Source organism: Sciurus carolinensis, chromosome 1 (assembly GCF_902686445.1).
Source record: "Sciurus carolinensis chromosome 1, mSciCar1.2, whole genome shotgun sequence".
NCBI lineage: Eukaryota > Metazoa > Chordata > Mammalia > Rodentia > Sciuridae > Sciurus > Sciurus carolinensis.
Genome location: NC_062213.1, coordinates 97,862,426 through 97,975,043, shown reverse-complemented (window position 1 = coordinate 97,975,043; position 112,618 = coordinate 97,862,426). Strand labels below are relative to the sequence as shown.

The 112,618-nt window shown below is 40.2% G+C and overlaps 2 protein-coding genes and 1 non-coding gene across 7 annotated transcripts; 1 reads left to right on the top strand and 2 right to left on the bottom strand.

The window, feature by feature from the left end:
• The first annotated feature begins 12,152 nt into the window (after positions 1–12,152).
• Positions 12,153–91,433, top strand: Snx27 (sorting nexin 27). The gene is made up of 12 exons (XM_047565912.1): positions 12,153–12,636; positions 32,492–32,723; positions 50,215–50,407; positions 52,494–52,558; positions 54,896–55,000; positions 58,878–58,956; positions 60,583–60,746; positions 70,964–71,053; positions 85,538–85,687; positions 86,022–86,150; positions 86,502–86,561; positions 87,597–91,433. Exons 1-12 carry the CDS (start codon positions 12,326–12,328, stop codon positions 87,642–87,644), a joined length of 1,626 nt encoding a protein of 541 aa, XP_047421868.1. The 5' UTR covers positions 12,153–12,325; the 3' UTR covers positions 87,645–91,433.
• Positions 21,260–21,333, bottom strand: Trnaa-ggc (transfer RNA alanine (anticodon GGC)). Its single transcript has one exon. It is a non-coding gene; the product is annotated as a tRNA-Ala (tRNA).
• A 4,552-nt stretch (positions 91,434–95,985) lies between the features above and the next one.
• Positions 95,986–110,889, bottom strand: Celf3 (CUGBP Elav-like family member 3). Of its 5 annotated transcripts, XM_047550891.1 has the most exons (14): positions 110,859–110,889; positions 109,987–110,092; positions 108,695–108,777; positions 103,325–103,373; positions 102,801–102,929; positions 102,588–102,667; positions 101,479–101,622; positions 101,180–101,321; positions 100,810–100,959; positions 100,362–100,427; positions 99,928–100,062; positions 99,487–99,630; positions 98,495–98,631; positions 95,987–96,840 (listed from the first exon to the last, which is right to left on the bottom strand). In XM_047550891.1, the coding sequence occupies exons 4-13, from the start codon at positions 103,371–103,373 to the stop codon at positions 98,504–98,506; spliced, it is 1,167 nt and encodes a 388-aa protein (XP_047406847.1). In that variant the 5' UTR covers positions 108,695–108,777; positions 109,987–110,092; positions 110,859–110,889; the 3' UTR covers positions 95,987–96,840; positions 98,495–98,503. The 5 variants fall into 5 exon arrangements, with proteins under 5 accessions (XP_047406816.1, XP_047406829.1, XP_047406823.1 ...); XM_047550860.1 differs by lacking the exon at positions 110,859–110,889 and having other exon boundaries at positions 95,986–96,840; positions 109,987–110,755; XM_047550873.1 differs by lacking the exon at positions 110,859–110,889 and having other exon boundaries at positions 95,986–96,840; positions 99,928–100,059; positions 109,987–110,755.
• Positions 110,890–112,618: the final 1,729 nt, after the last annotated feature.

The following is a 112,618-nucleotide window of genomic DNA, read 5'->3' as shown; positions in this document are numbered from 1 at the left end:
AAAAGCCAGAGTGACTGATGGACAGATCCAGTAATTTCTCAGTAACTTCTGGCTCCCCTGACTCCACAACACTTAAGCATAACTGTTTTTCTAAATTTCAAGTGATGGCAGGCACAGTGGTGCACACCTGTAATTCAAGTGGCTGGGGAGGCTGAGGCAGGAGGACTGGAATTCAAAGTCAACCTTGGCAATTTACCGAGGCCCTAAGTAACTTGTAAGACTCTGTCTCTTAATATAAAAAAAATATATATATTTTAAATATATATGTATGTATGTATATATATATATACATACATATATATGTATGTATGTATATATATATATATTTTTTATATTATGTATGTATATATATATATATATATATATATATATTTTTTTTTTTTTTTTTTTTTTAAAGGAACTGGGCATGTGGTTCAGTGGTTAGGTGCCCCTGGGTTCAATTCCCAGTACCAAAAAAAAAAAAAAAAGTGGTGATGACCAATTCTCCCTTCCCTGACTTTTATGAGAATGGAGGTTCCATTCCAGGCTTCTTTAGTGTGTCCTTGGCTGAAAGATATAATCTCTCTGATCCTTGACTGGACTAAGGTCAGCTCTAAAATCACCGGAGTTTGCGGGGAGGGAGATGATGATTTCTGAGCACATTAATTTTTCCCTTTTGCCAAGTGAAAGTTATACTGCACCCCCAGGTTGCAACCACTAGAGGGCAGCAGGTCCCAGAGCACCTGAACAGGTGGACACTAAGACAAGCAGGCTGTCTCAGGCCTCAGTTTCAGTTTTTGCTGTGAATCCCAATTTCAGTTTTTAATCAATGGGCAGCCAGTCAGGTTAGGGTGAGATGAGGGAGTAGTTTTGTAAAGTAGGTCTGGCACTAGAAAGATAAAGACCAGTCCTAAAAATAAATTGATTCTAAGAAAGTAAATATTTTATGAAAAGTTGGAAACGTATTCAGTTTAGATTGTCTATACCTCATATCATCAGAGATAGAGTTCTGGGAGCATTTTCTGGACTGGTAAAATTTTGGTAGGCTGAAAGATGATTTTTAGAGTGCCTAAGGCTTTGTAAGCTAGACCAACTTTTTCTACAGTCTCTTGAGAAATTTTGGTTCATTTTGCATGTTTAATAAGCCCTTATTCAGAAAAGAATTAGTTCTGGAAGTTTCCAGAAAACTTCACCAAGTCATATGCAAGTTTTCCTTCTGAAGAGGATGAAATAACCAGAATTACCATGTCCATTGAAGGAAGAGCACCAGCCTGGGCAACTTAAGGGGAAAAACAAAGGAGAGGAAGCTCAGTGTGGGTGCTAAGGAAAGCTGAGTGCTGGCCCAGCTTATCCTGCCAAGATAGGGTTGAGTGGTTCCTTCACTTCTCTGAGTCCTGGATCCCTCTTCTATGAAATACCAGGTTCTTCAAAATTAAGTCAGAAATAATCACATTTCACATTATTACAATTGCCTAAAGATTCAGTGGCCTTTTCAAATATGAAAGAGTTGGATTCCTTTGAGAAGATAGTTTCCATTAGTAGACTATGACCTTGCAGAAGACCTACAACACCACAGAACAGACATAAGAATGTGATCTCTCTATTGTTTACTTAGCAGCTATAGAGCTAGAGCTTCAATTTGCTTTTGTCCCCCCCTGTCAGACCATGGAGGGGTGATCATTGAAATTAAGCTGCCCCTGCCTCACTCAGTCTCATTTCTGGATCTCTGCTACCTTGCCAGTTTCTGAGACATAGCATGTCCTTTGTTACCTCTCTGCTTTTCCATATGTGTTTCCTTTCTCCTGGATTCTTTTCCCTGACTTATCCTTTGGGAAGATTTTAGTCATCCTCCAAAATCCCACTCGGGCTGGGGTTGTGGCTCAGTGGTAGAGCACTTATCTAGCATGTGTAAGGCACTGGGTTCAATTCTCAGCACCACATAGAAATAAATGAATAAAATAAAAGGTCTATCAACAACTAAAATATATATATTTTTTAAAAACCCACTCGGATGACACCTGTTTTGTGAAGCCTATTTCTGCTCCCTAGAGACTCCTCAGACAGTGTCAATCATTCCTCATCAGTGCTCCTCTAGCAACGGTTACAAAACCCATCGTTCTGCATGGTACATGTTTGTTTCCATGCCAGCCCCTCCACCCAGATCTGAGAATTGCTAAAGGGGCAGGGGTTGATTATCTCCATGTCCTCAGCCCTGGCCCAGTGCCTGGAGGGTTGTATGTACTCCACCAATGCTGGGAGAACTGAAGTGAGTCTTCTTTCCTGTCACCAGCAAGATGTTTTGCCAGGTGGTTAACCAGGATCACTGAAGAAAGATAATCACTCCTGGAGGGAGCCCTGGGGGCACTTGCCTTGAATCAGGGGCTAAATGCAGAAGAGTTAATGCTAACAATTAATGTTTGTGCTCTGGAAGATGTTCATCATTCAAACTTTGGTTCGGAATCTATATTAATTACAAAAGAAGGATTACATGTAAGGGGAAACTTTGTGATAATGTGATTAAGTGCTGGGGCATATATAAGGAGGTGGTGAGTGCTCTGGGTTGATGATCTTTATAATCTATGACGTTTGGGGGGTAAAAACTGTCTGGAGTGATTTGGTTAAATGAATAAATGACATCTGATTCCCAGTTTATGTACTTTAATTGGATAGGCCTCACACTCAGCTCTGGGCATTGGAAGTGGGGTGGGACACTGGTAGCTTCAGGTAGAGAGAACTGGCCCTCCATGAAAGGGTGTTGGGGTCAGATTATGTTGCCACTTCTTTGCATGACTCCTCACAGCTTTGATTCATTTGCAAACATCTGAAGGATCCGTAAATATTAGTACATATGTGTTGTCAGTAAATAGGAGTCTTTGAGAGCTGCCAACATCTGCTGGTGCTTTGTGCTTGTGCTTCTGTCTGCCTCCTTGTCCCAAAGGCTCTTTGCATGGATATGGGGAGAGCCAGTGTGTTGAAAGAGGACTAGAAGAAAAAAGAATAAAGATGCAGATGGCTTTCAAGGGGAGAGGTAAGTAGGGATCAGAGTTGATTCCATTCTGTGCAACAGACTCCCTTGCAGGGCATTTCTCTGACAGTGAAATTTCTCAGTCAAAATGACCATGGATATGTGGCAAGGTGCAGTGGTGCACACCTATAATTCCAGTGTTTGAAAGGCTGAGGCAGGATGATCTTTTAAGACCAGGAGCTAGAAGCCAGCCTGGACAATATAGAGAGACTCTGTCTCAAAACAAAACAAAACTACTGGATCTGAGGGAAAATTGGAGGGAAGGATGGGACATGACTGGGAAACAAATGACAAGTGAGGTTATCACTCACAAATAAAGACAGGTAAAAGTTCAACATTATGGTTATTAGAGAGTACCACAAACTTAGTTTTTCAAGATTAGCATAATTCCTTTGCTCTCTATCTTTAATAGCCTCAGTGTTTTACTTAAAAAAATATTTTATTGTGGTAAAAAATATAAAACAAAATTTACCCTCTTAATTATTTTTCTTTCTCATACAGGTATTTTTACTTACTTATTTATTTATTTATTTATTTTTGCGGTGCTGGGGATTGAACCAGGGCCTTGTGATTGCAAGGCAAGCACACTGAGCTATATCCCCAGCCCTCATACAGGTATTGAACAAAGGAGTGCTCAACCACTGAGGTACTTTATTTATTTTTATTAAAAACATTGGTTTTGGTCCTGGGGATTGAACCCAGGTGCACTCTATCACTGAACTACATTCCCAGTGCCCTGCCCCCCCCCCCCCGCCCTCTTTTGGGAATTGAACCCAGGGGTGTTTTGTTTTTGTATTTTGGTACTGGGGATTGAACTCAGGGGCCCTTGACCACTGAGCCACATCCCCAGCACTATTTTGTATTTATATTTAGAAACAGGGTCTCACTGAGTTGCTTAGCACCTCACTTTTGCTGAGGCTAGCCTTGAACTTATGATCCTCCTGCCTCAGCCTCCTGAGCTGTTGGGATTACAGGCATGTGCCACTGCACCCGGTCCCAGCCCTTTATTTTGAGACAGGGTTTTGATAAGTTGCTTAGGGTCTTGCTAAATTGCTGAGACTGGTCTGGAACTTGAAATCGTCCTGCCTCAACCTCCTGAGTCACTGGGATTACAGGTGTGTGCCACTGTTCTCCACTGCACTAGCTGTTCTTTACAGTCTACCCAGTAAGCTTTCTTCACAGCCTGAGCATGTGATCCAGGTGTGGATAATCATAGCTATTCAGGTAATTTTAATTGATCCAAGTGGTGGGCATATGACTCAAGTAAGGGCCAAAGTCCTTTTGGAAGCTATACATAGGCTAAGAAAAATAAGGGGGTTTTCTCCTATAAGAGAAGCAGAGATGAGTAAAAATGAAAGGCAGACAAAAAAGAGAGAAATATTCCTGAGTTCTCTGGGTCCAACCCCAAGGCCTTTGTTCTTTTAGCATATGCTTTAAATCTATGAATTATCCCAGTATGAATGATCATATTTTCCAAAAGTGGCCACCATGATATATCTCACTTCACATGCACTAATTATAATGCAACACTGATACTCCTCTCATTGAAAAATGGTGTTTATGTCCTCTCCCCTTGCACCTAGGCAGAACTTTGAGACCACTTGGGCCCAAACACTATGCTATATGACTTCTGAGGTTGAGTTATAAAAATGCCATATGTATTACTAATTTATTCTCTTGAATCCTAGCTATAAGCTTGAAGCTGAGTAGTTATGTGAAGAAGCCAAGTGTGGGGAGTCAGGATAACAGCCCTAGAAGAGATTCCAGCCAGCAACCAGCCTCTGCCACCATATGCCTTTCCAGATGATACCAGAATCTAGTCATCAAGTCACCTTTAACCTTTGAGTTTTTCTAAGAAAGGCTCCAGACATCACAGAACAGAGACAAACCATCCCCACTGAGTTCTATTTGAATTTATGAGCCACAGAGTCCATGATCATAAAATGATCGTTCTATGCCCTTAGGTTTTGGGATGGTTTGTTATGCAGCCACAGTTAACTGGACACCCAGTGTCCTCCTTAGCTATGGGAACTAATAAATACTCTTTTTTTTTTTTTTTTTTTTGCTTAAGTTAGTTTGTTAGAGAAGTTAGTTGAGTTTCTGTCACTTGCAACTAATTGAATCTTGGCTAGTAAACCTTCTCATCTCTAGGTTTTCAGTTACTCCATTTAGCAAAGACATAATTTCCCATGAGGTCTTCAGGGAACAAGTATAGAGGAGTAGTGAAGAAGAAAGAGGAAGGAATTAGGGCAGGGGCCTTTGTTTTCTTCACCCCATGTTTCCACAGACAATGGAATGCTTCCTTGCCTCTTTTAAGCCATTTATCTTCTCAGGACTGAATTCTGATCACTGTTCTGCTCTGTGACCTTTGATAAGCTGCTATACTTTGCTGGTTCTTTTTTGGTTGGTTGATCAAGGGAGCTCTTTCTTCACTAGGGGAAAAAAAAAGATGGAATGAGGTTAAAGGTGACAGTGTTATCAACTTATTATTTTTCAGTATTGGGTATCAGGGGTGCTCTATAACTAAGTTACATCCTCAACCCTTTTTACTTTTTGAGACAGGATCTCGCTCAGTTGCTGAGACTGGCTTCAAAATTGGACTCCTCTTGACTCAGCCTCCTGAGTCACTGGGATTACAGGTATGTACCACATCCCTGACTTATAGTCTTATTAATAATATCTATGTCCTAAGCATTCTGTTTGGTGTTTTCCACATTACTCATGTGATTCCCACCGTGGTCCTATGCAGCAGGTGTCAGCCACTTTTGAATCTTTTCCTGGACTAACATTCTTTTTTTTTGGTACCAGGGATTGAACCCAGGGACACTTACTCACTAAACCATATTCCCAACCCTTTTAAAATATTTTCTTTAGAAACAGGGCCTTGCTGAGTTTCTTAGGACCTACGTTGCTGAGGCTGGCTTTGAACTTGTGATCCTCCTGCCTTAGTTTCCTGAGCTGCTGGGATTATAGGAATGTGCCCAGTACCTGGACTAACATTCCATAAACACTTGTTGAGCTCCTTCTCTGTGCCCCTCACTTTCGTGTACTGTGAGGGCATGACAAGTCATATGTGACCAGTTCTTTGTTTTTAAGAAGCTTATTTTCAGATTGGAAAGGTAAAGCAAAACTAGGTATTATGTTGTGGTCTAAACTGAATAGTGCTGACCATAAATGCGAAAGGAGGTACATTAATTATCCATTGCAGTGTAACGAATTGCAACAAATTCAATAGCTCAAAACAAGTGGCATTCCTGGTCTCATGGTTTCAATTGGTGTCAGGAGTCTGGGCTCAGTTTTGTTGGATCCTCTGCTCAGGTCTCACAAGGATGCAAAGTGGTGACTGGGCTGTGTTTCTTTGTGGCACTTAGGATCCTCTTCTAAGTTCATGTGGTTGTTGGCAGAATTTTCTAAGAGTATAGGACTGAAGGCCCCATTTTCTTGCTGTCCCCTCAGCATCTGGTGCTGTTCCCTACAATGTGGTATCCCCAGAGGCAGTTCTCAGTAGGGCAGCTTACTTTCTCAAGGCCAGCAGGAGAATCTCCTCACTTAGTCTCTTAAGGAGTGTTAAATAGTATAACATAATCATGGGAGAGACACATCATCACCTTTGCCATATTTTATTGCCTAGAAGTAGGTCACAGGTTCCATTCCCTCAAGGGGAGGGAATTACACAAGAGCATAACTCAGTGGGGGTCACATGAAGGTGCATTTTGCCTGGGAGTTTAGAAGAGATGTCAGAGTGAACTGGAAGGCTTAATGGAGGAACTTCTGTAGGGTCTGAAAGATGAGGAGAGTTCACACCAGCAAAGAGGGAAAGAGAAGAGGCAGAATATCCAGGACCAAAGGATCATGTGTGCAAAAGTTCAGAGGTGGAATTCTCACCTAAGAAATTCCCATACAAGGGGCTGGGTTGTGGCTCAGTGGTACAGTGCTTGCCTAGCACGTGTGAAGCACTGGGTTCAATACTCAGCATCAAATAAATAAATAAATAAATGTATCATGTCCATCTATAATTGAAAATATGTTAAAAAAAAAAAAAAAAGAAATTCCCACACAAAAGGGAACAGAAACCTGCTAATTCTGCAGATCACAAAGGGCAGGTGGAACTTTTTCATAATTAACCAAAAGGAACCTAGATAGTGGAGGGAGAGTGCCCTGGCCTTGGTGTCAGAACATCTGGGTTCAAGGTTCAGTTACCCTATTTATGAGCAATGTGACTGGGGTCTGATGGTTATCTGAGTCTAGTTTCATGTGAATACTTCTGTTTATCTTTTAATGCATGGTGAAACAAGCCCTTAGATGGAAAGCGCTCTGCATGTGGTCTAGGTCCTATTCCTGAAGGCAGGTTTGTTGACTTCTAAGACCCCATTCTCTCTGGCTCCTCTTAGTCTTTCACTTGATCTCCTTCCTCTTAGGGGGAGGGGGCTGGGGGAGATTTCCTGGGTTCTGGCTATGACATTCGTCTCATCTCATTACATGCCCTACCTTGGTGCTCTCATCCGCCACCACCCAGAGTCAAAGACTCCCCAAACCTGTGCATAGCCCAGACTCCTTTTCCCTGCTCCAGACTCATGCATCCATCCAATTGCTGGACAATTCATCTTGGATCTCTACAGAATCTTCATATCCGCAAGACCCCAAACTAAACTCATTATTTTCTACTCAACTTCTCTTTCAGGCTTTGTCTTGGGGAATCAATCATGCACCTTTTCTCCCCCCACCCCCACCTTGCACCTGAGATCCTGATACTTACCAAGTCCTTTCTCTCCCATGTGTCTCCTTCCTTGTATTCCCACTGCCCTAGTTGGAATCTTGCTACTTCTCATCCAAATCATTGCAATTGCTATTCTTTTTGGTACCAGGGATTGAGCCCAGGGTTGCTTAACCACTAAGCCACATCCCCAGTCTCCTTTTTTTAAAAAAAATTGAGATTGGGTTTCACTGAGTTGCTTAGGGTCTGGCTAAGTTGCAGAAGGTTGGCTTTGAACTTGTGGTCCTTCTGCTTCAAACCCCTGAGCTGCTGGGATTACAGGCATGTGCCACCACACCCAGCTTGCAATTGCTTTTTTTTTTTTTTTTTTTTTTTTTTTTTTGGTGGTCCTTGGGGATTGAATGCAGAGCCTTGCACATGCTAAGCAAGTGCTCTACCACTGAACTATATCCCCAACCCTTGCAATTGCTTCTTAATTGATCTATCTCAATTTATTCTTCTCAAATCCTGAAGTGAACATTCTGAAGCACAAATTTGATAATACTGCTGCTTTGCTGAAATGCATTTGGAGGGAATTGAACTCAGGTGTACTCAATCACTGAATCACATGCCCAGTCCTTTTTTGTATTTTCGTTAGAGACACTGAGTTGCTTAGAGCCTTGCTAAGTTGCTGAGGCTGGCTTTGAACTCACGATCCTCCTGCCTCAGCCTCCTGAGCTGCTGGGATTATAGGTGTGAGCCACCACACCCTGTGCAAAGGCCCCTGAATTCTTAGGAATGAAATTCAAACTCCTGGGCAGAGAATTCAATGCCTAAAGCCTTCCCCAAATCTAACTCTTGCCAACCTCCCTAGAGTACTTCCTGCCCTGTTGCTCCTATACTACTGGACTGAGTGTTCTCACACTGCACTATGTTCTTTTAAATTTCTTGAGTATGTTGTTTCCCTTTCCCAAAATGCCCTTCCACCACCATTCATCTCTCTTACTATCTCTTCTCTAATCACTTAGTTCATTAAGCTCTCCCATTTTATGAAACATCTTCCTCAACCTCTGGATGCTTGAAGGTCCCTGCTTATGAACCCTTTCAGCAGCTTGTGCATGCTTCTATATTGTAATTATTTTGTATTTTGCTCTCTCCTGCTAGACTGTTCTTAAAAATAATAATGGTGCTGTATTATCTAATTTTGATGATCTGATCACCCTTTCTGCCAATATGATTCTTACTGAATATTTTATTTATTTTCCAGATAGGCAACACACTCGTATGAATGAAAATTCAGAAGTTAGAGGACGATTGCAGAAAGGAATTGTGTTAGTCAGTTTTTCATTGCTGTGACAAAATACGGAGAAAAAACAATTTAAAGGAGGAAAGATTTATTTTGGCTCACAGTTATAGAGGTTTCAAGTCACTGTCAGCTGGCTCCATTGTTTCTGAGCCTAGGATGAGGCAGAGAATCATGGAGAAAGGGAGGGACAGAGCAAATCTCATGGCAGCTGGAAAGCAGAGGCAGTCAGAAAGGAGAGAGAAAGGGCTGTAGACAAGATATAGTACCCCAGGGACACCTGCCTGTCAACTAGGCCCCACCTCCTATAGTTTCCACACCTTCCAATAGTCCATTTAGCTATGAGTTCATCAATGGATCAGTTCATTGATGAGGTTAAAGTTTTAATGATCCAATCACTTCCTAAAAGCCCTACCTCTGAACATTGCTGCATTGGAAATCAAGACTTTAGTACATGAGTTTTGGGGGGACATTCAAGATCCAAACCAAAACAAAGTGCAAAGTCTCCTTTTTACCACTGTTCACTCTAGCTGTCTAGTCTCCCCAGCAGTAATTAATGTTATCAATTTCTTGTGATATTTCTAAGGATATAAATGTATAGATGCTTCCTCTTTTATACAGTATTATGTGCTATAGTCTGTGCTGCACCTTGTTTTCACTTAACCGTATACAGTCTCCATGAGATCATTCCCTATCTCTGCATAAAGAGCTTCCTTATTCTTTATTTACAATGATTCATTTTTCCATTGTGGATATGTTTAGGTAATTTCCAATCTTTTGTGAATACAAACAGTACTGCAATGACTTAACTTCACAAAAAAATGTCATTTCACACCTGTGCAAGTGTAACACTAGCATGAACTCCTAGAAGTGGAACCGCCAAATCAAGGGATATGTGGTTTGTAAGTTTGACCGTGTACTATTGCCCTTCATGGAGTTTGTAGATATCATCTTATTTATCTTTGCATCCTTAAGCCATTAGGGATTGTGGCTAGTGGCAGAGAACACAGCAGGCATTCACTATATTTTACAAATGCAAAACCAGCTCTTTTAACAAAGGCTCTCTTTTTCTTTCTTTGACACCTTTAGGAGATATGTCCCTTCCTATGATTCACATTCAAACTAAATTTCATTATTATTTTGGAGCAAAATTCTTATGCCGACTTTATTATTTTTGTATTATATAACTAATCAAGTTCCTTCTTCATTAGCGTGGTTTTAAAATTAGGACATATTCATTTTTATGTTTTAATTATAAGGAATTTGAGTTCTCATCCCACACTTGGTGAGATCTCTTAATTCTTTTACTAGCCCTTCCTTAAGTAATTCCTGGGAAACTTACATAGTTCATAAATTCTTTCAGGAGGTTGCTTGTTGCTTTTATAAGTCAACAAGTCTCTGCTTCTTCTGGATTTACTGTTTATAACTGTGCAACTTCTCTGTGTATCTTATTCACCTATAAAATAGGGAACATTGTAAGACTGTAAGGATTTAATGAGATGTAGATGTAAAGTACTTAGAATAGTGTTTGGCATGTAGTAATATAGTCCTCATGCTTCTATTTGTCTTCCTAGGTATGCCAAGAATGCGAGGTCCTGACTTTTTTACTGAGGTTTTTTTCTTAGGGTCATGGGATGTATTTGTATGAACAACCTTGAGGGATGAAGTAATGTCTCCCTCCAGATCAAAGAACAGGTTTGCTTACTGCTTTGTATAAAATGGCAGCTTCCTCAAGTTCAGTGTTCCTTAGCTATGATGTAAATACACTAAGTGCACAGCATTCATTTGGGCCCTTTGTTTCAAGCATGTGGTACTTTGCTGGGTGAGAAGGGCAAAAGGAACTGACACAAACATGCTGAAGCTCCTTGCTTTTTGGGTCTTGAGTAATAGTCTTTTGTTTCTGACCCAGGAATCTTGTGTCTTCCACAACATCTATGAAACAGTAAACGATTTACCTTATCAGTAGGATAAAATCAATTGTCAGACTGGAGTAGTAATGGCTTAAATAAGCTTATTCACTATTTTTTCTCTTGTTCTTTTTACTTGTCTTCACCAAGCACTTTGTTCTAAAATATTTTTTTTTAGTTGCAGATGGACAGAATATCTTTATTTTATTTGCTTTTATGTGGTGCTGAGGGTCGAACCCAGTGCCTCACATGTGCTAGGCAAGTGCTCTAGTACTCAGCTACAACTCCAGACCTTCACCAGGCACTCTGCACAACATCTATAAGTTTGTGTTGTGGTAGGCAGCCAAAAAACCCCCAAAAAACAAAAAACAAAAAAACACCAATTTCTGCCATTTGTAAAGAATTCTATTGTGCTATTGGGGCAAACACAATGAATTTAAAATAAAGTTAATTCAAAATTATCGCACAATTGTAATTATTACTTGACCACTCTAACATCTAGTTCTTAAATTACGGAGACAGTAGTTTCCTCTCTCTATGTTTTTTGTATAGTTGGGGTATAGCTTTTACATAGTTAGTTGCAATACATGAAAGGAAAGTTGCGCAAAAACAACTAGACCTTAGTTCCTGTTACTTAATATCTGTTTGATTTTAGACACTTTAAACTTCAGTTTCCTAATATGTGAAACAGGGAAACTAATTCTTGAACCAGCTGTCTCACAAGGTGGTTTGGGCCATGGAATAAAATGAACATACAGTTACTAAACAAGTTAAGTTTGTGTTGAATCACAAACATCAACTAATACTAACATTATTGGGTTTTCTTTCTCTCTTCCTTTTAAAAAATTTTTTCTCCTCCTGCAGCCCCCTCGCGCGGTGTTGAGAATTGAATCCAGTCCCTCCGGCGAGCAAAGCACGTACTCCACCTCCCTACATCTGGGCTACATCCTTAGGACATATTAACGTTTTTAGAAGCGACGAAATGAAAGGAAACGAAACAAAAACAAAATCTTGCCCCACGTCAGCAGAGGAAAATTTTGTCACGCTCGGTGTTAGATTAGATGCTCAACACGTGAAACGCCTAATAGAGCCTAGGTGATAAACCACAGCTCCCAGCAGGCCTTGCTCCCGAAAATGCGCCAGATATCCTCAGCTCAGGTCTGGGCTCAGCCTCTCTCCGCCCCCACAGCTCAGAAACTACATTTCCCATGAGGCCGCGCGGTGCCCAACCTTCCGCTTTCCTCCCCCCACACCCCCGCTCCCCTTTACCCGGCCAGCAGCGCCGTGGCCGACTCGGTCCCGCGGCCGGTGGTACGGGCGCGCGCGCCGGGGGTCGCGCGGCTGCTGAGAAGGACGAGCACGCGCTGGGAGGGAGTGGAGGCGTAGGGGGGCGGGGGTACGGCTCGATTGCTCGCAAGATGGCGGACGAGGACGGGGAAGGGATTCACCCCTCAGCCCCTCATCGGAACGGAGGTGGCGGCGGCGGCGGGGGGTCCGGGCTCCACTGCGCCGGGAACGGCGGAGGAGGAGGCGGCGGCCCGCGGGTCGTGCGCATCGTCAAGTCCGAGTCCGGCTACGGCTTCAACGTGCGGGGCCAAGTGAGCGAGGGCGGGCAACTGCGGAGCATCAACGGAGAGCTGTACGCGCCGCTGCAGCATGTGAGCGCCGTGCTGCCCGGGGGGGCGGCCGACCGGGCCGGGGTGCGCAAGGGGGACCGCATCCTGGAGGTGTGAGTATCCGGGCCGAATGCCGCCCCACCCTTCCCAGTCCCCTCCGCCTGTCCCTGCATCTCCTCTCCACTCCTGTCACCCTCAGGCCGCACCTCCCCCAACCCCTATACGGGCTCTCTGGACCCCCGCCCCCTTCAGGCCTCAGCCGCCCGGTACCTCCTTGTGGGTTGACCCCACCTCCCCCAGTTTCTGCGACTCCCACCTTCCTTCCTGTGGTCTCCAGTTTATGTCCTTGCCCCAATGCTCTTACCCCTGCCCCCATGCCTTTGACTGTTTTCTGTCCCTTTGGCATGCCATTTTTTGCTCCTCACTGCCCCTTCGCCTTCTTCATAACGAATGTCTTCTGCTCTTTACTAACGGCATCCTTTTTTCTGACCCTGCCAGTATCGTCTCTTCCTCAAGTTCTTGTCATTAGCATCATAGTTTCCTGTTCTCCGCCACTCCCCTCAGTCCCTGTGGACTGCCACTTCTGCCCTCTAGACCAAGTAAGCAGGACCTCTCGGTCTGCTCCCACTTTTCTTCCGGAAACATCATCTCTTACTCCGCTTCTTTTTATTTCCCTAGTTACCCTGACCTATGGTTAAGCACCTCCAGTATTTCCCATTTACCGCTTGTCCTTTCTTCCCCTCCTTTTTGTGTTCATAACCCCCCAAATACACCTTCTTTTCTGACCCTTGCGTTCTTTTTGGTGGGAGTGAAGTGGGGGTTGACAGTAGTTTCTCTTTGCTGTAGTTCTGGTATTTTATCCTGACCACATCTGAGTGCATCCCTGTTCTGGTCTCATCTTCTCTTGTATACTATACTCACACTTCTTTTGAGTACAGTTTATGGTAGAGCTGTCCTAGCTGCCACTTCCCGCAAACTACAACCCTTGTTTAGGTCTTTGACTTCTGCGTGTTTTTAGTGCATGCCCAGTCCATTTTCTCTTTTATGCTTTTGGGATCCCACACTTGACTTTATCCTATTCTTTCTCTCCTATAGTTTGCTTTCCTTTTCTTCTTTTTTTAAGGCCCTTTCAACCCACTCTCTTCCCCTGCTGCAGTCCCTCCCCCATCATTCATCCTAGTTCCCCACCGCATGCATCCCTTAAAGCTGTCTGTCTTGCAGTTTCTATGCAGACTTTCTCCACTGTCCTTACCTAGGTGTTACATTCATATTTTTGTACTTGGTGTTAAAATTCTTATAGTGGTTACTGGTTGACTTGTGGAGTTTATGTTCTCATTGTCTCCATTCTCTGTAGGAATCTTCAATTCTGAATTTCTCTTCTTACCGCTTTGATATTATATATTATTTTTTCACTTTTACTGTCTTGTTTCTTCCTGGGATTTGCCCACGTAAGTCTTATTTTTAAAAAAACATTTTATTTTTGATAATAATTTCCACAACTGTGTTTGCTTTTATAAAACAGCAGGTTTACCCGAGGTTTGTAAAGAGGATGATATCTTGAAAGAGTCTGGTCTTATATAGGAGTCCATCCTTTCTTATTCATCTCGTTCCCCTGCCTTTATCCTTGATGATCTTACTCTAGAGTATCTACTCTTTTTTTTTTCTCATCCCTTTCACCTGGAGAAAGAGTAGGTCACCCAAACATGTGTTTGAAAATATTATGCCTTTCTTGTTCTTTCTATAAATAGATAACTTTCTTTTCTCATTAATGCCCTACATACAGTTTCTAGTAATGTCTGGAAATATATTTTTAGTCTTTTGGGGGGGGGCATGACATTCAGATATAGAATATAATAATGACCTTTGATTTCTCATATCTGAGCACTTAGTTGTTGTCTTTCTGGATAACTGAAAATCTGTGGTTAATGTTTTCTTCTGATAGAAGCTCTTGGAATTGTCATTTTCCTTTCCCTTTGGAAGATAACTTTGGATCCAGCTGTTTATTTTTAAACTTAATGTGTTTAAAATTATAGATCTACTATAACATTTTAAATCATTTATTCTTTATAGGATCTAAAGGAACCAAACTTAAATAAAATTCTGTAGGAAACTACAGCTAAGGTGATTTCCCATATGCGCACACACACACACACACACACCAACACACAACCAACAAACATAGTTGGTGACTTCTTGCCTTTATTATATTTTCTGCAGTAAAACCCAGATATAAACTAGGTACTAAAGGAGACTCCAGATGATGCCATAGGACAGGTAGATGAACTTGCCTCAGGTCCAGGTTCCAGACTAGGAACCTAGGAAGTCTTTTCCTTCTAGAGAAAAGACATTGCTTTTTAGCACATCCCTACTAGTGGGTGGAGAACTTTGTCTCCTTTAAAAGGCAGGGGAAAAGGACAACCTTCTCTAAAAGGTTGTGATGATCAGAAATCTTCCTGGGTTTGATTTCTCACCCTTCCAACTGTGTTTTGATATCCAAATTATTTGAAACTTCTCTGATACTCTAGTGGAAGGTAGTGATAGTTGGAACACAAAACCAACTAAAGGGTAAATTCTCTGAAACCCCATCTTTTATATATTTTCTTGTTTGTTCGTTCCTTCCTTCCTTTTTCGTTAGGTTTTCATATGAGAGGAGGAAATAAACTACCAAATAGACACTGTTCTTCCTGTACCTGCTGCTTTTTTTGATCAGATTTGATTGAGGCTGATTTTCCATAAACATTCTTTAGACAACACTCTTTAGAACTTATCCAGGTTCTTTAAGTCAGCCTCTCTGTTGTCCCAGGAACATTTTCCATGTTGATGAAGTGCCAAGTGGGGTCTGAGTTAGGGATAGGTAGATTATCATTGTATAGACATATCATTGGGTGTCAGGTGGACTTCTGGACCTTGATAATTGCTGTTTAAGACTTCCCTATTTTAAACCTTTTCCCTGTGTGTACAAATTGATTTTATTTCAGTTTTCATATATTACACTCATAGAGGCATGAAAGAACAGTAACTGAGATTTAAGGGGATATAAGCTTGTACACAAGTAAGAGGTTTAGTCTCTTTGTGATTCTTTTAGAATCTGCTTAGCAAGGTTCTCTCTTCACTGAATCTTGGAACAATTATTAAACTATATTGGAGTTAGTACGGTTCAGTCCTTTTTCCTTTCAAAATGTACTAGACTATAACTGATTCTAGAGAGTCATGTTGCCAGGCTTGGTAGTGCAATATGAAGAAGCCCTCTGGGCTCTCAATTTTACTACAGATGGAAAGTTTTCTTGACTAGCAACATTAGTCTCCACCTTGTAATTTTTCCCAGTGTAACATACACTGATGTGTATGTACCTGGAGGCTAATGTGTGAAGGATGCTTTCAACAAATGAACCCCAAATAAATATGTCTTTGTGCTAATTATATAGTATGTGAAGTAACTGATTTCAGGTTCATGTAATTCCAAGGGCTCTTGATTCATTTCTTGAGAGTTGCCTTTATGAAGGTTTTTGTGTGCTGTGGGTTTGAATTTGGGACTGCCTAGATTTTTAAGGGAGTAGGTTTGTCTTTTGGCCGTTTCTTTTGTCTCTTTGGTATTTGGGTAGTGTGATCTTTAATCATGGACCCCCATGGTTGGCTTGCAGGCATTCAAAATCATGATATGGTAGTCAAAGAATAAACGTTTTCCCACTTAATAGCTACCAGATAATATACCCATCAGCTTTCCCTTGTTAAAGTTAAAACCATAAGGTAAATTAGGCTACCTATATAAATTTGCTTATTGAGAGTCAATTTTTAAATTTTATTTTGTGTGAAAGTTTGAACAGCATTGAATAAAAAGAAAAGACGGTGCCACAAAAGGAATTTTTATAAGTTGTGTGAGTCATGTAACATTGACTGCTTAGTACCTTCTCAAGAGCTGCCTTCTTAATTGTAACTGAATTCTGTTTGCCTCAAATTTTCCAGGTTGATTTTGGTAATAGTGTTTGAAATGCTTTATTGATCAGAGGAAATTTTTATGGCAGTGGTTCTCAAGTTTTTATGCACATAGAAATCACTTGGGTGCTCATGTCAAAAGCATAGATTCTCAGGCTTACCTTGTAAGGATTGAGATTAAATAGCTTGCATGAGACCTAGAAATATCTATTTTTTATTCCTTTGCTAAATGTAGAGAATGCAGCCGCATACAGAGCCACATGCCCAGAGCAACACTATAGGTTACAGTACTTGCATTCTCAATTCATTTTATCGTTATGGTCATATTGAGAGTCATGAGGGAAGAATATGCTAACAAATAGTGATTTTTTTTTAGGCTTTGGAATTCCAGTCTAAGTGGCAAATCAGTTAAGTACTAACTATTTTATCTGATCTTATGTATTTTACTTATTGGATCTTGCTAAGCTCTTGCAATAAAGGTAGATTGTTAAGAGGTAGAACAAACAATCATAATCGTTATTCTACTTTGCAATGTGTATAGTGTGTTAACTGTTTGCAGTGTTTTTGCATTTGAATTTCACAACAGCCCTGTGAGAGAAATTATAAACTCCTTTGAGGGCAAGTATTATATCAAACACTGTATTTATTTGTTGACTCTTTAACCAAATGTCTGGTGGCATATAGAAGGTTATTCCTCAGTACATACTTGCTGACTGAATATGAGTAAAATTACCCCACTTTATATGAGAGGAAAACTGAGTATTGCACTAATGAGTGGCAACAAGAATTAAAGGCATGTCTCTGCATTCTAAATGTAGTGTATTTTCCATTTCTTTGATTTTTCAGCTATTGTTGACTGATAATAGTTAACTATTCTTGATTGTAATTACTTAACTTATAATCGTTAAAATTCAGTTACATTCCTGTAAACTTGGATAGCAGTTGAACTTTGGTACTACCATAGTGAAATGTAACCATCTTATATATTTATTTACCCTTTATCTACTTTTGTAAATTGGATAAGAGATGGGGGGCCAAATCAATCTTTGTCCTTATTGCTGTCTCTACTCCACAGGTTATCAATGAAGAGAGCATGAGAATCATAATTTTAACTTCAAAAATACTTCTAATTTCATGTGTAGTTAAGATTGCAAACAAATGATACTGAATTTGAAAACAGTATTACACTTTTCTTAGAAATCACATCCACAGATTGCTGTAACCAGGAAGAGATTTTTCTTTACTAGCATAAAGATTTGTCAGGGTCTTATAAATTGTTGTGAACAGTTGTCTTTCTAGCCACCACTGATTGGTTTGTTTCAGTTGAGAGCTTGTTACTATGCTCTCAAGGATAATTGTTTTTAAAGATAAGTCTCATTGGGAATAATTCTTACGATCTTGTAGATAAGCAAAGAGACTTAATTGACAAGGAAACACTTTATGATGACAGCGAAGTACTTTTGAGCATGAACTGTGCTGAGTTCATTCATTAGATGATGGCATTACTGACAAAGGATATTGTGGTGGTTTAGGTTAGAGCCAGTTAGGTTTGTTCTGTTCCTCAGCTGTCAGCTATATAGATGCTTTTTGTGCTTCACTCAGGCAATTCAGTAAGAGACTATTTATGGGTGGTATAATTCTAGCCCATATTTGGAAAAAATCTTTATGCAGTTTTAAAATATTTTTTCAAAAATTGCATCTCACAGCAAGAAATATCTTTTCTATTACAACCCAATATATATGCAAAAATAACCCACTGAAACAAGATTCACCAAAACTGTATTTACTGGTATCAGATATTCTGGTACTTTTTAGTCTGTTCAATATTTGGTTGTTTTGTTTTTTGAATGTGTATAGTGGCCTACTACAATAATTTCACAACTTGTTAGGTTGTGATTCATTGTCTGAAAAACATTAATTTAGGCATTACTTTTCCTGGTGTTGGTCCTCTACTAGCTCATGTTCAATCTGGTTCCACAGTTAAGCACAAACTATGTGTAAAGTATTACTAGGCTTGTGAGTCACAGTGTCTCTGCATCCCTGCCTTTGAGAAGCTTACACTGCAGTGGGGAAGGTACAAATAACAAATATTTTAAATGTAAATCAAAATGAAGTAATGGAGGTGAATGAAATACACAGTGGGAATTTAAAGGACTATGGGGAGATAGGTCATAGAAGGCTTTTAAACTGTAATTTAAGAACAAGTAGAATTTCAGTAGCAGAGAAAGCGGAAGGATTTCACAGGCTGAGGAAATTGTGTGACCAAAGAGAGGAAGATGTGAAAAGTTCCTAGGCTATTGAGGGGCCTAAAGTTGCTGTTTGTAGACAGTTGTGATAGAAACTGGAAAGGAAGGTTGAAATGAGATCCAAAAGGGTTTTGAATGCAATGCTAAAAAGTTTGTATTTCTATTTATGAGCTTAAAATATAGTTGTATGTGCATTAATAACCAGGACTTCCTGTGAATTTATTTATTATTATTTACCAGAAGAGGTTGAATAGCTTTTGCAAGGCCTAAGAGGAAAGACACTTAGAATTAGAAGAATTTCAGAGACCCAATCTCTTGAACTATCTTATGCTATATAAAGAAGGGAACTGAGAACAACTAAGCTCTAACATCCAGCGTAAGAAACAGCTGATGAGAAGCTGGTTGCTTTTAACTGGTGAACACGTTTTACAATCCAATCCAATTTCTGAAATATCTTTCTCTGTCTTATGTTTTAAATAACAATGATTAGTGTTCAGTTTACAGTTGATAATATTTTCTTTTCTTCCTTTTGGTACCTGATACTGGAAATTGAACCACTGATTGTACCACTGAACTCTATCCCCGGTCCTTTTAAAATTTGAAATAAGGTCTCACTGAGGTGAGGTTTTTGCTGAGTTGTTGAGGCTGGCCTCTAACTTGTGATCCTCTTGCTTCAGCCTTCAACTCCCTGGGATTATAGATGTGCCTCACCATGCCTGGCAATATTTTCATTCTTATAGGCTACAGGCCCACTTGTTCTCTGCATTATTTTTTTCCAGATCTGTTCCTCTGATTTGATGATGCCTCCTTTAATTTAAATCTTTTATTTAGTCTCTTGTTCATTACTTGTTGTCCCTTGCCAGCTAAATAAGGATCTTATATTAGTTGAGGAAATGTACCTATTGGCTAGGTATTTGAGTTGTTAAGTAAGGAGCTCTTTTCAAGTGCCCTTATATGTATCTTTTAAAAAATTATCCATTTTTGCTTAAGCTATCTGAAACTTTTTTGGTGTTGGGGATTGACCCCAGGGCTTTGCATGTAGCTGGGCACTCATTCTACCACTGAGGTTCGCTCCCAGCCCTATCTGAAATTTTTTTAGATTCTTGAATCAGACCTCAGAGCAAGAATGACAGATCTGTGTATTCTATGGACTTGATACACAAGTAATTTGCTTACTTCCCTTTGGAAAAGTACAGAGACATCTGCAGAGAGTCAGCTGCTTATGTGGATACTCTCCAGCTGCTTTCAAGAGACTGATTATTCTTACAGAACTATTCAATGAAAATAACTAGGAACCATCCCCTCCCCATACTGCAGTGCTTTTATATTCTATGTCTATTCAGTTTTAGTTATATTTAGTGTGTTTAAAAAATTGGGAGGTGGATTAAGTATTTGGATATCTTGGAAAATGCGATGACCTCTTAGAAATTTTGGAAACTTTTTCTACTTCTTTTGTTGATCAGTTTAAGCATTTAGAAAATCTGTCACTTGTAAAGTTTGTCAACTGAATATACTATGGAGATTGCTTAGTTTTTACCCAATATTATAGTCATTTTGAGTCTGATAGGGTTAAAAAATTTTGGATATGCTTTTCTAAGGTAAGTAACCTGCGTGTATCTTCACTTGAAAATAGCAAGTTTTGTTCTTTCTCCTTTGTATTTTGAATCCAAGGAAATGTGACACTAAAGTTTCTTTTGTGAGTTATGTGCTGACAGATTATTCTAGATTTCCCTGTCTATCCATCTATCTTTTAAATTACTGACTTGAGAAAGGCCCTACTACTGTACTTTTCTTCTTTTTCTAGATTACAGACTTAGAGAAACTGTAGCCTGTGATTTTAAACTTCCAAAATAAATTGTCCAAATTTAATTTGTATTAAAAGATGCTATTTGAGTGCTAAAGGTTTATCACTTTAAAAGTAATCTATTATTAATTTTTAAAGGTTATCTTTCATAGATCAAGTTTGAGCTTTTTAATTTTTTTCTTTTTTGTAGTAGTAGTGATAGCTTTACTATTCACATCCATGTACAATGCCTCTTGGGTTGAAATGATCATTTAGGAAATGGGTGGTTGGTGGCCCCATAACAAATTTATCACATCACATGAGAAACCATGCTTTTAATTACAATATATAGTATTTCAGAAATTGTAATGAAATCGAATTTCAAAAACTTGATTCCTCTTTTGGTAATTTACCTGACTTGCAAATCAAGGTTGTTGATTAAGCTAGTAGGTTTTATTCTTTTAATTTTTACTGTGATCAGTCTCCATATCAAAAACATTTGGAGATTGCACTTAAATTGACCATGTATAGGCAATGATTCAAAATGTAGCAGATCTCAAACTCTGAGTTGGTGTTAGGAAATGATTTAGGACTTGTATTTGTTTTGCTAGAGAATAACTGAGAGGTGTTCAGAAATGATGTACATAGGAGGGAAATGAGTTAGGTTAGGAAACCATAATGGCTGTTGGCAGCTTTCCCATTTCTAACATTTTCCTACATGTGAAGAAGTAACCTATGGTTATATCTAATCTCCTTCTCTTTTTTAAAGTTTTTTTTTGGTACTGGGGATTGAACCCAGGGCCTTGTGCTTGCCAGGCAAGCACTCTACCAACTGAGCTATATCCCCAGCCCGTTCTTTATCTTTTTTAATAGACTCATAGAGTTGCTATATGCTGATCAAGTTTTTAAAAATGAAAATTAAAAAACAAAATGTCTTTTCAAAACAAAATAAGTGTTATATATTTTTGAAGTTAGTATTAGAACTTTTTTTAAGACGTTACTGGTAATTCTTTAGCTTCTCACAGGTGAGTAAAAGGAAGTCTTGTATTTTTTTAAAATACCAAGTGTGGTGCATTTAGTTTTCATGAGGTGAAACAATGTAATTACAATAACTTATTCTCATAATTTTCATAAAATAACGGCTTGTCCCATACACACTAGGAATTGACCTCTGGGCCTTCAGCATAGTAGGCAAGTGCTCTGCCACTTAGCTATATCCCCAGACCTGTTTATTTTTGAGATAGAGCTCTACTAAGTTGCTGGTCTGGCCTCAGACTTGCAATTCTCCTGTTTTAGCCTCCCCAATAGCTGGTATTAGAGGTGTGCCCCACAGTACCTGGCTACAGCTTGATTTTTGTGCTATTTTGCCACATCCCCTCAGTGTGTGTGTGTTTTAATAGTTCCTTACTTTACAGCACTAAAAAATGCTCCAGGCTTATCTTTTATATTTCCTGTCCCAGTCCTAGAATTTTTCCAAGAGGCCCTTGTTTCTTTTCTTGAAGGATGATATTAGAAACCAGGATCTGAACAATAGGTGTGCTTGTTGCTACTAGGGTGTGGTTTCTTTTAAGCCCTCTCTGCAGACAGAGCAAAGAAATGTGTATTTATATTAACCCCTATGTATAGAGATGCTCCTTGGCCTCTAGGAGTTAGGTATGTTCCAATAAACCCATGATAAATTGAAAATATCATAAGTTTAAAATACATTTAATACACCTAACCTACTGAATATTATAGTTATATCGTACTCTGTAGAATTTTGTTTATATACCCTCATGATCCTGTGGCTTACTTGGAATTCATTGCTACTGTCTAACATCACAAGAGAGTGTATTGTTAGCCCAGGAAAAGATCAAAATATAGAATCTGTTGTACAGTTTGTACTGAATGTGTTATCATTTTTTCTGCATCATGAAGTAAAAAATTCATAAGTGGAGCCATTATATTTTGGGGACTGCCTGTATGCATATCTATAAGTAATTCTTATTATTTTCTTATTAATTTGATGATGATGATGATGGAACCATCTATATTTATAAGTTAAACAGGAGTTCTTGCTGATACTCTTATGTCCACACCAGTTCCACATGAATCATTCTAGGTTTTCTCTCCTCCAACACTGAGAAACTTGACTTTCCCCATCTGCCATCCATTTTCTTCCTTTTTTTTTTTTTTTTTTGCCATGTTAGGGATTGAACCCAGGGCCTCACATATGCCAGACAAGTGCTTTACCTCTGAGCTACATCCTAGCCCCATCTATTTTTTTAATTGTTCAATTCTAGTATATATGTATAGCAATGTCAGAATTGTTTACCTGTAACCTTCTGGAAAACAACTTCATTGACTGTAGTGCTTTTGTGCAATTTCTTTTCACTTTAGTCTTATGGACTCTATTTCCTGTTTCTTAGGTCCATACCTTTTATTTTGCCCCATTTGGTGAGGATGTTTAAAATACATTTAAGATACAATTAGATTCTCTTGTCACAGTCTGAGATGCTTCTAACCTCCCTATTTAAAAACTATATTTAAATATAATATAAAATATATATAAATATATATTTATATAAATTTATATACATATATATGTGGAAGAAATTAAGGTTCACTCTGCTGTTCAGTTCTGTATGTTTTGACAAATGCATTGTATCATGTATGCACCATTACAGTATCATACGGAATAGTTTCACTATCCGAAAAATCCCTTGTACTTCACCTGTTAGTTCCTTCTATTCCTTCACACCCCTGATGTGATCTTTGCTTTTTCTGCAATGTGGATAATTGAAATCATTCAATATATAGCCTTTTTAGACTGATTTCCAAAAAAAATGCACTTCAAGTTTCTTCACATTTGTTTGTTTATTTGTGTCATACTGGAAATTAAAACCAGGAGCTACATCCTCAGCCCCTTTTTAAATTTTATTTTGAGACAAGGTCTCACTAAATTGCCCAGGCAGGCCTTGAATTTGTGGTCCTCCTGCTTCAGTCTCTTGGGTTGCTGGGATTATAGCTGTGTGCCACTATGCCCATCTCTGTGACTTTTTGTCACTAGTTTTTTTTTTTTTTTTTAAGCTGAGTAATACTTAATTGTATGGATGTTCCACAATTTGTCATCTAATGTCACCTAATGAAGGGCATCTTGGTTCTAGGTTTTTGAGCAGTTATAAATAAAACTGTTCTAAACATTTGTGTGCAGGTGTTTGTATGTAAACTTTCAGTTCAGTTAGGTAAATACCTAGGAGTAAATGTTACTGGTGGATCATATGGCTAAGAATCTGTCAAACTCTTTTCTGAAGTGACTATTATTTTATATTCCCACAACAATGATTGAGGGTTGCTGTTGCTCCACATCTTCACCAGCATCTGGTATTTGGTATGATCAAAAAAAATTTTTTTTAAGCCATTTTAATAGTATGATGGTATCTGGTTGTTTTGATTGGAATTTCATGTTGATGAATGGTGTTGAACATCTTTTCACGTGCTTATTTGCCATCTGTGTATCTGCTAAGGTGTCTTTCCAGATATTTTGCCCATTTTTAAATTGGGTTGTTTGCTTTCTTATTGTTTGAGTTTTAAGAGTTCGTTGTATGCTTTGGATACAAGTCCTTTATCATCTTTATCAGATATGTTTTACAAATTTTTCTACTCTGTGGCTTGTTTTTGGGTTTTCTTAATATTTTACAGAGCTGAAGTTTTTAATTTTAGTAAAGTTCAAATTAGCAGTTTTACTTTCATGGACTATGCTTTTGGTGTGGTATCTAAAATCTCATGGTAAACCCCAAAACACTGTTTTAGTCAACTTTTTCACTGCTGTGATTGAAAGACCTGACAAAAACAGTTAGAGGAGGTAAAGTTTATTTTGGGGCTCATGGTTTCAGAGGTCTCAGTCCGTAGATGGCCAACTCTGTTGCTCTGGGCCTAAGGTAAGGCAAAGCATTATGGCAGGACAGTGTGAGGGAGAAAAGCTGCTGGGAATATGGCACTAGGACTAGACAGAGAGAGAGCCTCCCCTCACTATGGACAAAAAGCACACCTCCAATGACCCACTTTCTCCAGCCAAACCCTACCTGTCTGCAGTTACCACCCAGTTAATCCCTATCAGGGTATTAATGCACTGATTAGGTTAGAATTCTCAAAACCCAATCATCTCACCTCTAAAATTTCTTGCATTGTCTCACACATGAGCTTTTGGGGGACAGCTAATATCTAAACTGTTAACAATCATGTAGATTTTCTCCTGTGTTATCTTCTAGAAATTTTATAGATCTTCATTTTTACAATACACACTCCCCCCTATCTCATTGTTGAGGATGGAACCCTGGGCCTAGTGTATGTTAGGCAAGTGCTGTAACACTGAGCCACACCCCCAACTCTGCAGTACATTTTAAACATAGCATTGGCACAAACATAGATTATTTTATTGTTCATATTTATAATTTTAAATGATTGCTTTATAGTTTATCAAATTATTGTACTATCATGACCATTCATCCCCCTATTAACTTTTTATAAGTATAGAAACTTAGAAACAGTCTAAATAATAATGAATGAGTTTCTGTTGAACTTTTGTTTTAAGATTGTTTCATTTATTCTTTCTCATATACTAAGAGTGTTCTACATTTCACTGTAAAGTTCTTGCCTTTATTGAACTTATATTTTGGTGATTTCCTTAGGACAAATTCTCAGTAATGCAATCATGAGTTGAAATAATATGAATATTTTTATGACTTTAGATGCATTTTACCAGTGAAATTGCTTCCCACAAGGATTTTTACCTGTTCACAGTCATCATTTTATATTCCAGATAATAGGAATTGATGTTAAAAGTAATTGAGATAATTTTACACTTTTAAAATTGTTGACCAGATTTTGCTGTTTATTAGAAGAAACTCAAACATTGTAGAAACATTTGGTCCTCTCTTTCCTTTAGTTGTACTTCTCCCTCCCATCAATAAATTAGATGTTCTCAGATGTAAGGTGCACAATCAGTATTTCTGAAAAGTATTCCAAAAACTTCTTGACATTTAATGGTCCAGAATGGTAATTTTTTTCAGACCTGTTCAAATTTCACCTTCTTTGGCTAAGTGCTTATCCATGTCCCGATCTCAAGAGTTTAAGGGCATAGTGCATGTGATTGCTAAGACAGTAAATAAAAGTATTCTCTGACTTGTTTGCCTAAGAATGCAAGAAGCAAAGTTAGATGAAAAGGAGCCAGCCTAAGTCAGTTAGATGATTTACCTGCAGAAATGAAAAAGGACAGATCTTTACATTTCAGTTGAGTTGTTTTTTTGTTTTTAACAATCTAGTTTCTAGTATATGTGTTCTCAATAAGCGTTAAGTGAACCAATGTGAAGTCAAAGGAAATGTCTCTCTTCCAGTGTATGGGGGGCCGTTTTCTCCGATTTGGGAGATCTTCACCCAGTTTCCAAGAGGTTGTATATGGAAAAAGTAGGGAGGGCGCTGTATAATTGAGAAGATGATATAACAGCTATGTTAAGATTTTAAATTACCCATATTTCCAATTACCCTAACTCAACTGTTGTTGTATTTTGCTTATTATACCTTTTTTTGGGCAGAAATATTTTATATGCTTATAATCACAATGGACAATATTTTTATTTTAAATGGGCAAAAAAACAAGTCATAGTCTCTTGGTTTTTGCATTTAACTTAAGAATTTTTCTGGGGAATTTTTAAAGAGATATGTAGTCCATATGCTTGATGTACTTAAAGGTTTTCATAATGTTAGGTACTTGACTGAATTCTTTTTCAAGTACTCTGTCAGAAGAAAATGTTTTACAGTCTTGAAAGCTTAACATTTAACAAGAGAACCCTAGATCACCTAAGAAATGAAATCTGAATTACATTTATAATGAAATATGATATTGCAATATTTGGTGAATTTTACTCGTATCAAATTATGACTTTGATAAACTTGAGAGATACTTCTGCTCTCTGGTTCAACTTTATAATATCCTGTTACTGAGATTCTTTAGTAAGGTTGAAATATGTGTCCTATTTTTTTCACCCATGAACTTGAGCACTGATTGAATCCTGTTGTGAACAGATGTGAGTATAAACTATTGCATAAAGGCATTGTAGGGTCAAGGGGCAGGGCCAGCAGTGAAGGGTGATGAACATGGTCATTAGTACTAACCCTCAAAATTCTTTATCATCTGAAATTGCTTGCAAGATTATCATGAGCTGGTAGTAAAAATCAGTGGTCAGAATGACACTGATGAATGAGGTGCAGAGGTTCAGGCTCTTAGTGGTGGAAGCTCAGTCTGGATTCCATCTTCCTTGTCCCTGGACTTCATTGGAGTTGGTGAGTGCTATGAAGCCCAGGCAGCACCAGTTCATGAAGAGCTTGTTGAATAGGGAGCAGACTCTGGGCAGGCATGGAGGTCTTGCTGGGGATATTGGTTGCAGAGGTCATCATGGGAGTAGAGCCATGTAGCGTAAGCACATCATGTTCCTTATGTGTCTCATAATTTGCTGGGAGATCACTGTTGGTGTGACGGAAGAATGTTTGAGAAGTATGGTTCATGGTGCCAACACACTATCACCTGTCTACTGGGGGAGAACTATCTCTGGCTCAATGTTTTCTTCATTACTTTTCATGAAATAAACTTCTAAGACTTGGAAATATCCAAAGTTTAGCTTAGTTTTCCACAAAGGTATGGTAGGTGAAGGAAACAGCATGTAACTTATTCTTTAAACAGTTTGTGCTGCTGATATTTACGGATTCATCTACTAGGATCTTCATGACAACATTGTTTATAACAGGGAAAGATTTCGAGTAAAAGTAGAATAGAGGTATGTTTCACCCAGATGATAGACTGTTATTTCACATTTAGAGATGAGATATTTATGTAACTTCTGCATTTATTTATTTACTGGTATTGAGGATTGAACCCAGGAATGCTCCACCACTTAGCTACATTCCCAGCTCCCCTTTTAAAAAAAAAAATTGTGTTTGAGATAGGGTCTCATTAAGTTGCTCAAACTGGCTTGGTTATCCTCCTGCCTAGCCTCCTGTGTAGCTGGGATAATAAGCATGCACCACTATGCTTGACTTAACTTCTGTTTTTAAATCAATTTATTGAGATTTAATTTACATATAGTTAAATTCCTATAGATTAAGTGTAGAATTCGAGTGTTTTTGTTTTTGTCTTTTTGACGGTGCTGGGGATTGAACCTGGACCTTGCCCATGGCAAGTGCTCTACCCTCTCTAGTCCTAGAGTTTGAGTTTTGATAAAAGTATACATCCACTTAACCACCACCTCACGTAGAACACCCTTGCTCACTTCAGAAAGTTTCCTTGTGCCCCTTTGCGTGCAATACTCATCCCTTCCTTTCCAGACAACTACTGATCTGATTTCTACTGCAACAGAATAGTTTTGTTTATTCTGGAACTTCTTAGAAGTGGAATTAAATCAATCATACCCTTTTGTTTCTGTGTTTTTGCAAATCATTCATGTTTTTAGTGCTATAATATACTCCATTGCATGAATATGCCACCATTTACTTTTTACCTTTTGATAGAAGTTTAATAGAAATTCAGTTTTGGAATATTATGAATAAAATTGCAATGAACAGTTCAACTACATTTGTCTGTGTGAACATGTTTTCAGTTCTCTTGGGTAAACACCTAGAATCACTGGGTCATGTAGCAGCAATGTATTGTAAGAAATAGCTAGATTGTTTTTGTGTTGTGTTCTCATCAGCAGTGTACAAGAATTCCATTTACTCCACATCCTTGGCAAAACTTGGTATTGTTACTCTTTTAATTTTAGTCATTCTTGAGGTATGTAGCCATTGTATTTTATCTACAAATTTGAAGAATATTTCTTACTGCTTGGAGTTATAAGGATTTATTGTCTATTTTAATGGACTGCTTCTGAGGGACTAATTACCATTTAATTATTTTTTTGCATGTCACAAGGAATCAAAATAGTATTCTGTTTACTTGTAGAATGGCTCCTTGTTCCCATACAATATAGTCATTGGCTTTGTTATATTTCCATCCCTACCTAGTTTTCATTATATTTGACTTCCTTCACACGCTGTATAAAATTCCTATTTTGAGTTTATTCTTTTGCTTCTGGGAGTATTTATATTAGCTTTCCAATTTCCTGGACTGGCTAACTTTGGTTGAATAGAAGTCTTATTTGAAGTCACTCCCATTAGCTAGCTAAAAGCCTCTCCTTTGTAACCAAATGTTGGTCTTATGTAAAAATGAGAATTTTGTTAGAACTATCAAGTATATCTTTGCTGAAAACAAAGTACTTTAGGTATCGTTTAGATGTTTAAGGAAAAATTCTGTTCTTATTTGTGAATTGTTGGAATTTTGGGCAGCCGCCTCCCCCACCAATATTTTATTATGAAAAATTTCAAACAGAAAAGTTGAAAGAATTGTACAGTGAGTGCCTATATACTTACCACTTCAGTTCTGTAATTAACCTTTAGCTGCTTTTGCTTAGTCATATATCTGTTGAACTTTTTTATAGTGTGTTTAGGCTATTGCCTTTCTTTGGAATAAACAGATTTATTGGACAGTGGGGTACTTTTCTGCAGCACGTGGGATTTAGTGGTTCTCTGATGAAATGGTCACATGAAAGTGGTGGACTATCTCTTGATCCTGATTATTATTATTGGTTTAGAGCTCAAGTAATTTCAAATGAATTCCAACTAGATTGTTTCAAAAACAGAAGGGAGCCAGGTGTGGTGGTGCATGCCTGTAATCCCAGCAACTCAGGAGGTTGAGGCAGGAGGATGGCAAGTTCAAAGCCAGCTTCAGCAGTTTTGTGAGGCTCTAAGCAACTTAGTTCTTCCATCAACTCCATTAGCTACAGGAATTACTAGCACATTTTGTGAGGATTAGGAAATTGAGGTTTAGTGAGATTGAATAATTTATTTAAGGTCCCACCTTTTAAATGGCATAATTGGTTTTAAAACCCAAGTGTGTCAGACTCTAAAACCTGTGCTTTGAACTAGAAGTCTGTGTTACTGTAAATTCTCCCTTATTGCAGAATTTATATTTTGCATTTATTTATATCTTCAGAATTGTACAAATTTTGGGGCCACACCTAATTTGAGCCAGGCTTAGTAGAATTCATATGGAATGGATTATTTTATATAAACATTTTTATGACTGTGAAGATCTCTTAATTCTTGAAGATGGAGGGATTTTTTTCAAATCAGACATCCTGGGGTTTTTATTGACCTCATTTCATTCTCTGAAGAATGAAGGAATGTCCCTCTTTTTATTAAGTTGTGGAATGTGTAGCATTCCTTCTATAGTTGAACCAGGTAAATATTATCAGTGTGTTTAGGATATGGCACTGCAAGTTCTTTCCTGTCCTTTTTTTTTTAAATGAGGCTTTTGGGATGTTAGCCACTTTGAAGTTTAGTCTTACGTTTTACTAATAAGGAAAACCTAAGCAAGGTCCCTTACTCCCTGGCTCCTCTTCACGTAAGTCTCACTTTCAGGGCTTATTTTTGTGAGTGAACCAAGAAGCAGTGCATTTTGATTTGAAAACTGAATGGGTAGAGGTGTGTTTTGAAAGCAGTAGTTCTTCATCTTTTTGGAGATCACAAATTCCTTTTTGAAACTGTTGAACACTATGGAAACTCTGGCCAGTAAGAAAATATATAATATGCCTGTGAATATAATTTTATATACAAATTTTATAGATTTATGATCTCAAAACTATCACCAGAATGCCCCAGATTAAAACTTCATTAAAGGAAAAAAAATTAGGGTTTGAAAAGTAAGATTTGAGCATCAGTTCTTAAACATTTTTTCACAAATGTTCATCTCATAAAATAGAATTGATTGTATTAACCAAAAATTTTGTTTTAGTATGTAAGATAATTTGTTTAATCTCTAAGATGTTAGTTTCACCTGTTTTGTTTAAAAAAAAAAACAAAACTATTAACATGGATATTTGTGAGTAAGCTAAGATATCTAGGGATAGGTAGATTCTCTAATGATTTCTAATCTTGGATTTTAAAATTTATTTCTTCTGCAATAAAAAAAAAAAATTAGATGGAAATCTTTTGCCAACCCCTAACTTTTAGTTTCTATTTCTCTTTAACTAAAATCTCTTCATACATAGTTTTTTGTTGTGGTAGTGTTGGTGGTACTGGGGATGGAACTCAGGGCCTTGTGTATGCTAGGCAAGCACTCTACCAACTGGGCTATATTCTGGCCCTCATGATATTTCTTTCCTTTTTAGATATTCTGATGTGAGTGTTCAGGCATTATTGAAGACATGGTTTATTACATTAATCCTCACAACTCTGTTAGGGACTTCTTTTCCCTGTTTTGCAGATATATAAAGCAAGACTAAGAAACATAAAATAACTCTATCAAGACCAATTCTGATATTAATAGCCAGGGCCGGAATTTCATTCACTTAGATCTAGGTTTAAAACCTATTTTCTTTCCATTTTACCATTCTGCTGTATGGTCATAGTTGATCATGTATTTTTGATCATTAGTCTGACCTGATCTGAATAAAAGTCCAAGTTTCCATCAGTAAAAAGGACTCTTTTTGTTCTTCTACAGTATTTATTTAAAAATAAAACCACTGATTTTTGTTTGTTTTTTGTTTTTGTGTAAGTCTAGGTTGTGAAATGTCAAGAGTACTGACATTACTGGCTAGATTGTTAAACCCAAAATAAGGAAGGAGGCAAGCTGAGTGATCTCTTGCCTGTTCTGTTTATATAAATGGATGTTTCGGATACCGGATACCAGACTCTGACAGAAACAATTCCAGTGACTGAAAATTGTGTGGAAGGCTCGTTACTAAACTTAGTGTCATCTTCAGGAAGGAAAAACCCTAATGGTTTGGAACAGAACCAAAAGAGAATTTAACTCTAAAAGGGTAGATAAGTTTTAAATATTAAATTGATTAGAGGCCAGGTGTGTATTTCCTATCTCTGTTGGGATAGCCATGGTAGGGAACCTCCAGGCCAGCTGCCCAGTGTTATTGCTGAGATGGGTAGGCTGGGTCAGCATTCTAGGGAGGTAGATTAGTTTGTTGAGTGAGTTTCATGAGACTCAGCATCTTTCTTTTTTTTTTTTTGGGTGCTGGTCAGCATCTTTCTTGACAAAATTCTTTTCTTACAAACCTTGTACTTTTCCTTATTTCAGCCCTTTTGTACACAGTGAAATAGGAAGGAGAATGGGTAGGTTGATTTACTATATAACATTATGTGTTTGTTTGTTTGGACAGATTACACAGTGCTTTAAGTGGGATAGCACAGAGTAGGAAAAAAGTAAGTCCTGAGTAATTAATTGAAGTGATTGGGAGAACAAAGGAAGTTGGGTCAGATAATGAAAATTTAGAGAGAAAATTTCCTTGCCTTTTTAAAAGCCAGGTGTTAGAAGAAACAAGCATGTATGTACGTTAGTACTGTTTAACTCCCAAGGTAATAAAATGGGTATAAAGGAAAATTAAGTTGACTAATTTGATGAGGAGAAATTGGATATAAAATGAAAAGGAAGTATTTCAAGTCATACTTTTTTTGAGTCTCTATTTACAAATTAAGGGAATATATTTTATGAAGTTTCTTTTAACAAAATTCCCCCAAGTTTTAAAAGGATGAAGAGGATAGTTCAAATAGGAAGATTGTCAAAAACCATTTTGTGTTGTATACATGCTTAGATGAGGAAGTTGTGGACTGTTTGACCTAAAAACTTTGCTTTCTTCTTGGCTTCCCCATCTTTCCCGTGTACTTTCCTGAAGCTGTGTGTGGGTTCTAATACAGAGGAAAGATAGGTCCTCTCCCTGGTTTCCATTTTTCCCACTGCTGTAAGTTCACAAACAGCTTTTCACTTTAGAATCTGTGAAGATATAAATATCTTTTCTAGAACCAAATGAATCTTTTGATTTTATGGTTCATACTGTGTAACACTGGAGTTGGGGCAGGAGGGTGGAAATACGAAGTGTTTGGACCTTTCTGGTTCATGGGATTGTCTTTTTCCCTTTTTCCCCTTAGGAACGGCGTGAATGTTGAGGGGGCGACACACAAGCAGGTGGTGGACCTGATCCGAGCAGGCGAGAAGGAATTGATCTTGACAGTGTTATCTGTACCTCCTCATGAGGCGGATAATCTAGATCCCAGTGACGACTCGTTGGGACAATCATTTTATGATTACACAGAAAAGCAAGCAGTGCCCATATCGGTCCCCACATACAAACATGTGGAGCAGAATGGTGAGAAATTTGTGGTGAGTGTCAGCCCAATATGATTCTCAAATAACTAGCTTTCATTTCCCGCAGTCTTATTATGAATACATTAGAATAGTAGACTAAAAGACTGCAACTTAGGTCAGTTTGTCTACTACAAAGATGGGTTCACACATAAATAAGAAACACAATCCTGATTTATCTCAGGGAGTGAACTACAGTAATGAAGAAGAATCCTACTTCCACTTAAGTACAATTCCATTTTATTTTGTTTCAAATTTGCTTTCTGCTCTAGTAAACAAGTGTGAGCTTGTTTTGCCTGTTTGTTCTTTTATTGGCTGCCATATTTCTTTGCTAATAATAGTCTCTCAGTTATTGTTGAAACTGTGGAACCATAGAGCAAGATTAATTTAAAAAGGTGCTGTCTTCCAAAATATTGGGGTAATATAGAAGTTTGTCCATTTTGGAACCCGTGCCTCCCTATACTTTCTCCATATCTTGTTCTTTTGCATTTCTTTGGAGATGTCTTTGTGTATGATTAACTCTGGTCTTTCCCAAGGTCCTAGCACTCTAAATGCAATTTCCATGAACTGTTTTATATTTCCAAATTGCTGCTTTGGAAATATGCAGGAAAGCCCATTTTGAATTCCTGGTAATGTGTGCTAGCCCCTTTCCTGAATGCTGCTGTTTGTTCTTCGAAACCTAGTTGCCACTGATACCCCAGTCTACATATTTTTCTGTTGTTTGCCATACACTTTATTTGCCTTTGATTCTATTGGGAATGTTGATATAATGAAAAGTGTTCATTATTCTTGTAATCTTTGTAGAAAATGTCATGAGTTAGATATTGGCAAACAGACTGCAGGTGTTTAAGCCTGACCTGCTGATTAAAGTAGAGTTCTCTGAAACTAAAATCTGTTCCCTAAACATTTATAGTAATTTTTTTTTTTTTTAATGTGGGAAGATGAGAAAAGCAAGGAAACTAGAAAAGTTGCAGAGGAATCAAATATTGTTTGCTTCTGTAAGTTAGCTGAGATGATAGCATGTAGATTTTATATCAGCATGGTCTCCGTTCTTAGAACTGTCCACAAAGTTTAGAGTTTTATGCTTCAGAAGTGCTAACTTTGAATGATAAGGCAGGTAAGAAGTTGAAATTAGGGTCAGGTTCTAAAAGTAGAGCAGATTGGTTGCTAAGACCTTTTGGGAATTCCCTAAGACCTTGAGAACTTCTGTGGACTTGGGAAAAGGATTGAAATCATTAATTATTCTTTTTAAGAAAATCAACCTTATTGAACACATTTTACCTACATTATTCAACCAGTTAAATGTCCAGTTTTACAAGTTTTTACAAATGTCCATAGTCTTATAACCTCCAGCACACCACAATAAAGAAAAGACGTAGAACATTTTCAGCATCTCCCACAAATTCCCCTGTGCCCCTTTCAGACTTCTCTCCCTATTACAGCCCTTGTCTACCATTGATTTGCTTTCTGTCACTGTATTTTATATATTGTTTTTTTAATATCAAATAAAATGGGAATTATACAAAATGTATTCTTTTGTATCTGGCTTTTTCAGTTAGTCTAGTCCTTTTCATATTGACACAAGTTTGATACACTCTTGCATATTGCATAGTTTTGGGCAGCATTCTTTTTTTTCCCTCTCTCTTTGGGGATTCTAGGGATTGAACCCAAGGTCTCATGAATGCTGGATAGTTATATTCCCACCCCTGTTCTTTTTTCATTCATTGAATGAATTTACTAAGATTTGTTTATTCATTGGTTATTGATATACAGTTGAGTTTTCAGCTCTTGTGACTGAGCTGCTGTGAAATAACGTTAATGTACAGGTCTTTATATAGATATATGTTTTCCTTTCTCTTCAGTGTATACCTAGAAGTGGAATTGCAGGTTCTTATGGTAAGCGTTTAGTTTTAAACTTACAGGAAACTAAACTGCCAAACTCTTTTCCAACATGGATGTACTACTGTTTTCATTCTCATTTGCTGTAGAGAGTTCCAGTTGATCCACAACTTCTTGAATTCTTGGTATTTTCAGTCTTTAAAAAAATTCATTCATTCATTCATTCATTCATATATATGTGGTGCTGAGGATCTAACCCAGTGCCTTCTACCACTGAACCACAGCCCCTTTTCAGTCTTTTTTGTTTTTGTATACCTGAGCACATGCTGTACCACTGAGCTACACCCCCAGCCCTCAGTCTTTTAATTCAAGCCATTCTCATGGGTATAATGGTAACTGACTTTGGTTTTAGTTTACAGTTACCTAATGACTCATGATGATGAGCTTATTTTCCTATGCTTAATGGCCATTCATCTGTGTTCACTGGTGAAGTATGTGTTCCAGCCTTCTGCCCACTTAAAAAATTGAATTTATTATTTTGTTGTAAGGATTCTTTATATATTCTGGATATAAGTCCTTTATCACATGTTTTATAAATATTTCTCCTAGTCTATGGCTTGACTTGGATTTTCTTTCTTTCTTTTTTTTTTTTTAATCCAAGTATGCTCTACCACTGAGCTATATTCCCAGCTTTATTTTTTAAACATATTTTTTTAGTTGTGGACATGATTAGATGGACATTTTTAGATGGACATGATGTCTTTATTTTATTTATTATTTTTATGTGGTACTGAGGATTGAACTCAGTGCCTCACAGTGTGCTATGCTACTGCTGAGCCACAACCTTAGCGCCCCCCCCCAGCCTTATTTTTTATTTTTAATTTTGATACAGGGCCTCACTAAATTGCCAAGGCTGGTATCAAACTTGTAATCCTTCTGCCTCAGCCTCTCTAGTAACTGGGATTACAGGCCTCTGTCCCTGTGCCTGACTCTTTTCTTTTTTCTTTTGGAATTATGGATTGAGCCCAGGGGTGCTTAACCATCCATCCCCAGCCCTTTTTGTTTTTTGGTTTGAGACAGGGTCTGGCTAAGTTGCTGAGGCTGGCTTTGAATTTGCAATCCTTCTGCCTCAGCCTCCCAGGTTGCTGGGATTATAGGCATGTGCCATTGCACCTGGCAAGGACACCTGTTTTTTATGTGTTCCTGTAGAAGTTTTATAGTTTAGTTCTCTTTGTAATAACTTTATTGAGGTATGATTTAAATGCTACATATTCATTCTTATAAATTATACAATTTAGTAGTACTTGGTGTGTTTATAGAATTATGTGCCCATCATCACAATCAATTTTAGAATAGTGTCATCACCTCAAAAAGAAACTCAACACTGTAGCCGTTATTCCCCACACCTTCTATCTCCTCCAATCCTAGGCAACCACTAACCTACTTTGTGTCCTGTAAGTTGGCCTCTACTAGGTATTTTATTTTTATTTATTTATTTGTTTGTTTATTTATTGATTACTGGGATTGAACTCAGGGGCACTTGACCACTGAGCCACATCCCCAGCCCTATTTTAGAGACAAGGTCTTACTGAGTTGCTTAGTGCCTCACTTTTGCTGAGGCTGGCTTTGAACTCGTGATCCTCCTGTCTCAGCCTCCTGAGCTACTGGGATTATAGGTGTGTACTACCGTGCCCGGCCATATTAGACATTTTGTATCAATGGAACTATATGATTTTTTGTGACTGGCTTTTTCATTTAGCATATTTTCAAAGTTTCTCCATTTTGTAGCTTGTATCAGTATTTCATTTTTATTGCCAAATGTACAACTTTTAATTCATCCAAATGATGGACATTTGAGTTGTTTCCACTTTGAGGAAACATGAATAATGTTCTTAATGATTTTTTTTTTTTTTTTTTTTTTTTTGGTACTGGGGATTGAACCTGGGACATTTTACCACTGACCTGTGTCCCCAGTCCTTTTTATTTTTTCTTTGAAACAGGGTCTTGCTAAGTGGTTGAGGGCTTCACCAAATTACTGAGGTTGGCCTTGAACTTGTGATCATTCTGCCTCAGCCTCCTGAGTTGCTGGGATTGCAGGTGTGTGTCACTGTACCTGGTTTCTTATGAGCATTTATGTATAAATTTAGAAAAAAAATTTTTTTAAATTTGGTACTGGGGATTGAACCCAGGGTCCCGTTACCATCGAACTGCATCCTCAGCCCTTTTTATTTTTTATTTTGAGGCAGAACCTCCTTAAGTTATTGAGCCTGGCCTTGAACTTGGGGTTCTCCTGCCTCAGCTCTTTTTAATTCTTTTATTTTGACACAGGGTCTTGCTAAGTTATCCAGGCTGGTCTAGAACTAGCACTTCTCTTGCCGCAGACCCATGGATCACAGGCAGGTGTTGCCATGCCTAGCTCAGTGTGCCATTTTATTATTTTTAATTTAAAAAATTTTTTTAGTTGATGGATGTATTTATTTATTTATTTACATGTGGTACTGAGGATTGAACCCAGGGCTTCACACATGCCAGGCAAGCACTGTACCACTGAGCCACAACCCCAGCCCATCAGTGTGCTATTTATGAAGGAATGATTTAAAAAAAGGAATAATTAATTGTTCTTTAAAAGCTTGGTGAGTTTTAGTGAATACCTTATGCATTTATTGAGATGATCATATGTTTTTTATTCTTCATTATATTGATACTTTTGATTTGTACATGTTGAACTATCCTTGCCTCCCTGGGATAAATTCTACTTGATGATGATTTGATCTTTTGTATATGCTGTTAAACTTTCATTAGCTGTATTTTATTGAGAGTTTTTGCATCTTTCTTCAGGAATATTGGTCTGTAGTTTTCTTTTCTGTTGTACTTTGTCTAGTTTTGGTGTCAGGGTAATGCTGACTTTTATAGAGTTTAATGCTTTTAATACTTTGGAATAGTTTGAGAATAATTGGTATTAATTGTTCTTTAAAAGTTTGGTGAAATTTGGCAGTGAAACCATCCATCTAATCCTGGGCTTTTCTTTTGTCAGTTGACTTTTTATTACTGATTCAATCTTATTACTTGTTATTTGTCTATTTTTCTATGTCCTCATGGTTCAAATTTGGTAAGTTATATGTGTTCAGAAATTTATCCACTTCTTGACTTTTATTTTTTTAAATATTTTTAGTTGTAGATGGACACAATACCTTTATTTTATTTATTTATTATTTTTATGTGGTGCTGAGGATTGAACTCAGTGAGTGCCTCATGCATGCAAAGCGAGTGCTCCACCACTGAGCTACAACTGCAGCCCCTTCTTGACTTTTCTAGTTGGTTGTATATAGTTATTCATAATTGTTTCTAATCATTCTTGTATTTCTGTGTTATCAGCTATAATGTCTCCTTTTTCATTTCTGATTTAATTTACTTGTATCTTCTCTCTTCCCAGATAGTCTAATTGAAAGTTTGTCAGTTTTGTTTATCTTTTCAAAAGCCATCTCTTTTTTTTTTTGCTTTTTTTTTTTTTTTTTTTATATAGGCACTTATTACTATTAACTTCTCTCTGGGTACTGTTTTGCTGTATCTCATAGATTTTGCTATACTGTATTTTAATTTTCATTTGTTTCAAGAAATGTTTAAATTTCCCCTTTTGACTTATTCATTGACTCACTGGTTGCTCAAGAGAATTTTGTGTAATTTTTTATTTATTTGTATAATTTCTAAAATAGTTCTTGTGGATTTCTGGTCTTATCCCATTGTGGTCGGAGAAGATAAATACTATGAAAGCAGTTCCTTTTAATTTGTTTAGGCTTTGTGGTCTGACTTGTGGTCTGTCCTGGAGAATTCCATGTGCCAATGAGAAGAATGTAGATATATTCTACAGCTCTTGAATGAAATGTTCTATGAATGTCTTTTAGGCCCATTTGGTATATAGTATAGTTTGATGCTTTCTTTTTTTTTTTTTTTTTGATCTGGATAATCAGTACATTGAAGGAGGGATGTTGAAGGATGTTGAATTCTCCAACTATTGTATTACAATGTTTGCTTTATATAATTAAGTGCTCCTAATTAGGTGTTGGGTACATATATATTTACAATGGTTATTTTTTCTTGCTGTATTGGTCCTTTATCATTATATAATGACCATCTTTGTAACATTTTACATTTTTGGACTTAAGTTCCCTTTTGTGTTAAGTACAACTTTTGTGTTAAGTACAGCTACAACTTCTGTGTTAAGTACAGCTATCACTCCTGCATACTTTTAGTTTCTGTTTGCTTGGTGTATCTTTTTCCATTTGTTCACTTTCAGTCTGTATTTTGTCTTTACTGGCCAAGTGAATTTCTTATAGGCAGTATATTTTTGGATCTTGTTTTTTAAAATCCATTCAGTCTATATCTTTTAATTAGGATACAATCTATGCACTTTGAAAGTTATTTGCGATAAGTAAAGAGAAATTCTTGCCATTTTATTGATTTTTTTCTAATTGTTTTGTATATCGTTTGTTCCTTTCTTCTCCTTGTTCATTTTTGCGATTTGATAGTTTTCTGTATTGATAAGGTTTGGTTCTTTTTCTCTTCATGCAACTGTTCTAACATTTTCATGATGGTAGTTTTCTTTCTTTTTTTTTTCTTAATACCTTTATTTTATTTACTTATTTTTATGTGGTGCTAAGGATCAAACCCAGGGCCTCACACGTGCTAGGCAAGCATTCTAGCAACTGAGCCACAACCCCAGTCCATGATGGTAGTTTTCTTTTTTTCTTCCTTTTTTGGTACCAGGGATTGAACCCAGGGGTGCTTAACCACTGAGCCACATCCCCAACCCTTTTTTATCTTTTATTTACAGACAGGGTCTCACTGAGTTGCTTAGGGCCTCACTAAGTTGTTGAGTCTGACTTTGAACTCATGATCCTCCTGTCTCCTGAGCTGCTGGGATTACAGGCATGTGCCTCTGCACCTGGCCTTAATGGTAGTTTTTATCCTTTTGCTTCTAGTGTAGGATTCCCTGAAGCATTTCTTGGAGGTCCAGTCTGGTAGTGATGAATTCCCTGTTTTTTGCTGTTTTTAGAAAGCTTTATTTCTTCATTTCTGAAGGATAGCTTTGCTGGGTAGGTATTTTTTTTATTATTATTATTTTAGTTGTCAATGAACCTTTATTTTATTCATTTATTTGTATGTGGTGCTGAGAATTGAACCCAGTGTCTCACACATGCGAGGCAAGTGCTCTACCACTGAGCCACAATCTCAGCCCTGGGTAGTATTCTTTTTTTTTTTTTTTTTTTCACTTAAAAATCTCCTTTATTTTATTTCATTTTGATTAACATGTGTTAATTGGCCATATTTTTTTTATTGCAAACAAATGGGATACATGTTGTTTCTCTGTTTGTACATGGAGTAAAGGCATACCATTTGTGTAATCATAAATTTACATAGGGCAATGTTGTTTGACTTATTGTGTTATTTTTTCCCTTCTCCCCCTGGGTAGGTATTCTTGATTGTCAGTTTTTTCTTGGAGAACTGACTGTATTATCCCATTCTCTCCTAGCCTGGAAGGTTTCTGCTGAGAAGTCTGCTATTGGTGTAATAGGAATTCTCTTAACTTCTCACTTGTATTTTTAGAATCCTCTCTTTGTCTTGTACTTATGACAGTTTGACTATGATATGCCTCAGAGAAATTCTTTTTTGGCCAAATGTATTAAATTCAGACCTGGATGTCTGTATGTTTCTCCAAATTTGTAAAGTTTTCAGCAGTTGCTTTATTGAATAGGTTTTCTGTTTCTTCTTCCTTTTCTTCTCTTTCTTGAGTTCTATAATGTGAATGTTTGCTTGCTAAAGGATGTCCCATAATTCTCAGTCTTTCTTTATTCTGTTTATTTATTTGTTGGTCTGACTGGGTTATTTCAAAAGACCTGTCTTCAATCTTCAATCTTGGAAATTCTTTCTGCTTGCTCTACTCCCTGTTGAGGTTGTTAACTGTATGTCTTATTTTAAAATTGAGTTCTTTTTTTTTTTTTTTTTTTTTTTTTTTTTTGGTGGTGCTGGGGATTGAACTCAGGGCCTTGAGCATGTGAGGCAAGCCCTCTACCAACTGAGCTATATCCTTAGCCCATGTATTGAGCTCTAAGATTTGTGTGACTCTTTTCTGTCACTTTGTTGAATTTCTCAATTATTGTATCCTGAGCCCATGTATTAAGCTCTAAGATTTGTGTGACTCTTTTCTGTCACTTTGTTGAATTTCTCAATTATTTAATGAATTGTGTATCTGTATTCTTTTGTATCTCATTAAATCTCCTTAAAATTAGTAGAGGCAGAACTCATTTTTAAAATTTAATTTAATTTAATTTTACTTTTTTAAATTATTTTTTTAAATTTATTTTTATTGTACACAAATGGGATACATACTGTTTCTCTGTTTGTACATGAAGTAAAGGCACACCATTTGTGAAAAACTCATTTTTTTAATAAATTTTTTTTTAGAAGTTGATGAACCTTTATTTTATTCACTTATTTATATATGTGGTGCTGAGAATCAAACCCAGTGCCTCACATACGCTAGGCAGGTGCTCTACGACAGAACCACAACCCAGGCCCAAGAATTCATTGTTTTGAATCCTTTTTCAGGTGGTTTGTTGATTTCCTTTTCTTTGAGGTATATTGCTTGGGAGTTATTTGTATTCCTTTGGAGGTATCATGTTACCTTGTTTTTCCATGCTTTTAGTATTCCTGATATGATTGGTACTGCGCATTTAGCAGATCATTTGCCTCTACCAATTTTATAGGGTGGCTTTTGTAGTAAAAGATGTTCTTCATCTGTAGTCTATGTTGGTGATGTATATGGATACCTCAGTGGCCTAGCACTGCAGGCTTTGTGGGGATGGGGTCAGTCTGACAGGCCTGCAGGTGAGGTGTACTTGTTGTAACAGCAGAGGTATGGCATCATTACTTTCTAAGGGCCACACAGGAGTGGGGCCACCTGGATGAGGTGCAGCATGTTTGGTAGCAGAGCAAGGTACATGTCAGTATCTGGGGGCCAGGCCACATCAATAGGTGCAGATGGGGTGACTATTAGTATCCAAGGACTGTGAGGCTGACTTTGCAGAGCCTCCAGAGGCCAACCTGTTCAAGGTAGGTTGCCTAACTGCTTCCCAGGATAGAAGTAGCATGGGCAGAGCTACCTGACTGTTTTTTCCAGGGTCTGTGTGGGCCTACCCACTCAGTGTAGCCTACCTGGTACTTCTGGGGCCATGGGAGGGTGAGAGAGGATGGTTTGCAGGACTGCATCTATCAAGTTGCTGGCTGCTACATAGGGTCCTAATGCGTAAAGTCTCACTGTGGCACTGTGCAGTAGGAACCTGGGTAGGGATGGATACAATGTGGGCTGAGGTTTTTCTCTGATGAGCAGTGATGTGGTAACTTGGCAGCTCCCCAGACTGGGCTCAGGGCCTGTGAGGTTCTGCAGTGTTGTCTAGTAGCAAATGCTTCAAGTGTCTGTGGCATGAGTGGGACTGCTTACCTTTTCTTTGCTGAGCAAATTCCCTCATGGTTCAGGGTTGATCTCAAGAGACAGGATGGTAAATGCTATGTGCTTAGTTCCCTTCTTTATAAGACCGTGTTTCAGCAACTTGTTCTGAAAAGAATATATTTTCCCCCATTGAAATACCTTGGCATTGTCATGGAAAATCAGTTGACCCATGTTATGTGTGGTTCTTTTTCTGGGCTCTTATCTGTTCCATTGGCTACATATGAACATCTCAACCTTTATATAATTTGGGGGTTGGCCTCTTAAGTGTCTTATCCTAAATGATCATATCCTCCTGGTTCTTTGTATATTGTATAATTTTGGATTTTATTCTGAAGATTGTAAATGTACATTGTGGAGACTCTGAGTTCTGTAGTATTCCTCTGAAGAGTACTGATGTTTTTGTTTTATGTGTCAGTCTAAGCTGTGTCACCTGTGAGTTGTATTCATTTTTTTTTTTTTAGTCATTCTTTCAGTTTAATTCTTTAAGCCTTTGCTGTGCTTCTTGAGTCTGAAGACATCATTCAAGGAGAGATTAATCTGAGATACATGAGGTGTTCACTCATAGAGTTAAGAGTAAGATACCCTTTTCTGGCTCTCTCCTTTGAGATTGTCTGTTCACTCTGGTGACAGAGGTAATTTCCTATCTTCCTATTTCAAATCCCTATCTCTTTGAATCAGAAAGATGTCAGGATTTCTGTTGGAGCTTTTTGTTTTTAGTTTTTGTTTTGGTGGAACTAGTGATTGAACCCAGGGTTCAGCACATATTAGGCACATACTCTACCACTGGGTTACATCTCCAGTCCTTTTTATTTTGAAACAGGGTCTTGCTGAGTTGCCAAGGCTAGCCTCAAACTTGTGCCCCTTCTGCCTCAGCCTCCCGAGTACCTGGTACTATAGCTGGATACCACACCAGGCCTACCTTCTACCAGACTTTTGTTTGTTTAAGTTGTGCCACTTTGTGACTAGTGTCTATCACAAGGCAAAGCTCCCTAAAAGCAGAAAACCCAGGCCTGTACAGTTTGTTGCTCCATGTTTTGATTGCCCTCCACAGTCTGCTTTCTTTTAGTGTACTATTCAGAATCCTCAAGTAATTGGGATTTTTTTTTTTTTTTCATTTCGTCCAGAGTTCATATTTGTTATCTGTGGGAGCATTGATCGACAAGGAGTTTATGTAATAATACCTGACATGAAATCTTCAATTATATTGGGTTTTTCTTTATGTGTAAAGAAACTGTTATTTCTTCTTGTTGAATTGACCCCCTTATTATTGAGAAATATTTCTTTTTTTTTTTTTTTTTTTTGTGGTACTGAGGATTTGAACCCAGGGCCTTATGCTTGCGAGGCAAGCACTCAACCAACTGAGCTATATCCCCAGCCCTTAAGAAATATTTCTATTTATCCTTGGTAATATTCTTTGTTTTGAGATCTTTCTCTGATATTAAAATATAGCCACATTTATTTCGGATTTCATGTTTTCATTGTATATGTTTTGTTGTTGGTGTTGGTTTTTTTGGGGATTGAGGGAATTGAACCCAAGGGTACCTGACCATTGACCCACATCCCCAGCCCTTTTTTATTATTTTATTTTATTTAAAAAAAATTTTTTAGTTGTAGATGTATACAATATCTTTATTTAATTTACTTTTATGTGGTGCTGAGGATTGAACCTAGTGCCTCACATGTGTGAGACAGGAGCAGAACTCCAACCCCAGTCCCCCTTTTTTATTTTTTATTTTGAGACAGGTTCTCACTAAGTTGCTTAGAGCCTTGCTGAGTTGCTAAGGCTGGCTTCAAACCTGTCTCAGCCTCTGGAGCCTCTGGGATTACAGATGTGCACCACCATACCCAGTGTCATGTTTTCTATCTTTTTACTTTTAACCTAGCTATATGTTTATAATTAAAGTGGGTTTCTTATAGATAGCTTAGAGTTGGATCTTGCATTTTTATCCAATCTGGCAATCTTAGTCATTTATTGAAATGTGTAGAATATCTACAATTAGTATAATTATTAATATAGTTAGGTTAATCTATGATCTTGCTCATCTATTTCTTTTTTCCTCTCTTTTTTTTTTTTGAGTAATGGAGTATTTAAAAATGATTCCATTTTCTCTGCACTGTTGTTTTACTAATTTTAAAATTTGTTGTTTTCTTTTCTTAGTATTTGTTCTGTGTTTACAGTATACATCTTCATAAATGTGTACCCTCAAATAACATTTTTACTTCACATATAGTGTTAGACTCTTAAAAGAATGTATTTCTTCTCCCTCATCCTTTGTGCAGTTGTTTTCATACATTTATTTTCATGTCTTTTAAACCCCATGGTACATTATTTTCTTTGCTTTAAACGGTTAACTCTGTGTATGTTTGTGGTGGTAGGGGCAGGGGACTGTAGTACTGGAGATTGAATCCAGGTCCTTGTGTATGCAATGCAAATGCTTTACTATTGAGCTCCACCCCAGGTCAAATAATTTACCTTTTAAAGAGATTAAAATTGAGAAAAGAGTACTTTTATATTTAACCATCTATTTACCATTTCTAGTATACTTCATTACTTTGTGTAAATCCAGTTTCCGTCTGGCATCATTATTCCATTTGCTACTTCCATTAACATTTCTTGTAAATATTGTCTATTACAGGCAATGAATCCTTTTAACTTTTGTTGGTCTGAAAAAGTTTTTATTTCACCTTTATATTTGAAAGGTTTTTTTAATAGGATTTAGAATTCTGGGTTGATAGGTTTTGTTATTGTTGTTTGTTTTCTTTTTGTACTCAAAAAATGCTACTTAGTCTTACTGTTTGCATAGTTTGTAATGAGAAACTTTTTTTTTTTTTTTTGGTTCTGGGGGATTGAACCCAGGGGCACTCTACCACTGAGCCACATCCCCAACCCTATTTTTTATATTTTATTTAGAGAAAGGGTCTCACTGAGTTGCTTAGCACTTTGCTTTTGCTGAGACTGACTTTGAACTTGAGCTCCTCCTGCCTCAGCCTCCTGAGCTGCTGGGATTACAGGTGTGTGCCATAGTGCCCAACTTGCACATTTTAATTTTTTTTTTTTTTTTTTTTTGTGGTGCTGGGGATCGAACCCAGGGCTTTGTGCTTGCAAGGCAAGCACTCTACCAGCTGAGCTATCTCCCCAGCCTGCACATTTTAATTTTTGATCTTCTTTTATGTAATATTTTGACCTCTCCTGGACACCTTTAGAATTTTCTTTTTTATCTTTGGTTTTCATAAGTTTGATTTTTAATGTGTCTAGTGGATGTTTCTTGGTAAACAGGATAAACAGATATTTGTCCTGGTTGGGGAATCTGTAGTTTAATATCTTTTATTAGTTTGGGAGGTTTTCAGTCATTATGTCTTCAAATATTTCTTTAGCTCTGTTCTTCTCTTGTCTTTCTCAGACTTCAGTTACAAATGTGTTAGACTATTTTATATTGTCTGAAAGCTTTTGGATGTTATTTTTCTTTTGTTTCTGTTGAGTTCATTTTTATTGACCTGTCTTTAAGTTTGCTAATTCCTCAGCTGTGTCTAGTCTACTGATGAGATCATTGGAGGCATTCTTCATCTCTTCTACATTTTATTTCTATATTTCCATTTGATGTTTGCTTCTAGTTTTTATATTTGCTAAAATTCCTCATCCATTCATACATTTCATCTTTTCCTTTTCCATTAGATCCTTTGACATATTAACCACAATCCAAAGTCTCTAATAGTTGCAAAACCTGTCTCTTTGAGACTGCTTTGTCTCATGTAAGTGTTGTTTTTTCATACTTTGTTTGTTCTGTAATATTTAATTGGCTGCTAAACATCATGTGTAGAAGAATAGTAGAGAACGAAATAAATAGTATTTGAGTCTGGAAAAGGGCAAGTCTTTTCCGTTAGGGAATTGAGTCAATTAATTGAACTGAGTTTGGATTTTGTTATAGCTATTGTTGCCTTCAAGTTCCTCTTGTAGGCTGCTGTTACTTGGTATTTAGAGTTGATGAGGTGGTTCTAGAGGGTTTTTCTCTGTGTTCTGAACCTACCCTTCCCTAAACTTTGAGCTACCCCTGCATTGCCTGTATCACACACAAATTATCTCTCCAAATTCTTTTTTTTTTGATACCAGGGATTGAACGCAGGGGCACTCAACCACTGAGCCATATCCCCAGCCCTATTTTGTATTTTATTTGGAAACAGTACCTTGCTAAATTGCCGAAGCTGGCCTTGAACTCATGATCCTCCTGCCTCAGCCTCCTGAGCTGCTGGGATCACATGTGTGCACCACCATGTCTGGCATCTCTCCACATTCTTGTCCCACTGGTAGAATGTTCTTGGTTTTGATTTTTGTCTAGATTCTTGGTAGAGGTAGATGTTATCTGGCCCAGTCTCAGGTAGAGTCTGTGTCTCAGTTTCTTAGTTCTTCTGCCCTTTCTCCTTACTGTAGCTAAACTATCACAACTTTGTATGTACAGTTACTCTTGGGGAAGAGTTGCTACTATGTCCCCAGCTGTAGCTGACCTCTTCTTATCAGTATAGGAACCAGAACCTAATAGTGATTCCCTATCTCTCCCTAGGAGTACAGAGTATTTTGCTTTTATTCCTTCTGCAGAAGCAGTCAGTCTTTGCCTGTGCCCTCTGGATGAGAGGGTTTGGTGTCCTTTTCCCAGTGGCTTGAGTATTTTGCTTAGTAGAAGAGAAGGGTCTGGGGGAGTGGGTGTGCACTGTGTCTGTCCTATAGCTACTACTCATCACCTCTAGTATGCTTGGTCTACCAAGTGAGACTATTTCTAGTCTCATGCTTTGTCTTTAGTCTTTCTTGTGAGCAAAGTAGAAGCCCACAGAAAAGATTTGCAAATAAATGGAATATGTTCTTGTGCCTGTGGTGGAAGTGCTTTTCTTTCAGCTCATCTATCAGCTCTTTTTTTTTTTTTTTTTTTTTTGGTGAGGTGTGGTGTTCTGAGGACTGAACTCAGAGCCTCATAAATGTTAAGCACATGACCTACCCTTGAGTTACAACTCCAACCCTACTAATTTTTTTGTTTCTTTCATTTCTGAGTCTGTTTCTACTGATTGCTTTTTCCTGGTTATGGGTCAAATTTTCTTTCTTTATACGTCTGGTAATTTTTGTTGGCTGTCACACATTGTGTCCTTATTGTTATTAGATACTAGATTTTATATATTCCTTTGAAGAATTTGACTTTTTTCTCCTGAAATGCAGTTAAGTTACTTACAGATTACTTTAGTCCTTTCAATGTTTGTTTTTAAGCTTTTAGGGTGGTTTAGAGTAGTTTTTACTCCAGAATTAATTTAGCTAGATCCTAAAACATGACCTATTTGAGTTCCCCTTCTGAATTCCATGTTGATTTAGGGAGGGAGGTGTTTTTATTCTGGTTGGAGGAAAGCTGAATCCTGTTTGAACCCTGGGAATCATTCATTTACAGCCCCTTACCCCATGATAGTTCTTTCCTTAGATTGTTAATTCAGTCAAAATTCAAGGGGACCCAGTGGGGATTTTTTGAGTTCTGTCTCTCTTTAGTTCTCTCTTGTATGCTCAGTCTTGCAAATTCTAGCTACTTTGGCCTCCTTGAATTCCAGTCTGTCTGTTAAACCCAGTGAAATTGCCAGATTCAGTTTGGATGTCCCTCTTTGAGACATGCTTTAGAAGTTACCTCTAGCCAGAAAGCTAAAGTTATATATAGTAGGCCTCTTCTTGTTTCCGTTTTCTCAGGGACCACAGTTCTTAGATGCCAGTCGTCCAGTGTCTGAAAAATAGTTTTTTCCTATTTTGTGTCCAATTTTCTAGTTGTTTATGGTGAGAGGTTATTTACAGACCACGTGGAAGTTTCCAGATTAGGTTTTATTGTAATAGCAGAATATTTTAAATGAGGAATAATTCAATTAGAAACTGATTTTAAATATTCTTGACTTTAAAAGAAATAATGAAACTCTACTTCATATTTTATAGGAAAATCAATTCCAAATGGATTAAGGACTTAAATGAGAAAATAAAAAATTAAAAGCTCTTAGTAGAAAATATTGGTGAGTAGCTTTTAGATCTTAGTGATAGAAAAAATATTTTTAAGACAATTATTTATAAAAAAAAGATTGATAAATTAGACTTTTTTAAAGTTAAAAGATCTTTAAAAGTCAAAATTCCTTTAAATAAAATGAGAGTGCCAGTGACAAGTGGGAGAAGATATTCACAATACACACAAGTAAAGAAGATTACATCAAGAATATAGAGTTGGACGTGTGATGTGTGCCAATAGTAGCAGAAGGATTGCTCGGACCCAGGAGTTTGGGAGCATCCAGGGCAACATAGAAAGACCCTGTTTCAAAACAAAACAAAACAAAACAAAACAAAACAAAACAGAACAGAACAGAACAGAACAGAACAGAACAGAACAAAACACAAAACAAAAACTCTACAAATGCATGAAAAAGCACAAACATCCAGTATGGTAGTAGGTAAAACACATGAATTGGTATTTTACAAAAAAGAATACTCACGTGGCTAATAAATACAGGAAGAGGTGTTAAGCATCATTAATAACTAGGGAAATGTAAATGAGGACCACAAAAATAACTTTTCACATCCATTCCATTAGCAAAAATTGAAAGGATCTTTTTATGCACTACTGAATGGGGTATAAATTTGTACAACCACTCTAGCTTACAGTTTGGCATTAATATCCTGAGGTGGAATATGCACATATTTTTTAAGCCTGCAGTTCAACTTTCAGGTAGTATACTTAGAAAAGTCTCTTCTGTATGTACAGCAGGAAGCATGTGTACAAATGCTTATGGCAGCATTATTCACAATGAATAGCTGAGACTCAGAAACAACCCAGCTGTCATCAGTGAGAAAACTGATTAAAAAGAAAGAACTATGATATATATATATCATATATATCATATATATATCATATACATATATATATATCATATATATGCATATATATATATATCATAGTTCTTTCTTTTTAATATATATATTTGTTTTATATATATATATAAAACAAAATACCATGTACAACAGAATAATTGACAAAGATATTTACATTGTGGATGAGACTAATGTTTAAGTGATAAGAGTAAATCCCCAAGAATCTCATTCATTGTGGTACTCTGGGTTGTAAGGGCAATCTGACTGTCTAACTGATTGCCAGGATTGATTTGACTGAGCTGGCTGACTAAATGACTGTCCCCTTTTCCCCTTACCACTCTATATCTGTTTCTCCTGAAGCTGCACACTCAAGTCGAAGAGGATGACCTTCCCTGATAGAGGAGGGTTGTTCTTTGGTCAAGATTGCATCAGTAACTGTGCTCCCCTGCTAGAATCTCCAAACACACTCTCAACATGGTACTCTGTTTTTATAGAATTAAAATAACAGTTAAAAGAAAAAATTTAAGAATTATATATAAATGCAAAAACAAATGATTCTTGTTTCACTACCATAAAAAGAAAAGTAGCCAGTCATGGTGGGCTATGCCTGTGGTCTCAGCTACTCAGGTGGCTGAGGCAGGAGGATCACTTGAGCCCAGAACCTGGGAACATAGTGAGACCCTGCCTTAAGGAAAAAATAAATAAATAGGGAGTGGGGCAAGAGGGAAGGAAAAGAAAAAAGGAAGGGGGCTGGGTTTGTAGCTCTGTGGTAGAGCGCTTACCTAGCACATGTGAGACCCTGGGTTTGATCCTCAGCACCACGTAAAAATAATAAATAAATAAAGGTATTGTATCCATCTACAACTAAAAAATATTCTAAAAAGAAAAAAGGAAGGGATTGATGAACATGGTTGATATGATAGCTTTTGGGGATCAGGGAAGCAGGAAGATGGGATTGAGGGAGCAGAGACTATATGACTTTGAAACACTTCTAGCTTTCTGAAAATGCAGTCTATGCTTAAAAATTGATAATTGCCTTTGAAAATATTAAGAGTATAATGGAGGTAATTTTATCTGCAAAAATAAGATCATGCTCCCTTTGAAGAGAGTAGCCCTCTTGTGCATACAGCTTTTGGCATGTTTATTAAAAGTCTTGTTTTAAAATGATCTTTAACATAGTCTCTGTTAAGTGCATAGAAATACACCTAACCAATATCCATCAGAACCTGATGTTATATGATTCTGTGATTTAATTTGTAGTAAGCAGACTTTTATTGGTTCTTCTCCTTCATCAGGTATACAATGTTTACATGGCAGGGAGGCAACTGTGTTCTAAGCGGTACCGGGAGTTTGCCATCCTACACCAGAACCTGAAGAGAGAGTTTGCCAACTTTACATTTCCTCGACTTCCAGGAAAGTGGCCATTCTCATTATCAGAACAGCAGTTAGATGCTCGACGTCGGGGTTTGGAAGAATATCTAGAAAAAGGTAAGCTAACCTATTAAACTACCATACTGAATAGACATAGATTCTAATATAGATAGTGCAACTCTTAAACTGCATAGCTGTTTCCTGAAACTCAATAGTGAAAGTAAGTCAAGTTTCAAACTATGTAAGAGTTGAATGATCTGAGCTTTGAAAACTGAAATGTTCAGCACAGTAATTAGTAGCTTGTTTTAGTGGATCATTGAGCACTTAACAACAGAAAAACAAATAATTTGTTTTTGAAGCATTTGATGATCCTTAATGGATCTTTATAGGATTATATTATTTGCCAGCAAACACATAAAGATGGATGTATTAGTATACTGAATTAATTTGGGAACTAAGTGAGCAGTATTTATTTAAGATATTTTCATTGAAATGATTCTTGTTTCACTAGCATAACCTACGTGAAAATTCTTTATTCCTTTTACAAGTATTCATGGGTACATTTGCTGAGTTGTAGGTAATCTAAAGTCCCCTTCTTTTTTTTTTTTTATTGTAAACAAATGGGATACATGTTGTTTCTCTGTTTGTACATGGCATAAAGGCATACCATTTGTGTAATCATAAATTTACATAGGGTAATGTTGTTTGATTCATTCTGTTATTTTTTTCCCATCCCCCCACCCCTCCCACCCCTCCCACCCCTCTTTTCCCTCTATACAGTCCTTCCTTCCTCCATTCTTGCCCCCCTCCCTAACCCTAACTCTAACCCTAACACTAACCCCTCCCACCCCCCATTATGTGTCATCATCCACTTATTAGCGATATCATTCATCCTTTGGTTTTTTGAGATTGACTTATCTCACTTAGCATGATATTCTCCAATTTCTTCCATTTGCCTGCAAATGCCATAATTTTATCATTCTTTATGGCTGAGTAATATTCCATTGTATATATATATACCAGTTTCTTTATCCATTCATCAATTGAAGGACATCTAGGTTGGTTCCACATAAAGTCCCCTTCTAAGTAGGCAGAACTATTGAAACTTTTTATTTCAGAACTTCCAAATGATACATTAGGAGTCTATGGATATGAATGCCGAAACATTTGTTTCTCTAGAAAGGCAGAGCAATGACACAGATCTCCTCAATGAGATAGTTCAACTTGTGGCTCAGAGAAGAGACATTGCTACATTATAGAGTTATATTACTTTGTAGCTGTGCAATATGTCTTGCTTTAAAATATTAGTTGAATAGAATAATGGCCTTATGTGATGGTTAGTAATTCTGTATCCTTATGTCCTTGTGTAAGAACTAATTGACCTAGTTGAATTTTTTTAAAACTTTGGTAGGGAGCCTTATCCCTGAAGAAAAATAATTTCCCCAACAGAAGGTAATGGAACTTCCTCATCTGTTTTTAGCTTTTCCTTACATGAACTGGCCTCTGTAACACAGCCCTAGGGAAATGAGAAAGGGTGCATTTTTTTTTTAATCAAATGAAGTAAAATCATCAGTGTAATTTACCATCCTCATGAGAGTGTCAGGAAATTAACTTTCATAGACTTAGACGATTAGTTATCTATATGCCTGCTTTCTATCCTCCTTCCCTCCTTTGCTCTCCCACCCTTCTTTATTCCTTCCCTCCCTTGCTCTCTGCCCCCCCTTTTTGATTATTGTTTTGAAGCTAGTCAGTGAAGTAAAATGATATACTCAGCTTAATACTCAGTTAAAAGTTTCTCTGACCTGTTCCTAGGCCAAATAGATAGTTTTCCTTTTGTGTTTTAGTTTTATATTTGGTTTATTCCTAATTGACCTTTCTCTTCCACTGTCTCTCTTCCCTCATGTTCTATTGTTTTAGGATATTAATAGGTCACACAAGAATGCACAGTAGATTTACTGTACTTTCATTTTTTTTTCCTGGATAGGTTTAATATTTTTAGCAGCCTATATCTTTGTATTTTCTATTATTCCTGTTTTAGATCATAATTAGATGAATGTATGTTATGCCTTAAAAATCTCATACACCAGTGGTACATGCTGCTTTCTCATTCCTTGTTACTAATGATTTGAATTTAAACCTTGCTATGTTCTTGATTTTATGTTCTTGATTTTGAGGCCTTAAGCTAGATTCTTTGTTTTCCCAGTGTGTTCAATACGAGTCATTGGTGAGAGTGATATCATGCAGGAATTCCTGTCAGAATCAGATGAGGTAGGTGCATACCCCCTTTAATAATCATTTTCCTCTTAATGCCTTATGGGGGAAAATAAATTAAAGATATCAATTATGGATTGAATTGCAATAAACTCCAAATGACTGTGTTTCTTTTACCTCCTTTTCATACATATCCTGCTTATTTATCCTTTAAGACCTCATTTCAGGTCCACTTTCTCTTTGAAGCCTTCCCTAATGACTCAGGTTTTCAATTTTTCCTTTCATCAAGAATTTCTGCAGTTAGTACCACTCAGTTATTACTTTATTGCAGTCTCAGTCTCTAATTTTTATACATATAATCAGTTTGTCACTTTATATTTTTAGCTTACAAGAGTGTGAGCTACCTGTAGGTAAGAGCTACATCTTGATCATCTTTATATTACAGTGCCTTACCACAGCATCAAGCATGTTGTAGGTGCTTAATAAATATTAATTGAATAGAAGAATGAACATGTAATACCAATGTATTATTCACTAGTTATTTTATATGTATGTGCCTTGTTTTCCTAACTAGATTATAAGTTTCTTCCAGACAAGGGCTTATAATTAAATACAATGGTCCCCCCTTATCCATGGTTTCGCTTTTTATAGTTTCAGTTACCTGTGGTCACCCATGGTCTGAAAATATTAAATATAAAATTCCAGAAACAAACATTTCATATGTTTTAAATTGTGTGCCATTCTGAGTAGCATGATGAAGCCTGTGCCACCGGGATCTGAATCATCCTTTGTCTAGCATATGCACTCTGTTATATGCCACCTGCCTGTTAGCCACTTAGTAGCTGGGTCAGTTATCAGATTGAGTACCCTGATATCACAATGCTTATATTCAAGTAATTCTTATTTTACTTAATAAAGTCATCAAAGCACAAGAGTAGTGATGCTGGCAATTCAGATATATCCAAAAGGAGTCAGAGTGCTTCCTTTAAGTTCAAAAGGTAAAAGTTCGGGCTGGGGATATAGCTCAGTTGGTAGAGTGCTTACCTTGTATGCACAAGGCCCTGGGTTCAAACCCCAGCACCATAAAAAAACAAAAAAACAAAAGGTAAAAGTTCTTCACAATAAGAAAATCCTTTAAAAAAAATCATGTGTTAAGGTTGCTAAGATCTATGGTAAGAATGAATCTTCTATCTGTGAAATTATGAAGAAAGAAAAAGAAGTTTATGCTCATGGGCATGGTGGTGCATGCTTATAATCCCAGCAACTTGGGAGGCGGAGGCAGGAGGATCACAAGTTCTAGGCCAGCCTAGCAACTTAGGGAGACCTTGTCTCAAAATAAAAAATGAAAAGGGCTGGGGATGTAGCTCAGTGGTTAAGCACCCCTGGATTCAATCCCTGGTACCAGGAAAAAAAAAAAAGAAAGGAAGAAAAAGAAAATTCATGCTAGTTTTGCAGTAGCACCTCATACTGCAAAAGGTGTGACCACAATGTGCGATAAGTGATTAATGAAGAAGAAAAAGGCATTATAGGATTTAGAACTATCCTTCTGTAATCCAGTGGGAGTAAGGGGAGACTGATGTAATGCTTAGGATGGTTTTAGGCAATGAATAATAATTTTTTAAAAAGTGATGAATGAAGATGGACTTATTGCTAAATAGTTATTTCTCTCTAATAAAAATTACAAGACAAAAATTTGTTAAGAGAAATGGATTAGTCATCAAAAGCAGTTAAAAGGTGATTTTTTTGTTTGTTTGTTTTTTGGTGCTGGGGATCAAACCCAGGGCTTCACACATACTAGGCAAGCACTCTACCACTGAGCTGTGCACACCCACCCTAAGTATTTCTGTTGAATTAAAGAGAATAAAAATTGTTTACTCTTTGCTAGAAGAAAATTAGGCATTAGACTAGTTCAAAACCAAGTCCATTTTTCCTTTACAAAATGTCCTGATTATTTCAGAGTTCAGAATGGAACTTAGGATACCCCTTGAGCCAGTCTATATGCCTAACCCTTAAAACCAGAGAATATTTGCTGAAATTAACTGCTTTCGGTTGTTTTCTTTCTCATTTGTGAATTCTGAATGGGTGATGTGAGTGAACCAAAAATCTCATCAGTGTTTGACCTAGACTGCTTCACATGGTTTTCTGTTTTGAAATGTGAACACATTAGCTTCAATATGCTTCCTTTTTTCCCTTTTCATCTTAAAGGTTAACTTCTGCTGCAGCCTGAAGTCAGCTTTATGACTTGTATATTGACTTTTAAGATGTTGTTTTCCCCTTTTTATTGGAACTCACTTCCTCTCTGTCACATGTTTAGATTATTGTTTAGCTAGCATGTTACATGGAGAATTAGGATATACTGGGTCATAAATTCTTTCTCTGTGTCTTTTTCCCCAGAACTATAATGGTGTGTCTGATGTAGAGCTGAGAGTAGCATTACCAGATGGAACAACAGTTACAGTCAGAGTTAAAAAGAACAGTACTACAGACCAAGTATATCAGGTAAGTTAAACTTGAACACATCGATTTGACATTGGATAGTGTGAAACTAAGAAACATAGATTAAATGAATTAATATAAAGTTTATTAAATTATTGTTATTAATATGAAAGAACTTTGCCCTCCTTGAAAGGATAGTACAGTAAATATCCCAAGGTATAGGAGCTAATGCCCTTCCTTTTGTTGATTGTACTATTCTTTTTAGTTACATGAAAACAGAATTGTAAACAAATCTCCATATACCATTTTATTTATTTATTTATTTATTTATTTATTTATTTAGGTGCTGGGAATTGAACCCAAGAGTGCTTTATCACTGTGTTACATCCCCTTCTTTTTAAGAATTGTTTTTGAAGTTTGGAGACAAGGTCTTGCTAAGTTACTGAAGCTGGCCTTGGACTTGTGATCTTTCTGCCTCAGCTTCCCCTGTCTGTGGGATTATAGGCATGTGCCACTATACTTGGCATCCATATACTCTTTTTTAAAACCAGTCTTTCTTCCTTCCTCCCTCCATCCCTCCCCTCTCTCTTTCTTTTCTTCTAGTCCTATGGTTTGAACACAAGGCCTTGTGTGTACTAAGCAAGTACTCAACCACTGAACTACATTCCCAGTCCTCACCACTTATATTTAATAATTTTATCAAGATTTTGCCACATTTGTACCGTCTGTCCTTTTTTCCTTTACATTTAAGGGTTTCAAGCAAAACCTATGTTATTACCTATGTGTGCTTCAGTATACATCTAAAAAATATGAACATTCTTCTTCCATAAGCACAATAACATTATCAAACCTAAAAAATTAGCACCATTTTCTTTCCATAGTCAGATTTTTCTGTTTATCTGAAAGTGAATTTTTATAGTTGGTTTGTTAAAAATCTGGATCTAAACAAAGTTCTTACATCACATTTCACACACACACACACACACACACACACACACACACACATATATATATATTTATTTTTTTTAAATATAGAGCAGTCCCTCTTGCCCACCTCAACTTTTTCCACACCATTGTTTTGTTGCAGAAATTGGGTCAGTGTACTGTGGAACGTCCCACATTCTGAATTTCTCTGTTGTTTCCTTGTAGTGCCATTTAATATGTCCTTCTTTCTGCCCATATGTCTTTTTCTTAACACAGTGCCTTTATTTTGTTTCTTTCTTTTCTTTTTTTTTTTTGTATGTGGTGCTGGGGATCAAACCCAGTGCCTCATATGTGGTAGGCAAGTGCTCTATCACTGAGCTTCATCCCCAGCCCACTACCTATATTTTTTATAAATGAGTTTTCTTCTAGTGGCTTAATTAGTTTCAGGCTCTGCTTTTTTGGTACAAATACCATAATTGGTGTTATGTATATCGTATTGCTTCACAACAGGCAGTACACAATACATGGTTATTCCCCTTTTAGTGGTAACAAGAAAAATCAGTAGGTTTAGTGGTAATAACCTGATTTTTCCATTGTAAAGTTGCCCATTGATCTTTTATCAAATGAGTGTATCCAGAACTATTACCTTAACCAGTGATTTCATAAAGGTTGCATAGTTCTGGTTTTCTAATTATCTCATTTCTTTATACTTTAATAGCTAAAGTTCTTTTGTATATAATTTTTTATTATCAACTAAGGTTGTTTACTTATCCTAAAATGCAGTTTGTGGGAGAGGATAAATATTTAATTCTTTCCTTTTATTGCCAATTTTCAGTGTAAAGAATTGGGGCCCTAGTTGATTCCAATGATGTCCAATGAGATATTGTTACATTTATTTATTTATTTATTTATTTGTTTTTATTATTATTATTTTTAAATTTATTCTAATTTAAAATTATGTCTAATACATGACAATAGAATGCACTTTGATTCATCATACATAGATGGAGTATAATTTCTCATTCTTCTGGTTGTACATGATGTAGAATTCTACCAGTCATATATATACATAGGGTAATAATGTCTGATTCACTCTACTCTCCTTCCTACTCCCAGACCCCTCACCTCCCTTCACTCCCCTCTACCTAATTCAGAATAACTCTATTCTTTCCTAGCCCCCCCTTATTGTGAATTAGCACTCACATTACATTTTATTTTTTAATATCTTATAGGTTTTGTAAATCAGATGTGATTTAATCATATATTATTTCTTTGAGGCTCAAATGATTACTTTTTTTGGTACCAGGGTTGAACCTAGGGGTGCTTAACCACTGAGTCACAACCCCAGCCCTTTTTTGTATGGAGACAGGGTCTCGCTAAGTTGTTGAGGCTGACTTTGAACTCTGCCTCAGCCTCCTAAGCTGCTGGGATTACAGGGTTATGCCACCATGCCTGTCAGATGATTCCATTTTTGACCTTGAAATTCCTTCATGTCTGCAACCGTATACTCTGGATGCAATCCATTAATTTATGATGGCATCCTTCCTTTTTTGTATAACAAGATGTCCTATGCTCATTTTTGTACATTTCTTACCCTACATCTATGAAAAGTCATTTCCCTAAGGAATCTTGGTTCTTTTTAGTGAGAAATGGTATTTAAAGATCATGTGCTGGGTATAATCCTTACTTCTAGTCCTTTTTGTTTGCCTTTAATCCTAATTCAATCACAGTTTTCAGGGAGATAAGCAGGTATTTGGATATCCGTGCTTACTTCTTCTTTGTAGCAAACAAAAAAATCTTTCTCTCATACATGTATTCATATACTGTATATCATGGCAAAGAACATATGTAGAATATCTGAAAATATTAAAAAAAACCAGGCATTTTTGAAAATTATACAACAGTGGAGTAATGGCAAGAAAAATGCTTGTTTCTATAGAATGGATTGTTAATGTTTTTTGTTTTGTGTCTTTGCTTTTCTAAGTGTTTTTTTAGGCCTAGATTTTTTTCCCGCACTTTTCCTCTTGTGCTGTTACTAAGACTTCTAGCTAGAAATCATTTTCTAAACCTTGAGTGCATTTCAGTTTCTTGTCAGTTCAGTACAAAATGGTAATTTACAGCACTTTTAATTCATAGTTCTTTTATCATATCGGTGATGAACTTAGGCTTGATATGTGAGAAACAGGAGAAGAAGGGATATATGTTTGCTTTACCAGGGTACTCATAGTCAAAAGTTTTATTCAGTTAATACATTATTTATATTGGGATTGATACTGAAAAGGGATTTTGTTACTACTGTTTGTTTTTTGCTTTGTTGTTTGTATGTAATTTCAATTTTCATTCTGAAAATTGCACATGGAGCCTTCAGTTTTTTTTTTTTCTGTCACGTTAAGACCTTATTTAGTTCCTAGAGAGAAGAACTGATCCTTGTTTAAAATGCCTCTTGTCCAACATTTTCTATTTTCGTGTATTTACCAAGTACATTTCTTATAAGGTATTGAAAAAGATCTTTGTGTGAAATTTCAAAGAGGAAAACTAATATTAAAAAGAACTGTTACTAGCTTGTATTGGAAAGGAGAAACTCAGATCACAGCTAGGTTATATAAAGAAATTATTTTCCTTTTCTTGATATATTTGTATGCATATGTGCATGTATGCTTGCAAAGGATAGCTCTGGCTGGGCATGGTGGCACAGGTGTGTATTACACTCCCAGCAACTCAGGAGGCTGAGGCAGGAGGATCACAAGTTTGAAATCAGCCTCCGTAATTTAGTGAGACTCGGCTACTTAGAAAAAAAAAAATGCTGGGGATATAGCTCATGGTAAAGTGCTCCTGGGTTCAATCCCCAGTACAAAACAAAAGGATAGCTGTGAACCATGGTAGTTTTTATGAAACCAAAATAACCAGACCTCTCCCCTTTCCTCTCTCCATGTGTGTGCATATACCTGCCTTTCCCTGTAGCATTGTCTGATTTAGTTTTCCTGAAACCATTCATTCTCTCCTGCTTAAACTTTAGGCTATTGCAGCAAAGGTTGGCATGGACAGTACGACAGTGAATTACTTTGCCTTATTTGAAGTGATCAATCATTCCTTTGGTAAGTGCTAGTGGCTAATATTGTTTTATTTGTGTGTTTTATTCTAATACTGTTGAATAGAAAATAGTTTGAAAACAAAGCAAGATGCCACTCATCTGGACTATCTCCAATAAACTGACCAGGCCAATTCTGTTAGGCCTGGTAATAAAGATGCATGATTGCTGTTGATCTTTCTTCCTCTTTTGTCAGTACATGAAGGTTTTCACACAGCACTGAATTAGGTACTTTCATGAAGTTCTTCTAAATCAGAGGTTCAAAATTCATATATTGTAATGAAACAGCCTTAAAAAGGGGAAGTTCTATTTGGCCACATGTGGTTTCAATATAATTTATGCTTTTTGTCAAGACTTTTAAGAATAGTTTTTTGTTTTCAGAAGTTAGAGATAATATTTCTTAAAAGCCTTTGTTTTAATGCTTATGTTTAAATTTCTGTGTGAATAAATTTCCTCTTCCTAGAAAATTATGTTGCATGATGACAGGAATTTTTTATTTTATAAAAGTTAGGTATGGTGGTTACCTGGGTTGCATTGAGACTACACAGGGGAGGGTGTCTGAGTGCTTGCTCTGAAGGACATGGATTTCGTACAGTTCATGGGTCTCTTCCACATCCTACAAACACAGGGTTAAGACTAGAAAATGTCATCAATAATATTGATTGATCAGACCTTCCTCATCCCAGGAGAAGGGGTAGTAGACTTGGGTAGCCTTGCCATCCCAGGTCAAGTAGAACAACTTTGATTCCTCCAAAGCCGTCATGTCCCTATTATTATTTTCTTCCCAACTCTCAACAGCCTAACCAGGCAGATGTAAATTATGTTACAAAGGATACTAGAATACCTAGGATACTAGGGTACTAATATACTTGGGTTCTAATCTCATCCCTTTTTAAGCTTGGAGTTTCACTTTGTATAAAATGAGAAATATTAAATCTGTCTTTCATAATGTTTTAAAGCCAAATAGACATCAAGAGAATAAAACTGGGGAAAGGCAATATAGAAATTAAAAGTGGTGGTGTTTTATCCTGCTGTACACTGTTAGGGAGAAGTAATGTTATTCAGAACACTTTTTTTCTGTGATAAAAGCCTTAGAGTTTCAGGGGTGGGGTGGGATGGGAAGAACTTTTCAGTTCTTAATAAAAAGTTCATTGAGAATGGCCACAGGAGAGATTGTAAATTGCCCATAGTTGGGTAAGAGGAGAGGCTTTCTCTGAAGATGTTCAGATAATGAATCAAGTATTTTAACTGAGTTTGGAGTTCATGCTGTTTGCAGAGTCATCATGTTAACTGAAGGACCCTCCATTCAAGTGATAAATTTCAGTCAATTTGAGACTTGATTGGCCATAGTTATAGTTAGCAGGGATATATTTAGCTAGGTAAATGGTTATTTTGTGCTGCCATGGCAGAGCTCCTTGATGAGGTTAAGCTGATGCTCTGGTCAATTATAACATACCAATCTTTTTTTTTTTATAGTGCTGGGGATCGAACACAGGGCCTTGTGCTTGCTAGGCAAGCACACTACCAACTGAGCTATATCCCTAGCCCTATAACATACCATTCTTGACCTGGCATAGTTTATACTAAGGAAATTCCTTATATATCAGCTTTCTTTGTTTTGTCTTTTCTTTAGTACGTAAGCTGGCTCCTAATGAATTTCCTCATAAACTCTACGTCCAGAATTATACATCAGCTGTGCCAGGAACCTGCCTGACCATTCGAAAGTGGCTTTTTACTACAGAAGAAGAAATCCTCTTAAATGATAATGACCTTGCTGTTACCTATTTCTTTCATCAGGTGGGTGAATTGATCTTCCTGAAAAGCCTGGTTTCTTTTTCTCTGTTATAGTTGGTAATTTGCCAATTTATTTTGAATCCTTGGGTAAGCCACTTTGTTCCTTGGTCTGAGTTATAGTTATAAAATGTTCTATCCTATTTCACAAAAGATGTAATAAGTTTTATAAGTAAAATATTATTTTAAGCTCTTTTTTTTTTTTTTTTTTTTTTTTTTTTTTGCAGTACTGGGGATTGAACTCAGGGCCTTGTGCTTGCAAGACAAGCACTCTACCAGCTGAGCTTTCTCCCCAGCCCTAAAATATTATTTTAAACAACAGAAATTGAACATTATGGTTAGGTACCTGTTCAAAAAGTTTTTTCATCAATATTATATATACTGTGTGGGAAAAACAAACTTCTCATTTTTCCTCTGCTTTCACACCACAATCAGTTTCTCCTCACTAGCAAGCAAATAATTCTGCAGTGGATACCAGCTGCACATTGTTAAATTTAATTCAGTTCCAAGGCTTTCTACCTGGAGATAACATCAGGATCCCACAGGTCATGGCCTCAGTCCCCAGGTGTGCCCCCCTCTTTAGACCCAGTTACAAATCCTGGCCTCTGAAACTTCTGACCAACCAGCTACAGGTGGGAGGTCCCATGACCACCTAGAGCAGCTCACAGAACTCAGGGAAACACTTTACTTAATGTTTACTGACTTATTAAAAAGAAATTTTAAAGGTTACCAATAAGCATGAAATGGAGAGTCATATAGGGCAAGGTCTGGAAAGGTCTGGAATGCAGGTGCTTCCATCCTCCTGAGTTGGAGTGTTCCCCACTTCTGGCATGTAGATAAGTTTCTGTTTACCTCCCTATGAAATCTCCATGTATTCATTAGCCAGAAGCTCCCAGAACCCTCTCCTTTGGGCTTTTGTGGTGACTTCATTGCATGGGCATGATTGAAGTATAGACAACCATGTCAAAATGCAATTGGACAAAAATACTATAATCTAATGCTAATAGACTGAGAGGGAATACCCAGCAAGGCTTGTCTGTTCAAATGCTTCTTGGCATCTCTGTGCAGCATTCCTTTCTGATAGACATGGGTCAGGACCCTGTCTGAAATGGAGGTCTTGTTATTAGAGAATTTTTAAATTAAAAAAAATTTTTTTTATTGTAAACAAATGGGATACATGTTGTTTCTCTATTTGTACATGGAGTCAAGGCATACCGTTTGTGTAATCATAAATTTACATAGGGTAATGTTGTTTGATTCATTGTTATTTTTTTTCCCCTTCCCCCCACCCCTCCCACCCCTTTTTTCCCTCTATACAGTCCTTCCTTCCTCCTTATCCCTAACCCTAAACCTAACCCTAACCCTAACGCTAACCCCTCCCACCCCCCCATTATATGTCCTCATCTGCTTATCAGTGAGATCATTCGTCCTTTAGTTTTTTGAGATTGGCTTATCTCACTTAGCATGATATTCTCCAATTTCATCCATTTGCCTGCAAATGCCATAATTTTATCATTCTTCATGGGCGGAGTAATATTCCATTGTATATATATGCCACAGTTTCTTTATCCATTCATCAACTGAAGGGCATCTAGGTTGGTTCCACAATCTGGCTATGGTGAATTGAGCAGCAATGAACATTGATGTGGCTGTATCTCTGTAGTATGCTGATTTTAAGTCCTTTGGGTATAGGCCAAGGAGTGGGAATTTTTTAAATTTTGAGACAGTGTCTCACTAAGTTGCTGAGGTTGGCCTTGAACTTGCAATCCTCTTGCTTCACCATCCTAAGCTGGTGAGATAATGGGATTGTAGGAATGTATTACTGCACCTGGCTCAAGAATTTCTTTATGACCAGCTCCAACACAGAAAAACCAAGGAATTATATTGTTTCTACTTTATTTTTCAGGTCATGCAGTATACCTTTTCTACCATCAAAGATGAGACACTGAGTTTCTTCCTCCCCCATTCCCATCACATACCCATACCCTTTTCATCCATCTGTGTGTGTATATGTATGTGTGTGTGTATTCATATATATACACATATAAATATATATATATATATATATTTTAAAGGTACCAGGGATTAAACCCAGGGGTGCTTAACCACTGAGCCCGTTTAAAAAAAAAATTTTTTTATTTTGAAAACAGTCTTGCTAATTTGCTGAGGCTAGTTTTGAGCCTATAATCCTCCTGCCTCAGCTTCCCAAGCTGCAGAGATTACAAGGTGGGCACACTGTACCTGTCCCTTTTTCATCTTTCATCCCCATAATAGAGTCAAATTATAATATCTGTTAGGTCAGTATTCAGTGTTTATATTATTGTTCTATTAATAATGAAATTTACAGCAGAACCACATAACAGATACTATTTTTAATTTAATTTTTTTTTTTTTGGTACTGGGGATTAAACTCAGGAGTACTCTACAACTGAGCCACATCCCCAGCCCTATTTTGTATTTTATGTAGAGTCAGGGTCTCACTGAGTTGCTTAGCATCTCACTTTTGCTGAGGCTGGCTTTGAACTCTAGATCCTCCTGCCTCAGCCTCCCAAGCTGCTGAGATTACAGGCATGCACCACCCTGCCTGAAGCTATGTTGTCTTCTAATCTTCTAATCTTCTAATTACGAGCAGATAGTTGTGTTAGCGAAAGGCCTCTCATATGAACAACAGAGATCAAATAAACTAAGCAAGCAATAAAAATGAGTAATAAAATAGAAGAACACTTCAAAATCAAAAAAATTATATTTTTAATTTTCTCAGGAAATTTTTAAAAATTACAATCAAAATAATTGAATACTACATATAAAAAAAGACTATTCTGAGAACAAAAGAAAGCCTTTTGAAATTAAAACTATAATAGCTCACATGAAAAACTCAATAGGAAAAAAAAAACTCAATAGGAAGACTAGAAGATAAATTGGAGAAAGTTTTCTAGAAAATAGAGCAAGAAGACATATTAAAAATGTGAGAAGATAATGAAACAATGGGACAGACGAAGAAGTCCCTTATTAGAATAATGAGAGTTCCAAAAGGAAAGAAAAAAAAAAAATAAAAGATTAGGTATTATCAGTGTAACAATTCAAAAAATTTACCATATCAAAAAAGACACAGATTTTCCATACAGGGCTCAACGTAATAAATGAAAATAAATCCACAGCAAGGCATGTGTTTGTGAAATTTAAGATGAATGGAGACAAAAAAAATCTTATGAGCTTATGGGGAAAAAAAAAGTTACTATGACCAGGGGTGTAGTAGCACAGTGGCAGAGTGATTGCCTTCTACAAAGCCCTGGGTTCAGTCCCCAGGACTAGGGAAAAAAAAAAAAGCCACACAAAATGATATAGAAATGAGAATCTGCCCCTGCTGCAGTGCTGGACTTCACACATGCTAGGCATGCACTCTACCACTGAGCTATATACCCTGGCTCCAAATTAATTATAAGTACACAGAAAATTAAGTAAAAAAATGAAAGAGGATAAAATTAGCTGAGGAAAAGCAAAATGTTAAAAGGGATGAAAAATAAAAATATCTCATGTGACTTTGCTGTAAATTTCATTATTTATAGAGCAGTAATCATATAAACACTATTGACCTAACAGATTTATAATTTTACTTTATTATGAGGATGAGAAAGATGAAAAAGGTATGGGTATGTGGCAGAAATGAAGAAGGAAGAAAGCTAGTGTCTCATCTTCAATAGTAGAATATTCAATACCCACTATCTTCAGTAGTGGAATATTAAAAGATACTGCATGCTTAGATTGTCTGTATTTTGGATCTTCTGTTGATTTCTGCTTCTATTTTTGTCTCAACATCCCCCCATTTTTTCCCAAGTGAACTGACCATAACCTCAAGATTATATCATACCCCTAATAAAACAAAAGATGAAACTTAAAACAGGATCATTTAACCCTTTCTCTTATCTCTTCATCATTCAAAATTTGTGTATCTTGGGACTGGAGTTGTGCTCAGTTGTTGAGCTCTTGCCTAGCATGTGTGAGGCCCTGGGTTCGATCCTCAGCACCACATAAAAATAAAGAAATGAAATAAAGATATTGTGTTCATCTACAACTAAAAATATTTTTTAAAAAATGTGTATATCTCTTAAAAGGCAGAATTCTCTTAGGGCTGCTCTTGGGCTGAATATACTAAAACCTCAGCATAACCTTCTTTGAGTTGTAGCCTTTTTCTGGGAAATTGGCAGAGTGTACCCACTATAGTGCCTCTATTTCCTGTCATAAATGCTGCTTCCTTGGGCATACAAAGAATCTGTGCCTTTTTTTTTTTTTTTTTTTTCTTTCTTTCTTTGGTACTGTGCATTGAACCCAGGGACATTGAGCTACATCCCCAGCCTTTTATATATATATTTTTTTATTTTGGATAGATTCTTGCTGAGTTGCCCAGACTGGACTCCCAACTTTCAATCCTTCTGCCTCAGTCTTTGAAATCACTGGGATTAGAGTCATGTGCAACCATACCTGGATCTTTGCCCTTTATGTACTAGATCACTTTTTCTTTTTCTTTTTTCTTTCTTTTTTTTTTTTTTTTTTTTTTTTTTTTTTTTTGTACCAAGGATTGAACCCAGGGGCACTTAATCACTGAACCATATCCCTAGACCTTTTATAATTTTTTTTTAATTTTGAGAGATTATCTTGCTAAGTTGCTGAGGGCCTCATTAAGTCACTGAGACTGGCTTTGAACTTGTGATTCTCTTGCCTCAGCATCCTAAGCCATGAGGATTACAGGCATGTGCCACTGCGCCCAGCCTTAGTCACTTTTTGAGGTTGGTGCTTGCTGTACTTCTGAAAGAAAGTCTGGAGGGGTTTTAGGAATGTCCACTGTGTTTGCAGGAGCACTCTCAGCACCAAAAACTCCCCATTTTGGTTATTGTTTATTTATATAATACATTTTCATATTTCACAAAGCTCAGCTCTCTGTATTAGTCAACTTTATGTTACTATAAAAGAATACCTGAGGTGATTAAAGAGCAGATTTATTTTGGATTACAATTCCAAGATTGGATATCCTGATTGCTTTGGGCCTCTGGCAGGAGTGCATGATGGAGCAAACTGCTTATGTCATGAACCAGGAAGCATTTAGAAAAAAGGACAGACTGTGGTCCTAAAGTACCCTTTGAAAGCACGACCTCAGTGACCTAAGGCCCCACCTCCCAAAGGTTTCTTCATCTCCTAATAGTGTCACCCAGGGGACCAAACCTTTGGGGAACGTTCAACATCCATCTACATATAGCACCTTTCTCTTTTAAAACACACAATAGTCTTGCCCATTTTACGTGTCCAAATGATTTTTAATCCATTTTGTAACACCTTATAAAATACCCTGTTACTATTTCAATTGGAATTTTGTTAAATTTATCGTTTCACAAAAGAATTAGTTTTTATTAAATGCATTATTCCCAACTAAATGCATAAGGTTTCTATTTTACTCAACTCCTCTTTTCCTCAAATGAAGTTCTATAGTTTCGTTTCACATATGACTTAAGTTAATTCTCAAAATTTTTACATTTTTATTGCTCTTATGAGTGGAATATTTTTTCATTGTTGGAGTGAAAAAGTCATTAGCTTGGAGTCAGAATATTTATTTCAAGTACAAGCTTTACATAGTAAATCCGTAGCAGAGCCTTGATGAAATCTGTTTTCTGGTATATTGTAGAGGAATAGTAGCACTTCACAGTTGTTTTTATTAAATGAGTATTAGAATTTAGATGAGGTAGAGCATGTGAAATTGCTTTTTTGAATTATAAACCTGTAAGATAAAAAGTAATATATTTAGGTGTATATAAAAAACTATTGCTGTTGTAGCATTATCTCATACCCAGCAGCTTTTTTGAACTCTTTTTATTGCCTCAAATTACTTTACAGCTTTATTGAAGTATAATTGATATACATTAAGCTGTACATATTTAAAATATACAATTTGATTTTATTTAACTTTATTAAATATATGTAAATATATGGATATGTAAATATATATTTATTTGCGTGTGTGTGTGTGTGTGTGTGCTCACAGTACTCAGAGATCAAACCTAGGACCTTGCATATGCTAGACAAGTGTTCTATCACTGAGCCACATTCCCAGCTCCTCTTAACCATTTTTAAGTGTGTAGTTCAGTGGTGTTAAGTTTATTAATATTATTGTACAACAGATCTCCAGAACTTTTTCATCTTGCAAAAGTGACACTATTTGCCCATTAGATAACAATTTCTCATTTCTCTCTCCCCACTACCCTTGATAACTACCATTCTTCTATTTCTATGAATTAGACTACCTTAGATACATCGTGTAAGTAGAATGATGGTTTTTCATTTTACTATAATATTATTTTTTCATTAATTTGTGGATGGACATTCAGTTTACTTTCACCTCTTGGTTGTTGTAATGCTTGCTGTTGAACATGGGTGTGCAGATATCCCTGGGATCCCTTTTTAAAATATACCTAGAAGTGGCATTACTGAATTATGTAGTAATCCTACTTTTTTTTTTTTTTTTTTGGTACTGGGGATTAAACTCTGGGCACTCAAACCACTGAACCACATCTCCAGCCCTATTTTGTATTTTATTTAGACACAGAGTCTCACTGAGTTGCTTAGGGCCTGGCTAAGTTGCTGAGGCTGACTTTGAACTCATGATCCTTCTGCCTCAGCCTCCCAAGCCACTGGGATTACAGGTGTGTGCCACTGTGCACAGCAGTAATTCTATTTTTAATTTTTGAGGAATTGCTATACTATTTTCTGTAGTGATTGCATCATTACATATTCCTACTAACATTGTACAGGGCTCAAATGATATTTTGATTGTGTCTTTTGGAAGGTAATACTCATTTTCCCTTAATTAGTTTTAGTTATTTTTGTATTATATTTTGATGATAGGAATATCTAATGTGTCTCTTCAGTTCTAAAGTGTTATAGATTATAAGATTCACCATTATTTTATGTATTGCTAGGAAAGAAAAAAGCTGCCAATTAAACTGACACTGACACATCATTGATTGTAAGATATGTCCCAATTTCAGATGTTAGAAAGTGAAATAATGGGGCTGGGGAGATAGCTCAGCTGGTAGAGTGCTTGCCTTGCAAGCACAAGGCCCTGAGTTCGATTCCCCAGTACCGCAAAAAAAAAAAAAAAAAAAAAAAAAAAAAAAAAAAAAGAAAGTGAAATAATGTGTACCTTAAAATTGATGAGACATTAAATATTAGATAAGGATGATAATGAACCTTTTTCTTAAGTTAAATAAGGAAGAAATTCATGGGAGTTTATATTTAAATTCTGAATAAACCTGGCAGATTATACACACACTTAAGCTGTTCTTCCCTGAAAGTTTTTTTTTTTTTGGGGGGTGGGGGCGAGTACCAGGGATTGAACTCAGAGGCACTCAACCACTGAGCCACATCCCCAGTCCTATTTTGTATTTTATTTAGAGACAGCACCTCTCTGAGTTGCTTAGCGCCTTGCTATTGCTGAGGCAGGCTTTGTATTCTAGAGTCTCCTGACTCAGCCTCCAGAGCCACTGGGATTACAGGTGTGTACCACCGTGCCCAGCCTTAAAGTTTACTAGAAGAATAGTAATGGGATTTTACAAGACGTATAAACCTGCAAGGACAAAGAGAACAGGAGAGGATACCACAGCAGGAGATAACTGTCAGCAATTTTTAGGAAATATTTGAATAACTCTAGAGAAGTTTTGGTATTTGGTATTGTGTAAGAAATAGTGACAGAATTGGTAATTGTTTGTAAAGTGGTTGACAAGAACTGGATATTGTTTGTAAGTGGAAAATTACAAATAAAAACATGAAGCAGTTAACCTCAGAGGAAACAGGAAAAAAAAAAAAACAGTATACAAGAAAGGAAGGCATAGTACAGCAGTGCCTTAGTTGTGAATACTGTTTACATGCTTATAATAATGTAGAGAATTGATTAAATTTTTATTGAAGGATTGAAGGAAGAGGAAGTAGGAGTATTTGGGTGTTATATGAGAGCTAAAGCTCAATGTTTGTAACAGTAAATCAACAGTGTCTGAAATTGGTAAGTCAGAAATTATTAGTGTAAGCTTGACATCTAGAATTATTGAAGGATTATCATAAAAAACTGCTTTAGGTGCTTAAAAGTAGCTGCCTCTATGGAATGAAGCTCTGGATTAGACTACTGTTTTTATTTACTTTATTCATTTTTTATTTTTTAAAATATTTGTTTTAGTTGTCAGTGGACCTTTATTTTATTTATATGTGTTGCTGAGAATCAAACCCAGTGCCTCAAAGCCAGGCAAGCACTTTACCACTGAGCCACAACCCCAGCCCCAGGAAACTACTGTTTTTATTAGGAGCCTTTTAGTAGTAGTTTTATTTTAAACTATATGCATTTTTACTTTAATAAATTTTTTTAATTAAGAACAAAAGGAGTCTAGTGTGGTGATATTTATATTTTCCACTCAGGGATAGTCCAGCAATATAATCTTAATTTGAAACGAAATAGGAGAGAACATTTTATTGCCTCATGTGGAAAAGAGCTCATTTAGAGTTGCTGGAGTTGATAATCACTCTGACCCACCTCTGCCCTGAGGAAATATTTATCAAATATTTAAGTACTATTATGAGACAGACACCATTCTAGGTATTGGAATTTGAATAAAATAGATGCAAGTATTTTTACTTGATCATCAGAAAAAATTAGAAAACCTTTTCCCTTAGCTAAATAACCCTTTAAGTTATAGTCCACCCCTGGTATCCTCAGGCATTTGTTTCAGGACTCACCCCCCCACTCATGGATTCCAAAATCTGAGATGCTTGCGTCCCTTCTATAAAATGCATAGTATTTGCATGTAGCCTGCCATGTCCTTCTGCATGTTTAAATCATCTCTAGATGATATCTGATACAATTTAAATGCTAAGTAAACAGTGTTATACTCTATCTTTTAGGGAATAATGACAAGAAAAATCATCTGTACATGTTCAGTACAGTCACAATTTTTTGGAATATTTTTTTGTCTGTGGTTGGTTGAATCTGCAGATGCTAAACCCATAAACTAGGGAAACTGGATAAACCAATGTTTGTTATTTGCACTCTTTACTTCTGCCCCAGCTTTTTTAAAAATTTGGCCCAGAACAGCACAACCTTGTGATGATAAATAGCAAGTGTTCAGGTTCTTCAGGGCATTGCATAGCATTTCTTATTGAGCATTCTCTCTGTACTTCCGGTCTTCTGTGCTCAAGTTAGCCCCACTTGTATGGCTAATTTTAGGGAGAGACTGGCATAATCTTTCCACTGAACAGGCCATGGCAGGATATTGATATCCTTGTGTGGTTCTTAGAACTTACAGCTAAAGATACTAATACCAATGATACTAATAGTGACTATATATACTTTAAAAAATTCTTAACATCTGTTATTTCATTTTGTTATCATTTAAGAGATGAGTGGGGTTGGGGATATAGCTCAGTTGATAGAGAGCTTGCCTAGCATGCACAAAGTCCTAGGTTCAAACCCCAGCACTGCTAAAAAAAGAAAAAAAGAGAGAGAGAGAGAGAGAGATGATTATTATTTATGTTCTACAGACTGTGAGAGTTTCAGTGACTTTCCCAAGTGCATTATAGTAGGTGACTTTTGTAGCTTTTTTCACTGCTGTGACTAAATGATCTGACCAGCACAATTATAGAGGAGAAAAGACTTATTAGAAGGCTGACTCCATTCCTCAGGGCTTGAGATGAGGCTGAACATCAGGGAGGAAGAGTGTGGCAAAGAAAAGCAGCTCACATCATCAGGAAGCAGAGAGAGAGACACAGAATCTCCACTCTCCAGATACAAAATATATACACCAAAGCCATGCCCCAGTTCCAGTCTCCTCCAGCCACACCCTAAAGGTGTTCTGACTACACATATCACTTACTATCTGGACTGTACATTTTTGCCATATCATTATTACCTTTAATACAGTATTATGTATTTCAGTGCTAATTGTTTTCACATGGATAAATTTGCCAGAATTTAAGTCTCTTGATAAGAGAAACAAAATTCTTCACATGCCTTTAGTACTCTTTAAATACTAGTTATTCCAATAAATATACCCATGTGGCAGTTCACTGTGATGGTGATGATCCAAATGGATATAAGTTTTTCTGGGAATGCATCTGTCTCTTTACTTTTGTCAAAAATATACTTGATAATGATTTGCATATTCCCTTCTTCCTTGCCTTTGTCTTGGTGGCAGGCTGTCGATGATGTGAAGAAAGGTTACATCAAAGCAGAGGAAAAGTCTTACCAATTACAGAAACTATACGAACAAAGGAAAATGGTCATGGTAAGTTAATGTCTCCATAATGCTTTTATAAAATGCCCCTTTTACCTCTTAAACCTATTGTTCCAGTCATTTTTGAAAGGTACTACAGCCTGATATGTGACTTAACTAACAAAAAAAAAAAAAGAAAGAAAGAAAAAGGAGGGACATGTTGATATTGATGCAGTCAGTTGTAGTCCTCCATTTAGCACACAAAAAGCTTGGACTAGCATACATAGGGATATAATTTTTATTAATAATAACTAAACGTTATTTTTGATAAAGAAGCACTAAAACAAAAGAAGTACAAAACATTACAATATGCTAAAGATAAAATTGTGTAAGAACTGACATTTAGAATTTTTTTTTTTTTTGTTACTTAGGATTGAACCCGGGAGTGCTTAACCACCTAGCCACATCCCCAGCCCTTTTTAATATCAAATATTTAAATATTTAATATTTTATTTATTGCTAAGTTGCTTTAGGTCATCACTAATTTGCTGAGGCTGGTTTTGAACTTGCAATCTTCTTGCTACTGTCTCCCAAACTGCTGGGATTACAGGCGTGTGCCACTGAGCCCCACTAGATTTTTTTTTTTTTTGAGTACCAGGGATTGAACTCATGGGCACTCAGACACTGAGCCACATCCCCCAGCCCTGTTTTGTATTTTATTTAGAGACAGGTCTCACTGAGTTGCTTAGTACCTTGTAGTTGCTGTAATCCCAGTATTTTGGGAGGCTGAGGCAAGAGGATCTAGAGTTCAAAGCCAGTCTCAGCAACTACCCAGCTAGATTTTTCACATTACAAATTATTTTAATTGTGATTTAGCAATAGAAAACAATTTGTTTTTACAACTGTAACAATTTGCATTTTGCAGTTGCTTAGACATTTATGCTTAGTAGTGCTTTGTTTTGTCTGATATCCTAGAGTTATGGTGTTTGATTTGGCAGCTGCTAGTCTCATGTAGCTTTTTAAATCTATATTTAAATTCATTTAAATAAAGTAAAATTTAAAATTCAGTTCTTTGATTGTGCTAGCCACATTTCAAGGGCTAAGTAGTCATATGTGACTAGTACCTGCCATATTAGAAACACAGGTATAGAACATTTTCATCACTACAGAAAGTTCTGTTGGACAGGGCTACTTAAGGTGTTCCTTAAAGTTTTAAAGTTTGTTTTTAATTTGCATCTGCTGTAAATATAGGAATGGAAATTGTCAAAAATTAGTAAAGAAAACATAAAAATTTCCACTCATATCATCTTAAAATTTCTCTCTTGGCAGATTCACATGTAGTTGAAATTTTTCCAGTTATTTTTCATGATTTCACACAGGGTAGTACTTCCATTTGTAATGATTCTGATAGCTCGCTTGAATTATTTTGTACCTTTATATACTTTTTATGAGGGGATGTTCATCTACTTAAATTATTTGAGTTGGAGTAAGACTGAAGAGTGCAAATGAGTCAGCCATTGACCTTAACTCATAATCTCATATCTAGATAGGATATCACATATCTGATGAAAAGCAATAAGTCTTTTTGGCTCAGAAAATTTCCAAAGATCAGGGAGCTGTCTTACCAGTGTTCTACATATCAAGACGCTGAAATAGAAAATGCAGAAATCTTTTAAATATAATTAAATCTTGGCAGAATTTTGGGGAAGGGAATTTTTCTATGTTTGAGACAGGATTTTAAAATTCAACTTCCACCTGTTTTTTAAGATAATGACATTTTCTTCTATATATTAATAGATCATTCTAACCAATACTTTTACATCTTTTTGGTGAAGAGGGCTAAATACTAAAGGGCCTAAACCTTTACAGTAGTTCTTCGATTTTGCCAAAACCAACAGTCTCCCTGTTCCTGAAAAGATAATAGAAATCAAAGTAGTTTCTCGATATATATTGTTTCTTTGTATAAACAGTACTCCAAACACTATCCTTCTATTTATGTGTTCAACAAAAAATACTTCTTGATCTCCAGGTATGTACCAGGCACAGTGCAAGGTACTAGAGAAATAAATAGGTTTGGATTGTTCTTTGGCAAAATATAGAAAATCTGAATTTAATTAAAGCACAGAAATCTATTATGAAATCATTTTTAGACTCGGTTTTGTAATTTCATAACCACCCAGTTAAGAACTAGAGTTCAGTTGATACACAGATGTTTTCCCATGAGTCATTTTAGGCATGGAGTATAAAATATGCTTAAACATTTATGGAATTCTGTTGTGTTGGAAACTTAGCCAACATATAAGTATATATTAATCACATATTATTGCAGTTAGATTTTGAAGGGAATCTCACCAAAGTTTGAATTTTATGTATTGAAGTATCTGTGTTCAAAGATAGCCTAGCTAATATCAGCTTAGACATACAACTTCAGAGCCCATAGGTCCTGGTGCCACTAACTACAACAACTTAGTGTGGTTTGATAGGACTACATTTAGGCCATATCTCTACATTTAGTTGCCAAATCACCATAAGACCTGCAGCAACTAACAAGATTCTCAGTTTTAGTTTCTTTCCCATAAAATACCAATATTCAGTAGAATTTTGACAAAATACTTCAGGATTCTTAGTCAATTAATAAGTTTTGTGTACATTCCCCATGTCCTTCAATATAGAGGACAGCTCATATCCTTGCTATAGTTTGTAATACCCAGTGTCATCAAAAACATTTTTTGTTATTTTCTTATTTACCAAGTTAAATGGAATCTCAAATGTAGATTATAGGCATGTACCACCACACTTGGCAAAAATTCATCTTTCCTGAATTTTGGATCTATATTTAAATGTTTCTTCTTTTTTTTTTAATTTTTAAAATTTTTTTTGTAGTTGAAGATGGGCAGCATGCCTTTATTTTATTCACTTATAATGTACACATCTCTTTTCCTTCCCTGCTTCTTCCTTACTCTTACTTCTGCTCTTCTTTCTTTTTCAACTCTTATACAAACAATAGACATGTATAAATTATGCTTTGCTTATGTTGAAGTGGCCTGATTTTGCCATTATTGAACTGGAAGAGTTTTTATATTACTGTTTCTCAACACAGTCTGTAATGATTTCATACAAGGCAGTATGTATGAAAGTCAGTGTTTCTCAAAGTGTGATCCCCAGCCCATTTCTGTGGAAATCACTTTGAAAGTCCCTTAAAATGCAGATTTTAACCCTACCTCACATTATTAACCCAAAGCCTCTGGGAAAGTTGGTTTCCAAGAGTTCTCTCAAGCCTTTGTTTCAATTTTAGACCTAGTTTGACCCTTGGCAGGTTGAGGAGCACAGAGAGTTCAGAATGGACCTTGACTCATTCCCTGAAAGTGTTCTATTAAAATACTGAGTCTCTGTATTAATAACTGACTATTTCTGTATTTACCTGTCTTGCTGAATATCAAACATTTATAAAATGTCCCTTTCTTCTTCTCTGGCCTAAATGGGCCACTAAATGGTATGTGAATATTTAACTATTCAATACTTAACAGTGAAAGAAGAATTGACAAGATAATTTTGTGTTTTAAATGTGTTATAAATGTGTCTGAAAGCAAAAATCTGTGTGTGTATGTGTGTGAGAGAGAGAGAGAGAGAGAGAGAGAGAGACAAAGACTAGGAATTAAACCCAGGGGTACTCTACCACTGAGCCATAATCCCCAGCTCTTTTTATTTTTTTATTTTGAGACAGGGTTGACCTGAGTTGCCCAACCCAACCTTAAACTTAATCTTCCTGCCTTAGCCATCCTAGTAGCTAGTAGCTCGGATTATAGGCATGTACTACCACACTTGGCAAAAATTCATCTTTCCTGAATTTTGGATCTATATTTAAATGTTTCTTCTTCTTCTTTTTTTTAATTTAAAAAAAATTTTTTGTAGTTGAAGATGGGCAGCATGCCTTTATTTTATTCACTTATTTATATGTGGTGCTGAGAATCGAACCCAGTGCCTCACACATGCAAGGCAAGCACTCTACCACTGAGCTATATCCCCAGTCCCTCCCAAAGGTATTTTGCTTTCAAGAACTACATATTTGAATGTAGAGGGACAGAGCAGCCTTTGGATTCAGAAGGGAGGCAGAGGCACATGAATTTTGTGCTGGTACTTACTGTGCTAAGCCCTTAATAAACATTCTCTTTTCCTCTTTGTAATAATCTTGAAAGTGTTATCCCCACTTTACAGAGAAGTGGGGTCTGAGAGATTAATATTTTTTCCCAAGATCATGTAGCTTGTCAGAAGATCTAGGGGCTGGGACTGTGTAGCTCAGTGGTCGAGTGCTTGGCCTAGCATGTACTGTGTCTGATTACCAGAATGAAAAAAAGAAAAAAAAAAAAATGAATTTGAGTCCCTATCTGTCAGGCTCCGATGTTTGTGTACCCCTGTATCAGAGCAGAGAGGGCAGTAACACTGTCCTTTATTTCCAGAGACAGAGGGGAAGCCCCCCTGGTAGAATAACTTTTTTAAAGTCACAAAGGTATTCAAGGTACGGAGGGCTCCACATTTTTTTCTGATCTCTTTTCCTAATCCCTTTGCTTGCATCTTTTTTTTTTTTTTTTTTTTTTTTTTTTTTTTTTTTTGTGGTGCTGGAGCTTGAACCCAGGGCCTTATGCTTGCAAGGCAAGCACTCTACCAACTGAGCTATCTCCCCAGCCCTTGCTTGCATCTTTCTTTCTGAAAAACTTGTATAGTACAGTTCCCAGTTAAGAATATAACAGAAATGTTTGTCAAAACAGTAGTGGTAACTGGGCACAGTGGCACATGCCTGTAATCCTAGCGACTCAGGAGACTGAAGCAGGAGGATCAGGAGTTCAAAGCCAGTCTCAGCAACAGCTCTAAGCAACTTAGTGAGACTCTGTCTCTAAATAAAATACAAAATAGGGCTGGGGATGTGGCACATGACTGAGTGCTCCTGAATTCAATATTCAATCCCTGGTACCTCCCTCCAAACACACACACACACACACACACACACACACACACACACACACACACACACATACACACACACACATAGTAGTAGCCTCTCATAGAAGAGATCTCTCGACAAACATGTCTATGTAAATCCACTCACCCTTTTTTTGTTTGTTTTTTTTTCTAAGGATGTGAGCAGAGCTAATCTTTTTGTTTTGTTTTTGTTCTTTTTAGTTAAACATGACAGTAGAGTGTATTTTGAAATATTGTACATACATGGAATACAACTTCCTATTCTTGTGGTTGTACATGATGTGGAATTACATTGGTCATGTATTCATTGATGAACATAGGAAAGTAATGTCCAATTCATTCTACTGTCTTTTCTGTTCCCATTCTCCCTCCCTTTTCTCCATTCCCTTTTGTTTAATTCAAAGTACTTTTATTTTTTTTCCTACCCTCCTCCCTTATGGTGAGTTAGCATCGACATATCAGAGAAAACATTTGGCCTCTGGTTTTTTGAGATCAGCTTAATTCGCTTAGCATAATAGTCTCCAGTTCCATTCATTTTATTGGCAAATGCCATGATTTCATTTCTCTTTATGGCTGAGTAATATTCCATTGTGTATATATACCATATTTTCTTTTTTTTCTTTTTTATTTATTTATTTATTTTTTTGATTGTAAACAAATGGGATACATGTTGTTTCTCTGTTTGTACAGGGTGTAAAAGCATACCATTTGTGTAATCATTACATAGGGTAATGTTGTTTGATTCATTCTGTCATTTTTTCCCTTTCCCCCCACCCCTCCCACCCCTCTTTTCCCTCTATACAGTCCTTCCTTCCTCCATTCTTGCCCCCCTCCCTAACCCTAACTCTAACCCTAACACTAACCCCTCCCACCCCCCATTATGTGTCATCATCCACTTATTAGCGATATCATTCGTCCTTTGGTTTTTTAAGATTGGCTTATCTCACTTAGCATGATATTCTCCAATTTCATCCATTTGCCTGCAAATACCATAAATTTGTCATTCTTTATGGCTGAGTAATATTCCATTGTATATATATACCACACTTTCTTTATCCATTCATCAATTGAAGGACATCTAGGTTGGTTCCACAATCTGGCTATTGTGAACTGAGCAGCTGTGAACTTTGATGTGGCTGTATCTCTGTAATATGCTGATTTTAAGTCCTTTGGGTATAGGCCAAGGAGTGGGATAGCTGGGTCAAATGGTGGTTCCATTCCAAGTTTTCTAAGGAGTCTCCACACTGCTTTCCAGAGTGGCTGCACTAATTTGCAGCCCCACCAGCAATGTATGAGTGTACCTTTCTCCCCACATCCTCGCCAACACCTGTTGTTGCTTGTATTCTTGATAATCCCCATTCTAATTGGAGTGAGATGGAATCTTAGGGTGGTTTTGATTTGCATTTCTCTTATTACTAGAGATGTTGAACATTTTTCCATATGTTTGTTGATTGCTTGTAGATCTTCTTCTGTGAAGTGTCTATTCATTTCCTTAGCCCATTTGTCGATTGGATTATTTGCATTCTTGGTGTAGAGTTTTTTGAGTTCTTTATAGATTCTGGAGATTAGTGCTCTATCTGAAGTATGATTGGCAAAGATTTTCTCCCACTCTGTAGGCTCTTTCTTCGCATTGCTGATAGTTTCCTTTGCTGAGAGAAAGCTTTTTAGTTTGAATCTATCCCAGTTATTGATTCTTGCTTTTATTTCTTGTGCTACGGGAGTCCTGTTGAGGAAGTCTGGTCCTAAACCGACATGTTGAAGCTCTGGACCTATTTTTTCTTCTATAAGATGCACGGTCTCTGGTCTGATTCCGAGGTCCTTAATCCATTTTGAGTTTAGTTTCGTGCATGGTGAGAGATATGGGTTTAGTTTCATTTTGTTGCATATGGATTTCCAATTCTCCCAGCACCATTTGTTGAAGAGGCTATCTTTTCTCCATTGCATATTTTTGGCCCCTTTGTCTAGTATGAGAAAATTGTATTTATTTGGGTTTGTGTCCGTGTCCTCTATTCTGTACCATTGATCCACCTTTCTATTTTGGTACCAATACCATGCCGTTTTTGTTACTATTGCTTTGTAGTAGAGTTGAAGATCTGGTATTGCGATACCCCCTGCTTCACTCTTTCTGCCAAGGATTGCTTTAGCTATTCTGGGTTTTTTATTCTTCCAGATGAATTTCATAATTTCTTGCTCTATTTCTGTAAGGTACATGATTGGGATTTTAATTGGAATTGCATTGAATCTGTATAGCACTTTTGGTCGTATGGCCATTTTGACAATATTAATTCTTCCTATCCAAGAACATGGGAGATCTTTCCATCTTCTAAGGTTTTCTTGAATTTCTTTCTTTAGTGTTCTGTAGTTCTCATTGTAGAGGTCTTTCACCTCTTTTGTGAGATTGATTCCCAAGTATTTTATTTTTTTCGATGCTATTGTGAATGGGGTAGTTTTCCTGATTTCTCTTTCTGAAGATTCATCACTTATGTATAAAAATGCCTTAGATTTATGTGCATTGATCTTATATCCCGCTACTTTACTGAATTCACTTATGAGATCTAAAAGTTTTCTGGTGGAATTTCCTGGTTCCTCTAAGTATATAATCATATCATCAGCAAATAGGGATAGTTTGAGTTCTTCTTTTCCTATTCGTATCCCTTTAATTTTTTTGGTCTGTCTAATTGCTCTGGCTAGAGTTTCAAGGACAATATTGAAAAGAAGTGGTGAAAGAGGGTATCCCTGCCTTGTTCCAGTTTTTAGGGGGAATGCTTTCAGTTTTTCACCATTTAGAATAATATTAGCCATGGGCTTAGCATAGATGGCCTTTACAATGTTAAGGAATGTTCCCACTATCCCTGTTTTTTCTAGTGTTTTGAGCATGAAGGGGTGCTGTATTTTATCAAATGCTTTTTCTGCATCTATTGAAATAATCATGTGATTCTTGACTTTAAGTCTATTGATATGGTGAATTACATTTATTGATTTCCTGATGTTGAACCAACCTTGCATCCCTGGGATGAAACCCACTTGATCATGGTGCACTATCTCTTTAATATGTTTTTGTATGCGATTTGCTAAAATTTTGTTGAGAATTTTTGCGTCGATGTTCATTAATGATATTGGTCTGAAATTTTCTTTCCTCGATGTGTCTCTATCTGATTTAGGTATCAGGGTAATATTGACTTCATAGAATGAGTTTGGGAGGGTTCCCTCCTCTTCTATTTTATGGAATACTTTGAGAAGTATTGGAATGAGCTCTTCTTTAAAGGTTTTGTAGAACTCAGCTGAGAACCCATCTGGTCCTGGACTTTTCTTTGTTGGTACGCCTTTGATGACTTCTTCTATTTCATTACTTGAGATTGGTCTATTTAAATTGTGTATGTCCTCCTCGTTCAGTTTAGGCAATTCATATGTCTCTAGAAACCTGTTGATGTCTTCGAAATTTTCTATTTTGTTGGAGTATAGATTTTCAAAATAGCTTCTAATTATGTTTTGTATTTCAGTCGTGTCTGTTGTGATATTTCCTTGTTCATTCCGAATTTTAGTGATTTGGGTTTTCACTCGTCTTCTCTTTGTTAGTGTAGCTAAAGGTTTATCAATTTTGTTTATTTTTTCGAAGAACCAACTATTTATTTTGTCAATTTTTTTATTGTTTCTTTTGTTTCAATTTCATTGATTTCAGCTCTGAGTTTAACTATTTCCTGTCTTCTACTACTTTTGGTGTTGGTCTGTTCTTCTTTTTCTAGGACTTTGAGCTGTAGTGTTAGATCATTTATTTGTTGAGTTTTACTTCTTTTATTAAATGCGCTCCATGAAATAAATTTTCCTCTAAGTACTGCTTTCATAGTGTCCCAGAGATTTTGATATGATGTTTCTTTGTTCTCATTTACCTCTAGGAATTTTTTAATTTCCTTCCTAATATCTTCTGTTATCCATTCAACATATAATAGCATATTGTTTAATCTCCAGGTGTTGGAGTAGTTTCTGTTTTTTACTCTTTCATTTATTTCTAACTTCAATCCATTATGATCTGATAGAATACAAGGTAGTGTCTCTATCTTCTTGTATTTGCTGACATTAGCTTTGTGGCATAATATATGGTCTATTTTAGAGAAGGATCCACGTGCTGCTGAGAAGAAAGTGTATTCGCTCTTGGTTGGATGGTATATTCTGTAAATGTCTGTTAAGTCTAAATTATTGATTGTGTTATTGAGATCTGTGGTTTCTTTGTTCAATTTTTGTTTGGAAGATCTGTCCAGTGGTGAGAGAGGCGTGTTAAAATCACCTAGTATTATTGTGTTATGGTCTATTTGGTTTTTAAAATTGAGAAGGATTTGTTTGACATACATGGATGAGCCACTGTTTGGGGCATAGATGTTTATGATTGTTATATCTTGCTGATTTATGCTTCCCTTAAGCAGTATGAAATGTCCTTCTTTATCCCTTCTGACTAACTTTGGCTTGGAGTCCACATTATCTGAAATGAGGATGGATACTCCAGCTTTTTTGCTGAGTCCATGTGCGTGGTATGTTTTTCCCCATCCTTTCACCTTTAGTCTATGGGTATCTCTTTCTATGAGGTGAGTCTCTTGCAGGCAACATATTGTTGGATCTTTCTCTTTAATCCAATCTGCCAGTCTATGTCTTTTGATTGATGAATTCAGGCCATTAACATTCAGGGTTATTATTGAGATATGATTTGTATTCCCAGTCATTTGGTTCATTTTTTAAATTTTATTTATTTATTTATTTTTTGGACACAACTTGGTTCCTCCTTTATTTGACAGTTCCTTTAGGGTAATTCCTCCCTTTGCTGATTTGCTTCTTTGTTTTTTATTTCTTCCTCATGAAATATTTTGCTGAGAATGTTCTGTAATGCTGGCTTTCTTTTTGTAAATTCTTTTAGTTTTTGTTTATCATGGAAAGATTTTATTTCATCGTCAAATTTGAAGGTAAGTTTTGCTGGGTATAAGATTCTTGGTTGGCATCCATTTTCTTTCAGAGCTTGAAAAATGTTGTTCCAGGCCCTTCTAGCTTTTAGGGTCTGGATTGAAAAATCTGCTGATATCCGTATTGGTTTCCCCCTGAATGTAATTTGGTTCTTTTCTCTCACAGCCTTTAAAATTCTGTCTTTATTTTGTATGTTCGGTATTTTCATTATAATGTACCTTGGTGTGGGTCTGTTGTAATTTTGTGTATTTGGAGTCCTATAAGCCTCTTGAACTTGATTTTCCATTTCATTCTTCAGATTTGGGAAATTTTCTGATATTATTTCATCGAATAGATTGTTCATTCCTTTGGTTTGTTTCTCTAAGCCTTCCTCAATCCCAATAATTCTCAAATTTGGCCTTTTCATGATATCCCATAGTTCTTGCAGATTCTGTTCATGATTTCTTACCATCTTCTCTGTTTGTTCAACTTTGTTTTCGAGGTTAAATATTTTGTCTTCAATATCTGAAGTTCTGTCTTCCAGGTGTTCTATCCTATTGGTTATGCTTTCTATGGAGTTCTTAATTTGGTTTATTGTTTCCTTCATTTCAAGGATTTCTGTTTGGTTTTTTTTCAATATCTCTAACTCTTTATTGAAATGATCTTTTGCTTCCTGAATTTGCTCTGTTAACTGTCGATTGGTGCGATCATTCAATGCCTGCATTTGCTCTTTCATCTCATCATTCAATGCCTGCATTTGCTCTTTCATCTCATCATTTGCTTCCCTAATCATTTTAATTATGTACATTCTGAACTCCCTTTCTGTCATTTCTTCTGCCATGCTGTCGTTGGATTCTATTAATGTAACAACATCTAGATTTGTTTGGGGCATTTTCTTCCCTTGTTTTCTCATATTGTTCATTAATCAGTGGGTCATTAAGATATTGCAGATTTCCTCTATCGACTTATAATGTCCCTGAAGATTGCTAGTATATCCCCTCTTATCCTTCAGTAGCCTGCAGTCTTGGAGGAAGTTGATAATGCGGTGCTCCACAAGGAAGCTGCCTCTCTAGGGGTGGTGACCCTCAGGTGGCGTATATTCCCTGCTAGTGGGCAGAGGTGCCTCCACTTGTTGACCAATGGTCATCCAAAGGGGAACTAGGCTGCGGGGTGAGGCAAGGCCTGTTTGTGCCTGTGTCTCTGGTTTTACCATCCTTGTGGGAAAACCTCACCCGGTGGGGAAGACTCACCTGGTGGGGATGTCTCGCTGGTCAGTTCCCCTCCAAGAGGTTCCCCTCAATCTACAACTACCGCCTGGGCTGGACTGTATTCCTCTGCAACGTTCCCAGAGGCCCGGACCTACCTCCTGGGCCTGGGAGCCTCACCCTTCGCAGGCGAGTCTCCTTAGGCTTCCTCTCCTCAGAGGATCTGCCCGAAGTCCTAGAACCTTCGCTCCGCCCCTAGGCGTGTCTCTGTGCGGCTCTTCCACCAAGAAGCCGGTCCTGGAACCCTGCTCTGCACCTAATCACCTGGCTATGCGGCCCCTCCTCTGAGCCGCCACCTGGAGCCCCGTACAATAGCTCCGAGACCCAGAGACCCGCCACACACCACTTCCTCCAGACAGCCGCCCGGTGTTCCGACACAGTCACTAGGAGTCCAAGCAACTCACTTCGTGTCTCCTCCTCCCGCTAACCGCCCATAGCCCTAGGCAGTCACTCCGAGTCCAAGTGACCCGCCCTGTTCCTCCTCCTCCTCAGGGTAGCCCCCCAGGTGTTCAGGCGCGGTCGCTCAAGCGACCCACCGCGCTCCTCCTCCAGGCAGGCCACCGGTGTTCAGGAGCGGTGGCTTTGAGTCCAAACAACTCACCACTCGCCTCCTCCTCTGGCAACCGCCTGTGGCTCTGATGTAGTCACTCCTAGACCAAGCAACCCGCCGCGCTTCTCCTCTTCCTCCAGGCAACCCCCCGGTGTTCAGAAGCGGTCGTTCCTGGTCTAAACAGCTCACCATGCAGCTCCTCCTCAGGCAGCCGCCCGGAGCCCCAGTGGTTGCTCCGAGTCCAAGCACTGTGCTGAGCCGCCTCCTCTACAATGATCCCAGTTGTCCGTGTTTACCGCTCCAGCGGGGGGAGGGGCGTCTCGCCGATCAACTCTACTTCACAAAGTTCCCTGCGTTCCGGGGCTACCGCCCCATCCGGGACACCTCCCCAACGGGAGAGATTCACCCGGAGGCTTTGAGTTGGTCCCAAGTCTCTCACTATCTCCTCTTTTGAATCCTGCATCCTGGAGCAACATGAAATGCAGCCGCCCTCTAGTCCGCCATCTTGAAAACCCCATATTTTCTTTATACCATATTTTTCATCTGCAAAGGACACCTAGGCTGGTTCCATAGTTTAGCTATTGTGAATTGAGCTGCTATAAACATTGATGTGGCAGAGTCACTATAGTATGCTGATTTTAAGTCCTTTGGATATATACCAAGGGGTGGGATAACTGGGTCAAATGGTGGTTTCATTCCAAGTTTTCTGAGGAATCTCCATACTGCTTATCAGAGTGGTTACATTAATTTGCAGTCCCACAGCAATGTATGAGTGTGCCTTTCCCCCACATCCTCACCAACATTTATTGTTACTTGTATTCTCAGTAATTGCCATTCTGGCTTGAGTGAGATGAAATCTCAGTGTAATTTTAATTTCCTTTTCTCTAATTGCTAGAAATGTTGAACACTTTTTTATATTTGTTGACTGACTGTATTTCTTCTGTGAAGTGCCTGTTCAGTTCCTTTGCCCATTTATTGATTTTTTTTTTTTTTTGGTGTTAAGTGTTTTGAGTTCTTATATATCCTGAAGATTAATGCTCTATCTGAGGTGCAGGTGGCCAAGATTTTCTTCCATTCTGTAGGCTCTCTCTTCACATTCTTGATTGTTTCCTTTGCTGTGAAGAAGCTTTTTAGTTTGATACCATCCCATTTGTTGATTCTTGATTTTACCTCTTGCATTTTAGGAATCTTGATAAGGAAGTCAGTTCCTAAGCTGACATGATATAGATTTGGGCCTACATTTTCTTCTGTTAGGTGCCGGGTCTCTGATCTAATTTCTAGGTCCTTGATCCACTTTGAGTTGAGTTTTGTGCAGGGTGAGAGATAGGGGTTTGATTTCATTTTGAAACATATGGATTTCCTTTTTCCCAGCACCATTTGTTGAAGGAGCTATCTTTTCTTCATTGTATGTTTATGGCACCTTTGTCTAGTATGTCTCTGTGTCTTCTATTCTGTTCCATTGGTCTTCTTGTCTGTTTTTGTGCTAATACCATATGGTTTTTGTTACCATAGCTCTGTAGTATAATTTAAGATCTGGTATTGTGATACCTCCTGCTTCATTTTTCTTGCTTTGGCTATTCTGGGTCTCTTATTTTTCCAAATGAATTTAATGATGAGTGGAGCTAGGGCTCCATGATCTCCACTGGCATTTGCAGAAATGTTAATATTATTGAGTAGAAATGCTGCTTATTAAAGCATGTCAGGATTTCAGATGACTTCTGAGGAGGTCATGACTTGGATTGGATGCTGAAGGCCTGGTTGCAGAGAACTCACTTTCCCATTAACATTTTATTGTAAAAATTTTTCAAATACAGTAGTACAGTAAGCTATTACTACCTTCACCTCCCTAGTAGCCAGGATTACAGGTATGCACCACCATACCTGGCAAAAGTTCGTGTTTCCTGATTTTGGATTTATGTTTAATAAATAGTACTTATGCACCCATTTCTAGCTTCAGTAACCGTCACCTTTCTGCCATTCATGTTTGATCTATTTTAGTCACAGGCTTAATTTCCCCTGGAGTGTTTTTTCTTTGTTTTCCGTGCTAGGGATTGAACCCAGAGCCTCAGACATACTAGGGAAGTGCTCTACCACTGAGCTACACTTCCATCCCTTCTGGAGTTTTTAAAAGTAATTTCCAGGACAAGGGATGTGGCTTGGTGATAGAGTGCTTGCCCAGCATGCATGAGGCCCTGGATTAAGTCCCCAGCACCACAAATAAAATTTCCAAATATATTAATTTATAGGGTTTTCTTGAGAGAAAAAATGGTTGAACCCTCTGCCTAATAATGGAGCTTTAAAATTTTTTAAGTTATCATTTATTAAATACCTAATTATGTACCAAGTACTATGCTAAATACTTTATATTTAATACTCACGATAATATTATAGGTGCTGTTACTATTTCCCACATTATAGAAGAGGAAACTAAGGTTCCTGGGATTAATTTGCCTGAGTTCAAGTAACTTGCCTAAGTGTAGCCTGTTAGGAAATAGTGGGGGTCAGATTAGATTCCCATCCCTTAGGAAAATAGAGAACCAGACTAAATGGTGTTGTGAAGTACTTTCTAGCTTTGGGGGTCTTGATGACAGTGTCTCTTTTTGTCTTTTACTTACATGTCTTTAAGTAGAGAGAAAAGAATTGGAAGTATGGAGGCAGAAACTGGGAGTGAGTAAAGGATTGTGGTGGAGTCCTTTCCCGACTGAGGGAGAAATATAAGACGAGAGGGCAGGTCTTTGGGTTGTTGGGTGAGATTTGTTCCTTCTCTTGCTTTTCTCAGCAGCTCTGTTCTGTGCTTCAGTTTCATAATAATACTGTTTCCCCTTCCTTTTTGCCTAGTACCTCAACATGCTAAGAACTTGTGAGGGCTACAATGAAATTATTTTCCCCCACTGTGCCTGTGACTCCAGGAGGAAGGGGCACGTTATCACAGCCATCAGCATCACGCACTTTAAGCTGCATGCCTGCACTGAAGAAGGACAGCCAGAAGTGAGTTTAGCATGAACTGGGGCTTGGAGCACTGCAGATGGATTCACTCGCTTGCTATGTTTTAGTTCCTCTTTGTGAGGAAAATGAAATCCAAATGGTGTTTTGATTGGGGTCAATAAATAGGCACTGGATCCACACTGTTCCTTAACTTCATTGGCTACCTCTGCACTGACATTATTCTTTTGTCACTGTCTGATCCTCCAAATGCTGCAGCCATCTCCATTTATTTCTCTTCTGCTACCTAGCTCAGACCCCCTGCCCCCCGCCTAACCTCAGCTCCCAGCATTCTCAAACTCAAACTGTAGTCCTTACTCTCTTGTTCTTGATTGTCCAGAACCAAGTAATAGCGTTTGAATGGGATGAGATGCAGCGATGGGATACGGATGAAGAAGGCATGGCATTCTGTTTTGAATATGCACGAGCAGAGAAGAAGCCCCGATGGGTTAAAATCTTCACACCATATGTGAGTGGGAGATGGGGAAGCATACTCAGGGAAAGTAGGCTGGTAAATATATAAATGAAGAGAGAGACAGAGAGACAGACAGAAAGACACAGAGTTTTCTTGAGATGGAAACCTTTTTGAATTCTAGAGCCCCAGGTTCAGCCCATATTTCCTTGAGGCCCTATCAGAATCAGCAGTTTCACATCCCACTTGACTCACAGAGTTACCACTAGGAGGAGCTGGAGAACAGAAGATGACCAGGCCTGGGGGTTTGTGGTATTGTCAGGGTTTTCTCTAGACTGAGTGGGTTTGGAAGATGGGGTGACTGGCTCTGAGAAGTAGTAAGTATTGCTGGTTTTTTTTTTCCCCTAGTTCAATTACATGCATGAATGCTTCGAGAGGGTGTTCTGCGAGCTCAAGTGGAGAAAAGAGGTAATTCTAAAAAATCCTTGAATTAACTTCTTTTTTCTTGTTTGTTTATTTAAAATTTATAGGCCCATGGGCAAATATGCAGGACCCTCACCTCCATTTCTGTCTTTCTAGGAATATTAGTTAGAGACTGGTTATCTCATGTGAGCCAGAACATTCTTCCAGCAAGGCTGGCTTCTGGATGGTGAATGGGCTATGCAAAAAAGCCCTCCTTCTTCCCTTGTCTAGAGGGTGGATGTTGGCTACAGGCTCTTCCATCTCTCATGACTTCATGGACTCTCTTCTTCCTGTTTTGTTTCATTTTGCTTTTAATCAAATCACCTTCCATGTTGTTCCTGACCCAGAAGGGCAGCTGTCCTCAGATTTCATTGACTGGATGAGTCATGATAGAGTCTTTCTACATGAACAAAGAATGTGTATGCAGGGGGAAAGTTTTTGCTACTACTGTCTGTAGGTGTCAGTACTATAGCAGAATTTAAAATATTATAAGTAGGTAGGGACTGGAGATTCAGCTCAGTGGTAGAGCACTTGCCTTACATATGCAAGGCTATGGGTTCGATCCCCACCACCACCACCAAAAAGAAAAAAAAAAATACAAAAACAAACCTAAAAATTAGCTACTGTTCTCAAAGAAAAACACAATCAGGAGGTTAAATCAGAATCTGAAAGTTTATATTCTTCATATAGCAAAATGAACATTGGATTCTGGGACTCATATCTAGGTTTTCTCCTAGCTCTTTTTTCTATAATTTTGAGTAATCTCCTTAGATCTGAGTTTTCTTTTCTATAAAATAGGAAAATTGAACCTTAGATCTGAGTTTTCTCTTCTGTAAAACAGGAAAATTGAGCCAGATGATTAATAATCAAGGGCCTTCTGGTTCTAAAAGTCTGTGATTCTAGATGGGAAGATGTATTAGGGGAAGAGGCCAAGCAGATGGAGTCATCCAGTCATATATCATTTTAGTTTCTGTTGAAGATTGTCTCAAGATTGGAGGAGATGTAGCTTCCCCAATAACTCTTTTCTCTTTTTCCTTTCAGAACATTTTCCAGATGGCAAGGTCACAGCAGAGGGATGTAGCCACCTAGCCTTCCCTTATCCCCTTCCCTTCTCGTCCCCTTCCTCTTATCCTTTTCGTCTCCCATGTCAGACAGAGTAACCATTAACACAAAAGAAGAGAAAAAGGAAAAAAGTCATTATATTCAAAAGCCCTAAACTAAATGTTATTAATAACTCCCTCTGAATTTAATGTATCTGGAATTGAGCTGGTAGAGAACAATAATAGATTGGTCAGTACCAGAAATCCACTGAGTTAAGACAGGAAAAGAAATAAGCCCAACCAACTCGCCAAAGGTATCTTTATCCTTTCACCTGGGCCTCATATCAACAGACTCTCCTTGTACTATATTTTTAAAACTGGAACTATGAACTTCATCCATTTGCACTGTTCAGACATATATATGTATGTATGTAAAAAAATTATATATACACAAATTAGCTGCACGTATATACATATATATATATTTCTTTTAAAATTTCATATTGATGGCAGTACCTTTTTTAGCTTGTGTTTTTACACACCTTTCACTAGAATTCATGACCTCTCTCTTGCTCTCTTTATTTTGAAACAAACTTTAAAAAGGAAAAAAAAAATTACAGGGAAAATACCTCTCCTCGTGAAGGACTCGAAAAGTTTACAACCTGCTTGGGTTTTTTCCCCCCCTTTTTTGTATCGAGTACAGTTTCTGGCTCATGGGTTGCCATAGAGTCTGAGGAGCAAGGAGCATAGTGTCTTTATCTTCTAAGAAGGTGCTGGGGAGGAGAAAGAGGTGTGTTTTTCTACGACAGCAAGGCTACAGATCTGCAGGGAGAGTCTAAAAACTTGATGTGATCTCTTCATTCCAGGGCAGTTTTCCTGGTCCATGTCTCTCCCATTCATGGCTTTTAAGCCCATTCTGCATCTCTTTTCTGCTTCCCTAGGGCAATTCATATGCTTTCCCTTAACTAGCCCAGAGCAGAGTTGAGCATGGACTCAGGAAGTTGATGCCACAGGAACCTGAAATCCAACCTTCTCTGCAGCAGGGAGGGTATCAGTGACCAGAGGTGAAGCAGATACCTTAGGCATGAAGGTTGGACTTACAGAGGGAAAAGGAAGGAAGTGATGCCACATGTACAAAGGTTTTACCTGCTCCATTCCTTCTGAAAATGACCCATAACTGTTACATTCTTTGTAACTTCCTTAAGCAGCAGTGTTGGGGAGGGATCTGACAATATCTTCAAGGCCTTAAGGGAAAGTTGGAATGGGTCTGTGGTCTGTGCCAATACCATGGCCTCTCTAAGCCAGCTAAGAACCCAGGAAGGCATGGTATTATGGTAGCTTTGGGTTGGATCACCACCTTTTACTTCCACCTTGGAAGGAAAACCTTTTTGTCCCTCTAGGTTCCTCATCTGATTTTGCAGTTAGACCTTTTGAGACTTAAGAGCTAGATCCCAGGATTGGAAGCCAGGGCTGATAAGCAGGGTAACAGTCTCAGCTCTATACTCTATCCTGAGCTCTATACTATTGAGTGAGAAACACTAAGTCAGGTTCAGATGCAACTGAAACACATCTTTGAGTCTTCTTCGTTTCCCCCTCTTCTTTACCTTCCAAATAAAAACCTCCACAGGATGACATCCTCTGCTTTGTCTGCCAGGGAAGTAGTCAGAATTGGTTGTAGTCAGCTGCACTGAGCAGTATGGGGCGATTTGAAGTTTCTCTTTTGTAACTTGTTTTTACTGATCATTGTGAGGTCACTTTTCCTTCCCTCTCACCCTGTTATCCTGGCAGCCACTTGCCCCAGGGAGGTGTGGATGTATACAGGATATCATGTCTTCCTCCCCTTCTCCAAACCCAGGTGGAATCAGGGTACAAAACATAAGAATGCTGAATGTTTTAAGTTGCAGAGGGTACTCAATGATCTGAAGGCTTTAATATAGAATTGATTCCTTTTGGCTTAAATGAATTTAATAAAGAGCCAACGGACCCTAAAAGAAGATATGTTTATTTCCACTTCAAGATGCTGAAGAGGCTTTTGACACCAGCTTTGTTTAAACTGTAAAAATAGCAGCAATGCACCCCTACTTCCTCATAGTGGGAAAGGAATGAACAAACCGAGAGTCTGTTTGTCAGCCTGAATGCTGACCTCCCATTGAGACAGGGATTTGGAGGTCCCTCAGAGTGGGCAGATAGTGCCATGTTCCCTTTCTGACTAGCATTCACTTGGTTCTGTGGAGGTTGGGTGGAGGGCCTCACAGATAGTTAGCCTGTTGGCAAAATCTGTTGGCCTATACTTAGGGCTGTCTAAAAACAAAGCACCCAGCTGCAGCAAGCAGGTGGGAAGGAGGGAGGCCTTTGGATGGCACTTTATCTTTCACGCACATCAGGCCTCCAGTGATGGAGGCAGAGGTCACTGTGGCTGTGGAGGTCCATAGGATTGAACCCTTCTTTGCATGAAGCAGTGTTAGGTGTGACTCTACTTCCCCCTTCCCCTGCACTTCCTTTCTCTAATCCCTGCTATTTCTCTTAGCCCTGGCTTCTGCCCAGGGAGGTGTCTACCCAGTCTTTTTTTGCAATTTGTCTCTGGGAAATGGGATTCCCCCTCCCCCAGCTTCACCCCAGCCGAACCACAGGATCTTCCTGGTTTCCCTCCTTACTGGGTTGCTCCTCTGGGGCAAAAACTCAGAGCTTTTTATGGAACAGCAGAAATTGTAGGCCCTGAGAAACCTGTCCCTGTAGAAAAGTTCCCTTGGGCCATGCTTTGAGCTTCTGCTCTTTATATTTTTATTCTATTCTCCATTTTTCTGCCCTCCCCTTGCCCTAGGCCTAAGCTCAGCACAGGTACAGATACGTGTGTGCTCAGGGCAGCTCCTAAGCCTGGACAGAGCTCTCAGGGAGGAATTAGCTAAATATTCCAACATCCTCATGCCTGGCCCATTTAGTTCTTTAGTTACCCAGGCCAGTAGCTTTGGGTTATCCCCTTTTGAAGCTCCAGACCCAGTGCTTGGAACAGCAAAATAGGGCACTGACAGGAGGTGACACTTTCTCTCTCATCTCAGAATTTGCCAACTTGTAGGCCTAGCTCCTTAGAGGCAGTTTTCTTGAAAGGAACTGTGTGCTAGCTGACCTGAAGTCTCCAGACGTGGAGGACCACTGTGCTCTCCCTCCCTCTACATCACGCTGTCTGGCTGGACTGGCTCAGCAGTAGACCTGAGCACACTACTGCTCCTTTACCAGCCTCACTGGATCACACTGGCTTCCTTTGATGGGGGTTGATGTGACTGAACACTCAGAGAAGGAAGTGAGGAGAACACAGGCAGGGGAGTGCTTCTGTAGCCCTCCATCTTCTAGTTTTAACTGCTGTCTTCCTTTTCCCCTAAACCTGAGCACATCATGCCAGTCCTCTTTCATAGCAAGACAGCAGCAACTCACTCCTCAGCAATAATCCAGGGTGTGTGGGAGCTTAGGGCTGTGGGGAGGAACAGAACCAAACAGGGGAGTGACATGGGGTGGGGGGTACTTGGCCAACTGCTAAACTTGGACACCAATTTTATTTTATGCCCATTTTAAGCTGGTGAGCTGGGCTTCGGTTTTTCCCAGGCCATGCACACTTTTAATTTATTTGAGAGAAACTCTAATTGTATTTTCACTGCAGTATCTTGTATTTTTTATTTGTGATTTAAGAAATGTGAAGAGAAAATACACAGACACATAATGGCTAACAGTGTTTCTTTCATTCCTTGTTCTAGAGCTAACCACTCTAAAATTGTTTGGTAATGTCACTTAGTGTAATTAATTGTAACATATTCTTTTAAATAAATTGATTTATTGATGAAACAATTCTTTGGTTTCCTAGACTACAAATCCTTTGGGTTGTGTGGGAAGAGGGAAGAAGGACCTTTGAGATTTGAGTTTAGCGTGGTCAATTTGAAAATGAGAAGGAACGTCTAACCAGTTTTTATCTAACCCGATAACTAGTGGGGCAGTCTTTGGAAGGCAGGGCATGAAGGAGAGTGGGACAAAGAGAAGCCAAGGAGGTCCCTGATTTGCAGTTCTGTTCCCAGTAGATCCTTTGAAAATTCCTTTTTTCTTTCAGTTCTCAGAGTTGATTGAGCTTGCCCCTCCTGTCTGCCAGTCTACACAAAATCCTGTGATTCACAGGACTCCCTTCCCAACTGAATACAGATAAGACCTGGCAGAGCCCTTGGGATAGATTTTAGCACTGGCCGCCCCACCCCATCCTATTCCACCCCAGCAACCCTTAAAGACTTTTTCATTTTTCAAGGAGCTCAGGAAGATTTTTCTCCTGGGGATCTGAACTGAAAAGTACACATCACCCTTAATGAATGCTTGTAAAATACTAGGCACTTGGGGTGGTTGTATCCCCCTTTCTGCCCACCTTCCTGATAATGAGGGTAGTCCTGATGCCTTTTGCTTTTACCGAGATGTTTTGGGTGTTGGCTCCTGCTCCTCTCTGTGTATTAGTTTATGAACTGAACCTGCTCTGAAAAGCATTTGTAGTGGATCAGACATTTTTATTGTTTCTATAATCTTCATTTAATATTATTTTTATAATCCCTGACCATGTACTTTTGATACTTACCATAAGAGTAAGGAGCAGTTTGATATTACCTATTTTGGGGGTGGGGATTACTGGGAATTGAACCTGGTGCTTTACCACTGAGTTTCATTTTGTTTTGTTTTTTTAAATTTTGAGACAAGGTCAAAGTTGCTTAGGGCATCATAAGTTGCTGAGACTGGCTTCCAACTTGTGATACTCCTGCCTCAGCCTTCCAAATCACTGGGATTACAGGCCTGTGTCACTGTACCTGGCTTTCAGTTTGACATTTTCTTTGACTTTCAGGGTCTTATGTACCCAGGCATTGAATATTTGGAATCTGATAAATATTACTATGTAAATGGGAAAAAAATTTAACAAGGAAAGAAGTAGAAAGTGGGATTACAGAATTAGAATTATAGAGGTTAAGGTCAACAAACCTTTATTAAATATCTACCATGTACTGGGCATTATATTAAGAAACAACAACAGATACAAAAGCAAAGAAAAACATTCTGCTCACTTGAAGCCTCAGAGGAATGAAACATTCACGAATGACCATAATGCACAGGGGCAGGTTTCAGATTGATGTAAGGACTAGAAAAGGAGGTCAAGAGATGTGTGGAAGAGGGCATAAAGGAAGTCTTCGTGACCAAAGTAGTGTTTAGGTGAATCATTTAACATGAGCAGCATTTCATCAAGGAGCCATCCAGCAAACATTTGTTGAATGGTTATGTGTCTGACACTGTAGTGACGGAATGAAAACAGAAGAGGGTCCAGGTGTGTGCCACACACCTGTAATCCCAGCAACTAGGGAGGCCAAAGCAGGAGGATTGATTGCAAGTTTGAGGGCAGTCTCAGCAACCTAGTGAGGCCCTCAGCAATTTAGCGAGACCCTGTCTCAAAAAAGGGCTGAGAATGTGGCTCAGTGGTTAAATCAGCCCTTGGGTTCAGTCCCCCCCAAAAGAAAGAAAGAAAGAAAAGAGGGTGAAAAAGAATCAGGTTTGTCTGGAGAACTCCAAGCAGTCCTATTTGAACAGAGCTTAGACCATGTGTAGGAATGAAGTGAAAAGTAAGAACTTAGGAGAACCTTGGTGCCAGGGAGGTATGAGGAGGGAGAGGGGGTGGGGGAAGAGGAAAAGAAGAGAGACAAAGTTTTGTTTTTTTATCAGTTGCAGCTAATAAGTAGAAGGAGTGGATAATTGGAAGGAAATAAATAAGAAAAAATGGGAAAGTAAAACCTTTCATGATTTAATAACATGGAATTTATTTATAATGAGAGAAGCAAAAGACTCCAAAGGTTTTATGTCTGTATGACTAAATATAGAAATATTTAAGAGTCGAGACTTTTGGGGAGAAACTGTTTTAGCCTTGGACTATTTAGGCATGGGTGGGAAATCCAGTACAGATGTTAGCCATCATTTAATTATTTCCTAAGCACCTTGCAGTGGCACATACCTATAATAGTAGTGTTCTGGACACTGTCCAGGGTGATAGGGATACAGTGGTGAACAAGCAGTGATTTGGACATGGACCTAGCTGAGGCTTTGCAGCTGGATTGGATATGAAATGTGAGTGAAAGGGGAACCCAAATTTAGGCTCTAGTGGGTACATTGAGAAAAGGTAATAACAAAATTTAGTTCAGGAGGAAATTCAGTTTAGGAACATATAGCTGAACACATAACACCTTTTTATAAGGCGGGTGAAAGATTGCAGTATATTGGAGAGAAACTCCAATTATGAGGAAGCTGAGTCCTTAGGAAAACAGAAAGGGGTCAGAAGACAGGGTTTTATTAGAAACGGGAGTTTGGGTCTCTGCAGTGGAAGTTCTCAGATTTGGAGAAGAGAAGGAGGCTTGGCTATGAAAGGGAGTTCCTTCAGTCTCAAATACTGTAAGCCAAACCTGAGAAAGACTTTGAAATTTTAGCAAGAGAATTAAAAGACAAAGGAAACTCTGAAAAGAGGCCATGGCTCTCAAGCCAGCAGGGTCCAACCCCAAAGGAAATGGAGACACCTCTGTTCTGTGTATACATTTCAAAGCCCTAAAAATATAGAAAGGGGAATGAGAACACATTGAAGAAATTGTTCAGGGCTTTCCCTTGCGCACCCCCTCCATGGTTTTATCACCTTAGTCTGCCTAACCTCAGTCTGCCTAAATGTGTTTTCATTTCTACAACTGAAACTTTCCCCTATCCCTGTTATTAACATGCCAGTTCTACTCTTCTGCCTCGAGAAGTTATTTTCCTGCTTTTTATGTTATTAATATTTGAACATAGCTTGATTGTCATAAAAGAACAAACAGACAATAAAGGTAGTCACTGTGTTTGTGTGAGGGGCTGCCACACCTCAGCACTGCCTGAGCTTGGGAAAGACAGGCGGAAGGAGAGGACTCCCTAGTGTAACACCCCACCTACACACCTGTATCCCAGGAGAAAGCCCACCAGACAGTTTCTCTGGGAGAGGCTCTTGGTCTAAAACCTACCTTTCATCTTTCTGTTCTGACTCACAAGCTGCTGAAACTGAGACAGCTCAAGGATAAATTCATAAATACTAAATACCAACTCCTGCTGGTCCTCTTCTTAGGCTTCTTCCCATCTCTGACAACACACACACACACACACACACACACACACACACACACTACTGTTTGAGATTTTTAGATGTCATGAACTAGGCTAAGATTCTACTGAAAGATCCCATCATTGATCTCTACCAACCCAAGTACTGGGTTTTTTCCCCCTGAAACCACATCCACAGATCTGTCTCCATAGTACTTTACCTTCTGCTTCTCTTTTTAAATATACTTCGTCTGAAGCACTGTAAAGAGGAGGCAGAAGTGAGGTGAGTTGTGGGGATTTAATCCTGTGGTATTTTCACCAAACAACTCTGGCCTAAGGCCAGAGCAGAGCTGGAAGGTGAGCAGGTTGCTGCCTACTAGCCAAGTGACCCATGTGCCATGAAGTCAAAGGCTACACCTGTGTAATCCTCCTGAGCCCAGCCCTAAAGAGATGCACAGAGAAAGATCTGAATTGGAAGGAACTTAGAGCTTATAGAGTCTACCCTCTACTGGATGGAGGTCACTGCAACAGCCTGCTCCACACTTCTTGGAATCTTTGCCTCAGTCCAGAGAACAGGTGAGGAGACAGCATCATGGTACCTGTAGTCTACCTATAGCCTTTCCTTATTGGCTTTGTGGCTCTGGGTAAGATAGTTAACCTTCAAAACCTCCCTTTCCCTGTCTGTAAAATTATATCCTGCCTCATGGGGTTCTTGGGAGGCTAAATGAAGAAATGCACATTAAGGACCTAGAACAGAATCACACACGATGGTGGTTAACACACGGCGATGCAGAAATAGAGGTTCAGAATGTAAGACTCCAATTCCCCAGCCTTCAGAGCGATGTGGCTGGGTACAGGGTTCCCAAGATGCCTTCTCCCTGTGTCCAATTCCACAGAACATTACAGAATTAAGCCCCACAGCAGGGTGGAAGAACAGAAGCATGAAGCCACAAACAAGGCCTGGACACTGCTCAAGCAGGGTCGCGCTCCTGGACAGGTTCTTCTCCCGAACTTCATTCTCTTTACCTCCCTCCCTCCCCATCCAATCCCCTACCCTCAACCTTCCAAGACTCTTATTTGATGCTTTTAAACTTTTTTCTTTATTTAGACAGAAAAGACCAACTCTTTAAAAGTAAAATGCAATAAATAAATAAGTTAAGCATAGAGAACTGTCTGAAACTGACTCCCCAGTCTCCCCTTACCACTCCCACCCCCACCCCATTTTCTTTTCCCTAAAACCTCTTCCTAAAGAAAATGATCAGGTAATAAACCCCTTTAGCCCTCCCCACACCCCTCCTCCCAAATACCCAGTTACCCCCCAAAAGCAAAGGGAGAAATCAAGAGAGTGAGAAAAAAATCCAAGGGCAAAATTGTCTAAACTCCCAGAAAGAGAGATGGCAGCGACCGGGCTGGGCCGGGCGGGCTGGATAACGCACGGGTGGTCGTGGTATTTACATGGAGGGGGCCAGCAGAGACTGTAAACATTTTTAGGGGTTCAGGGGGAGGTCTTTTCCTCGTGAAAGGAGGAGGGTCTCTGTGGCTGACTGGCGGAGAGGCAGCCCTCAGGGCTCCCCCACACCCTCCTTGGAGGGGGCCCTTGGGGGAGGCAGTGAGTTTTAGGGCTGGGAGCCCGGGATTCAGGGATATCCTACCTCTAGCTGAGGGTGGAGGGGAGTGTGAGACCAGCTTCTGAGAAGCCCCTATTGCGGGGAAGAGGCTGGGGTGAGGGTGGGCTTGGGGAGTGTATGGGAGGCCCGCTGCCCACCCTGGGCCTTCACAGCTAGAACAGGCCCACTGGGTGGGGAGGCAAGTATGAACACTGGGCACAGAAGGCCCATCACAGGAGTCCTAGCAGAAGGCAGATACCCTGGAACCTTCCATCCTATTCCTTGCTCCCTCGCAAAGGCCAAAAGGGCACCTGGGAGGAAATAGGCCCTTGGAGCCAGGGAAGCAAAGCCACGGCCCTTCAGAGAGGCGGGGTAGTAGGAGTGGGCCAGTGTCCTGTGCCCCCAGGGCCATGAAGCAGCTTTTGCCCCAGAGCCCAATCAAGGCCCAGGGCAGATGTGCAGATAGGGCCGGAGCCAGTTGTGGGAAGAGGGTGTGAGGCGCCCCTTCCTCTGGTATCTCCAGACCTGTGGAGGAAGGAAACATGTGAAGCATGGGGAAGATGACCAGCAGTGCTGGTCACAGGCTCTGGGGAAAGGGAGGTGGCTGGGGTGGGTGGCATCTAAGATGGGGCTGCCTGAGGAAGGCAGGTCATCAGAAAGGCCTCATTCCAAATGGAACCATCTGGCCTCCCCAGCCATGAGAGCAAAGGCCAGGAACAGAGGAGTTGGGGAGGAAGGGAGTTGAACAATATAGAAACCAAAGGCTATCAGGAAGGAAATAGTCAAACAGCCCAAGAGAAAAATAAGGACTGGAAGAGAGGCAGAGACCTAGAAGGGAGAAAGGTAAAGAAATGAGACAACAAACAGGCAGGCATAGAGAACTAAGAGAAGGGAGAAGGAGGTGCATGTATGAGACAGACAGACACCTGGAAAGAGAGAGGGAGCATCCGCAAGAAGGCCAGAGTGGACCCAGGATTGGACTTAGGGATGGAGTCTCATGGGGTGAGACTGCCCCCAGCCTCTAAGCAGTGTTCTCATTCCTTTTGGAAAGGAACAAAAAAGCAAGAGAGAAATGCACAGAACACAGACCACAGTCACCAACCACTGTTGACCAAGCACATCCCGCGAGCTGCCCCCGGCCCTGTCCCTGGGCTGGGGGGCGCTTCCCTCCACGGCCCCTCCCCAAATAACAAACATTTGGCTCCAAAGACAACACGCTCGTTCCATGCAACTTACAGGGGCCCGGAGCAGGGGTCCGGGGATGGGGGCTTCAGCCGACAATGGACACGGGCCCTGGGCTGGGGGGCCCCCCAGGGTGGGGGGAGTTAAGCAGCCAGGATTGGGGGGGAAAGGGGAGAAACAGAAAACGTGGGTATTGTTCTTGGGTTGTGTTTTTTTTTTTTCAGGGTTTAGTCCAAAGGAGATTAAACAACACAAAAATAACCAAGGCACACAGATCTGTGGCCCTGAGGTTGGGATGCTGGCCGACAGTAGGGTGGAAGGGGTCTGATAAGTGAAATTTACAGGTAATGCAACATTCCAACCACCTCCACCTAAACCAAAGTGACTCCCAAGAGGCCTGCAGTTTGAGCTCCCCCGGTCTGTCCTGTGCTTTCTCCTGGCCCCACGGGTGCAGGGTCCACTGCTATGTATGGAAATCACCTGGACATCAGGGCAATGGGGTCCTGGTGTTTCCGCCATCAGGAGAACAGAGATTCCAGAAACCAGCAATTCTAGGACCCTCCAGTACTCTAAAACAAACCCCTGCTCCCCCACACCTGCTCTCCTAATTCCATCCAACCCAAAGGAAAACCAGAAAGCAAGAGACACACAGACACGTGGACACTGATCAGACAAACGAGAACAGATATCGTGGAAGATGTGGGGTGGACACAGATAGATACAGACTTGGTTCCTTCTGGGCTCACGTGGAGTGTGCATATGTGTGTGTGTATGTGTGCGTGTGAGGGAGTGAAAGAGAGAACATGAGAGATAGATGACTGAACAATAGCTGAGGGAGTTTCCCAGATTCCAGCTTCTCGTGCCCAGAGTCAGGAGTAGGGATGGGAGTGGGCACCCCTGAGGATGGTAGAGGAAGGGATGGGTGGTACACATGAGGGCCCTGGCTGCGATGTGTGGGGGTTGGAAAGGGAGGGCAAAAGACAGAAGCAGCACCCACCTGGGGCTCTCAGTAGGGCCGGTTGGCATCCTTAGGCCGCTTTAGCTGGACTTTGAGGCGCTTCATGCCGATCTGGAAACCATTCATGGCCTGGATGGCAGCCTGGGCACTGGCCGGATTGTCGAAACTCACAAAGCCTGAGGTGAGAGGGGCATAAGGCCCAGCCCGGCCCCACCTCCCTTTCCTGTGCTCAGGGATAGGGCTTTTTCTTCAGTTTTCTAGAACTACCCTATTTCCTCTAGGTCTCCCTAATGCCTAGAATACTGCTTGGCACATAGAAGGCATTCAGAAAGAATATGTTGATTGATGGGTTGAATGCATTATCCCAATCCCATCACTCATAGAACAAGGACACTCTTTCCAGCATTATTTGCAGGGTGACCTCTTCCTCAACCTGAATATGTCTAAAATGACCTTTTGAAAACTGTCATTTCCAGACCCTACATGGCTTTCGAAACAAGGTCCCTGGAGCAGACTTTCAAAGATGTGAAGTAACTAAAAGCTACTTCCTTTTGAAAAAAAAAAAACATCCCTAGACTGAGCCTATTTGACTTCATCAAGCATGAATTTGGCAGGGTGGAATTTTTGTGTATGTATATGCCCAGGATCAAACCCAGGGCCTCACACATGCGAAGCACCCACTCTACCTCTGAGCTATATTTCTGGCCAAGGCTGGTCCTAATAAGAAAAATGAAGCTGTGATTTTCTACAGGAAGAGATGAACTCGGGCAGCAACTCATATGGGATTTGTGTGTGTCAAAGATGGTTCTGTCATGCCCTTGGATATGCGGGATGTCAAATACAGGGTCTATTGTGACCATAATGCTTTCAGTTGTATCAGACCTTGTTCTAATGTAGAGTTTCTGGGTGTGGGGTGTGGGGTGAGAAGGGATAATGCACGTGGTCCAGAGACAGGGGAGGACTTGAGTCTGACTGGCCTGGAACAACAACGAAATGTCTATACTTCGTCTTTTGGATCATCATATTCTTACCAAAACATTTGCTCTGATTGGTAGCCCGGTCAACAAAGACTTTGGCTGAGATGACATGGCCAAAGGGGACAAACATCTGGAGGATCTCTGAGTCCGTGAACTCCTGGGGCAGGTGGTAGATGAAGATGTTACAGCCATCAGGGCCTGGGTGGCAGCAGAGACCGAAGGAAGAGCTCAGTGTTTGGGAGATGTAGACTTAAGCAACAGAGGTCCTGGGGAAAGCAGATCCCAGGAGGACCCGCCAATCTTAGCTCCCAGTAGCTGGGCCACCAGTAGCTGGGCCAGGGGGCTCCAGCTACCTCTTCCCCACTTGTTTTCAACCCCACAACATGGGCAGGAGCTGGGTTTGGCAATAGGGTAATCAGAAGTCCCTGAGACCACAACGAGGACATTCATATCCCATAGGCTTGTGGCTATGAGGACCCTGCCCAGGGCTGGCACCTTCTCGTTGCTGCTGCTGCTGCTGCTGTTGTTGCTGCTGCTGCTGTTGAGGCGGTGGTGGAGGCTGCTGGGCGACCAGGGCTGGAGGCTGCGGGAACGCAGGCGCAACTAGGCTGTAGGCCGCTGGGTAGGCTGCTGGGGTGGGGAGAACAGAGAGAGCTAATGGGGCTCCCCTGACTCCTCCCAGCCAGACCTGTCTCCCTCCCCCTAGCCCAGGCCAATGGAATCCACAGCACAGAGAGATGGTCAGGAAAGGAACTCCCTCCGCCCTTGAGTGTGCTTCCCCTCAAGATCCATCCTAATGGGTGAGGCTTGTCAGAAAAGTCTGAAGAGGGTAGTCGGCAGAGAGCCGAGAAGCCCAGATCCACTGTCCGGGCCTCTTCTCCTCTTGTCATCCCTCCCGCCTGGGCAGGGGCCTGTGTAAGGAGCCTCACCTGTATAATGCTGCATCCCTGCGTAGGCCTGCTGCAGGGGGTCCACAGGGGCTGCGGGGCTCTGGGCTGAGGAGAGCAGCAGGGACTTTGAGTGGGCCTGGCACACAGCAGGAGCCCCACCAGCACCTCTCTGAGCAGAGACTGGGCAGTGGGGAGGGGAGCCTCATCTGGATGTGGGGTGTGAGGTGAGAAGGGGTAATGCACGTGGTCCAGAGAGAGGGGAGGACTTGAGTCTGACTGGCCTACAACCCTGGATGAGTTGAATCATTTCAATTCTCTAAGCCTCAGCTTCCCTGGCCAAGAACAAGAGCATCCCTGCTCAGGGTGAAAGAGCCTGACAAAGCCCCTCGAACCCTGAGGCTAGAGAGGGAAGGTGTGGCATGACTGCCAGGACAGGAAAGGTGGCTTGGATGGATCTGGGGCAGTCTGGGCAGGCAGAGGGCCCCACCTGGGTAGGGATGAACCCCGTTGGGATACAGAGCATCAGGGGCAGGCTGCCCAGTGGGCTGGGTGGGCACCGGGCTGTAGCCGTTGACGCCCAGGGCAGCCGGGATGGCAGAGACAGGCGTGGCAGCGATGGCAGGAGGGGTGCTGGTTCCTGGGGAGGAGAAAGCGACAGAGGCAGAGCAGAGAAGCAGACACACACAGATGCAGAGAACTAGTCAGCAAGTCTGAGGGCAGATAGGAGCAAGCAAGCTATTCTCTGACCCTAGAGCCCCTCCTGGACCCCATCGTCTCCCCTTCCCCCACTACCATGCTATAGTTCCCTGGTCTTGCCCTGTTTATGCCTAGCCCAGCATTGTCTGCACAAGTCTCACCTGAGGACGGGGTGATGGGAGTGGCGATGAGGCCATTGGCATTGATGGCAGCCATGTGCTGCATCTGCACGGCAGCCATGGTGGCCATGGGGCTGAGGTAGGCACTGTGAGCCGCTACCAGGGCCGCCTGCTGCTGCATCAGCTGGAGAGATGAGGAAATGAGAGTAGGGCCAGGTCTCCTGCACCCTGGCCTAACTCTTGAGACATGGGTCTTAGTGTGTTGGGAAGATGGGGGGCAGGACACAGGGGCCAGGAGAGACATGGGGATGGGCCAGGTCCAGGAAAGGGGCAGTGCTTACGGCCTGGGTGTAGGCGCTGTAGGCTCCAAACTGGAGGGCGATGGGGCTGAACATGCCCAGCTGGGTGGCCACCTGCTGCATTCGACGGAGACCTCGCTCCTTCTCTGTGTCAGCAAACTTCACCACCAGGCTGGAGGAGGCACCCTGGGCATGGGCCCCACATGCAGGTCAGAGAAAGAGAGTCAGCACCTCTCTTCCTCAGGGGCCCTCAGCACCTGGCCTCAAGTCCCACCCTCATGCACTGGTGTCTTTGGGACAGAAGCCACCATTCTGTCCATGTCAAATGGGGAGATTCTAATTCTACCCTTCCCCTGTGCTAGGATGTGCAAAAGGTTAGAAAGAATTGAGGAATGTGAAGACATGTGCTGGAAAAGTGAAAGGCCTACTGGTATGGAAAGGCATCACTGGCTTCTCTGTGAGGGTTCTGAGCTGGAAATCTTCCCCTTGGTGGAAGAGCCACAGCAAGTTTAATCTTGCCCCACCTCCCTTGTGCAACTCCTGCCCCCACAGCCTGTTCCTCACGGCGTGCTCAGTGGATATGGCCTCAGATTTTAACACCAGCCAGAGCTGAATAAAAACACACTGGGACATTTGCAAGGATTGTTGTAGAATCGTAGGCTTTAGAGCTGAAGGAGCCTGGGGTCACCTAATATGGTTCTCTATCCCATGCTGTCTCTTCTCCACTGAGCCCCTGCTCAAGGTTTGCCCAACCTCCACTAGAGAGAACTGCCAGTTATGGGATGCACACAACCCTCAGAGCTGGATAGTTGTTTTGGAGGTTTGTTTGGCTGGGGAGTGCCCAGAATGTACTCAGTTGACCCAGCTCTAATGTGCAGGCATCAGAATCAACATGCATGGGGCTTCAGAAAGGGATGCAAGAGGCTGGAAGGGTTGAGGAATGGAGGGTGAGGGAGTTTGGACTGAAGATGAAGTAGGTATAGGAGAGGAGAGGTGGGGAAATGTTATTTGACAGATGACCATAAAAGGTTTGGTTTTTCTGCCAGAACATTCTTTTCAAATAAATGGAGAGTCTTATCTTGAGTGGACTGCCCCTTTGTGCCAGGGCCTGGTGGGAAGGGGAGGCCTGTGGGGAAGGGAGTGGGGCTCACAGGCAGGGTCCGGCTGCTGTGGAGGGTGTTGATGGCGGCCTGAGCCTCAGCATGGGTCTGGAACTTCACGAAGGCGCAGCCTAGGTGGAAATAAAGAAGAGAGGGGTTGAGCACCTGCCTCAAGGCCCCCACCGGAGTTCTATTGATAAGAAACCAGCAGGGAGGGGCAGGAAGGCTTGAGGGCCTCTGGGGAAATGGACAACGGGTGACTACCTTTGCTGGTGCCATCTGGTCCCCGGAGCACAGTGCACTCGTCTATGGTCCCGAATGGCTCGAACATCTTCCGGACGTCTTCATCTGTCTGCTGCTTCCCTAGCATCCCCACAAAGAGCTTCCGATCTTCTGGGGGGTAGGGCACAGGAGGAAGGACATGCTCAGGCTTCCTGGGTGCTTGCCCAGCCCCTTCACCTTCCTCTCATCTCTGGAGCTCCTGCCAACTACTTCTCTCACCCTGGGGACCAATGGTTCTAGGGTGTGAAGTGGGTGATGACTGGGGAGTAGGGGACAGTTCCATAGAATTCTCATCAGTTCTGAAAAACTTGCACTCCCCTGAGCCTCAGTATTGCCATCTCTACTGAGGGCCAAATCTCCATCAATGACTCCTATCTCCATCTTGACTGGGAACTCTTCAGAATGATCAGACTTTCTTCCTCGAGAAAGGCTTCCCCTCATCTCCTCCAAGCCGTGGGCCCGGGGGTGGGAAAGAGAGGTATGGAGTCTAAACGTGCAGAACCTACCTCCTCGACTCTCGCTGTCGGCTGGCTTGACCTGGATGGGCCTGTTCATCTGAAGAAGAGAAGAGAAGGCAGACTCTAGGGACCTCCTCTGAACTCCCAAGAGCCCTCCCTGTGCCAGGACCTACAGAGAGGCTGAAGGGAGCAAGCCCTAGACCCAGGCAGTTTTCCCCAACCCTCTAAGTTTCCCATGGGCATCAAGAGCAAGGCCTAATCTTGTCTAGGATTAGGACCTGAGGGGATTAGAGGCAGTAGAGAGAGAGGATGACCAGGAAGATGTTCATGGGGCACACTGGCTCAGGTTGGTCCCAGATGCCTAGACTGGGATTAGGTGCTACTCTTCTTAGGGGAGAAGGGGATCCATCCATAGGACTCAGGTCCTGAGACAATATCCAACCAAGGGGCTATTCAACAAGAACTGCTTCCCTTCTACAAAGTAGGAGCAACACAGGCCGCCCCATGGAGAAGCCCCCAAGGAGGACTCTAGACTGAGGGAGACCCCAGAAAGGCCCAGACTTCCTTCTGACCCCTGGAGGTGTGTCTGCTTCTCTTTCTGCCCCCCTACACCCCTTGACCCCAGGGGGAAGGCACTCGGGCAGCACAAAGGGAGCAGATGCCCAGTCTCCGTGGCAACGGAGAATGCGCACCATGGCAACCGCCCACTCAGCCTGATTTATCCGTCCCCGTCGCCCTGGCGACCGTGGTGACGTCATCACTTCTGCTGCTCCACACACCCGGAGAAGGAGTGTGGGGGGGTGGGAACAGGGTATGCTGGGGGTGGAGGATTTGGTGGGGGCTGGGAGGTGGGGGAGGGGCCAGGAAAGCTTCCTGGTCCTGGAGGGAGGTGTGCAGAGAAAGCCCTGTAGGGGCCATACTGTCCCTTCTCCTGCCTCCCTCCTCCAGAGCTAATCCTTGCTGTCTAGATAGAGGAGACAGCTCTAAAAGAACAGAGGATGTCCCGTGCTCCTTCGCAATTCTCCCTGGCTCAGAAGTCCTCCAGAGCTCTACCCTCTCCCTGACCCGGCAGTATCTCCCTTTGTTCAGTCTTCATTGGGAATGGAGAAATTCCTAGTTCCACTCTCCATGTCTGTCTGGTGAGAGGACTTGGAAATGACTCCCACAGGTTGTTTTCCTTAAGCAGGGTGGGGAGCATTGTAGGAACCGGAAATGGAGGATTCAGCATACAGTGTCTGAGGACTGTGACCACTGGGATCACACCTGTCCCCCCTCATTCATCTGATGGTGGGGCAGTCCTAGTTCCAGTGACCAATAAATAAACACAATTAAAATTAAACAAACTGTTCATTTGCATTCTGAGGGTGGGACTATGGGTTAGGAGACCTGAGTTGATGGACCAGCCCTGCAATTCACTAGCTGTATGACCTTGGATCTGTCCAGTCACTCTTTCCTCTGACTATCAACTTCTTCATCTGAAAAACAAGGGGGCAGACCAGGTGGTCTTTAGTCAGGTTCCCTACAGCTCTGATGCCCTAGCAATCGGAGACTTTGTGTGGAATCACTCAACCCAAAATGCAGAAATGACAGCTACCCCCCCTGCACCTTCTTACGCTGAACCCATGTACTAGATCATGCCTGGCACTCTGCTAGTTAGGTATTCACAGCCTTGGATCAAATCTAAACCCCACCTCAAATGGCACTCCTGCCCCAGGCCCAACACCCAGATCTCTGGATCTGAGAGCAGCTGGTGGGGGGGAGGTCACAGTCCACAAATCCTCCAGCCAACATGCCCCCAGCTTTATCTCCCACCAATCTGGGATTATCCCATCTGAGGTTCAATCTCCTTAGGAGTGTGTGTGTGTGTGTGTGTGTGTGTGTGTGTGAAGGCAAGGGCTGGAGTCAGAAGCTCAGGGGGTTCATGGTCATTCACCTCTTCCTCTCCTGCACTGTAACCAAAACAGTCAGGAAATTTCCTCACAGATACCTTGGCACAGCCTCAGCTCACCCCACCAGAGGCTCAGCACAGGGGGATTCTTATGCTTGGCACTAACCCCTTCCCAACAGGCCCTTAGGGATTTACCGTTCTGGTTGGAGTTGGGGAACCTGGGACCTAGAGAGAAAGGATGTGGTTCCCTCCCTGCATAGACTTGCAGGAACAAAAATAGCACAGCAATAAATATCACAGCTGATGTGGATTCACACAAAGACACATACTAGTGCATAGGCCACAGCATGGACCATGGTGACGAAGACTCCTCCACACCCTCACAGACTCTCTCCATGCCCCCAGTGCCCATTTCCAGCCTCCTTCTTCCTGGCCTAGCACTTCCTGTGGGAAGCTCAGGCTTTGTTAGCTCAGCTCTGGCACACCTGCCCCCTCCCCTGAGTCCAGCTGTGCCCTGTTTACCTGGCAACCAGGCAGGCGCCTCTTCCCTAGCTACCATCTACCAGGTGATAAGCCCTCCCCAGGGCCTCCCAAAGAGGAAGGGTCAATTTATACCCCAACCAGGAATCCCTGAGCTGCCTCCAACAGGATCATTTTAAGTCCCCATCCTTCTCACCAAGAGCAAAGCCCCCTTTTCAAGAAGAGCTCATTGTTCCCACAAAATCTAATTATTTTGAGAGTGCAAGCCTTGCCACTCCTGGTTCCACACTTGTTCCCTGTGTCCTGGACCACTCACAGGTGAAGCCCTAGCCCACTTTCCCAGCAGCAAGCTGACAGGGAAGGCCCTGGTCTGCAGAGTGGGATTTCAGTGCAGAGTGGAGGGGAAAGAAGAGGACAGACAGAGGCATCCTTCACGCAACTGCCTCCAGGAGACAACACCTGGCTCACAGGACCCATTCAGGGACCTGGAGCAGAGCAGCCCCTGGGAACTTTTGGTGGAGAGAACAGGAAGTAGGGCTTGATAGTCATAGACACAACTCCCACTCTTCCTCTATGCAGCCCAAAACACTACTCTAATATGGTAGCACCTTCTAGATTTGGGGGTAATAAAGATGGGGAGCAAGGGTTGGGCACTGTGGTGCACACCTATAATCCCAGAAGCTCAGGAGGCTGTGGCAGGAGGATCTCCAGTTCAAAGCCAGCTTCAGCAAAAGTGAGGTGCTAAGCAACTCAGTGAGACCCTTTCCTTTTTTTTTTTTTTTTTCTTTTTTTTTTTTGCGGTGCTGGGGATTGAACCCAGGGTCTTGTGCTTGCAAGGCAAGCACTCTACCAACTGAGCTATCTCCCCAGCCCCCAGTGAGACCCTTTCTCTAAATAAAATATAAAATAGGGTTGGGGGATGTGGCTCAGTGGTAGAGTGCCCCTGGGGTCAATCCACAGTACTGAGCAGGAGGGGGATCTGCAATAGGAGGGCTTGGAGATTACAGAATAGGAAGAACTCCCCAACAGAATCATGTAGCAACTTGACACACTGTACACACACACACACACACACACACACACACACACACACACACACAAATTGTCTAAGGGAGAAGGCAGATGGCAGGAGAAAGGAACCAAGAGGGTACAAAGGGTCAGGTAGGACTTGCTTGCAGACATCTGCTTGCCTTGAATGCCTTGGGTCGGCTCCCCCAAACCCCTAGCATAGAGGCATGTCTGTGGGAGAATGGAACACCTTATCTCCTATTGGAAGCTGTCAGATCCCTCTGGATTCTGTCCCCTATGGCGATGGCCAGTGTGGGAACTCTGTGTCACCTGGAAGCTCTGGAGCAGGGCTAGACAATCATTAACCTGGGCTCCCTTTTCCCTCATCCCCAACCCTGGGGCCTCAAGAAGGAAAGACAGCACCTCTTTGTGTCCTGGATGCAGGGTAGATACCCCTAGCGGCAGGATCCACCCTTGGGACTCATACCGACCCCTGGCTATCTCTCATCCAACTCCCCACTTTGGTCTCCTTTTCTTTCTCTTTTTTCCCTTGACCCCCCTCTGGTTTCTGCAGAGACTCTGAAATGGGGAGACAACAGGAAAAGACAAATGGCAATGGATATGAAAACTGTTGATATGACAGGGGCCTTCAGAAAAGGGAGGGAAAGGAAAGATGGGACTCACTGGGGACCAGGCTTATGTGTTGCCTACACCCCCACACATCTGGCCTGTTGGTTGCTCACATGTGTGCGTGCATGAACACACTCTCACCCTGGATCCTGGAGCTTGCTCACACACGTGTGCATGGGTCCTCTACTCTGTGGGGTGATGGCTGTTCTTGCTACTGAGTAGGATAAGATGGTTGGGGGAGGGGCAGTTGGGTTTACCTTCCCAGCAAGGCTAAGGTGTTGGAGACCAGGGAGGAGCTCTCCAGGGTTTGAAGTTGGGAGTGGTTAAAATAGTTCTAATTTTCCTGGATCCTGTTCTGCCCGCCCCTATCTGTTTTGTCTGTTTCCTTCCCAGGAAGAGATGGTTGCTCAGCACCATTCTCTGCTTCCCACGTTGGGAAGGAATAAAGGCTAGGACAGATGTGTCTCCAGCACCCAGACTGTGCTGAGCAAATGTTTGCTGAGAGCAGGGGTGGAGTTAGATCTCAGGAAGTACTTCCTGGGATCATAGTCTGGGAGAAAACAGAAGAAGACAGAGAGCAAAAGGGAATGGGGGCTCCTTTCCCTTCAGTTCCATTGAGTTGGTATGTGGTGGGGGCGCAGTCTGAGAGTCTTTATTCCTAACCTCAGTTGTCAGCCCAAGCTTGGGACAGTCTGCAAGGCTGACTGAGAAGAAGAAACAAAGAGATGTGACCTGTGGGATGGCCACATCAGAGCCATCCCAGCCTCCCTGGGCACACTTGGCAGGGTCAGGCCTGATTCCCCACAATGATACAATCCCTGCACTTGCCTACTACCCGCATCCTCATGTTCAGGCCTTGCTCTGTGCCTCTGTTCCCAAGGCTCTTTCTTGGAGACCCAAGGGGAGTGTGTCTGAATTCAGAAACTAGTACTAGGTTGCCAATTCAGCAGACCCCCTGCTGCCTATCTTCAGGACAGCAGCACCCTTCCCCCATCTCACAACCCCCCAGGCTGACTCTCCAGAGCCACAAGAGTGCCTGGGTGCCTCCTGTTCAGCCTGACCTGTGCTTGCTCCATGGTGTACAGAGTCTTCTCCCCACACCTCCCACCAGCTAAGTCTTCCCTCTAGCATGGTCCGTGGGCAGGTTGGGAAGTGGGGGAGGGGCTGCATCTGCTCCTCGGAAAAGAAAGGTCACGTTTATTTACTCCTTTACTCTGCTAATGGTTCTTTTCCTTCTCTCCAGGTAAGAAGAGAAAAATGCATGCATCTGCAGTAAGAAAGGTAGACACTAAAAAGAGGAATTTCCTGGTGATGATAGGAGGTGGGAAATCTGCTCAGTGTGTGGGTGGTGAATTCCTTGCCACCTCAAAGACCCTTCTCAGCCTCCTGGCCCTGCAAAGTATGGAACTCACCCCTGGAAGCGTCTTCTGTTCGTGCAGGGCACTCTGGGCCTTCAGGGCTGAATCGCGGGCACAGTATGTCAGGAAGGCACATCCTGAGGAGGGGCAGGGGCAGAGAGACAGGATGGGGGAATGAGTCCTGGTCTCCCCTCCCTAACAGGCTCCCCACATAAGACTGAGGACTGGGGAGAGTTTCCCATTTGTCATCTTCTGCCTGCTGGGACAGGGAGGTCTCTGAGGGGGTAGACATTCTGTATCAGAGGGGGCAGACATTCTGTCTCAGAAGTGGGACAGAGACCTGGAGCTCTAAATGCTGGTGAGATGGACAAGGGAGGGTGCTGGGCTGTTAGGAGATGGGGCTTGGGGTGGCCTGTGATCCCCAGACGAATACTCATAGCCTGGTTCTCTCTAATCTGCTCTCCTTTTCCCTCTCTCCTTTGCCTTTTCTTCCCTCCATCTTGGCCATCATCACCCCTCTCCTCTCCTGTTTTCCCTATTTTCTCATGTCTCCCTAATTCCAGGGGAGGCAGGTACAGGGTGGAGAGTGGAACAGAGAAGGAAAGGGAAGAATAGTTAGCCGGAAGTGCATTTTCTCTGAGCCCAGTGATGGGAGGGAGGTAGTGTGGCCCTCCTATCCCCAGTGATTGGAGCTCTCCAAGTCCTAACCCTGGGGTCAACCCTGCTTAGCACACAGTCCTCGGAGAGACGTCAGGGGTGTCCTCCCTCTTAACTTTCTAAGTCCCCCTGCACTACTCAGACCCTCACCAACCTATCCTCCATGCCCTACTTCTCAGGTCCCTCACTTCAGTCCTGGGGCTGCCCTGCCCAGGTCATCTCCACACTTAAGCCTAGGTACCTGATTCTGTGTCCTGACCCTGTCCCAACATTATCTCAAGCTACCCAGATTCTCAGTCCTGCCCACCACACACACACACACACACACACACACACACACACACACCTGTCCAGCTCCTCAACTACCAAACCAGCTCTCTTGTCCCTTCATTCTTTCTTGAATTCATCCACAATATCGACACCCCTTCCATCTCTGGGGTTCATGCTTTTGCAGCCTCTTGAAAACTCTTCACCCAAAAGAGCACCCCTCAAGTCCTCCATCCTAGAGTCCCTTGGTCACTCCAGCTGAGTTCTCTTCCACCTTCTCCATCCACAGTCCCCAGCCTCTGGGCACCTCTCCCTCCATATCAGCCCTTTCCAATCACTCCATTCCTCCAGCCTGGCTTCTCCCTTCCTCCCAACCTCCCAGTCCACCCCTGCCACCTCTCCAGCCAAGTCTGACCCCTCACCCTTGTGCAGCCCGGTGTACTTGTCCTTGATGACAGTCAGCTCGAAGATCCGACCAAACTGCTCGAAGATGGGTTTCAGGTCCTTTTCCTCCAGATGCCTCGGGATCTGCCCCACAAACAGCTTGATGGCATCCGGTTCCTTCATTGGGGCGGCCCACGAGGAGGGGCCGAGGGGAGCAGGGAGAGGCCCAAAAGCCAGGGGAGCTGCCCAACAAGGAGGCAAGTGGTGGGGGCCGGGGGCCCCGCCTGGGCTGGCTTTCCCTTTGGCCCCCAACCACACTGCTGAGCAGAGGAGCAGCTCTTCACACAAAGGAGGCTCAGGGAGTTGAGGGCTAGGGGTCAGGGGTCTAGGCGGACACTGTCATGCCACCAGGGGGCATAGCCCAAACAAACGATCTCCCTCCCAGAGATCTGGCAAATATCCCAGGATGGGGGTCAGTGTGGCCAAGACCAAGAGGGTTAGGTCGTAGTAGGGGTGCTGGGACTTAGAGGGCTGGGAACTGGGGGTGGAGATGAGAGCTGAAGGTGGGGGAAAGGGCCTGAGGAGGGCGTTGGGGAGGAGACTGAGGGGTTAGGGGCCTGATATGGTTGCCAGCAGCGTCAGTGAGGGGGGCCCACTCCTGATGTGGGGCAGGTAGATCTCTTGTTGGCTTCCCCTGGGAGGACACCTCCCCTGTGGCTGATCCTTCTGCTGGGTCCGAATGATGCCAGATGCTTGATCTCTGATGGCGGCAGGGCTCCGGGGGTCCCTTTTGCCCTGCCGCCCCCCTTCAGGTCCTCCCCTCAGCCCCCCTCCCACCCCCACCCCGGTCCCCGGGCCTGGACTGCTGCTGGCTGCTCCCGCCGCTGGGGCTGCCTGCTTTCCCGGTCACCTGGGTCCCGGAGCTCTGCTCTCCGGCCGCGCTCTCCTCAACAAAAACCTCCCCCCTCCACACCCCCCTCCTCACTCCCACCTCCTTTCCCCTGACATCAGTGATGTCAGTCTCAGGGGTAGAAAACAAATTCTCTACCCTGGAGAGGGACGCACAATCCAGGCAAGAGCCACGCCCTCTTTCTATCTCCGTCCTTCCTGACTCCTTTCCCGCCCCCAGAAGAGCAGCTGGTCCTGTTGATAACAACCCTTCCCCCATCTTACTCCCAATCAGGAGTTGGGCAAGGCACTAAGATGGAGAATTTATAGAGGAGCCCTAAGGTGGGGTCCATTGTTCCGGGGGCTGGAGCTGTCCCCGGTGCTGGAAAAGAAGACCCAGGAGATGGGAGCTGGGGGTGGGGAGAGGGGAGCCTGGCATTTGGGAGCCCGAGAGTGGGGATCCAAGGAAAGAAACCACAGAAAGGAAATCACGGATACAACAGTTGGGAGGGTTGAGAGGGAGAGAGGCATGGATAGGGAGGGATGCAAGTCGCAGAGTCTGGGGGGAAAGAGCAGAAGGGACCCAGAGAGGAAAAAAGGAAAGGGAGGTGGAGAAAGGAAGAGCAGGTGGAGATGAGGGCAGAAAGAGAATTGTATATTTTCCAGAAAAGGAACCAAGAAAAACTGTAGCTTTCTGGCATTTGCCGACACCCCCTTCTTTCCCTCTGGGGCGTTTGTGTGTATAAGTGTGTGGGCAGGGAGGCGGCAGTGGGAGCTCTCACTTGTAAGCTCCTTGAAGACCAAGACACCGTTTAATTCAGTGTTTTTCTGTTCTCAATGTCTAGCGCTGTGTCTTTCTCAAGCATAGTAGGTGCTTATCAAACACTTCATGCAAAGAACCTCTGATAAGAGTAGACTCCTGATTCTTTCAATGGGAAGAAATACAGCTTGTCAAGCTCCCCTTTAGGGAAGCTAAGCCAAATTACTCCTTCCTTTGCTTCTTTCTTCAACTGAGTTCCTTGAATGGGACTCACTCTAATTGTCAGATAGTAAAAAGGAGTGGTGGGGAAGTACATCTGGGGACCATTATTCCCCCAAAACAATTCTACTTCTAGGCATGATTGGTATACTCCATGGTCTGGAGGGAACTTGGCCCCTCCACTCACTGGGCCCTCTCAGAGTCTCAGTAGTGGCAGCCTTTGCTTCCAAACAGGCGCTTGCCCACAAGGACTCACAGCTTTTGTAAAACACCTGCACCCCTGTCATTCCCTTCTTCACCCCAGGGTGGGGCTAATGTCTTCACAACGGTGCTTGTATCTTTGAAATGTGTCCCAGTCCAATCCCAGAGGCTGACAGTCTCCTCTTCTGGAAGTGAAATAATAATAATAACAGTGCTTACATGGCATTTACAGTGTCCCAGGCATTATTCCAAGTGTGTTTTACTTTCTAGCTCATTAAAACCTCACCACTGCCCTAAGATGTGGATTCTATCATTATCTCCAAATACAGATGAAGAAACCAAGGTACAGAGCGATTAAATAACTTGCCTAAGGTCATGCAGGCCATGCAGCTAGAAAGAGGTCTGGCTGAGATTGGAGCCTGGGCAGTCTGACTCCCGTGTCCTCGAATTTAACTCCCACATCACACATTCCTCTTGGAAATGGGGCCAGTGGTTAAGCATGACCTTTCTTCCTCTTCTGTCTTCACTTAAACCTTGGGTGATACAGTCCTTCTTTCTACTGCTTGATTCCGTATTGACCACCTGCCATCCTCCCTCATCCT

Excerpts from the sequence above, each read along its gene's own strand:
- Snx27 (XM_047565912.1), top strand. The coding sequence starts at position 12,326 with ATGGCGGACGAGGACGGGGAAGGGATTCACCCCTCAGCCCCTCATCGG. Across the intron at positions 58,957-60,582 it reads AGTGATCAATCATTCCTTTG|TACGTAAGCTGGCTCCTAAT; the intron begins GTAAGTGCTAGT and ends TCTTTTCTTTAG. Across the intron at positions 86,151-86,501 it reads TTAAAATCTTCACACCATAT|TTCAATTACATGCATGAATG; the intron begins GTGAGTGGGAGA and ends TTTTTCCCCTAG.
- Celf3 (XM_047550860.1), bottom strand. The coding sequence starts at position 110,131 with ATGAAGGAACCGGATGCCATCAAGCTGTTTGTGGGGCAGATCCCGAGG. Across the intron at positions 108,778-109,986 it reads GTACACCGGGCTGCACAAGG|GATGTGCCTTCCTGACATAC; the intron begins GTGAGGGGTCAG and ends GCCCCTCCTCAG. Across the intron at positions 100,960-101,179 it reads TCCCATCACCCCGTCCTCAG|GAACCAGCACCCCTCCTGCC; the intron begins GTGAGACTTGTG and ends TCTCCTCCCCAG.